We start from the raw sequence: 144,179 nt of genomic DNA on the forward strand, positions 1-144,179 counted from the left end.
AAGTGAAAGTAACTGAACTGCCAGGTAGATCATCTAAGTGACAGAAGGTGGCTGGTTGCCAGATTGCATCAGCCTGAGCAATGTCAGCATGACTCAGCAGGAAGCTGATTGGTTACCTGGCTGGACCTGATGTATAAATGTACAAAGACACTTTACTGTGTGTGGGATATGTGTGGTGGAGACCAGCGGAGCATTCTGTCAGATTGGAGAGTGGAGGTGTAAATAAATTGTATATAGTGGTTTTAACACTGCTGTGTGCAAGCCTTCATTCTTTGCGTCACTAAAGACCACCCTCACTAAGCACAGGCGCATCAACATTCTGTGCCCCCCACACCATGCCCTAGTCAGCCACCTAGGTCTGCCTAGTGGATAGGCTGCCTCTGGTGGTGACTGTACTTTCAGCTTTGCTGGCATCATGTATGGACCCAGAAATGTGTGGATATGACCTCTCTTACACTGCTGTAGTTTTCTCCTACTATCTCTGGCGTTTTCTCCAGATCTGATATTGTGCTAAGGAAATAATGGCATGGCCATTGAGACTACCTTTCTTCTCAAGAAAATTTCAGATATATTTCATTGAGAAATAAAAGTACACTCTATTGTAATGAAGTTAGAGCCCAGTGGCACCTTTAAGACCAACAAAGTTTTATTCAAGGTATGAGCTTTTGTGTGCATGCGCACTTCTTCAGATAAAATGAAATGGAAGAAAACCATTCAAACTTATAGACAGAGGCCCTAAAATGAAATTGAAGTAAAACCACTGGACTCTAACTTTATTCTGTTTCTTCAGAGCAACATGGCTACCCGCCTGGATCTGTACTCCATTGTGTGTGTTAAAGAAGTGTCTGTGTTGCCATAATTACACAGATTTAGAAATTTTACCACACACCACATAGAAAATAGTTCTATATGAGACAGTCCTCAAAATAACAGCGGTGTATGTGTGCATTTGTTTGCTTTTGTGGAGCCATCTGTAAATAATATGCAACAAATAAGAACATAATTTACTCCGATTAACTTTTAAATATCCTGCTGTCAAATATTTCCTCCAAGGAAATGTGTTGAGAAACTGGCAGCTAAGTAGGATCACCCTGAGCATTTGCAGGTGTTGCACATTGGTATTTTATACTGGTGTTTTGCTGATATTACAGTGCGTGGTGCAGCTTGACTAAGATACCACAGCATGTCCTGGCTTGTTTTTTAATAGAGTCTTTTAAGCATTTCATCATAAAATGCTCTATGAGGAATTGAAGCATTTATCGTGTTGGGCTGAAACATTTCTTAAACAAACATCCCTAGTTCCTGTCCCTTTTCCCTCATGTCATTATTTCCTCCCCCTCTCCTCCTCATGTAGGAACTTCAGAGCGAGGAACAGCAGTGCAAACCAATACCTCAACTCGATAGACCCTGCATTTAGGTTCAATCTAACCTGCCACCGCAACTGCCAGTTAAATTTTAGAGCTTTGAAAAGAGCAACCTGATCAAATAGTTATACTTCTTTACCGCCTGTTCCAATTCTAACGGTCTATTTACAAGCAAATGAGGGCTTGGAAAAAGTGTATCTCCTGAGTAAATGGATGGCAAATATAAAAGATTCTAAATGAGGTTTTCAGCCCAGCTGGTTGACCTTATAAATTCTGTCAGCCAAATGGTCGCCAGTGTAAATAACATTCATTTTTCTTGGTGTCAGAACGTTGTATGTTTAGACTGAACTAAGCATTGCTGCATATGCTCAGTTCCCTCAGAGCCCAGGACCTCACGGATTGCTTCAACTCATGGTCTGAGGGAACATACCTCATCTGTTTTACATTTCCTTTGTAGCCTGCTCTGGAGGCTAATGGAGAGCTTTCGGGCAGCCTTGCTAACAGTACAGACTAAGTGATGAAAATCCCAGTGGAATTCAGACTTCCTCAATACTTATATATGTCTGTAGGGCCACTGTGAGTTAATAATCTTTTCCTGAAACCACTTTATAGTTAAAGTTCCTTTTCTTCCCCCCTCCCACCCCACCATTGTTCCCTCTTTCCCAAAGGAAATTTCCTAAACCTTATTGCAAGCACATACCGTTACAAATGGTCAAGTAATGAAAAACATTATCATGTTGTAGGGGTCTCTCTCTCCAGTTTATTAAAATGAGGCAGACAAAGGCGTTCATATTAATATTTTAACAGGTGCATTTTAATAAAACTTAAATGTGGAGCAGACACTAATTAGAAAGGAAATATTTTAATGATGGCCCGTAATTTAGTAATATAAAAGCACGAATGGATTTAATTCACTGAGAAAGATGACTTTCAGGACCGCAACGGCAATTCCATCTGCAGGGAGAGAACCCTGCTGGGTGCAAAAAGGGACAGCCTCCATCTCATATGTCACCAAGGCCAGCCTCTGGTATCACCAAACACCTGTCCTACGAAACCATTTGCTCAACCGCTAGAGAAACCTTTTCTGTCTGCTTTCTACACCAGGCTTTGTTCCCTCTAACTTGTCTCCTGAAGTAAAACTACATAGATGATTTTCTAGATGTCCAAAATCTGAGGTAAAATTATTGTTTTTTATTAGATGCAGCATCGCACAAGCCCCAGAATAAACATGAACCAACCTTACACAAAAGGTTACTGAGTAAATATTGGTCTAATGTAACACATTAGACAGATTGTTGGCAGAGATCTACAGTAAGGCACTTGTCCTTCCCTCCCCCACCATATTTCCCTCCACTCGGATGGCCTTTGACCATCTTTGTCTCATATTGCTATTTGTTGCTCCTCACAATTTCAGTTGTAGTGGGATGAGGAACAGAAGAAAAGGAGCAGCAGCTCCATTGCCAGCATGGTCCCAAGAATCATGGATTTATCACAGGGTTACCGGGGTCGCCAGTTCCCCCTCCCCCAGCCAGTGATGAGGGATGGTGGGTGGGTTGCCAGATCCTGGTTAGGAAACTCCTGGACATTTGAGGATGGAGCCTGGGGAAGACAGGAATCTTGGTGCGGTACAATGCCATAGAGTCCAACCTCCAAAACATCCATTTTCTCTAAGGAAACTGATCACTGTAGTCTGAGATGAGCTGTAATTCCAGGGGATCCTCAGTTCCCACCTGGAGGTTGGCATCCCTACATGTGGCATATGTGTGGTCTTCAAAGCCAATAGCATGTAGGGAACAGGAGAAACAGATGAAGAAGGTTTAGATCCAGAAGAAAGAAAAAGGTGTGGGAGCCATCATCAACAGTTCCTGAATCTGGGCCTGACTAGGTATTATTGGAACAATATCATCCAAACACAGCCAACAATCACATATCAAGTTTAACTCTCCCCTTCTATAACATACAGATTCTGACATCATGAGAGTTTTCTTAACACTCTGTGATATGGAAGAGTGCCCTAGAAATATTCTCAGGTCACGCTGCCCACTCAGCTCCTGGAGACGTGGGGGTGGAGCCTGGAGAGGGCAGAGTTTTGGGACCTCAACAGGGATGTGATTCTGAAGCTGTCATTTTTCCAGAGGAACTGATCTCTGTGGGGTTTTGTTTTGGTTTGTTGCCATAAAATCACAGCTGATTTAAGATGACCCAGTGGAGTTTTCGAGACAAGAGACAATCAGAGGTGGTTTGCCATTCTCTGGCTTCCTGTAGTGACCCTGGCCCCCCATCCAAATATTAACCAGGGTCAACCGTGCTTAGCTTCTGAGATCTGACAAGAGCAGGCTAGAAGGTGAAGAAGAAGATGATATTGGATTTATATCCCGCCCTCCACTCCGAAGAGTCTCAGAGCAGCTCACAATCTCCTTTACCTTCCTCTCCCATAACAGACACCCTGCGAGGTGGGTGGGGCTGGAGAGGGCTCTCCCAGCAGCTGCCCTTTCAAGGACAACCTCTGCCAGAGCTATGGCTGACCCAAGGTCATTCCAGCAGGTGCAGGTGGAGGACTGGGGAATCAAACCCAGTTCTCCCAGATAAGAGTCCGCACACTTAACCACTACACCAAGCTGGCTCTCCCAGCCTGGGCTATCCAGCTCTGGGCTCACACCGGCTTTGTAGTCTAATCAGTTGCAATTGCAGAAGTACTCCAAGCTCTTCCTAGAGGATGGCAGCCCTGCAATCAGGACGCAAGTTAAGTTGAACTGCATGTTACGAAAGGGGAAATAGAAACCTGAAACAGAGCTGTTGTTTTCAACAGCAGCTACCCGTGTTTCTGATAACTCGTAGTTCTGCCCTCAGACCTACATCTCACATGGCACTTTGCATTTCATCACAAATTCCTAAGTGCGCAATACATCTCGAGTCTGCTAAGAAAGGCAATATGCATTCACATTGCCATTTTTCTAAGCAAACTGTACAGAACTATGAATTCAGAAAGAACCAGCCTACACGCCAGTGTTTTACTGAGAAAGAGCAATTTAAATGTAACATGAGAAGTTGCTCTTAGTTGAAAGTTCTTTGGGGACTTTGTTTATTTCAAGATATTTAACTCCCAAGGATGATGATGATACAGTCCAATTAACTTAAGTGCAATTATATAAAGTCCAGTTAATTTCATCAAGGTAGATAAGCACACAGAGATCTTTAAAAAAAATTTGCATTAAAATTTCTTATACGGCTCAGTGGTGTACCTTGCCTATTTGGCACCTGAGGTGGATAATTTTTTAAGACTTTCTCATCTGTTTTTGTCTTTGCTGTCAAGTCACAGCTGACTTATGGCACTCCCCATAGGATTTTCGAGGCAAGACATTTGGAGGTGGTTTCCCATCGCCTGCCTCCACGTCAGCCCTGCTTAGCTTTTGCAGTCTGTCAAGATCAGGCTATTTGGGGGCTCTGCAGGTCAGGGCCCCTCCTCAATATGACAAAATTATTTTCAGTAATAATCATGAAGCAAAATGAACATATATGAACATATGAAGCTGCCTTCTACTGAATCCGCCCCTCGGTCCATCAAAGTCAGTCTTGTCTACTCCAACTGGCAGCAGCTCTCCAGGGTCTCAAGCTGAGGTTTTTCATGCCTATTTGCCTGGACCCTTTTTTGGAGATGCCGGGGATTGAACCTGGGATCTTCTGATTCCCAAGCAGATGCTCTGCCACTTAGCCACAGCCCCATTCATGGCTCTCCAGGGTCTCAAACTGAGGTTTTTCACACCTATTTTCCTGGACCCTTTTTTGGAGATGCTGGGGATTGAACCTGGGACCTTCTGCTTCCCAAGCAGATGCTCTACCACTGAGCCGCAGCCCCATTCATGGCTCTCCAGGGTCTCAAGCTGAGGTTTTTCACACCTATGTGCCTGGACCCTTTTTTGGAGATGCCAGGGATTGAACCTGGGACCTTCTGCTTACCAAGCAGATGCTCTACCACTGAGCCACCGTCCCTCCCCTAAATGAATAATAACAACAGCCAGAAAAGAAACACAGATAGTAAAACTTTTATTTTATTTGACTTCAGGTAAACCATCATGTCAGTAAAAATAAATAAATAAATCAAATTCCATCATGTTATTTAGTCACCAGAGCCTGTGGAGTGTAGTGGTTAAACTGTTGGATGAGGATCTAGGAAATCCAGGTTTGAATCCCCACTCATGCCATGGAAACTTGCTGGGTGAGCTTGAGCCAATCACATTATTCTCAGCCTAGCCTTGACCTGAATAGCCCCTGGTGTGTTTTCAGCAGGCATTTGGAAGGGCTTCTGAAGCCTAAGTGTGGACCATCCCAAACATCTACAAGGCATTTTTGAGAGCTAGGAGTCTGCCTTTGTCCTAACTTTTACTAAGTAACACTAGCTAAAGCATCACAAAATAATGATTGCAAGCTTCAGCAGACTGGATGCTGAAAAACAGATTACTCCCCAAAGAAGGTGCTCCCATCCTCCACTGTTTCCAAAGGAATAAAATCAAACCAGAGAAGCTCTGCAGTAGAAACTGAAGGTGGGGATGACACTTTGGCAAGCCCAGCAGAACCCGTGCAATGTAAACAGGACCCGGCAGTACCAGTGCAATCACAGGGTACCCAGTAGAGTCCAGGGTCATTGTGACAATGTCGGTTTAACAGAACTGATGTCAAGCACAGAATCACAGCCCAAGCTACAATACTGCTCTTAAATACATTCTGTCACCAAACAGGATAGAAATGAGAAGATCTTGAGATCAAGAAGTGAAAATAAGGTGTGGGGGGGGGACCCCAGAAAACTCTAGTTGAAGGAAAACAGAAATAAATGAGAAACGTGTGCAAAAGAGGAAGAGAAATTAAGAGAGGGAAGGTTGTTTTATCTTGCTGCAGTACCCTGACTACTTTGAAAGATCTGGCTGAGCTGAGTACAAGGAAAGGAAGAGAGGAAGGTTAAGAATGTTGGAGAAAATGACCTGCAGCTGGCAATTACTGTATCAGCGTCCTGGCTTAGTTGTTCAGTCTGTTAAGCAAGCTTGGTTCAGCCTTGGAGGAAGGGAAGTCTAGCCGATCCTAAAGTACTTTTTGCTATGCTCAGACTCCCCTGTGCTCCTAGTGGTTGCAGACAGAACTGCATGTTTAAAAAAAAGATGTTCAGCTGGATGCAGCTGGCTTCCAGGCCCCTCCAGCTGAGGCCTTCTCAAGCTGCCCCACCCTTGGCACACCATTGCAGTAGCTTCAGAAACAGTATAGATATTATTAGGGTTTTCTATTTTTTTAAAAAAAAATCCCCAAAGGTCAAATATTTTAAATTCATTCCCCTAAGTAAGATTAGCTAGTTACTTGGTTATTGGAGGATACAAAGGATATTGTTAAGATGAATTATCATTCAGTTAAACCTCAAAAGCAAATGGCATTTGGTTTCCTTTTATCTTCAAGTTATTTGTTATCATTTTGGGTAATTAAGGGATATCATAAGCTGGATCCATACTACATTATATATTTAGCATGTTTGTGTAATAATTTAATTTAATTTATGTATAAGCCTTGAATCAAAGCTTATGATAATCATAGTGAAAATCTATGATCAACATTGTCTAGTATTTTTTTAAAAAAATCAGTATTTTTGTTGGATCATGCCCCAGATGTGGTTAATGTGCAATTATTGCAGTATGAAAGAATCATAACAAAATCAAAAGCAGACTACAATAATATCTTCATATCTCATGACTTTTTAAATTGAGCATATATGGATGTTCTCTGTTATCTGACCATCATTTCCTATGAACATTCTAAATAAATATTTTATATACAACTTGCATAAAGCAATTTCTGTTCTTTGGAACAGAAGTTTTCTAAGATAAGCACTGTATTATTTCTCTGATCTATGTTTAACATGAAGAAAGCAAAGTACATTTATAGCTTTCTTATGTTTGCTTAAACTCAGTGGGCTATCTTTAGCATATATCTCTCTACTGTACCATGGGACCGCTCTTTAATGATGCTTGGTTTTTTTTTCCTTTTTGGATCTTTTCCATTGGGTGCTATTGACTGCATCAGCTGTTTCTACTGCAAAAGCATTTCCTTCAAGGAGATTTGGTAATCATTTTCTTCTGATTGATTCAGTACTTTGATAATGATATTGGAGCCATTTGGGAAAGGAAAGGTTCCCTGTGCAAGCACCAGTCGTTTCCGACTCTGGGTTGACATTGCTTTCACAACGTTTTCACAGCAGACTTTTTACAGGGTGGTTTGCCATTGCCTTCCCCAGTCATCTACACTTTCCCCCCCAGCAAGCTGGGTATTTCTCTGCCGTTTAGAGGCACATTAATTATCTGATCACCGACTCTGGGGTGACATTGCTTTCACAACGTTTTCACAGCAGACTTTTTACAGGGTGGTTTGCCATTGCCTTCCCCAGTCATCTACACTTTCTCCCCCAGCAAGCTGGGTATTTCTCTGCCGTTTAGAGGCACATTAATTATCTGATCAACCACAACCTGAAGGAGGTTTTACCCATACAGTCAACACGGTAGAAGAAGAAGAAGATATTGGATTTATATCCTGCCCTCCACTCCGAAGAGTCTCAGAGCGGCTCACAATCTCCTTTACCTTCCTCCCCCACAACAGACACCCTGTGAGGTGGGTGGGGCTGGAGAGGGCTCTCACAGCAGCTGCCCTTTCAAGGACAACCTCTGCCAGAGCTATGGCTGACCCAAGGCCAATTCCAGCAGGTGCAAGTGGAGGAGTGGGGAATCAAACCCGGTTCTCCCAGATAAGAGTCCACACACTTAACCACTACACCAAACTGGCTCTCCACTACACCAAACTGGTACATGTATAAAGACAAACATGGTTGCCAATATATTAAATACAATTTGTTGGATCCTGATTCCATCACATTGACAATAATCTTCAAGATATAGTAGACATTGATATTAGTATATTTTGGCTGTCTAACATGGATGATGTGAATTCATTTAATTAAAATATTTTCTAAACTTTTGTTTCTATTTCAAACACTCCCTACATATATTTCTAGTTGTTTCCCCATAGATTTATTTGGAATAATAAGAAAGCTAGAATCTCTTCTCATACTCTTATGCTACTAGTAAACAAAGGAAGGTTAAATGCACCTGATCTTAATCTTTATTATGTAGCCAAATACATGATATATCACACGATTTAGGACCCAGCAATAGTTCACCATGGCTTCAGTCAGAATAAAGCTATAACCCTGAAGTGGTCCTAGCAGACTTGGTATGGCAAACATCGTCAGTAAGACCACAAAGAATAAAGAAGAACTCCTTACTTACAACTACACTGCAAATTTGGGATAGCAGAAGGAAGGATAAATGGCTAATTAAAAGCCTGGATAAAAATAAATATTTTGGCTTGGCACCTAAAAGACAGTAAGGTAGACACAAGGTACACCTCAACAGGGTTTCCAGACCCCCCCCTCCCCATGTGGAGGCATTGGTGGTGGTGGGGACTTACCCTGAAAAAGAGGGAGATCCATCTGACATGCAGTAATGCTAAATGTTCTATGGTAGAAGCCAAATTTACCATAAAGTTTTTGCTCAAATACCAGAGCATTACCCCAATGACCCAGACATGATGACATCACTTCCGGGTAGTGGGCAGTGATGTAGACATTTTGCTGCACATTAGATGGGCCTCCCTGTTGCTCCCAGCAAGCACCCACCCCACCCCCCTCCCCACCAGTTGCCAGAAGGGACCTGCCAACCCTGTGCGTAGTTTAGAACAGAGCTAGGAGGAAAAAAGCAGGGAGAACAATCAAAGGGATGCAGATGTATTTTAAGAAGTTTTTCTAAAAGATTAAAATGAAGAAACATACTTGATATTAACAGGAAGAGCATTCCAATCACGAAGCAGAGGGAATGGATTCTGCAATAGTAGAATGTGAAAAATCTGCAGGATCTAGCAAAAGAGTCCGTTTGATAAGACATAAACCCTATTGAGCACAGCTGATTAGGAACCGTTCAAGAATGTGAAGAGCCTATGCATGTATAGAAAAAGTACAAGCTACTGTATGAATGACTGAAGACCCTCCATTTTCCAGGGAACATATGCAAGTTCAGCTATCTGCACATAAAATCTATGCAAGACCCTGATCAGCCTCTTCTATGTGTGTATTGATTTGGTACCCAAATACACACCTAAATAGGGGTCTATGAAGAGCAATATGATCACCAAATAGAGAACTACATTATCAATATTGAGGGAAAGATGAGGAAAGAGAGGGTTTGGGAAGGAAAACCTATCCTATTTGGTGTTTCCCATTGTTCAGGACTCCTCTCTGGATCCTTAAATCAATTTCAGGGTTAATTTAAAGCTGAGTTACTGTCAAAAACTTTACTGCATATATTCAGTAACATGACCACTATCTGCCTCCCATATCCTAATCCTCTCATCTGGATATCCATGAAAATACATCCTTGAAATGTCAGGCACAGTTTGTTAAGCTACAAGGGTCATTTCAGCTTTCTCGGCATTGGACAATTGTTATATGACATGAATCCTTGTTATATGACATGAATTTTTAACTCATAAAGTCTGCCTCATAAGATCATATCAAAGATCCATCAGGTCCAATATCCTGCCTCTGGAAGCGGCCTTTCCCTAATATTTAAAGGGGGGGGGGGAGTGAAAACAACACACTATAAAATTGATTATTATTTTTTTGTGGTTACAGGCTGGTTGCTAAGTCTTGGGCTCAGGTGGTGATCATTATATGCCCTGAAGCTCGGGAACTGATAGCCCTTGATTCTTCTTCACCTATCTATTGGAGGTACAGAACACTACTCTCTTAGTATCCAATCTTTCCTTTGAATGTTGCTGCAATAATATCTTGCATTGGCCACAAGAGCCTGGCTATTTCCATCCACCTAGAAGGATGGTTTTTCTATAAGAAAGCTGCTTTGTTTCAGTTTCCCATCTTTGCAAATTTAAAAAATGGGGCACTGATTTGCAGAAATAAGCACAAGAAATTTTTACCGTTGGGCTGCTCTAAAACTGAAAGCTTTTCTGCAAATGGATGCTGAAGACATGCCGGGGGGGAAAGGGGTTTTCAAATGAAACTTGATTCAGCCTATTCCTTCATGGCACAGCAAGTGCTGGACAAAAAGAAATGAGGGTTCAAATGCAGCTATGAAGCTCACTGGGCCAACGACTATCTCTCAGCCCAATTCACAGGGCTGTAGTAAAAACAAAATGGAGGTTTGTTTCCTAGACTTCCTTGGAGGATGTGGGGGACAAAGTTAAGTGAACAGAGCACATTCCCATCCTATCTTCCTGGAGGAACCACCTGACTGAGGTGAATGAAACAGTTCTGTCCCATATCTTTCCTTTTTGTTATTGTTGACATCAAGTCACAGCTGACTTCTGGTGACTTCTGGTGGGGTTTTGAAAGTAAGAGATGTTCAGAGGTGGTTCACCATTGCCTGTCTGCAACACTGGTATTCCTTGGTGGTCTCCCAGGGCCAGCGCTGGCTTTTCTGCAGCTTAAGGCAGACCCCAGCTCAGCACACCCCCCCCCCCATCTTCTTTTAGAAAAAAAAATTAGCGTGTGCGCTCTGCGCACGTGGCACTATGACATCAAAAAAGTTAATGTCCTCAAGCAGGCCCCTCCCCGTCCCTCTCAGGCTCCCAGATCGGGGGGTGAGAGGTGGTGGGAGCTGACAGTTGTGTCTCGTGCGCCTTGCAAGGCATGCAGGACGCAAGCGCCATCCCCCACTCAGCCTTCCTGCAATGCACGAAGGCTGATCGGGGGGATGGGGGAGCTGACGGTCGCCTCCCGTGTGCCTTGCGAGGTGTGTGGGACACAAGCCCCTTCCCCCGTCCAGCCTTCCTGCAACGCAGGAAAGCTGATTGGGGGGGGGGCGGAGGAGCCGATGGTAGCCTCCCCCATGCCATTCAAGGCACCCAGCACCACCCCCATGCCATTCAAGGCACCCAGCGCCACCCCCAGGTGGAGTGGCTCCCTAAGCAGCCACCTACCCTGCCTACTCCCACGCTCCTGCTCTGCAAACATTAGCCATGGATGACCTTGCTTAGCTTCCAAGATCTTAGGAGATCAGGCCAGCCTGGGCTATCCAAGTAAGGGCATATGTCACTGGATAAAGAATATATATAATTTATCACTGGGCTTACAGTAGAATTAGAAAGTGTCCCTGCCACACACTTTGCATTTTCTACTTTGATTCCACACACATATAGAGTTCCATTCTATGTTAGATTAGACAAAGCAGTTCTATCAGTTCTCTCAAAAGCAATCTATCAATGGCTACCAGGCGAGGAAACATTTAGATGTACTAAACCTCTGAATCCCAGAACCAGAGGCAATGTCAGGTGAAGGCCTCAACCTCTATGCCGCATTGCTGGCTGGCCAGAGGAACTGGTTGGCCACTGTGTGAGACAGGATGTTGGACTAGATGGACCACTGGTCAAATCCTTTTGTACACATTCAGCTACTTTTCCCACTGAAATGAGTACAGAGACCCATGCAGATGGAATAGCATTATCAGCCTCACATCTGTAGGAGACTACAGGATTACTGTAAAAATGGACAGAACATCATGGACTGTAGATTAATCTGGATTCTGGAATGCAGAACCTTTTGTAGGCTAGCAACCAATTTTAAGAAGTTATTTTTATTTATTCAGAATATTTCTACTCTTACTTTCCAGTAGCATATGGTTCACAGCTAACATTTTGAACATATAATTCAAGAATAAAATATAAAAACATATTTAGCAAAACTAAATGCACAGTTTGACTGATAACGCTCCAGCAGAATAAAATGTGGAGATAAAAGGGGAGTGGGATGGAAATTCTGTGTGATCTTCCTTCAAAATCCATTTCTTGGCTTGGGTCCTATGCAGAGTAAACATTGCTGCTTAAATTATAATTTGTGTGTCTTCCCTTTCCTGCCACCATCTATAATACCCAGATTGCTTTCTCATAGGACAGTGGACCCCCAGAACACGGCAGGAGAGAAAGTGGAAATGCAATGAAAGGGAAGTTGCAGTGAAAACAGCGAATTGACAAACCTTTCCCTTCTCTTCTCCAAGCTGAGGTGGCTAAAATGAGTGGATAGGCGAATCAGGAGTCAAGCCACTGTTTCAAGGGTTAAACATTTTGTGGAGTTTTATTGCAACTTTATTGCAGAGTTGCTGAGAGTCGCCAAAGATTTCCTCTGGGTCACTCCTTTATACCGTCTGGACCAATATAATATGAAAAATAAATCATATGACCTATTGTTAACCAGTTATTGGTGCAACCATGCTTCTTGTCTGTATACCATTCTCCCCCACCACCTCACACCACGCCATGTGTCTTATTTCTATCCCACCTTTCATCCAAGGAGCTCAGAAAAGTATATTGAGTTTCCATTTTACTTTCATAGCAATTCTGTGAGACTAACAGCGCAATCCTAAAGAGAGTTACACCAGTCGAAGCCTATTCATTTCAATGGGCTTAGACTGCAGTAAGTCTCTTTATAGGGTTGCCAAGTCCAATTAAAGAAAAATCTGGGGACTTTGGGGGCGGAGCCAGGAGACTTTGGGGGTGGAGCCAGGAGACACTGGGGGTGGAGCCAGGAACAAGGGTGTGACAAGCATAATTGAACTCCAAGGGAGTTCTGGTCATCACATTTAAAGGGGCAGCACACCTTTTCAAATGCCTTTCTTCCATAGGAAATAATTAAGGATAGGGGCACCATCTTTTGGGGCTCATAGAATTGGACCCTCTGGTCCAATCGTTTTGAAACTTGGGGGGTATTTTGGGGAGAGGCACTAGATGCTATACTAAAAATCTGGTGCCTCTACCTCAAAAAATACCCCCCCAGGGCCCCCAATACCCACGGATCAATTCCCTATTATTCCCTATGGGAATCATTCTCCATAGGGAATAATAGAGTGCCCAGTAGACATTTCCCTCCCCCACACACACTTTCTAAAGGGAGGGAGGGCCTCCATACCAGGGAATCCCCCTCCCTCTCTCACACACACACAAATACTTACTTGGTCTTCTTCCGGAGAACTGTGCCTGCTGAGAAAACGAAAGCAAAGAAGGGAGGGGCCGTTCTCCGAAGCCCTTCCTGTTTCCTCCTTCCTGCCCAGCCTTAAAGGGACAGGGATTTTACAAACTGCTCAGGAGCTCTACAACAGGAGCTCTATAGGTATGTTCTCCCCCCCTCCACCCCCCCCCCCCGCTTCTCAATTTTTGAAGACCGGGAGATTAAGCTGGGAACCCAGAAGTCTCCCGCTAAAGCGGGGGGATTGGGAACCCTATCTCTTTAGGATTGTAGTGTAAAATAAGCTGTGTCAAGGAGACCAAGACTGATTCCCATGTGTCCCCAGTGTGGTTGTACATGAGGAAACAAACTCTTCTTTATCAAAGATTTCAGGTTTTCATGGCTGGCAACATCATTAGGGTTTGTAGAATCTTTCGGGCTCAAGTGCCATGTTCTACTGGAGAAAGTTTTCCTTCCAGACGTTTCGTTCTCGGCTGCGGAGAACATCCTCAGTGGCGTTGCAGCCGGAGCAGGCGCTCTGACCTTCTTGGCTGCTGTGCATTGAATGAGGCTGGAGAGCTGCTATTTCTAGGCTGGAGGGGGTGTAGTGAAAGGGCAATAGGTTTGTGGATGTGCCCATTGTTTGGTGGGGCTTCCTGGAAGGGTAGTGATAAGGAAACTGGCTGTTGAATGTGACCATTGTTATGTGTTAATTGCTGGGAGGGTTGGAAGGGGTGTGAAGAAAACTCTTCTTTATTTTTTAAAACTTATATAAAGACTTATTTAATTTCTGTCAGAATAAAAGGTTTAATCTACAGGCAACACAACCCTCTAAAGCAGAGGTATCAAACTCATTGGTTATGAGGGCCAGATCTGACATAAATTAGGCCTTGCTGGGTCGGGCCCTGTCAGGATGGGCCATATGTGTTCCTATTTAAGATTAAGTAGCAGATCTATAAACTTTATAAAAAACCCAGAGAAATACAATTAATTTAAAAAAAAAACAACATAAAACACGTTTAAAACATTAGTACTTGTTGGTCTTAAAGGTGCTTTCTTTGAATTTTCCCCATGGGCTCCACGGAACTGGGCAAAGGAAGCTCTGGCTTGTTCCTCCTTCCCCAGGGGCACCAGGAGGGAGACAGCCTCAAGCAACAGAAAGAAGAGAGGCTTGGCTCAGTAGCTCCACTGTGCAACTGACAGGCCTGGCAAAGCAAGCTCTCTCTCCTCCCTTTCCTCCCCAAGGGAGGAGCCTCAGCCAATGGAGTACATAGAGGCTTTGCTCTGAGGCTCCTGTGCGATTGAGCAAGCCTTGCAAAGCAAGCTATGATCCAGAAAGAAGCAAGCGAGAGGGAGAAGGAAGCAGATGACAGCAAGTTGCTCAGGGGCCTGATGGGAGCCCTCCGGGAGTCTGATTTGACCCCCGGGCTGCATGTTTGACACCCCTGCTCTAAAGTCACACATCAGAAATACAAGAAAACTAGCTTAACTATCTAACACATTTTCAAGTCCTGCATTGAATTGGGCACCCCCCATGTGACTCGGTGACATTATCAGTGCCGGGGGTGCCAGAAGGTAGCCTTGCCTAGGGTGCCAGACAGTTTAGGGCTAGCTAGCTTCTTTTCTCCTGGCTTCTACTGGTTTTCAGGCTCCATGTATCAGATGCCAGGGGTCAGGCAAGGGAGGGTCATTCAGTCCAAGGTCAGGGTTTCAGAAATCAGGCAATGTTAAGTTATTCAGCCCAAGTTCAAATTCCAAGAATCAGGCAAGGCAGAGTCAGTGGCTTAGCATCTAACATACATGTTGCATCTACTCCTAACAGCCTCTCTTGGCTGGTTTTATAGCCACCCACCTAAGGGTCAGGCTTGCAACTAGTTGCTCGGAAGTGATCCCGCAACTACTCATCTTTGTTGTTAGCAAGCAGCTGGCGTTGGGCCAAGAGATGTGCACTTTGTCATCTGTAATTTTTCTCTCAATCTTTGCCTGTGGTACTCTAAGGGTGTAGATGATACTAGTGAACTGGCAAAGGCCAACTGAGGTTCACCTGCTGAACCAGGGATGGATGGTGTTGGTGGTTCTGCACCAGCTGTTGACTGTGAATCTTGACACTGTGAATCCTGGCAAGTCTGAAGCTCAGTTTCCTTCTGTTCAGTTTTTGTTGATTTAAGGTTTTCCTGAGGAGTCCTCTTCTCCTGAGGAGAAGAGTCCTCACTATCAGTGAGTCCGGGCTGACTCATAACAATGCTCTTAGCTCAATTATAGTTTCATGGCCGAGCATCATCAGATGATGGTGACACCCAATAAGGACATGTTGTTAGACTCTCTAGAAAATTACCTCATAACAATGTTCCCTCTAAGATGCAGAGTCTTGTGAGCAAAAATTCTACTTTGTGAGCTACTGGTATTAAAGTTGTGAGCTACTGGCATTAAAGTTGTGAGCTACTGCATAAATTACTGTGTTCTGGGACCATTTTCCCTGAGCTAAGACAAAAAAACTGTGAGCTAGCTCATGCTAACTCAGTTTAGAGGGAACACTACTCATCACCCCTAATTCCTTCCCTCCCATCCTATGGACTGCAGGTTCTCATTAGAAGTTAATTACCACATTTCCGGCTCTGACCTTGAAGATGATAAGAGCTGTGTAGGCCAAGAGACCAATTAGTAACACCTGCAGGATGGAACAAGCCTGTTACCATGGGGAGGGGGGTTTCGAAGTGGTTTGCCTCATAGGCCGGAATAGTGATTGGTTCATAGTGATGTTTTCTCCCTCCCTTCTCCTCAGCAAAGGGGCCACTTGGATTTATTGAATGTGCCTTGCACCTGCCCTACTGACCAGTTTTCTCTAAAATGTTATCCCCCCTTCCAGCCCCCTAAAGTTGCAAAGAAAAAGAGGCCAGTACAGCAAGACCTGATTTCCCCTCAAGTTCTTCTGATTCCCCGAACAGCTGGCCATGTCTGAGAAAAACCAGCTACTAGCATAAAATTCAAGGCACAAGTCTTAAATGTGCTGTTCATTTTAAAGCAAATTACTATTAAAATTATTCTTTTTCAGTATTTGTTAGTGGTCAGGTAAAAGATGATACTCATTTCCATTTTTTCTCTTCCAGAAAATTCCTACCTGTTTTCACCATATGGACTTCGTTTTCACTCACACCTGGCTACATTTATTTGTTATGAAAGGTTCATGACTGCATCTTATGTGACCTGTTCCCAAGATGAATAGAGCTAAATGTGTTTCCTGCTCCTCCAAATTCCAAATAAATAGAATAAAACAATCCATAGGTCCCCTGTGTAATATCCTAAGCTACAAATACAAGCTCAATAAGTCAAAAAGAAGGCAAGAATCATATCTGCTGCTTTCCATTAACTTACAGCTACAAAAGGAACACAATAAAAAAGCCCTTGACAACCAGTAAGGTGCACAGAAAGGCAACTAAGGTTTATGTTAAATTGTTACTCCAAGTGAACCTGTGGTTAAGAACATAAGAGAAGCCATGTTCAACACTGTGTCACACAGTGGCCAAAAAAATTTTATATATATATATATATATATATATATATGGAGCAGAGGTCCATCAGTGGCTATTAGCCACAGTGCGTGTGTGTGTATGTGTATACACACACACGCACTGTGGCTAATAGCCACTGATGGACCTCTGCTCCATATTTTTATCTAACCCCCTCTTGAAGCTGGCTGTGCTTGTAGCCTCCACCACCTCCTGTGGCAGTGAATTCCACATGTTAATCACCCTTTGGGTGAAGAAGTACATCCTTTTATCAGTTCTAACCCGACTGCTCAGCAATTTCATCGAATGCCCACGAGTTCTTGTATTGTGAGAAAGGGAGAAAAGGACTTCTTTCTTTGCCTTCTCCATCCCATGCATAATCTTGCAAACCTCTATCATGTCACCCCGCAGTCGACGTTTCTCCAAGCTAAAGAGCCCCAAGCATTTTAACCTTTATTCATAGGGAAAGTGTTCCAAATCTTTAATCATTCTAGTTGCCCTTTTCTGCACTTTTTCCAGTGCTATAATATCCTTTTTGAGGTGCGGTGACCAAAATTGCACACAGTATTCCAGATGAGACTGCACCATCGATTTATACAGGGGCATTATGATACTGGCTGATTTGTTTTCAATTCCCTTCCTAATAATTCCCAGCATTGTGTTGGCCTTTTTTATTGCAATCGCACACTGTCTGTGCTGGTCTCTTGGAGCAACTCTCTATTTATACAAATGGTGAAATCAATAACGTTATGGTTACTGCTCCCAAGCAGTGCTATCACATTTACATCTCTCACCAAGTCTTGGGCATTACTTAGGACCAAATCCAGGATCGCCCCACCCCTGGTAGGTTCAGAGACCATCTGGTCCATAGCACAGTCATTGAGAGCATCTAGAAATTCAATCTCTTTCTCTCGACCAGAACACATATTGACCCAATCAATCTGCGGGTAGTTAAAATCACCTATGACGACACAGTTTTTACATCTAGCCACTATCTTTAAGCCTTCCATCATATTATAGTTGTCCTCTCTCTTTTGATTTGGGGTGATAACAAACTCGCATAGTTAAATTTCCTTTTGGGCCCTCTATTTCGACCCAAAGCATTTCTAGAAGGGAATCTAATTCTTTTACCTCAGTCTTACTGGACTGTATACCCTCTCTGACATATAGAGCCACCCTACCTCCGACCCTCCCTATCCTTCCGAAATAACTTAGATCCAGGAATCACCTCATTCCACCAAGTTTCTGAAATTCCCACCATGTCTATGTTTCCCCCCAACACTAAACATTCCAACTCACCAATTTTACTTCGAACACTTCTAGCATTTGTGTACAAACATCTATAATTTCCCAGGCAAGTTAGGCCGCAACCTTCCTCCTGCTGCCTCGAGACTTTGGCAGACACTCCATACTGTCTGTCACCATCTCAGTGGACAACTCTGATCCATTACCCAGTAGAAAAGTAGCAGCTAACCCTTCATCTCTTTGAGATGAGTCCTCCCGAACCAGAGACATTTCATCTCCTCCCGAACCAGAGACATTTCCCCCAAGATTTAGTTTAAAAACTGTTCTGCCACCTTTTTGATTTTAAATGCCAGCAGCTTGGTTCCATCTGGAGACAAGTGGAGACCGTCTCTTTTGTACAGCTCCCGCTTGTTCCAGAAAGCATCCCAGTGCCTAACAAACTTAAACCCTTCATCCCTACACCATCGTCTCATCCACACATTGAGACTTCTAATTTGTGCCTGTCTCTCCAGCCCTGCATGTGGAACAGGTAGCACTTCTAAGAAGGCTACCTTGGGGGTCCTGGCCTTAAGTCTCCTGCCTAGCAGCCTAAATTTTTCCTCCAGGACCTCACAATTACATTTCCCCACATCGTTGGTGCCAACATGCACCACGACCACTGGCTCCTCCCCAGCACTGCCTATCAGCCTATCTACTACACGCGTCATGTTCGCTACCTTCGCACCAGGCAGGCAAGTCACCATACGGTCAGTATGCAGCTTTGCCACCCAGCTGTCTACTTGCCTAAGGATCGAATCACCAACTACCAAGACCCCCCCTCTCTCCCTGCCCAGGGATGGTTCCTTGGCGCGAAAGGATTCCCGCTCACCAACTGAAGAAGAGGTCCCTTCTGAGGGCGCATTCCCCTTATCCTCAGCCTGGTGCCCTGTTTCCTCTCGACCCTCATGCTCCCTGGCGGCAACAAAGAGAAATGTATATATTATTCTTGCAGAGAAATGTATATATTCTTGTGTCAGTTGAGCTGAAATGTTAGGATTTTTAAAGCATGGTCATTAACATTTCAAAATTAGGTTTTAAATATGTTTATTGGGTAACCTGGATTTTAGGATTTGACCAGTTATGTATTGCTGTTTGACATGTGATGCTCATTGGGTTTTTCTACTATGTGCCCCCTTTGCAAGAGGGCCACTCAGCCCCACATCATGGAGTATGCAGTAAGCCTCATCTGAAATGATCAGTTTAGTTTATTACAACCAAAGTATGTAAAAAATCTTAGCTAAAAACATCAGAATTAAGATTGGTGCTAAACAGAATACATATAATAAATATAAGTAAAATGCATTAGTTAGAATAAGTACATTAAAACAAGATCCCTTTTCTGGTGCCTGCCAAGTGTTAGGAAGTGGATGGAGCCAGGAGGGGGTTTTTGCCCAGCAAGGTTTCTGATCAACTACTGGTGATTTTATTGCAGATTTTTTTAAAATGTTGCTTTAGCAGCAGCTGCCCCCCCACAGCACAAGGATCTATACTGTGCTATTGAAGTTATGCTGGGACACAATCCTTTTGTGCTTGGCTCAGCCTCCCATTTTGTGGCAACCATTTCGTTGCTCTACCCACCATGCCTTGTAAGAATTCTAAATATACCTGCAAGCTCAAAAAAAGGTTGGGGACAACTGATTTAGATGAAGGAGATCTGGGTTCAAATCCCTTTATTTTGTGTGCTTGGGTTAAGGCAATGTCTGCCAGCCTTCAATTGGGTTACGGCAATGTCTGCCAGAATTCTCCATATGTTCCTCAGAGAGCACTGAGATCTAGTTCCCAAAATCTTTTAAAAATCCCTGGACCAAGGGAGGCTAGACTGAAAACAAGGAGGGAGCAAGCCTTCTCAACAATGGCCCCCCGATGGTGGAATCAACTCCCAGTGGAGGTGCGAGCCCTGCGAGACCTAAATCAGTTTCGCGGGGCTTGCAAAACCGCCCTCTTTCAGCTTGCTTTTGAGATGGAACCCGGCTAACTGACATCTAGCCATCCTATACATGTTTCTGAATTGTAGCACCTTAATTAATAATTTATAATGGTTAATTTATAATGGTTTTAACTTAATTTATAAATGTAATTCAACTGTATTTTAATTCTGTTTTATAGTAATGATTGTATTTATTGAAATCATGGTTACACCATGTCCTGTGAGCCGCCCTGAGCCTGCCTTCGGCAGGGGAGGGCGGGATATAAAAATAAATTTATTAATATTATTATTATTCAAAAGGTTGTTATGAGGGCAAATGATGGAATATGACTCTTGCCTTGCATTTGTTGCAGATGAGATGTAATACAAATGTAATAAATAAACGGTTTGTGTCTCATCATGTTCTGTTGGGTGATTTTTGCAATAGTGCCTATGTAATTTTATGTGATTTTATTGCTCTGGCAACAAATGGAAAAGATTCTTCATATTAGATGTGTAGCAGATGATGATAAGGAGCATATGATTGATAACTGTTAAATAAGCACTCCCAAAATATATAAACATGTTTAAAAAGTGCTAATTTATTCTGTCAAGGTTGGCCAACGATACCATAGTATGGGCTTTGTTTCCAATCAAAACACTCTCCCCATGCTGGTGTGTGTGTATATATATATAAAAATGTGCCCAGATTTGATCACTGAATTCAGCCTTCAGAAAACAAATGTATCTGATAAATTGATGCCCCGTTACAGAGAAACTTGCTTAAAAGGTGCTTTTTGACCCAAGGTGATTTCTAAAATATTTGTTCATGGAGACAGATCTTTCCCGCCATTATCTTCTCCCAGCTGTGCCCAGTGATCTCAACCGGAGCTGATGCTAGAGGTTTGGAGACCCTCTTGGAAACAAACCCTATGGGGCTTTTCACTTGTTTCCTCTTTCTCACTGCAGCCCACTATGCCACATACAATTTTAAGTTTAAGTTTAATTTGATTTATATCCCACCCTCCTCGCCAAGGCGGGCTCAGGGCGGCTTACAACAGATCATAGAATAATGATCACAATCATAAAATCAATAAAATCAGTACAATCATTAAACAATATGAATTAAAAACAGTGTACAGTTGGTGCTAGATTAGATGTTACTCATTCTCAAGACGACAGTTGTTCCAGGATTCTTCAAGGATTCTCCTACAGTCAACTGAAAGGCTTGCCAAAAGACAACCGTCTTGCAGGCCTTGCGGAACTGATCGATGTTCCACAAGGCCCTAACCTCTTCCAACAATTGGTTCCACCAGGAAGGGGCTGCCACTGAAAAGGCCCGATCCCTGGTGGGCGACAGTCTCGCCTCCCTCACTCCGGGGATCACTAGGAGATGTTGGGATCCAGATCTCAACACTCTCTGGGGAACATGTGGGGACAGACGGTCTCTCAGGTAAATGGGGCTTTAAAAGTAATAACCAGCACTTTGTAATGAATTCGGTACACTATTGGTAACCAGTGCAGTTCCTGCAGCACTGGCTGTATGTGCTCCCACTTGGGCTGCCCCAATAGCAGCCTAGCAGCCGCATTCTGCACTACTGACGTTTCCGGGTTCATGACAAAGGCAGCCCCAAGGAGAAGGCATTACAGTAGTCCAGTCTCGAGGTGACCGTTGCATGAATCACAGTTGCCAGGTCGCCAGGTCAAGGAAAGAAACCAACTGTTTTGCCCACCTAAGGTGAAAAAAGGCAGATTTCGCAGTTGCTACTATATGAGCCTCCATCGTCAGGGAGACCTCCAATAGCACCCCCAAACTTTTGGCCTTGGACGCCATTGTCAATGGTGCCCCATCAAAAGTTGGCAGGGGGATTTCCCCGCCCAGGCCACCGCAACTCAGGCAAAGGACCTCTGTCTTCATCGGATTCAGCTTCAGTCGGCTCAGCTTAAGGCAACCAGCCACAGCTTTCAGCACCTGATCTAGGCTTTCTGGGACATCGTCAGGTCAGCCATCCATCAGTAGATAGAGCTGGATGTTATCAGCGTACTGATGGCAACCCAGCCCAAACCTCCGGACAATCTGTGCAAGGGGTCGCATGTAGATGTTAAACAACACTGGGGATAGAATCGCCCCCCGGAGGCACACCACAATTAAGCGGGCATCTCTGGGACAACTCTTCCCCAATTTACACCCTTTGTCCCCGACCGCAAATGAAAGAGGAAAGCCACTGTAAGGCTAGCCCCTGAATTCCCACGTCGGCGAGGCAGTGGGCTAGTAACTGATGGTCGACCGTGTCGAACGCAGCCGACAGGTCTAAAAGCATCAGTACTGCCGAGCCGCCTTAATCCAGATGTCACTGAAGGTCATCCACCAGGGCGACCAAAACTGTCTCCATCCCATGGCCTGGGCGGAAGCTGGACTGGTGGGAATCTAGGACAGAAGCGTCCTCCAGAAAACTCTGTAACTGTAACGCTACTGTCCTCTCAATAATTTCCCCCCAAAAGGGTAAATTCGAGACCGGTCGATAGTGTGCCAATTCGGCCGGGTCTGAGGTGGACTTTTTCAGGAGAGGGCGGACCTCTGCCTCTTTAAGAGACGTTGGAAAAAGCCCTTCCAGGAGAGATCTATTTATGATATCCTGTATAGGATATCGGAGCTCTCCCTGGCACGCTTTAATCAGCCAGGATGGGCACAGGTACACATCACATGTTGTTGGGCATACAGTAGAGAGTATTCTATCAACTTCCTCCAGACTGAGCTTTTTAAAGTGATCTAAAGCTGGTCCGGAGGACAGGTATGGAACCTTGAGTTCACATACTGTTTTAACTGTAGCGGGAAAGTCATGACAGAGCGACAAAATCTTGTCTGTGAGAAAATTTGCAAAAGCCTCACAGTCAATGTCCAATTCTCTACAATTTGGCCTGCCTTGTGGCAGTGTTGTAAGCAACTGAATTACCCTAAATAATTGTGCCGGGTGCGATGTCACAGATGCAATCTTGGCTGCCATCTCATAGGACCTCAAAAACTCTTTATAAGATGTTCTGGTTGTTTCGTCTCGAGTCCACCGCCACTGCCTCTCTAGTCATCTGAGCCCCCATTTTGTCTGCAAGAACCCATCCGATGTTGCAGGTTGTTCACAAGCCCCCCATCTTTAGTTTAGGAAAAGCAAGATAGTGAAGAAAAACATTCAGACGACTGATTCCCCACTCACCTTGTTCTGGTCTTGTTGCTCCTTTTCCCACGGCGCTTCTGATGGATTTCACACAAGCTACCTCGGGGTGGCGAGTTGCGCACCTCTTTTCAAGTTCCCTCCACAGCAGGCAAGATCCTCTGAAAACTGGTTTCTGCCTGCCACTGAGGGAACTTAAAAAGATATGGGGCAACTCACCGCCCCAGGGCGGCTTGTGCAAAATCTAGCAGAAGCGCCACAGGAAAAGGAGCAACAAGACTGGAACAAGACAAGTGGGGAATTGGCCTTAGACTGCTTCATACTAGTGTGGCTAATAAACTCAGCTTAAATTCACCATGGTCTGAACAGTGCACATCTTCAAGATCTAGTTTTGGTGTCAAGGTTCAGCTTGGAGTAATAATAAATAGTAAAATGTCTTCTTCTTAGAAATGAGGACAACCTGTTACTTCATATCTGAGATAAGGGACAGGGGGAGGGCTTCTTGATCAGAGAGCACAATTTCCACATCTTTATGGTTCAACAAGAAACACAGCTACTACTACTTTCTGTAGGGATTTTTTTAAATTGAAATTGTAGGCAATGTACTGGGAGGTAAGGACAAAAAGATACCTATGGCTTTTTGATACCTATGGGATGAAAAAATGCCTATGGGATGAAAAAATGGAGAGCCAGTTTGGTGTAGTGGTTAAGTGTGCGGACTCTTATCTGGGAGAGCCAGGTTTGATTCCCCACTCCTCCACTTGCACCTGCTGGGATGGCCTTGGGTCAGCCGTAGCTCTGGCAGAGGTTGTCCTTGAAAGGGCAGCTGCTGGGAGAGCCCTCTCCAGCCCCACCCACCTCACAGGGTGTCTGTTGTGGGGGAGGAAGGTAAAGGAGATTGTGAGCCGCTCTGAGACTCTTCGGAGTGGAGGGCGGGATATAAATCCAATATCTTCTTCTTCTTCTGTGGTTTTGTGTTGCTTTCCTGGAATGATCTGGTTCTGATGTCTCTATTCAGCTTCAATACCGGTGAAGGTGGAATCAAGAAGAAAACCTATTGACGCTAATGTTTCAATAAAGACCACACATTATCTCAGTAGTGCAACCCTCCCTTCCAATGGCATTATGAAAAGGCTCTATCTTTTTCACTATTAAGGTACATTACAAGCTCTTGTGCTGCGTCACTTAGAGATAACTTCAAGAAGAAGACAGCTCATGCTTCAGAATTGCTGCGCAACCTGCGTTCTGACTGTTCTGTCTTTCTTTTTTTCAAAATACAGGGGGAGGGAAACTGGAGTCTCTCTTCCAAAAGCTGGGTGGTATTGATGGCTTCAGTCTTTGCACCTCGTACCTCCTGATGTTACATCTTTTATTTAGGCCATTATCCCTCCCCTGGCAAATTCCTTATCGATTTCTTTAGAACACGCTGTACATTTTTATTGCTATCAGATCTCACAGGCTCTGGGTTATCTACTCATAAAATTCTACACTAATAAAATGCTGGTTTATAAGAAAAAATATGAATGTCTTGTAATTTTTTCCCCCCTTTGTGTTGTATTTTCTTCTTTTCTGTCTCCATCGGTGATGTTGTTCATTCCACTCAATCTTGTTACAGTAGCAAAAATGCCAGATACAGGGACTGAATCCTCTGTTTATATGTGTCATAGCCCTGAATAATGGCAATATGACATTGGAGAGGGGGTGTGACTCAGGGTTTGACATCTGTTTAGCCTGCAGAAGGCCCCAGGTTCAATGCCCAGCAATTCCAATTTTAAGAAAGGATCAGAGGTGATGGGAAAGACCTCAACCGAAGGCCACAGAGAGATGCTGCTAGTCAGAGGAGGCAACGCTGACCTCAAAACAGACCAATGGTCTGGTTCAGTACAAGGTAGCTTTATGTGTATTTGTTCACGAGTATCCCATTTTTACACAGAACTTTTAAATTTGCAAAGATTCCCATGTACATTTTTAAGCCATCCTTAGTCTTCTTCCTTTTACTGAACGTGTACACTGTAGCGGCACCATGACCAAAGAGTAACATCTCCATTGGGGCTTAGTTGAGCTCCAGAATATGGGTCCATATCCCCATGGTATGTGTTCTTGCTGTATCTGTGTAAAAGAACATGCTGCTGAACACTACTTAACTAAGCTTCTGTAGGGAATGTTATAACTACTTCACAGCCAACTCACAAATAGGTCCTTTGAAAATTTAATTTATTTAGAAGACATCTGCTAAATGCCCCCAAATTAACCATTGAAAAAAAGAAAGAAAAGAAATGCTGTTCCCATTCATGACACATCTAGGCTTGCTAACTCTTTCTGATGAGCATTGGAAAAAGCATTGGAAAAAGTGCGGAAAAGGGCAACTAGAATGATTACAGGCTTGGAACACTTTCCCTATGAAGAAAGGTTAAAACGCTTGGGGCTCTTTAGCTTGGAGAAACGTCGACTGCGGGGTGACATGATAGAGGTTTACAAGATTATGCATGGGATGGAGAAAGTAGAGAAAGAAGTACTTTTCTCCCTTTCTCACAATACAAGAACTCGTAGGCATTCGATGAAATTGCTGAGCAGTCGGGTTAGAATGGCTAAAAGGAGGGACTTCTTCACCCAAAGGGTGATTAACATGTGGAACTCACTGCCACAGGAGGTGGTGGCAGCTACAGGCATAGCCAGCTTCAAGAGGGGGTTAGATAAAAATATGGAGCAGAGGTCCATCAGTGGCTATTAGTCACAGTGTGTATATATATGTGTGTGTATATATATATATATATATATATATATATATATATATATATAAATTATTGGCCGCTGTGTGATACAGAGTGTTGGACTGGATGGGCCGTTGGCCTGGTCCAGCATGGCTTCTCTTACGTTCTTATGATGGAGGTCCCCATACAACCACTGCTACTCCTGCTATAAAATGTTGGATTTCATGGGACGTTTCATTCCTATGATGTCCACCCATTAGGACCAGCATCTTATCATTGATGGGAGCATTCTCTGCCATCCCAAGCAGGCAGTCGGAAGAAGGAAAAGCTCCAGCCATTCCAAGTTGCTGGCTTTAAAAAAAAAAAACTTTTCCAGCACATTTCAGTGACTGCAGCCTTTTCAAAAGAAGGCCAATATTTTTTTAAAAAATGCCCCATTAGAGGTATATTTTAGATTTGTTTTAATGATTTAACCAACTGAGTTAATTCAACTGAGGTGGCAATGTGAAACACATTTACTTGGTAGTAAATCATGTCAACACCCAGGTAGCCGCCCTGAGCCCGCTTCGGTGGGGTAGGGCGGGATATAAATCGAATGGAATAAAATAAAAATAAAGTAAATAAATAAAGTAAGTCCCACTGGAAATGTGGGATTTACTTCTGAGATAATATGCATAGGACTGAGCTGTCAGTCGGTGCGTTCACACACACGAAACGATTTGCTTTGCAACTAGATTTTTACGGCGTAAGATAGCAAAATTCATTTGCAACCAGTCAGTGTGTGAACACACTCAGAGCTACATGCTTCATTACTATTATGGATGAAGAACGGATTAATGATGGCACTTTGCCCAAAGCTAGTTACAACTATTCCACAAGAGAAGAAGCAGGCTGAGTAAATGACTTGACATCTTTCTTCCATACTTCTGAGTATTGCAGGGAAGGGAAACTCAAATATCTGCCAATGAACCAATATGCAAGCTGACCCCATTTCAGGATGCCATGGGTCTGTGGCATCCAAGTCATCCACAAGTCCCTTACCCCTAGTGTGCACAAATCCCTTTCCCCTAGCATCTGATGAAGTAGACAATAACCTACAGAAGCTCATGCCTTGTCAATAGAAAATGAAGGGGCTTTATAAAGGGTTCATCATGTCAACACCCAGAAAGAACCTGAGAAAGCTTTCCTCCTTAAGAAAGACGTTTGCATCCTCGAAAAGGTTTCGCAGATGGCTGATAAATTAGCTTATTATTATTAATTTTCCAGAGCTCTAGCAGCTCAAGAGCAGCCTTTGTAAAGTGGAGAAGTACATAATTAGCTAATGAATGGCACAACCACCTACAGTGCCCATGAAAATGTTCCCCATCTACTTTTGCATGCCTTTGCCATTCATCTTAAGAGCAAACCAGGGCTATTTTTAGTTGTTATCCTGCTGTGATAATATTGCTTCTGTAGCACAATGTGTTTCACTAGAAAGCTTCTTCATTTTCTCCTTTGAAGAACGGCCATTAGTGCACTAATGTTTTGACTGTAGAAGTTTAATCATATAAAATTATCTTTATTAAAGATTTAATAATTGCTTGATTAAGATATTAGTAGCTTGCAAACAGTTGATCATTGCTGTTAGCCGTACGTAGTGGACACATGTGCTGAAATTCTTTATATTGCTTTTCTGAAATGCTTTTTTCTTTAAACTGTGTCTATTAGAAAAGCAACCTTCAGAACTTTGCATTTTCCCACTGCTACCCACCGTCGGTTTCCATTAAAGGTGCGGCTGTTAATCTGGATGCTAACACATGCTCACGGAGTGTTTTAACCTATTCATGGCCCTTTCCATACAGAGGTTTTCCCTGCTCCCACTGCTACTCCCCGTCCTAGTATATTTGTCATTCTGCATTGCCTCCTTCGTTTGCCCTGCTGTATATTTTTGATTCTGCATTGCTTCTGAATTCTGCTCCACATTTCTGCCAGTTTACATTTTGATTCTACATTGTTCAGCTGTCAGTTGGTTTCCCTCCATCATTTTCCCAGGTTTCTGAGACTTTATCTGCCCCTCCATAACCATGCCCGAGTATTTGAATGCAGAAACATTTCCTTGGATTTTCTCCTCTGCTGCTTTTCTGATGGCCTAGGACAGGGGTCCTCAACCTACGGCCCGCGGGCCAGATGCGGCCCGCTGAGGACGTTTTTGTGGCCCGCCAGGTTATGGCAAAATCAGACCGGAAGTGACGTTCGACCTAAACTTGCGTTAGCAACGCACACTTCCGGCACTGGGCTGAGGCGACGGAGACAGAATGTGAGGTGATACTGAGGTGAGGTGAGTTCCCAGGCCAGGGTGTGTGGTGTGGGGAAGGGAGAGAGATGCAGAAGACGGAGAACTGACGGCCCGCGGCCTTGTACAGTAACGGCAGTCCGGCCCTCCAACAGTCTGAGGGACAGTGAACTGGCCCCCTATTTAAAAAGGTTGAGGACCCCTGGCCTAGGAGGTCACTCCTCCACCCACCCCCTCTATGTCCTGTCAGGGTCCATTATTGTGCTCACAACTGAAGGGAAAGCATTACATGCATACGTTGAATGGGGCTTCTTCTCAAGAGGCTCCCCAAAGATTTTTATGTTTGCAAACCTGGGGACAAAAGCCAGAATGCTCTCTGCATTCTGTAAAAAGGCCAGGGCTCTGAGGTCTCCTCTTCCCGCTGCACCCAGTGCAGGGAGGCAATCAGCGGTGTGGTCAAGTTTAAATCTTTCTTTGATTCACTTTTTTGGGGAAAGAAGGGGTGGACGGGGTGGGGGTGGAGGCTTTGCAAAAATGAGTTATCTGTGCCAGAAATGCTGGTTCCCATTGCTGGGAGCTGTTGTCTGCACGGCCACACACTTAGGGTTGGCTGCAGAGCTGGAAGCAGAAGGAGGAAGGGAGCAAAACATTGACGACTTTCCCACTAGCATTGCTCCACCCCCAGGCCTGTGTTCCCTCTAAGCTGAGTTAGTGTGAGCTAGCTCACAGTTTTTTAGCCTCCAGCTCGCACTAGGGTTTCCAAGTCCAATTCAAGAAATATCTGGGGACTTTGGGGGTGGAGCCAGGGGACTTTGGGGGTGGAGCCAGGAGACATTAGGGGTGGAGCCAAGATCAAGGCTGTGACAAGCATAATTGAACTCCAAAGGGAGTTCTGGCCATCACATTGAAAGGGACTTTCAATTCCTTCCTTTCATAGGAAATAATGAAAGATAGGGGCACCTTCTTTTGGGGCACATAGAATTGGACCCCCCGGTCCAATAGTTTTGAAACTTGGGGGGTGTTTTGGGGAGAGGTACTAGATGCTATACTGAAAATTTGGTGCATCTACCACAAAAAACAGCCTCCCCCCAGAGCCCCAGATACCCGCAGATCAATTCTCCATGATTTTCTATGGAAATAAGTCTCCATAGGGAATAATAGAGTTCCCAGAAGACATTTCCCTCCCCCCCCCCCCGCTTTCTGACAACCCTGAAGTGGGGGGAGGGCCTCCAAACCAGAGGATCCCCTACCCCCACCTGGGGATTGGCAACCCTAGCTCACACATCTTTGTCTTAGCTCAGGGACGATGGCCTCAAAGCAAACTAATTTACACAGTAGCCAAATTGTGCGCTTACAACTTTAATGCCAGTAGCTCACAAAGTAGAATTTTTGCTCTCAAGACTCCACAGCTTAGAGGGAGTATTGCCTCAGGCTTCTGTTTTCCTCAGAGCAAGCGATCAATTTCTGGCCAGTTGCTCCGTGGGCACATTCTGAGCTGCAGCAACCTCCAATTTCCTGTGTGGCAATATAATCCTGAAAAGATAGCATCTCAAAATGGTGCAGGGAATTGGAGGTTGCTGTGGCTCACAGAGCAACTGGAGGAAAATTTATCACTTGAGCCGGGGTGGGGGAGTGGGGACAGAAGCCTGGGGATGGAGCAACACTATTGGGAAATAGGTCATCTACTTTTTTATTGGACACCTTCCAGCAAGTTGAAAAAAATCTGCTCTCTGGAAATGTTTCTCCTGGAAAAATTTCTTCCCCCCACCCCTCAGAGCAACCACGTCCCCACCAGCTCCAGCCGTAACTCTACAAACACTGGCCCAACGCTGAAGCACAAACTGAATGACAGACCAGCCAGCCTCCAAGCTTGCATCCTTCTATGGGTCGTCCGTGTCCAGAGTAGCCCAGTAGCAGTGAGCAGAAGGGGATGAGGGAGAGAGGAGGGGAGAGAGGGGTTGCCGCGGTGTGCCCCATTGCTTGTGCTTTGGCTCAGCCAAGTCGTTGGCTGTTCCCCCATGTCAGTTTCATTCGCAGAACTGAACAAAGAGGATTTAAATGGAAGGCATGAGAAGTGAGGGGTGCAATGGGGATGGACAAAGAAAATAAAGGGGCTGGGTGATTGTCGGTAGCAGGATCGGCACCAAGATGAGAAAGGTTTAAAAATGTTTCCTCCATGTAATGCTTCAGTGGATGATTTTTTTTGGGGGGGGGGGAGGGGGGTTGCCAATTTCCAGAAGCCTAGCATTAAAACGGAGCCTCCTTGTTTTAAATTTTTTTAAAAACTCTTGGGATACCATCCCTCCTGATAGCTAGCCTCCAAGCTTGCATCTCTCTGGCTGTATCATCAATCTTTCCTTGATGCTATATACTATTGTGTTAACAGACAGCACATGTAGATTTTACACCTTTAGAGAGCCTTTCGTGGGCTCCAGAGTGGGATGCACCTTTTTAAAAATCAATAGTTCTTACAGACAGGGTGTGGCAAATTATAACAACAAAACTGTCAAAACCTGAAGCAAGTAATATTGATTATATATTAACCACGTGCATGGAAGACAGGCAGCCATTCTAGCATTCTTGTTGGAACTCAGTCCTAAAATGGCTGACTGACTCCATCTTAGTAATAGTAAATGTTGTTTCTGCAATGTCATGCTGAGTCATGCTGCATCATGGTCCAGCTGTTACCTGTTACTGAGGTAAGGTGGAATGACCTCACCTGTAATTAGGCTTTGTGCTGACTCACAGAGCTGATGCAACCTCTGGTGAGCTTGCATGATTGATATGTGTATTTAGGGAAGCTCAGTGAGCTTGCTGTGTCTGCCTGTAAGGATTGTGGGTACTGTGAGACTCACTGTCTGGGTGGCAGCGAACACTGCTGGTGTTGGATCCTATGCTACTGTGCTTGGATCGTGCTGTGTATACTTTAGGCTTCCAAATCCCCAGGTCCCAGCTGGGGAACCCCTGGTTTTACAGGCTTCCCCCCTCCCCCTGCCAGCTGGCTGGCGGGGGAAGCTCCACCCCCACAGCCATTATGCACCTCCAGGAACAATTCCCATAGGGAATGATGGGGAATTGATCCGCGGGTGTCAGGGGCTCGGGGGGGCTGTTTTTTGAGGTAGAGGTGCCAAATTTTCTGTATAGCATCTAGTGCCTCTCCCCAAAATACCTCCCAAGTTTCAAAAGGATTGGACCAGAGGGTCCAATTCTATGAGCCCCAAAAGAAGGTGCCCCATCCTTCATTATTTTCTACGGAAGGAAGGCATTCTAAAAGGTGTGCTGTCCCTTTAAATGTGATGGCCAGAACTCCCTTTGGAGTTCAATTATGCTTGTCACACCCTTGCTCCTGGCTCCGCCCCCAAAGTCTCCTGGCTCCACCCCCAAAGTCCCCAGATATTTCTTGAATTGGACTTGGCAACCCTAGTATACTTACTGGTGTATACTGTTATCTACTGGAGTGTGTACTGTTTACTGTGTATGACCTTGGCCTGGCAACGACTCTGAATATTGGATACTGTTCTGCTCTTCTGCTGCGTGCAAAATCTCTGACATTTCTGACAGAAGGAAACAATTATTTGTAATCACTATGAGAGACATTTCTGTACGCCACTTAAGGACTTGCAAGTGACACATTCACTTCCGTTTTCATATGAAATCCACAGCCTCCTAGTAGGGTTGCCAAGTCCAATTCAAGAAATATCTGGGGACTTTGGGGGTGGAGCCAGGAGACTTTGGGGGTGGAGCCAAGATCAAGGCTGTGACAACCATCATTGAACTCCAAAGGGAGTTCTGGCCATCACATTTAATGGGACGGCACACCTTTTCAATGCCTTCCTTCCATAGGAAATAATGAAGGACAGGGATACCTTCTTTTGGGGCTCACAGAATTGGACCCCCATGGTCCAATCTTTTTGAAACTTGGGGGGTATTTTGGGGAGAGGCACTAGATGCTATACTGAAAATTTGGTGCCTCTACACCAAAAAACAGGGGGGGGGGCCAGAGCCCCAGATACCCGCGGATCAATTCTCCATTATTTTCTATGGGAATAAATCTCCATAGGGAATAACAGAGTTCCCAGCAGCCATTTCCCTCCCTTCCCCCTGCTTTCTGATGACCCTGAAGCAGGGGGAGGGCCTCCAAACCGGGGGATCCCCTGCCCCCACCTGGGGATTGGCAACCCTACCTCCTAGATAGGGACAAGTTTAATTGCTTGCGTACATCAGTATGCATCAAAAATCCTAATTGATTTTCTATTCGCTAGAGCTATGCCATCTCTCCAGGGTAATACTTTCCCATGAGCACCAGGCACTGAATAAGGGAGAGCATCACAAATACTATATTATTTTGCTGTTTGCTGCAGTGGATGTAAATAAGGGATAAATGAGTCACTGGGTTTTAAAAAAAAAAAATGTAATTCTCCCAAACCATAACGACCAGGTTGCTGGATGTGTCTGGGTGCAGAGAAGGAGTGGCGTGGCACTACTGCAATGCCAGCACTCAGCGGTGTTTCAGCAGCACAGTTAGGGTGTCTACCTCTCCCTGTTGCATCAGCACCTGCATATGGGTCAAAACAGATGCACACGCAGGTCACAACATTCTGTTCTGACAGAACAAAGGGCCATTGGTATTTGTGCAGGGGACTCCATATGACAAACGGGACTTTTCATCTGGCACTCCAGTGCCACAAAGGGTGGCAGTTTCTGCGCCCTCCTCACCTAATGTCTTGTTGGCACCTCCCTGTAATGGAAGAGGAATGGCACTAGGACCTTCAGGGCATACTTCTGGACAGGGAAGAGTGTTGCCATCATGCAGAATTGTCCAAACCAAGCAATGAACAATGAAGCACATATAAAGTGTTTCAGTGCTTATGTTATCCTCAGTAAACCGCAAAAAGTTACAAGATAAAGTCTTACAAACCATTCCTTTCTTTCCACTCTGTTTCCAAAATAATATGAAACGATATCCTTTTTCTACTCCTCTGTCCCGGGAGACCTAGATCATGTATGTACATAAATAAATTTCTTTGCCATTGGGCAGTCCTGTATTCTTGGACAATCAATTTCAATAGAAACTATATCTTCATAGTAGTGCAGGTTCTCCACTGACTTCCGGACCGATCCCATCTCCACAAAACAACTGGATTCCAATCCAACTCTATTGGCTGGCCTATTCTATCATTTCACCAAAGCATTTTCAAGGCAATTTTTTAGATAATCTAAAATTTGTTATGAAGTGAAAAGTATTAAAACCTTATTTTTAAACATAATTCAGAAATCCAAATTTATTCAATTATGCTCACCTAAGGATCATTAGCTTTTCCATTAATCATTCAGGAAACCTAAAATGTAAATTTGATAAAGATGGTGTCATCAATATATTAATATGTAACTTCCTTTGTAACTTTGTTTGAATGTTGGTTTATGGATACATATGTTGATCTCACACACTAATTGTTTGTAATGCTTGGAATGAAACCCCTTATGTTTATTTTTGTTGGGTCAGTTAAGTTTTAAAAATTCATTAAAATTTAAATTGGAAAAAAAAACCTTATTTTTAAACATAATTTAAAAATCCAAACTTATTCAATTATGCTCACCTTCAGACTGTAGTAAAAAAAAAAACCCATTCAATTCTTACAAGGCAGTGAAAAATCATTTCATTAATCATTGAAATGCCTTCATTAAGAAATTGTTTGAGCAAGAAGATTCTGGATGTGTGACCTCCTCTAGAGAAAACAATTTGACCTACCTGAAATCTGCATTTAATCCTGACATTTATGATGTACCAGTTGCTTACCTCAGAGTTATCTATATTAAGTTATCTCAGAAATTTCAACCCCTGATTTCAAAATGTCTCCAGCGTTGTTTAAGTTGTTTAATTTAAAGAGGGCTCGTGATCTTTCCCTCAGGTTCCTGGGCTGAGCCAACAGCCTAAATATTGTCCTGTGACAGGGTGGGACACCCAGGGTGTTTTCGCACTCACGTTTTACTGGCGCCACGACCATCCTGACGCCGGCGAATCTGCATGGATTTCGCACCAGAAGCGCCGGCGCTCCCAGAAGCGCCGGCTACTTCCGTCGCTAAGCCAGCGCAAACGTTTTCCTGCATCTTTGCGATTTCCGTTTGCGCTGGCTTAGCGACGGAAGTAGCTGGCGCTTCTGGGAGCGCCGGCGCTTCTGGTGCGAAATCCATGCAGATTCGCCGGCGTCAGGAGGGTCGTGGCGCCAGTAAAACGTGAGTGCGAAAACGGCCCCAGAGTTCTTCAGCAAAGAAGAAAAAGGGGGGGGGGTTGAGAACGAAAGGAATATCTAGCCTCGGAAGGAGGGAAATGGACAGGGCCATCATAGGGACAAATGTGACCCAAATGCTGTATTTTTCAAAGTCCTTTTCTACTTCATGTTCAGGGACAAATTCTACCCCCAGAATGCATCTGCATGACAGAGTAGTACCATTTCTTGGAGACTAACCGTACATTTTTGGAAGCACTGTTTTAATCTGTGTTCAAATATAATTTCTTTATTGAGTGTGTCATGTTCACCAGCAATGAGGTGCTTTAAAATATAGTTCCTTGAAGCAGCAGCTTACAGGAAACTCTGAAGAGTGTTCTAGGTTTTTATGGCCACAATCCTGAAATGATTCACTGTAGATTGCTTCCATCAATGTAATGATACTGCTTCTGAATAAGATGTTTTAGTGAACACATTTCTTTTTCGGAAGGAAGGAAGGAAGGTTACAGCCCCTGGTTGAAGCCTGGCTGTGACTTTGAGGGCATGTATGTGTTAGCTGCCCTTGTTGAAGACGATATAGCCTTGAAGACGATATATTGGGGAGGGACGGTGGCTCAGTGGTAGAGCATCTGCTTGGGAAGCAGAAGGTCCCAGGTTCAATCCCCGGCATCTCCAAAAAAGGGTCCAGACAAATCGGTGTGAAAAGCCTCAGCTTGAGACCCTGGAGAGCCACTGCTGGTCAGGGGAGGGACGGTGGCTCAGTGGTAGAGCATCTGCTTGGGAAGCAGAAGGTCCCAGGTTCAATCCCTGGCATCTCCAAAAAAAAGGGTCCAGGCAAATCGGTGTGAAAAGCCTCAGCTTGAGACCCTGGAGAGCCGCTGCCAGTCTGAGAAGACAATACTGACTTTGATGGACCCAGGGTCTGATTCAGTATAAGGCAGCTTCATATGTTCATAGCCATGATCAACCCTAAGGCGGCAGTCTTATGCATGCTTTAGTTATCAGTTAAGCATTTTAAGGTACAAATTAGCTCAAGAAATCTATGTGTTGATATGATGGAATTGGCCAGCTCTGACCTGCAGACCCTATTCCACAAAGCCTTCTCTCAAAGCCCACAGCTATATAGCCCTCTGCTGTCTGTTGCCCATTTGGGCTAATTGCTGACTCAGAGGGCAGCCAGGATCCTGCTGGGACTCAAGCACCCTCACTCCTAGAAGGGCCAGAATCCTTTCAAAACTCAGGGCTCAGGGAGCGTCTTGCTTGTGAGTGTGCCACCCTCCTCCGATCCCTGAGGTCCTGACGAAGGCGGTCACGCACACGAGCCACCCGAGAGGGCGAGGCAGGGGGGCTTGGATCTTCTCCAGCAGGGGGCAGGGGCACTGGTGCAGGTGGCAGGGGCACAGTTTCTTCTGCAGGCTCGGCTTCTTCTGCAGGGCCCCCAGCACCCATGACAATATGTATATGCCCCAAACACCCCTATGTTAATTCTCCAGTCTTTACCTTTTACATTAGTTTACCTGAGCCATAGTGTACAGAATAGTGACAGTTGTTTCTTCACATCCCGAATTTAGGGATATTTTTAATGGCTATCAAAATGGAGGGGGGGTATTTATTTTATTTGTATTAATTTAAAACATTTGTATCCCACCTTACCATCCAGTTAGGGTCTTCAAGTTGGTTAATATCTTAAGACAGTAAAACCAACTTTAAAACAGCAATTGAAACAACGTAAAGTTTATATTCCTGCATTATGACATAGTCCATGAATTTGGGAATGAATATCAATGCAAAAATCTCTGTGATAAGCGTGATTAGGTTTTGGAAGCAGAATCTTCTGCTGACTCACAATCATTTGTAAATTACACATTAATGAGAGGCATTTAAAAAATAAAATTTAAATGTAAAATAAGCATCTGTAATTAACATCAGGGAACAATTCAACAGAGCCCGAGGGATACATTTGTTAATTGAGAGAGTCTTTAATCATTATAACACATTGTTTTTATTGTATTCGAACCACTGCCATCAGTGAAATGATGAAAGGTGGAAGGAGGAAATAAATCAAATAAGAACTTCCTTCCTGTCTAGGAGCTTACAGCCGCAATAGAATGAAAGGTTGGTCAATGGGGAAAAAAAGCAATTGCCCTGAGCCATATTGATGCAATGTTTGAAAGAAAAACTAGAAATGGGGAGCCCTGGGTTCACTTCCATAAAGAGTGTAAGATGACTGCGAGCCAGTTGCTCAGTCTAGTCTATCACAAAGAATTACTGTGAGAATAAAATGGGGTGGAGGCCATGTCTACTGCCCTCAGCTCCTGGGAAAATGACAGGCTAAACAGAAAGTGTGTGGATGCTGTTCTTTTGGGTTTTCCCAAGTATATATTTCTATTTAAGGAAATACTTAATTTTATTTACTTATGTACATGAGAAAGACATCCAAGGGAGTAAAGTTTTAGACATGATATGTCAAACAATGCAGAAAATGTAATAACGAAAGTGGAAACCAATGCAGTTAAGAGAATACATACAATAAATAGATAATATATGCCATAGACAGTAGTCTTGTTCCTTTTGTAAAAGTGCCTTGCTGAACCATTTCATTATAAAGTAGCCCTAATACATTTCTTAAAATGCTGACCTGAACAATTATGTCTTATGTAGTTTGCAGATTGACACAAGGGTGGAAGCCTTCCGGATCTCAGTCAGCCCATTTCACCAACTGGGGGAAGGGGCAGTTTGGGTAGATGCCGATTATGGTGAAGTTTATGTTGAAGTGTCAGGAGCATGCAAACTATGGCTGTTTTCCCACTGACCCTACTCTGGAGCGACGTCCCTCTTCATCGAGCAGCGTCTGCGCGGATTTCCCACCAACTGATGCACACAACCAGGAAGTGCCGCGGCTTTTGCGTCGCAGATGTAAACCGCTAAAAACCAGTTTACATCTGCGACGCAAAAGCCGCGGCCCTTCCTGGTTGTGCGCAGCAGCTGGTGGGAAATCCGCGCAGACGCTGCGCGGTGAAGAGGGACATCGCTCCGGAGTAAGGTCTGTGGGAAAACGGCCTATGTGTCCCCTACAGTTTTCTTCTTCAGAAACTCTTATAGTGATATATTTATGAGGTAAATTTAATGCCCCCTTTTTCTGTATATTCAACTAGACAGGGTTGGTTCAGAGCCCTGGAGGAGAGGTGAGACTTTTGCTGCAGTTGATAACCTCAGCAGGGAATATAGATGCATGGGCAGTTGTTGGTGTTACCATTTGCAGTGTGATACCTTCAGAAGGCTTTGTGTGGAATGAATGAATGAAGCTGCTGAGGGAAACTATAGGAAGACAGGTAGGTTGGCAGATATGAGTACCCGAAGCCATGAAGGGCTTTGCAGGTGGTAGCCAGTACCTTGAGATGAACTTGGTAAAGGGCAGAGAACCAATGGAATGGCTGCAAAAAAACGAGCTACTGATAATAATTGCTGGTACAATTTCAAGTAAAGCCAATAACATACCGAGTCCGGTACAAGGTGCTGGTTATCACCTTTAAAGCCCTATATGGCCTAGGACCTGCCTACCTGAAGGACCGTCTCTCCCCACATGTTCCCCAGAGAGTGCTGAGATCGGGAACCCAAAATCTTCTCATTATCCCCGGGCCAAAGGAAGCCCGCCTGCAATCTACCAGGGATAGGGCTTTGCCCCCCAGTCGGAATGAAGAGGCAGACACAAAGTGTTGGGTATAAAACCGGGCCGCTTTATTAATTAATTAATTAATTAATCAACCTATAACTGGCAGGGATGGATCCTGAACAGGACAAGCCCCTGGGGTCACACCTGGACCCCGCCTTGTCCAAAGGGCGAGCCACCCTGCCCCCAGCACAAGCCCGCCGTATTCGGGTTGTAGCTGAGCGGCCAGGCCCCAGCCATTCTCCACCTGGGCTAGCATCAATCCCCCATGGAAAGATCCGCCCAGGTGAGGCTCTCGATGATCTGCATTCCCCGCACTGAGCCGTGTAGCCCATCTGCGGTTCCTACAGACCACCCGCACCACTGGTGCTAGGCCATAGGTGCTCCCCTGAAAACCCTATGGCCAAAACCTCCTCCAGCCTGCGACCGAATTAAAAATCCTACAGCTAACACCCAACGCTACAAGGCAGTACAAGGTAGGCGAAAAACAACTCCACATGGGCCAATTATGTGAAGATGAAAAAATTCCTACCTGGCCCCTAACAAGGCGACCGGTTGAAACCTGTACTGCCAAGGGAGGGTGGGTGGGCAGAGAGCCCGAAGGAACTGAGGAGATCTGGGCGGGGCCGGGGCTTATATAGCCCCGACGCCTCACCCAGAAACATACCCGGATGTACCGGGCGAAGCATTCTGCCGCTCCCTCCTTCCGAGGGGGCAAATACGGCCCCCAGCCTGAACGCCGGCGATGCCGGCTTGGCTGGGAAGGGCCGGGCCTTGCCCCCCAGTCGGAATGAAGAGGCAGACACAAAGTGTTGGGTATAAAACCGGGCCGCTTTATTAATTAATTAATTAATTAATCAACCTATAACTGGCAGGGATGGATCCTGAACAGGACAAGCCCCTGGGGTCACACCTGGACCCCGCCTTGTCCAAAGGGCGAGCCACCCTGCCCCCAGCACAAGCCCGCCGTATTCGGGTTGTAGCTGAGCGGCCAGGCCCCAGCCATTCTCCACCTGGGCTAGCATCAATCCCCCATGGAAAGATCCGCCCAGGTGAGGCTCTCGATGATCTGCATTCCCTGCACTGAGCCGTGTAGCCCATCTGCGGTTCCTACAGACCACCCGCACCACTGGTGCTAGGCCATAGGTGCTCCCCTGAAAACCCTATGGCCAAAACCTCCTCCAGCCACCGCCAATGCCAAGCCTCTGCTTAGGCATTAGCGCCCCAACGCACGGCCCCGAGCCGACCGCAAACCCTGCCGCATCTCTTCTAAAAAAGGCCCGGTTACCCAACTCTGAAAGATGAACCCTATCCGGCCGCTATAGGTCGGCGTTCCCGACGAGGGAGAAAATCCCCAAGCCATACTCCATGGCTTTCTACCAGGGCCCACTTGGCCTTGCGTCTAGAGCGCTCCGCCTCCCAGGTGAAAGGGAGAACCTCAAAGTCTTGCGTGGCGATCTAGCTGCCCATATTAGGACCAGCCAAGAAGGACAAGCCCCTGGGGTCACACCTGGACCCCGCCTTGTCCAAAGGGTGAACCACCCTGCCCCCAGCACAAGCCCGCCAGATTCGGGTTGTTGCTGAGCGGCCAGGCCCCAAGCCATTCACCATCTGTGCAAGCGTCAATCCTCCATGGAAAGATACGCTCAGGTGAGGCTGTTCAGTGATCCGTAGTCCCCACACCGAGCCGTGTAGCCCGTCTGCGGTTCGTACAGACCACCTGCACACTTGGTGCTAGGCCATAGGTGTTCCCCTGAGACCGCCCACGCAAAAGACCCAGCTGTGCGAGGAAGTTGCCCTGCCTCACTCGGCAGTACGGCCAACACTGGCCCCCGGCCCACACTGGCCCCCGGCGACTCCCAGCTGGGTGCCCGTTGAAGACCGCCTGGCTCGAGGGGCCACCAGGAACGCCCTGCCGTGCTCGCAGATAAGAACACGCTGCCTCTCACTACGAGCCACAGCACCTGAAAAACAGAAAAATTGTCAGAACAAGTCACAACCAAGAGGCGATGAACCCTCGCCCTCCAAGAATGCCCCCTAGGCAACCAACCCCATGTTGAATCCCGGCCTGGGGCATTCTGTCCCGCAGTGTCAGTCATTAGGCTGCACAGTTAACTAGCTAAGACCTTGTGCCCAAAAAAGGTCCTCAACGTGGCCGCATGAAGCAGTGCGGTCCCAAAAAGGGGAACAACATAACCCGTGCCACGGAACCAGCCAACCAACATGCTGCCCTGCGGTGCTCCCCAATGCCAAAGGCTTTACCAATAAAGACCAACGCCAGCTGGCCCTTGATAATCCTCAACCCCAAACCTCTCTCACTGCCACTTGCAGGGTTGAATGATGTGAGCCGTCGAACACCCCAAAACCAACCGGCCACTGGAGTGGGGAAAATTCCCAGAATGACAGGTCCCTACTGAACCCCCCAGTCAAACAGAGGTGACCCCTAGCGCCCACATACGTGTCAAAGGGGCCCCGCCAGGTGCCACCGCTTTGCCTGCAAAGCGAAGATGACCAACCACCTGCTGTAATCAGAGCAGCGACCCCAGACGGTGCCCCACCAGGGCAGCCAACCGGCCCCTAAGGTCCGCAACCATATTCTCCAGCAACCAAAATGCCTGCTGGGAGGTATCAAGCTCAATGCCCAATGAATGTAGAACCGTACTGGGCCCCTCGGTATTCTAGTACGCCCAAGGAACCCCCAGCATGATGACCGGCTCCTGCAAAGTATGCAAAAGCCAGGCGCATCACCTTATATCCGCTGGACCGACAAGGTAGGCACCTCATTGGTGCGCTGTATCATCACTCCGGGTCCTCTCCTAAAACAACCCCGCAACCACGAAGCCAAAACGCTCAATGCAGTGCAGGGGACTGGGCCCCCCATCAGGGGCGCGATCCAGGTAACATTTGCTCTCAAACAAAAGCGGAAACTCAAAATCCTTGTGATAAACTGGCAAGAGGCAAAATGCCGACTTAATGTCGCATACTGCCCTCACAGTCCAGACACCACAACCCCGCAGTACCTTGACCGACTGGTCAAAGGCAGTGTACCGTACCGAAAATAATTCCAAAATTAACCGCCGTCCCTATGGAGTAGGACCGGTGAGGATGAAAACGATATTCCCCTGGCGCTTTGTTAGGCACCACCCCCAGGGGAGATACGAACAATGTGGGTACACTCCCTTGGCACTTTAACAGGCACCACCCCCAGGGGGGATACGCACTACGTGGGCACAGGCAGCATATCAAAGGGTCCTAAGCCCTACTTTCCTGATATTCTTTGGCAATCTTAGCCCTAACACCTGCTCAATACCCGCCACTGACTGGAGATTATCAGCCAAAAAGGGGGGGGGGGGCTGGCCCCTGATAAGGGATCCAAAAAAACCCCAAAGAGAAATGCATCAGGCCGATACTGGCCATCCGCATTAACGTGGTAGCTTATTCAATAATGAATTGACTCCCCTGGTCGAATGAGGCTGAGCCCCTATGCCAGGGGGCAGCTACTGCCACTACCGCCCCAACCGGGGCGCCGACCCCCATGGCCCCGTCTTCGACCCAATAATGGCGGAGAAGGCATGAGCCACACTGCAAGGCGGACACTCGTGCATGACATTGCCGGGCTTTCCGCCCTGCGCACTAGGCTCCTCCTAGTGCCACTGCCTTGCATGTTAAGCCACACACCCCGTATATGCATATACTGCCGCCCCCCCGGGGCAAAATGCCAGGGGAGGGGCAACAACACGCTAACAGCAGGCGTCATTGCCGGGGCAGTCCGTTGACCCAAGGCCGCTAAGCCTGAAGCCCAAAGCGGCCCAGAACCCCACCACTCGGTGGGAGTTGCGGCCGCCCCCACGCCCCCACGCCCCCACGCCCCAAGCCCCACCCCCCGACGCTGGGGGGAGGGATGGCGTCAAACAAGGACCGAAGGGCCCCCCCCTGCGTCCGCTGCAACAGTAGCCTACCCCCAATACCCAGGGGGCTCCAGCCCCGCCCGGGGTCTGCTGCACTATACCTCCAGACACGCTGCAGCTCGCCAGTTCACCCGACGGACCCACGTCCAGGCCATCCTCCTGGTCCGGTTCCAATTGAGGTTCGGGCCCAGGTGCGTCGCCCCGCGAAGCAGACAAGTAGGCCAGTACCTCCGTCTCAAAATTATCCGCGCCGAGCCCAAGAGGCGCGCCGCCGACCTTCCCGGGTAGTAGCACCCATGGCAACCTTTCCTGTTCGAGGGCATCTAACTGGCCCATAATGGCCCTCCGGACCCGCTTCCCCTGCCCTGGGCTGCAGGCCTCGCCCCTGGGCCGGGCGGGTGGGCAAATTGCCTCTAAACTTGCCCCGCCCTTTATGGGTGCCGTCAGGACACCACTAATCCACAGCCAGGCCAACGGCAGTAACTGTGGGACCCTTTCCCACCAGGTTCCCTTGTCAAGCCTAAATGACACCATAAATGAATGGCTGCCCAGAGGTTCATACACCCTGTAGCCAACCGACCCCACTAGGGGAGAAAGATCAAGCCAGACCCCAGGGGCACCGAGATAGAAGGCCGAGTCAACCTCGAGCCGTCTACCTGAACGCCCGGCTTCCGCTAGGGATCGAACGCAGATCATAAGCAGAGCCCGGGGCTGCAGCACTGCAGCGTTAACGCTCTGCATGGAGGGGATCCTCCAAATCTTCCGACCGCCAACGGGCACAGTGCCAAAAGAAGAAAGGGTGCTTAACCGCGCCTACCGCCCAAAGTGCGGAGACGTCCCTACCATATGGGAGCCCCCATGGCCACCATTTATTGTTCCAGTTGTCTCATGATGTCAACCGGCCCCGCTCCCTTCGTCCTGGGTCCTTTGCAGGGCATGATTGTTGCCCCCGCCCACTGAACGGGCGGGCAGGCTGCTTGCCCTTGGATCCTCTCCCACCCAGCCTAGGCTGTATTGTCTACTCAGCCCGGCAGTGGCTCTCTATTTTCTGGACCCTTTTAGTTGGAGATGCAGGGATCTGAACCCAGGACCCGCTGCTTAGAAGAAGAAGAAGAAGATATAGGATTCACATCCCGCCCTCCACTCCGAAGCATCTCAGAGCGGCTCACAATCTCCTTTACCTTCCTCCCCCACAACAGACCCCCTGTGAGGTGGGTGGGGCTGGAGAGGGCTCTCACAGCAGCTGCCCTTTCAAGGACAGCTTCTGCCAGAGCTATGGCTGACCAAGGCCATGCCAGCAGGTGCAAGTGGAGGAGTGTGGAATCAAACCCGGTTCTCCCAGATAAGAGTCCGCACACTTAACCATACACCAAACAGTCTCTCCACCAAACAAGTGCTCTACAACTGAGCCACCATACCTCCCCCCCTTAATCCCAGCCGTACCGCAGAGACACCGCAAAGGATGGGTGGGGTGGGTGTCCGAGCCAAGGCCGGGTCCTATCAAGCCCAATAAAATGAAGGGGGGGGGGGAACCTCCCAAGAAGAGTTGATGCTGAAAACCCCAACCCCACTTACACTCCAACATCACAGCTCAGAGATAGATCTATAAAGGCCAGCAGTCTGCAAGCCCCTTAAAAGCCCGCAATGTTCCTGCAAGCCCCTTATGCCCACGATGTTCACCCCCTTCATAACATTGTTAGTGACCCTTTACCGCCTGGGCCGGTGAGGTCCATCCAAGATGGCCGCCGCATGAGTCGCAGGTCGGGCACGACAGGCCTACCCCAAGCGGCAGCCCTTTCTCTTATAAAATGGCCGCCCATGCTCCACAGGCCCAAACTCAACGGCCTGCACGAGGGTCCTCTCTTTATTAGAACAAAATGGCCACCGCGTGCGCACGCCCAGCCTCCTCATCCACCTGAGTAAGGCCCTTTTACAGCTGGCCGCCGAGCACCCAACGGGCCGTGCACAGCGGCCGCTGCGCACTTCCAGCCTCCCTTTGCCGCCTTAACGGGAGCGGGTGGGGATTTTACAGCATAAGAAGCGATTGGGGAGAGCCCCGCAGACCTCTGCGCTACGCTCAGCATACCCCACCCAGCTCGCTGTGAAGAGGAGCCTGGGCAGAACTGGCCTGGTGGGGGGGGGAGGGGGAAGATGCCGCCCACCCCGGGGACCGCTAAAAGCCTTACTAAACCCAGTCCCCAGGGACGAAGGACTGCTGCTCCTCGCACGCGCTGTCACCGGCCGCTCGCGCCTCAGCCGCCGCCAGCGCCACTGTCCGCTCCTCAAGCCCCACAGACTGGACTAGCCCGACGTCCCAGGCATCGCAAGGCCGAGATTTGCCACACGTGGCTCTCACTCAGAGAGCCCGAAGGAACTGAGGAGATCTGGGCGGGGCCGGGGCTTATATAGCCCCGACGCCTCACCCAGAAACATACCCGGATGTACCGGGCGAAGCATTCTGCCGCTCCCTCCTTCCGAGGGGGCAAATACGGCCCCCAACCTGAACGCCGGCGATGCCGGCTTGGCTGGGAAGGGCCGGGCCTTCTCTGTAATGGCCCCTTCCTGGTGGAACCAGCTGCCGGAAGAGGTGAGGGCCCTATGGGACCTTGCTCCGTTCCACAAGGCCTTTAAGACAACCCTCTTCCAGCTGGCCTACAACTAATCTGGCATAGGAAACTAAGTGTAGCTCTATTAGATTTCTGCTTTGTTTTAATGCTTTGCTTTGCCTTTTAATGTTTTTATATTTTAAATGTCTTAATTGTGTAAATGCCTAAACTTAATTTTGTTATGTTGGATTCCATGTGTTGTGAGCTGCCCTGAGCCACCTTGGTGGGAAGGGCGAGATATAAATAATAAATAAATAAATAAATAAATAAATAAATAAATAAATAAATAAATAAATAAATAAATAAATAAAGAAATAAATAAAATGAATTCCATATCAGATGAAGTTTCTGAGTTAACTATGGAATTCCATATCAGATGAAGTTTCTGAGTTAACTAAGGGCAGACCCTTATAGAGTACATGACAATGTCACCATGACATGGATCTAGGTAGCCAGATTGGCTAAGTCAAGGTAAGAGACCATCTTCTGGACAAAATAAAGATGGAAGAAATCACTGTTGCAGCTGAATTACCTTACTTCTCCAGAAGTAGTACTGGGTCTAGTACAACTCCTAGTCTCTTAAACAAATCAACAAGTTTCAGCTCCATAACCTCAGTGAATTTAGAAAACACAACGTTCTTCAAGACCTCCTCCTTCCCAACCAGCATTACCTCCATCTTAGCAGGATTCAGTTCCAACTTGTTCAGTTCAACTTTTCACCACAGCAATGAACCAGTGGGTCAAAGCCTCTTGTATATCATCAGGAGAATTGGATAAGGAGATATAGGCCCCTTTCATATTGCCATTCTAACCCAGATGTTATCCATTGCTGGTACAATTTCAAGTAAAGCAATACAGGGATAAATTCATAGAGCAAATTTCATCACATTAAGCGCCTTTTCTGAAGCCCTTTGACCATTTCAAACAGCGCAGGGGTTTTTCTGCCCTCTTTTGCAATGTGGTCTTTCTTGAAGTTTTTTAAATGGTCTAAGTTAAGTGCTATAGTGCTAGACCAAAATAGCACTTTGGTGCTGTTGTTATCCATGTAACAACAGCTGCAAGCATCTCAATTTTCCCGCTGCAGCACTGAAGAGCTATTTGGGTCTAGCACTATAGTGCTTAACTTAGAATGAATTTTTAAAAGTTCAAGAAAGATCACATGACAAAAGAAGGGTGGAGGGGGAAGTGGTATTGTTGGAAAAGCTGCAGACATTTTAAACAGCAGACTACAGTGATTCAGAAGCACAAAGAAGATGTGAAAATGAAAGAAATCAGTTTACCTAAAAAAAAAATGCCTCCCCCCCCCACCCCCGCTAACAGTGCAAGTGGCTTTGTATGAGAAGGTAAATACAATCCAAACAGTAGTGTGTGAAATGACACAAAAAATCTTTAGCAACCAGCTACTAAAACAGATTACAACATATTGATGACACTCAACTCCAAAACCATAAATGATTTCTCCTAAGGGTTTTACATAGAAATTAAATAACATGGCTCTTTGAAGCATCATGCTAAATGCTTCAAAGAGCCGCAGTAGATCTAGATGATGACGATGGTGTCTACATCCGCTATCGCACCGATGGCAGCCTGTTCAACCTGAAGCGACTAAAGGCTCACTCCAAGACAATGGAAAAACTTATCCGAGAGCTACTGTTTGCTGATAATACTGCACTCATCTCCCACTCGGTATCAGCTCTGCAGCATATGATGTCCTGCTTTGCAGAGGCTGCCAAGCTATTCGGCCTAGAAGTTAGTCTGAAGAAGACAGAAGTTCTCCACCAGCCTGCACCCCAGGAAGATTATCACCCTCCCTGCATCACTGTGGGTGAATCAGTTCTGGAGACAGTCCAGCAGTTCAGCTACCTAGGGTGCATCATCTCCTCAGATGCCAAGATCGACAAGGAGATTGACAACAGGCTGGCAAAGGCAAACCGTGCATTTGGCCAACTGCACAAAAGAGTGTGGAGCAACAAGCATCTGAAGAAAGGCACAAAGATCAATGTTTACAAAGCGGTTGGGATGACAACCCTCATCTACGGCTCTGAATCGTGGGTTTTATACCATCATCACCTGCGACTCCTTGAGCGCTTTCATCAGCGCTGCCTTCGCACCATCCTTAACATCCACTGGAGTGACTTTGTGACCAACACTGAAGTCCTCAAGAGGGCGGAGGTTACAAGCATCGAGGCACTGCTGTTGAAGACGCAGCTGCGCTGGGCAGGGCATATTTCTAGGATGGAAAACCACCGCCTTCCCAAGATTGCTCTGTATGGTGAACTTTCCACCGGCCATCGAAATAGAGGGGCACCAAAGAAGAGGTACAAGGACTCCTTGAAGAAATCCCTTGGCATCTGTCGCATCAACCATCACCAGTGGTCTGACCTAGCCTCAGATCGCAAAGCATGGGGGCACACCATTCACCAGGCTGCCTCTTCCTTTGAGAACGCACGCATAGCTGGTCTTGAGGACAAAAGGAGATTGAGGAAGAATCGCACTGCTACAGCACCAACCCCAAATCAGACTTTTCCCTGCAGCCACTGTGGCCGGATCTGCCTGTCCCACATTGGTCTTGTCAGCCACCAGCGAGCCTGCAGCAGACGTGGACTACTGCACCCTTCTTAAATCTTCGTTCGCGAAGTCAAGCCGAGAGAGAGAAATAACATGGAGGATTGAACTGTGCCTTGTGGTACTCCACAGTACAAATGACACTAATGGCAATTGCTCTGTGATGGCAACTATGTGTCAGACTCCTATACATCAACAAAGGGGATCCACGTAACCTGTTACCATTTGGGGGAACTGGGTGCTCGGAAAGTCAAAATTTGCCATCAGTTAATAAGGTATGGTTTGGGTAGCAGGCATATAGGCCTTGGATTTGTTGCCATGAGGTAAAATTTTGTGGTAAGCAAGAAGATTATTGAGGCAGGAGTTGTATAGAAATAACAAAGATTTATTTATGTTCACATTTTTAAAGAAACGTTTAGCAGCCCAGGTCTCCTGACAGTTATGGAAGAAGCCTGGCTGATGCATTTAAATTTAAGCTAGTTATGGCTCAAGGTTAAGATTTGAATTCCCTTTAATGCTTGTGGTTACATGCAGGCTTTCACCGCCTAGCTACCAGGTTGAATCTTTTTACACCTAGAGAGAGGATTCCATCCACACCAGCCTGCCCTTTCCCAAGAGTCAGACTAAATGATATCAGGTCTGCTCATCACGAGAGACAACCAGGTACTCTTTCTTGAATAAACACACACTTACATGCTGAGCATAGGTGACAGCAGCAAGCATAGGATCAAAATTCTACTCTAAGAACATGAAAACTTAGAAGAGGTTGACAAATGAAAACAAGACAGTTGCAATTGGAGAAAAACTTAAATTTAAACCACAAAAGAGTCCTAGTGACCATTACAAGAAAGAAACTCTGATGAACAAAAAAAATCTAGGGAAGTTGGAAGGGAAGAAATTCTACTTTAAGAACATGGAAACTTAGAAGAGGTTGACAAATGACATCTTTTTCCAGTCAGATAAGTTCTGCACAGGGTGTCCTTGTAGAAGAAAAGGGGACGTGGAAGGTTAAAATTGTTCCTGACAGTTAATGTGGAATGATATTGCTTAAGAAAAAGAAATGAGAAGCATCATTCAAAACAAACAGAATTCATCTAGAAAAAAATTGTAGGCCCAAGGTTAAAAGAGTTTTAGCTTTCGGGTGCCACTCATTAAGGCCCTTTCTACACTATTTATTTTATTTTTTTTTATTTTTTTTTATTGGATTTATATCCTGCCCTCCCCGCCAAAGCAGGCTCATTTGATCCTGCCTTTGTCCAAATCCCACAAGGTGTGTCTGCTCAAATTTGGCTGAGTCAATGCCAATTAATCAGACAGGATTCTTTTGCCTTTGGTAGCAAAATTAAGTTCTTCAATATTATGGTTGCATATGGAATGAGCACTCGCTCCCATTAAAATGCAGATCAGGTTTATTTACAAAAAAGGTAAAAAGTAGAAACACATAACCTTGATAGAGGAATGCACAGGGTACAAAGGAACACACACACTCACCTCTCTAACTACTCTCATCAACACTTGTTCTTGGCATCCCCTAATAAGTAGAAATAGCAGCGTCTCAGCAGCACTCTTAGGCAGCCCAGTGGAAGTCCTGGAGGAATAAAAATAAACCTCCCTTTAAGCATTCAGATTGACAGTCTTCCAGCATCCTCCTCTGGCAGAGCATCAAGCTTCTCCCTGAGCCTCTGGATTCTGTGTTTGCAGACTGTCTCCACTCTGAAGTCCTTCAGTGGTTCTGGATTCCTCTTTTTGGTCTTGACTGGGCTTCCAGGGACAGCCAGTCTGGTGTAGTGGTTAAGTGTACGGACTCTTATCTGAGAGAACTGGGTTTGATTCCCCACTCCTCCACTTGCACCTGCTGGAATAGCTTCGGGTCAGTCATAGCTCTGGCAGAGGTTGTCCTTGAAAAGGCAGCTGCTGTGAGAGCCCTCTCCAGCCCCACCCACCTCACAGGGTGTCTGTTGTGGGGGAGGAAGGGAAAGGAGATTGTGAGCCGCTCTGAGACTCTTCGGAGTGGAGGGTGGGATATAAATCCAATATCTTCATCTACCTCACAGGGTGTCTGTTGTGGGGGGGGGGGGAGGTAAAGGAGATTGTGAGCCGCTCTGAGACTTTTCAGAGTGGAGGGTGGGATATAAATCCAAAATCTTCGTCTACCTCACAGGGTGTCTGTTGTGGGGGGAAAGGGAAAGGAGATTGTGAGCAGCTCTGAGACTCTTCAGAGTGGAGGGCGGGATATAAATCCAATATCTTCATCTACCTCACAGGGTGTCTGTTGTGGGGGAGGAAGGGAAAGGAGATTGTGAACCACTCTGAGATTCGGAGTGGAGAGCAGGATATACATCCAATATCTTCTTCTTCTTCCTTTATACAAAGCTGGCTGTCATCTCCTTAACTATGCAGCCTATCACTATGCCTAGCTAATTAAACGATTCATCTAACATTATCTAGATCTAAACTGTCATGTTCAATGTCAGTGACAGATGGGCAACTGTCAGATAGTTAATTTGACAGTTTCCAGCTGAACACAATTAGCAGCTGAATGCTATACGGAGATGTTACTACCTAACACTTTAGGACAAAGAACTCTCTCATCTCTTAACAGGGTGGAGGACTGCAATAGAAGTCCATGGTTCACCTATGGTTATTAGCAGCCCTGGTTTTGAGTTGAAAGTGCTGTTTCTCCAGTTCCCATCAGTACATGTTTTAAGCCTGTGTGCCTTGAGTCCAGAAAGGTGTAGTCTCATGCCATGGCATCCTGGCCAGAAGTGGCTGTTTCCGGGAGCATTTCAGGCAAGAAATGGGGATTTTAGTTGCCATCCTAAGCCTCTCCAGCACAGCCTTAGATGCCTGCAAGTTCTTTAGTTGGTTTAATTGGAATTCCCCTTCATTTCCTAGAATATTTATATGTCTATAGTCATTCATTTATTTCTTTAGCAGTGGAATTTAAAAGGAAATGAAGCAATAAAAGCTAGATTCAGAATGTGAATTGCTTCATCACATGTAAGTCATCCAACCCTTGTTTTCATTCTAGAATTCTAGAATAATTTACTGCATTCTATTATGCATTTTCAGTATTAATATTTTATTAAGTGTGCATATAGCAACTTATTTATACATCACAAATAAATACATTTCGGACTTCCAGCTTGGTGTCATGGAGGATTGACGTGCTTCTCAATAGAGAAGCAGACCAGAGATTTTGTTCTGGGCAGAGAAGGTGATTTAAATGCCTGCTGCCTACATCTTCTAGGCAAGGAGATGGCCAAGACATGCTTATCAAATTCTGAGGGGATTTACTTTGGCTGATGAGGTATCCCAGTGGGTTTCCTTTTTGGCTTTGAAGAGTCCTCAGAGAAGAATTGCATTCCAACGTCTACAGAGGATTTCTGGGGTCGTTAAATTGACTTAAATTCATCATGATCCAAAGCTTCTTTGGGACAAATTAATATCTACTTTGGAAGAGAACGGTGCTTGAAAGGATCACGATCTTTAAAGGTAAAGATCTTTAGCTATCACTCCAGGACTAAAATAAGATTTATTTGGATTCATCTATATTATTTTAAAGTAAAGAAGACGAAGAAGGGGGTAAATTTAGGACTAAGAAAGTTAGAGAACAAGGTTAAAAGAGGAAGAATCAATATTATTTTGCCTCCTGTGGCCAGGCAGCCCCCTCCGAAACAGAACTGCAGATCAACAGGACGTCACAGGAAGTGGCGTCATAGAAGTATCGCGAGACTTCTCAACTATAGAAAACGAGACTTTGTGGCAAGAAAGGAAGGAAGCGGCCATTATGAGAAGGGAAAATTGCTAGCCTCCTAGCCCTCTCTAGGACTATAATCATAGAGAAATATCGGTGGCCATTGAAAGAAGGTCAAAAGTTTTAAAAAAAATTATAAAGACAATAGGACTTTAAAAATTAGCAGAGCCTGTAAATATCATCATTATAAGCTTAAATTTACTGGATTATATGAACTAATTTTGGAGCCTTTTAGAAGAAAAGGGAAATTCTTTTTAAAAGGGGCAGAAAAGCCACAGATGCCATTTTGGAGAAAATAAAATTTTAAAAAATTAATATCTCAACCTAGGAGCTTCAAGGAACGGTGATTTTGGGCTCATTGGAAAAAGCATGCTCCAAGCTATAAGACTATATAATTAAAATTGATTTGGCGAGGTCAACTTTAAAGCCTATTTTTACAATGGAAAGGCAGTGATGTCTATTCACAAACCAGGAGCAAAGCAGATCCATACGAGGGCTAGGACACTGGAGGATGTGAAAAGGTCTAAAATGCAAGATCAAATGGATGCTATGGAGGCAAGAGTGGTTAAAGTGATAAAAGAGTCAATAACTGAATGTAAGAAGGAATTAAAAAAAGATATAGAAGTGCTCAGAAAAGATTCACAAGCAGTGTTAAAGAAAATGCAGGAGGTTGAAGAAAAGGTGAAAGACCATGATGTAAGAATCAATACAGTGGATTCCACTATTTAAAAAATGCAGGAGAAAGCAGTACTACAAGATTGCAAGCTAATGGAAAATCAGATACGTCTGAGAGGGGTGCCTGAATTAAGGACATATATAATTTGACTTAAGGACATATTTAATAAAAATCATTGCTGAATTTTTGGGAGATGTAAAAAACATGAAGGATCTTTCTACCACATGTGGTGGACTTGCGAAATGGCAAAGCAATTTTGGCAAATGATTCAGCAAGAGATTTCAAAGATTCTGGGTTATAAAGAAGGCACCAGAAATCTTTTTGTTGGGATTACAAATGGAAAATTTTCCAAAACAAAATAAAACGATACTTTGGTACATGCTTTCAACTGCATGGACATTGTATGCGCTGATGTGGAAGCAAGACAAGATACCAGAAAAGTGGGACTGGATTATGAAAATTATGCATTGGAGTGAAATGGACAAGTTTACAAGAATCTTAAAAGAATATGATATAGAAACGTTTAAAAATGCATGGGGAAAATTTCAGAAATATGTTGAAAAACAATGGAAGGTGAAAGGACATTTGGTGATTTTTGACAATAGTTGAATGCTAGGGGAATAGCAAATGGACTATGGTTAAAAATGTGACTATGGGATTATACACTTCTTTTTTTCAACCTATTTTGATTATATTTAAAATGAGGCTATGGGAATATATATTTCTTCAATTTTATTTTTATGATAAGGACTGAGGATTAAAGGATTATAATGAAGATGGATGATAGTCATAGTAAATGTTTTTTTACTTATTTTTATTTTACTATAGTTATAAGATTTTTTATGAAGATTCTTAAAATGTTAAAACTACCTTTTATTTCTTTTTAGTATTTTAAGTAAAATGCACCAATGGAGGTCACGAAAAGGTATTAAAGCCGAAGGAATAAGGAAAGAACAAACAGAAATGGAAAGAGTTCTGCTTGGAGACAATGAGAAATTAATCTCAAAAGTATACAAATTACTTTTACAATGGTCTACAGAAGATGAAGTAGTGAAATCTCAAATGATAAAATGGGCAATTAATGTAAATAAAGAAATAAAGATGGAATCTTGGGAGTATTTGTGGAAGAACTCTATGAAACTCGCAACATGTCATAGTATTAAAGAAAACTGTTTTAAGATGATGTATAGATGGTATATGACTCCAAAAAAATTAGCAAAGATGAACAATAAGATGCCAGATAGGTGTTGGAAATGTAAAAAACATGAAGGTTCTTTCTACCATATGTGGTGGACTTGTGAAAGGGCCAAAATGTTTTGGCAGATGATTCAGCAAGAGATCTCTAAGATTCTGGGATATGAATTCAACAAAGAGGCAGAGACTTTTCTGCTGGGATTACAAATGGAAAAATTTCCAAAAGAAGATAGAACTTTAATATGGTACTTGCTCTCAGCTGCTAGGACATTGTATGCGCAGTTATGGAAGCAAGAAAAAATACCAGAAAAATGGGACTGGATTACAAAAGTTATGTCATGGAGTGAAATGGACAAATTAACAAGAAAACTAAGAGACTATGATTTAGAACTTTTTAATGCGGAGTGGAAGAAATTCAGAAGATACGTAGAGAAAGAGTGGAAAATAAAAGGACATTGGACAATTTTTGATGATTAAGATTTTTATAGTTAAGGGTACCTTAATATTTGTTTTTTAAAAAAGTAACACTGGCGGGGGTCAAGTAACGGAGGGAGGGGTGGGAGGAAAGTAAGATATGGGGTAGAACGATTTTTTTTTATTTTATTTTAAGCTCTTTATAAGTTGTAGATATAATTCTGCTACCATATGTTACTAATAAATTTGTTTATACACAGAACGAAAAGGGGGGGAGGGAGGTGGAAAATGTGATGTGATGTATTGGTACTAAATTTTTAATAATAGTTGAATATTAATGTAATATGTCACAGAATAATAAAAATTGTTTTCAAAAAAACCAAACAAATAAATACATTTCATTTTTTGCTTATTACCTTCTACAAATCAAACTGAATACTAATAAATAAATAAAACCCTTCCTCTTTATCTTATTTCCTTTCTTTACCCAATTTCACCCGATCTCTGTACCACTTTTCCTAATTCTTATTCTAATCATAATTATATTCTTTCTTTTGTTTCCAAAACTTTTTTACTTCTTCATGGACTTCCATCTTTTCATACGTAATTTTTGAAACTTTAACTATCTTCTCTCATGCCTGCAAAAGAAAGCTGAACAGGGTTACCTACAGAACTGGGTATTGTAGAAAAATCTCTACAGTTGGAGGTCGGGGGGGGGGGCACACCCACCACCTCCTTGCTACTCCATTAGCTTTAACAATTCATTTCCCATTTATCATATCCTTATTCTATCTTCTAACTATATACATATTCTCCTATTAATACTCCTCAAGAAAACATAATTTCCCGATTCAAAACATACTTTCCCAATTCCAACTCTTCCAGACTTTAGTTTAATTACACTGTCTATTAGTTCCTTGCCAGATGCCTCATTATATGCAGTAAAAGTTTGATTTTCCATATTGACCACTAGATGACCTAGTGGTAACCATCTATATAGAATTCCTTTGTCACGAAGAATCGTTGTTGTTCATCTCAATCTCCTCCTTGCATTAATTACTTCAGCTGGGATGTCAGGAAATAAAAAATCTGTTGTGTCTTCAAGGCACAGTCCTTGTTTTTCTCTGGCGATTTTAAAAAGTTTGTTCTTCATCTGTAGTTGTTTAAATTCCACAACAATGTCCGGGGAAACGTTATCAGGAGCCTTTTTGGAAATATTTAATCGGAAGGCAGAGGTGACAATCTCTTGGGAAGGCTATTCTTCTCCTTCTGTGAGAAGAATCTGACTCAGCCATCTATTTAAAGCTGTAGTAAGGTTTTCCGTCTCTCCAAAATTTACAGATATTCCATGGAGTTTGGCCTTTCTTTCTCTTAATTTTAACTCCTGGAGTATAATCTTATTTTTGGCCCAAGACTCAAAGTCCTTAAAGTTTTTCAAATCCTCTGCTGTCTTTTTTGCCATCTGATATGCAGCTTCAGCTTTCTTATCTGTTGTTTTCAGCGCTGCAGTGAGTTCATCCAATTTCTTATGAATTGGTTCGACTGACTGTTTGAGAAGTCCTAGTTCCTTTTTTAATTGTCCAACCTCTCCACTAAGAGACCTTAAATCACTCTTAATTTCATTTTTTATCTCTGTAAGGGCATGCAATATCTCTGTTCACTTTGGGGAGGATGTTGTTGTGCTGTGATTTAGCTGCAGAATTAAAAGGGATACACTTTGAAACTATGGCCCTGAAACACTTCAGCCTTTTCTGGGAGGCACCATACTTCCTCAGACATCGAGGAATGATGAATTGTTTCCATATTCATACAGATCTACATTTAAAGGCCAGATCTCCGCAGAATGCAAGCTGTAGAATTTCACCAAGTTATTCCTGTAGCTATTTTTCTGAGCAATGACATATTGTTTAGAAATACCATCCAGATCTTAGGATGGATGTTTTAAATTCTAGAATATCTATCACTTTCTCAGAAGGGGTTTTCCATTATTTAAATACTTTCACTCTTAAGAATTTGTTTATCCTATTTCCCAGACTGAAATGTTGCAGGTCCAGTTTCTGCCTCACACTTTTGTGATGCTTCCTCTTTTCTTGTGCTCCAATTAAAATTTGGTCAAACATAGCCAGCTATTTCCAGCTAACTCAGAAGATCACAAACATTTGTTTCGCTTAAAATGAGAACTTCCAGGACTTTTTTGGTAGAAAAATCCCAGTTTGTGATCTTCTGAGTTAGCTGGAAATAGCTGGCTATGTTTGACTCATTATGGGTTCTGTAAGGGAAGATCTTGCCTCGTAACCTGTTACAGTTCTTTGAAGGGGTGAACAAGCATGTGGACAAAGGGGACCCAATATATGTTGTTTACCTTGACTTCTAAAAAGCTTTTGATAAAGTTCCTCATCAAAGGCTCCTTAGTAAGCCCGAGAGTCATGGAGTAAAAGGACAGGTCCTCTTGTGGATCAAAATCTGGCTAATTAATAGGAAGCAAAGAGTGAGTATAAATGGGCAGCCTTCGCAGTGGAAGACAGTAAGCAGTGGGGTGCCACAGGGCTCAGTACTGGGCTCCATGCTCTTTAACTTGTTCATTAATGATCTGGAGTTGGGAGTAAGCAGTGAAGTGGCCAAGTTTGCAGATGACACTAAATTGTTCAGGGTGATGAGAACCAGAGAGGATTGTGAGGCACTCCAAAGGGATCTGTTGAGGCTGGGTGAGTGGGCATCAATGTGGCAGATGAGGTTCAATGTGACCAAGTGCAAACTAATGCACTTTGGGGCCAAGAATTCCAGCTACAAATACAAGTTGATGGGTTGTGAACTGGCAGAGACTGACCAAGAGAGAAATCTTGGGGTCATGGTAGATAACTCACTGAAAATGTCAAGACAGTGTGCGATTGCAATAAAAAAGGCCAATGCCATGCTGGGAATTATTAGGAAGGGAATTGAAAACAAATCAGCCAGTATCATAATGCCCCTGTATAAATCAATGGTGCGGTCTCATTTGGAGTACTGTGTGTAATTCTGGTCACTGCACCTCAAAAAGGATATTATAGCATTGGAAAAAGTGCAGAAAAGGGCAACGAGAATGATTAAAGGTTTGGAACACTTTCCCTATGAAGAAAGGTTAAAACGCTTGGGGCTCTTTAGCTTGGAGAAACGTCGACTGCAGGGTGACATGATAGAGGTTTACAAGATTATGCATGGGATGGAGAAAGTAGAGAAAGAAGTCCTTTTCTCCCTTTCTCACAATTCAAGAACTCTTGGTCATTCAATGAAATTGCTGAGCAGTCAGGTTAGAATGGATAAAAGGAAGTACTTCTTCACCCAAAGGGTGATTAACATGTGGAATTCACTGCCACAGGAGGTGGTGGTGGCTACAAGCATAGCAAGCTTCAAGAGGGGATTGGATGAAAATATGGAGCAGAGGTTCATCAGTGGCTATTAGCCACAGTGTGTGTGTGTGTGTGTGTGCGCGTGTGTGCGTGTGTGTGTATTGGCCACTGTGTGATACAGAGTGTTGGACTAGATGGGCCATTGGCCTAATCCAACATGGCTTCTCTTATGTTCTTATGACCAAATTTTCATTGGAGTACAGAAAAGTGTGAGGCAGAAACTGGATCTGCAGCATTTCAGTCTGGGAAATAGGATAAACAAATTCTTGCATATTAGACCACACCCCCTGATGTCACCATTGTTTTACACAGGGCTTTTTTGTAGAAAAAGCCCAGCAGGAACTTATTTGCATATTAGGCCACACCCCCTAATGCCAAGCCAGCTGGAACTGCATTCCTGGGCATTCCTGCTCAAAAAAAGCCCTGAGAACTTCCATTGAACTGCAACAGCCATCCAGATGACGTTTTAACAAATTGCTACCTGTTCAGAGCACTAGGAATTAGGCAGAACAAAACTTTCTGAGAAGTAGCCATTTTCATCTGCAGTGCCAAAGCAAGTAAGAAAATCTAAATTTTATAGAACCAAGAGAAAATAACAGACTGATGTAGCAGACAAGTCATGGATGTCACTGTCCCCTTGTAGAGTTTTCAGGATGCACACCTGATCAGACTGAATCACAGTCCAAGCCTAAAGAAAGTTACACCATTCTAAGTCAATTGGGGTCAATGGGCTTCAAAAGGTGCTAAGACTGTTTAAGATGGCATGGTACTATTTGTCTACTGGGAGAACTACATCAAGCAACTTTCTAACAGCCAGTTTGGTTTAATGGTTAAATGCACAGGCTGTTATCTTGGAGATCTGGGTTTGATTCCCCACTCCTCCACATGTACCTGCTGAATGATCTTGGGTCAGTCCACCGTTCTTGCAGAGCTGTTCCTCTCAAGAGAAGTTTCTGTCAGAGCTCTTTCAGCCCCTCACAGGGTGTCTGTCGTGGGGAAGAGAAGAAAAGGGGGATTGTAAGCTGCTCTGAGATACATTAGAGCAGGAGCTTTTGCAGAATGACCGAGGAGGCATACCTACAGTGTTTGCAGGAATCATCCACTCAGAAACAGCAACCTCTATCATTGGCCTTTAGTCTTCCAACACATTGGCCCCAACACTCCATGGCAGCCATTTTGTGATGTCACCCACTTCATGTTCTCAAATTTTCAATATTATGATTATTGTTTAAAACACACACATAAATGTTTACAAGCCTTTTATCTGGGATTTACAAATGAATTATAATAGCTATGATTTTTTTTTTCGTTACGGTGTGTGGCTGTAACAATCCATGGTGGTAGTCACACACACTAAATAATGCATTTTCAATCCATTTTCAATGCACTTTCCAACTGGATTTTGCCAGTTCACACAGGAAAATCCAGTAGGAAAGTGCACTGAAAGTGGATTGAAAGTGCACTATTTAGTGTTTGTGAACACAGCCTGTATCTACCAATATTCAGTCATTCTACAAAAAAAGTTGATGCTCAGAAAGGAGATATGCTCTGTCATAGTATGGTGTAGAATCACTAGCTGTCACATGACACTTCCTCCTGTATTGTCTTCTTTCTGAAGATATGCATAGCTTCGGATGAAGTGAAATTTGCATTTCATTTGAACTCATTGGCCGATCCCATTAAACAGGAAGAAGGAAAACTAATTTTCTGTGTCACTGGGGGATGTGGATTTGCAGCCTTCACAAATCAGTTTTCAGAGGCAGCTCAAATATTTTGATTAGAAATTCTCATTTACATTCAAACGCATTTTCTTTGTGTGTGTGCATATGTGCAAAAAACCAGAGAGACAATTGACCTTCTAATTGTCATGCAACAAATGTTCTTTCTCAGACTTTGGGAATCAAATTCTGCCAGTCCTTTTTTTTCTCCCACCCTACTCATTACCATTTGATTTTGCTTGTTTCCTGTCTTAGAATATAAAATTGTAGCAACAGGAAAACAAAACTCATTTGGTTAAACCTCCTGCTTTGAGGCAGCGTTCTCCATGCTCAGATAAGACAATGTCAATTAGATTATAATGCACCACAAATGGGAGTTAGCAAGATACCCCATGTAAGGTTGTGGGGTTATAGGGCAATTTGTTCGGGCTCAAACTACCGAGATCCATTTGGATGCAACACACTTAAAGCCATTGAGCCACTTGCTTACGACAAATCATGACCATTCCCTACTGAGGAAGGATGTTTTTGTGTGTATGTACAAGAGCAGAGTATGAAACCCCAAAAACTTACAAAATGAAACTTTTGCTTCAAAAAAAATACGTCTTTAAATACCATATTTACTTGAAATGAAGACAGCTCCCAAATGTAAGATGACTCTATTTGCCGAGGGTGGGACAGGGTGTATGGTCCACCTCAGATGCAGCTAGTGGAAGGCCCTTAAAGTTTGGCGCCTCTACCTCAAAAAACAGCCCCACCAGAGCCCCCGATACCTGCAGATCAATTCCTCATCATTCCCTATGGGAATCGTTCCTGGAGGTGCATAATGGCTGTGGGGGTGGGGCTTCCCCCACCGGTCAGCTGGCCTGGGGAGGAGGGAAGCCTGTAAAACCGGGGGATCCCCTGCTGGGACCTGGGGATTGGGAAGCCTAGAGCCGGAGTTGGAAGGAATATTTTTTTAGCCATCCTTTTCTATTACCAGGCCCCTAATAAACATGGGGGTGGGGGTGGGGGACAATACTTTTAAACAGTAGTGGCGAGGGGACACTTAAACTGTGCAAACAAACATGCACATTGTTTTAAATTTGTTTGTTTTCTCCCCAAACTTACTTTGCCCTGACCTGGATGGCCCAAGCTATCTGGATCTCATCAGCTCTTGAAAGCTAAGCACAGTCCATCCTGGTTAGCATTTAGATAGGTGTTAAATGCTGGGTTCGATGGGTAGATGTTCAAACGGGAACATGCTTTATTCATCTCCTGAACAAGACAAAATGGCGGGGCCATGACTCTGCTTATATGCATGTCCCAGAACCACCCCCAAGATCCCCGTACCAAATCTCAGCAGTCAAGCTTCACACCAGAACTGCTCATTGGTTCCCTTTGAGAGTCCAGATCTCAGAGTATATTCCAGTGTCTCTAGGATTCCTGTGGTTGCCTGGGCATGAGAAAGTTAGCCTCCAAATATAAAGTCCAGTATATAACAATGGCCGTTTTCCCACTGAGCTTACCTCGGAGCGACGTCCCTCTTCACCGCGCAGCGTCTGCGCGGATTTCCCACCAACTGCTCCGAGGCTGCTCCGAGGAACCAGGAAGTTCCCGACCTTTTGCGTCGCAAATGGAAACCGCTAAAAACCAGTTTACGTTAGCGATGCAAAAGCCGCAACTCTACTTGGTTACTCGGAGCAGTTGGTGGGAAATCCGCGCAGACGCTGCGCGGTGAAGAGGGACGTCGCTCCGAGGTAAGCTCAGTGGGAAAACGGCCAATAGGAGACCATCAAAGAAACCCAGGGTTGTGGCATAGAGGCAGACAAACCACTTCTGAATGTCTCTTATCTTGAAAGTCTTACTTTACTTCCCAGGAGCCAGTGGGCTTCCTTGGAGAAAATGAGAAGCATTTGGTGAGGTGTGTACGGATATTGAATGTATGCATTAGAGGTTGTGCACAACGAATGTGTGTTGGTATGCTGAAGGTGTGAGGTGGAGTATTTGCAGTTTGAATGAGGAAAAAGTGCATAATAATAGCAATAATTCTGTTTATGTTTAAGTTTAATTCAATGTATACCCCGCCCTCCCCACCAAAGTGGGCTCAGGGCGGCTTACATCAAAATGACTCTGGAATATACTCTGAGATCTGGACTCTCAAAGGGAAATGATTATCAAAATGATTTTGATAAGCTGTTCTTATTTGACTTGTTAGGGAATTTAGGAGTATAGGAACTTTTTGTAGAACTCCCATCCCACCCAGCTCAACCTGGCCCCATTCACTATCTAAAAACACTTAGTGGGCACCAGGAAAGCTATTAGTGGGCACCATGGTGCCCACAGATGCCACATTGGGGACCCCTGTGTTAGGCACACAGTCTGCTCAGTCCCCTCTGTTACGTCACTGCCGCTTCTCAGTCTTTCAGTCGCCATCAGGAGAAACAGAAATGGCCAAGTGATAGAATGGGGAAACCTAAAGTGGACATCATATTGCCATGAGAAAAGTGGACAGAACTGTCTTTCTCAGTTCACATACAAAAGTCAGGGGAAATGTTACTGGAACTGGTTATCCAAGGTTAACAAACAGGATGTGTTTGGCTTGGATTTTGCATAGTTAACATTCACATTCCTAAGTTTGACACCAATTATTTACATTGCTTCTCCAGTGCCAATGTCCTGACAAAGAACTTCAACATCTAATCCACAAAACCTTATGCCATGATAAATCGCTTGGTCTTTAAGACGCCACAATTCTCCTTTTCGCTTTTGTTGCAACAGGCTGACATTGCTTCAACTCTGGAATTTGCAATACGTTCGAAACTTGCTGTTGCAAACGTCTTAACCTTCATGATTCTTTTTACTTGTTCCTTCAGCAGAAGTTCAGAATCTTCATTGTGAGTCATGTTTTTCACACAGCAAGCATTCCAGAAGAGCTGAACAACAAGAAGAAGAAGAAGATATTGGATTTATATCCCGCCCTCCACTCCGAAGAGTCTCAGAGCGGCTCACAAGCTCCTTTACCTTCCTCCCCCACATCAGACACCCTGTGAGGTGGGTGGGGCTAAGAGAGCTCTTACAGCAGCTGCCCTTTCAAGGACAACCTCTGCCAGGGCTATGGCTGACCCAAGGCCATTCCAGCAGGTGCAAGTGGAGGAGTGGGGAATCAAACCCGGTTCTCCCAGATAAGAGTCCACACACTTAACCACTACACCAAACTGGCACCAAACTGGCTACACCAAACACTACGGTTCAGTGTTTTTCTTTTCTTTCTTTAGAATCTCATCTTGCAGATGTTCAGGGAAGAGCTTCCTGTAGATTTTTATGATTCATACAGCCACAAACACACACACACAACAACAATCCACTGAGAGAGAAGAGTATGTCTTATTTTCAAAGGAACTCATTTGGAGGCTCAGTTCTGCAGTACTAAAGATTTATTGTATGGCCACAAGGACTTCTAAGTAGTGCATTTTCCCCATACCTAGAAACCTGTGTGGAAGAGCCAGATGCTGAGATAAAGATCTGTGAGCAACAGCAAAGATCGGCAAGAAAAATGCTCCTGAGAATGACTTCAATTTTACGGTGAAAAGACTCAAACAACTTAACAAAATCAACTCTCCCAGAAGGAAAAAAATACATTAAAAATAAAGTAAATAAATATACTTCTCTAACACTGAATATAATTTGTTCTCCATGCTTACTGGTACTTCACTTTTTTACTTTATTTTATTTATGATTTATATCCCGCCCTTCCCACCAAGTGCCTCAGGGCGGCTCACAACACATAATCCAACATAAAAATATTAAATTTAAGCATTTAACACAGTTAAAACATTTAAAACATTAGGGATAGCCTAAATCTAGAAGAGCTACACTTAGTTTCCTGCACCGGTTAGTTATAAGCCAGCCGGAAGAGGGTTGTCTTACAGGCCCCGCGGAACTGCACAAGGTCCCGCAGGGCCCTCACCTCTTCCGGCAGCTGGTTCCACCAAGAAGGAGCCATAACAGAGAAGGCCCTGTCCCTAGTAGATAGATTGGTAGTTGCCCAATCTATGACCTATCATACATGCACTGTATTATACTGATTTTCCAAGCAGTAAGCCTTGAAGCTTGACTTCAGATTCTGTGCCCCCCCCCCCACCTTATGCACCATTCTTTTTCCTCCAGTCTATTTATTCTGTAGCTACAATTTAAAAAAAAAAAACACTTTTCTAAATTGGGGTGGGAACGTCACTTGTAACATATGAGGGTGGCACACAAGGTTTTGTGCTTTTTTCCCACAATTGCCCTATCATGGCTGCGCAGTAGCATCCAGCAAGTGCCTTCCTTTTAAATCCTCATGGTTCAGTTTTTGCACGTGCAATTTAGGGTTAGTTCTCATTGGATGAAAGGGAACCCAGGCAAAGGGGAGGGAGGACCTGAGGTTGAAACGGACAAAGTGGACTTTCCATTTTTTTTAATTTATTTTTTTTGAAACTGACAAGCATCAGTGAAGTCCTGTTTTCACATTGCTAAGCACTAGGGAATTCTCTACCCTGTTATCAGCCACTGTTAAAAATGGGAAAGAGCCACACACTTTCATAATACGGGGAAACGTGCTGAGTGTACCGAATGCACAGCAAAACCCAGTGACACTGCCATTGCAATCTTTGATCATTGACAATATGTATGTGTTCGTGGGTGTATTCGTGCGCACACTCCCACCTGTTCAAAATCAGCTGCAACTCCACAACACTTTGCATGGGGCTGCAATTTGGATGGGGGAGGAGTTCTCTGGCAGAAGCTTTTTTAGTCTTGTGCTAATAAATTGAAAAAATGGTATTTTCACTGATGCCCTAGCACAGCTGCACAGTAATGCTAATTTCCTGCCCTCCCTGGCAAATTTTCATGGTTTTCTCTTTGTGATTCTCTAATTTGATCCTGCATACTACTTTTGATCTTGACAGGTTTTTGTTTTTTTTTTAAAAAAAAAACTTTTCCTGTGCCAATTACACTCTTTCCTCCAAATAATAATAATAATAATAGTAATTGATTTTAATGATAGGCTTCCAGAGACTGCCAAAATGACAGAGACACACATTTGGGCTGCAGTCACACATACTAAATAATGCACTTTCAATCCACTTTCAATGCACTTCCAAATTAGATTTTTCCAGTTCACACAGTAAAAAAGCGTGGATTTGAAAATGGATTGAAAGCGCATTATTTACTATATGTGATTGCAGCCTTGGTTCACTAAAGCATTAAAGGGGAAAATGTTTTAAAAGCTTTAGGCCTCCCATCCCATCTCTCTCTCTCTCTCTCTCACACTTTACATCTCATGTCAATTTCATTCCAGGCTGACAATTCACCCCCACTCCCTTTATTTTGCTTGTGTGCAGCACTGAAATCCTTTTTTCTTTTTCTTTCTTTTTTTTTTTTTTGCATTGGGGACACTGCCATTTGTGTCCTCTCTGATCCTCCTTTCAAGTCAATACCAGCAGAGAACTAAACCCCACATTACTCCTTTAAAACTTTCCCCCATCATTTAAATTTTTGTTATTCAGTGATCTGAAGCTAGCAATAGTTTCATGTCACTAGATTGCATGCCATTTGTAAAATAAAAATAAAAATTTTAAATTGGGGGGGGGGGGTAATCAGTGGCACTTGTACACCAATGAAGGGGGGAGGAGGATGGCAGAAGTTGCAGAGGGGGCAGAATGACCTCATTGTGGGCTGGAAAGTGATCTTTTAGGGGCAGCAAAAGGGTAGGGGGGATCTGAGGGAATCTTACGCTTTTGAATTACCTTCAGTTTAATGAAACACGGGAATAATTGAATCACAAGTGCTCTCAGAAAACCTGGGGTAACAGAGACCAGAAAGCAAACTGAGGGCTGAAGGGAGGAAATTCAATGCAGAATGAAAAAGAAAACCTGACAGACGTGCATGATGAAAGTGAGGGGAAACACCGGTGTGTAATAGGCCTATGCCTGCTGTTTAATCAGGAGTTTCCATGTTATCTATTGAGTATGCCTAACCACTCAGCTGGCTGGGTTCAATACACAATAAGCATGATTTCAGAGCTGAGTTAACTCATCACTGTAACGAAGGAGAGGGCATATATTTTTAAAAGCCTGTCACTGAAAGAAGAATGAACGGGTGCTGTAACCCTGAAACAATTAACTCCCAAAACTAACGAAATACTCAGAAAAAATATATAAAATAAGGTATTGATTTGAAAAATAGATTCCAAAGTGGGGCCTTTTAAGACTGAATGTTAAGTAATTTTATTTTTCAATACTATTAAACTATAGTTCACCTATTCAAAATAAAAATGTTTACAGATTTCTCATCTCTGCTCTTTTTCCAACCTTAAAATCCCCATTTTGAATGTTTGCCTCTCCTGTTTGCAAATTGAACCTGCAATTTAATTTATCCTACAGAATGTATGAATTTTTTTAAATATTTCTTTTATGTCAGTAGATTAGCATTCTACACTGTACATAGATCATACATACAGCTTTTGCATTTTGTATATATTAATACCATGTTGATTGTGACTAAAGGTAGTGCTGTATGCATATGCAATTCAAACAGATCTACAAAACTGAAAGTTGAAAGCAGAGAAGTGAAACCATAGTCCAAAAAGAATGGCATGAAAAAGGAAATGGAATAAGGAACATTTGCTCACCCCTAGTTCAAGGCCATCTTCAGCGGTAGGAGCAAAGACTGATTAATGGCTGGTGGCAGCCCCTCCAATCCCATCTTTGAAGCCTGGGAACTAAGCAAGAGATTAGTAAGGGTCGTAAGTCAGATAAATGCCTTTCTGACAAAAACCTTGACCTTTGGTGGCATGCTCAGGACCTCTTTGCTCCACCTGCCCTCTGCTGCCCACATAGACTTTCTGTGAGCTTAATTCATGACTTTGTACGCTTGGAGGGTTGCAAAGGTGAAAAGTAAAGAAACAGAAAGGAGAATCAAGGGATCTGAAATTATGATCCTGCCTTTCAAGAAATAGTCACCAAGGAAGAAATTTCTCAGAGAAGAGTGAGCCACTAGAACTGTGACTGAAGTCACTGTTTCAAGGTCTTTGTTACAGGCTTTCCTGAAAGTCATTAGACTAAATGCACACTGCTGTTCTTGTTATACATATAGAGGACATGTATTACATATAAATACTGTATAACTTTTGAATAATTTCAGTCCAGCAGGTAGTGGTTGTTTTTTATGGATTCCATGTGGACTTAGTCTTAATAAAGCTTTTGGACCTCTGGCTATAATAATCAATGGAAATTCATGGGGGGGGGGGGTGTCCTTCCAGACTTGCTTTCTCTATAGCACTCAGAGAAACACACATTTTTGCAAGGCTGAGATCCATTTATTTATGATACATGTCTCCCTTCCTTGGGGAAGGTGCTGCCTGTTCCATGTGCAAGTGTTCCAACTAGACAGGCAAAAATTAGGATTCTCGATACATGGATGAGACGATAGTATAGGGAAGAAGGGTTTAAGTTGGTTAGGCCCTGGGATGCTTTTAGGAACGAGCAGGAAAAGAAATGGTCTTCCCTTGTCCCAAGAAGGAACCAGGGTGCTGGCGCTTAAAATCAAAAAGGTAGCAGAGCATTTTTGAAACTAAACCTTTGGGGAAAGTTGACAGGAGATGAAATGTCTCTGGTTGGGATGGCTCATCTCAAAGGGAAGAAGGAGCAGCTGTTACTGTTTTACAGGAAATGGATTAGGGCCAGCCACTGAGAGGGTGACAAACAATATTGACTGCCTGGCAAGGTCTAGAGGCCACAGGAGGCCTAGCATGTCTGCTCTAATGTGTCTGAGAAATGATAGATGTTTGTATACAAATGCTAGAAGTGTTCAAGGTAAAATGGAGAAGCTGGGATGCTAAATGTCAGAGGAGAATATTGACACTGTGGGCATCTCAGAAACTTGGTGGGGTAAAAAAAATCAGTGGGATACAGTGATTCCTTGATATATATTACATCAGAAGGATGGAGAGAAAAAGGTTGTAAGTGGAGTGAATCTATACGCCAGAAAGGGTATACAGTCCAGTAAGATTGAGAATATAAAATAAATAGGTGGAAATAGTGTGCCCAAAAGGCAGCTTAAATCTGGGAATTTGTTATCACCTATCATATCAAAGGTTAGAGGATGACTGAAAAATAGCAAAATAATTAAGGAAAAGCAGCTTGATGAAATAACTGTGCCATAATAGGTGATTTTAACTATCCACACATTGATTGGGTCAATATGTGTTCCAGTCGGGAGAAAGATATTGGATTTCTAGATACTCCCAATGACTGTGCCATGAAGCAGATGGTCACACAACCTACCAGGGGAGAGGTGATCCTGGTCTTGGCTCTAAGTAATGCCCAAGACCTGGTGAGAGGTTCAGAACTGGTTCAGAACAGTGACCATAATGTTATCAAGTTCAACATTTATGTAAATAGGGAGTTGCCCAAAAAGACCAACACAACCACTTTAACTTTAAAAGAGGTAACTTCTCTCAAATGAGGGGGCTTGTGAAGAAGAAACTGAAAGGAAAGGAAAGAAGGGTCACACCCCATTGGGAAGCTTGGAGACTATTTAAAACTACAGTCCTAGAAACTAAGGTAACATGTATACTACAGGTTTGGAAAGGTACAAATAGGTATTTTTTTAAACGCCTGCATGACTAACAAAGTAATGGAAGCAGTAAAAGGTAAAAAGGATTTCTTTCATCAGTGGAAATCTAGCCCAAGTGAGGTAAATAAAAAGGAGCACTAGCTGTGACAAATAAAATGCAAGTTAGCGATCAGACAGGGAAAAAGTGTCCATGAGGAACGTATTGCAAAAAAAAAACAAAAAAACCCAAAGACCAACAATAACATTTCTTCAAAAATGAGTCAAGGAGGCAGTGGGACCCTTATATGACCAAGGTGTTAAAGGATTACTAAAGGATGATGGGGAAATGGCAGAGAAGTTGAATGCATTTTTTGCCTCTGTCTTCACTGTGGAAGGTGGGAGGTGCTTGCCCTCTCCAGAACCACTGATTTCAGGGGGGTGTTGAAAGTCAGATTGAGGTGATGAGAGAGGATGTCCTACAACCAATGGACAAATTTAAAAAAAAAAAACCTGACACATCACCAGGCCCAGATGGCATATATCCAAGAGTTCTGAAAGACCTCTAATGTGAACTTGTGGGTCTCCTGACAAAAATATGAACTCTATCATTAAAATCTGCCTTCATTCCTAAGTACTGGAAGATAGCTAATGAAACTCCCATCTTTAAATAAGGTTCCAGAGGACATCCATAAAATTACAGGCCAGTCAGTCTAATGTTGATACCAGGTAAGTTGGTGGAATTCATTATTAAAGATAGAACTAGTAGACACATTGATGAACAAAAGCTATTGAGGAAGAATCAGCAAAGATTCTGTAAGGGACAATCGTGTCTCACTAGCTTGTTGGAGTTCTTTAAGGGGATGAACACACATATGGACAAAGGTGACCCAATAAATGTTGTTTAGACTTCCAGAAAGGTTTTGATAAAGTTCCTTATCAAAGGCATCTAAGCAGATGGAGTAGTCATGGAATAAGAGGACAAGTCTCTTGTGGATTAAGAACTGGTTAATTAACAGGAAACAGAGAGTGAGTATAAATGGGCAGTGGGATATCACAGGGTTCAATACTGAGTCCAGTGCTTCTTAACTTGTTAATTTATGGTTTAAAATTGGGAGTAAGCAATGAAGTGGCTAAGTTTGTGGATGACACTAAATTGCTCAGGTTGGTAAGAACCAGGGAGGATTGTGAGGCTGGGATCTGTCGAGACTAGGCATGTGATTATCAATGTGGCAAATGACATTCAACATAGGAAAGTGCAAAGTAATGCACATTGGAGCCAAAAGTCCTGACTATAAATACACATTGATGGGGTCCAAATTGGCAGAGACTGACCCAGAGTCGTGGTAGATAGCTCACTGAAAATGTTTACTCAGTGTACGACAGCAATTTTTAAAGGGCGAATGCTATGCGGGGGATTATTAGGAAGGGAACTGAAAACAAATTAACCAATATCATAATGCCTCTATATAAAACAATGGTGTGGCCTCTTTTGGAATACTGTGTACAGTTCTGGTACCACACCTCAAAAAATATTATAGCATTGGAAAAAGTGCAGGAAAGGGCAACTAAAATGATTAAGGGGATGGAACACCTTCCCTGTAGTTTAAAAAGTTAGGGCTCTTTAGCTTGGAGAAATGACAACTGAGAAGAAACAGTGATACAGGGGTGACATAATAGAGGCTTACAAAATTTTGTATGGGATAGAGAAGGTAGAGAATTTAGTACTTTTCTCCCTTTCTCACAATACAAGGACTTGTAGGCTCTCAATGAAATGAATGAGCAGTAGGTTTAAAACAGATAAAAGGAAGTACTTCTTCACCCAAAGCATAATTAACACATGGAATTCACCGTCGTGGGAAGTGGTGGTGGCTACAAGCATAGATGGCTTCAAGAGGGGATTAGATAAATATATGTAATAGAGGTCCATCAGTGGCTATTGGCCACAGGATGTAGGTGTTGCACTGTGTCTGAGGCAATGATACTCTGTTCTTGGTGCTTGGGGGGGGCAACAGTGGGAGGACTTCTGGAGTTCTGGCCCCACTGGTGGACCTCCTGATAGCACTTGGGTTTTGGCCACTGTGTGACACTGAGAGTTGGACTGAATGGGCCATTGGACTGATCCACAGAAGCTCCACTGGGTGACCTTTGGTTTGCCACATACTGAGCCTAACCTACCTCACAGGATCATTATGAGGATAAAAAGGAGGAAGTGTCAAGCTCGACTGATTCTGACCAAAGACTGATGGGTTCTTGGCCTGTCACAAGCAGGCCTGGGTAAAATCATGAAGAACCAAATGCTGCTAGATTATTGGCCCCTTTCTCCTTTATGACTGGTAATTGTTGAGAACAACGTAATCAGCACCTTCCCAGAGAGCCGTATGAGGGAGGAAGAGTCGTCTAGAGAATACAAGGCCAAAATGCTTGATAAACACCCTGGGAATGTATCTTTGTAGTTATGTATGAATGCTCCCCTGCTTCCCCTCCCCATAGGAATCCTTTTGAAGTGTATCTTAAAACTCCTGTATCAATGTATTGGTTTCATTCTTCTCAAGCTAAGGGCTTGAGCCAAAGTAACGGTCTATCAATAAACGTAGTCTTTGTAGCAACTCTGACTCGTCATTGAATCCGTCTACTTGACAGGAAGGAAGAACAAAGATGTAAGCTGCTTTGGGTCCTGATTGGAGAAGAAAATGTGGACATCCATCAAGTAAATATATAAATAAGTTCTAACTTCTGTTCCTTTTTTATTACCACTGAGGCAGATTAATATTTATTATCATGCATATAGAGGGTGGGAGGGGGGCATCCTTTCACAACGTTGATAGATTATGGGAAAAGATTAGCTTCCCCCTTTTGTTCATAAGATTAACAAAATATACTACTACTAAATACATTATACATTGTCAACTAGGTTGGATAAGAAGCAATTAAAGCTGAAAAGTAAGGAGGGGGGAGGAAGAAAAAACAGAAGTGGGGATAGACAAATGGGAGATCCTGAGAGGAAGAGAGCAAAATAAAGGAGAGAATTGTAAAAAAGAGAGAAATGTAGGAAAAGACAACAAAAGTTGTTTGCTTGTTTTTTAAATGCTACCACACACTGACAGGACTGCTGCTGTGCAAAATCTAGCTGTGTAGGAGCAATGTGGAACTAAAGGAAAAATGGAAATCATAGACTGCAAGAGATCATTGGGAGACTGCAACCTGGTATTGACTGTAGCTTGCCTGGCTCTTCTTGCCTTGACCAATGCTGGCTTAAGTAGTGGGTTTAGCTGGATCTAAGAAGCAAGGATTTACCTCAATTTCATAGTAAACATTGCAGAAAAGCCCAGCTATTTATGTACTCTGCCTTCCTTGAACCCCTAGTGGCTGCAATTACAAATGCATGATATTTTTCTTTTTTAAAAACCATTCAGGGACCCTATAGCTGACTTGGGCCCTCAAATTATGTCTCCACAGTCCCCCACTCCATTGGCAGTCCTGGGCATAGGTTTGAAATAAATCAAATTCCTTGTTGTCACACCTCAGTTTGTTCATGATGTCTGAATAAAGTCAAAGTGTCACTGGCTGAATAGTGCTTTAAAATATAAATAAGATCTTACTTTATCAGAGACAATTATTCTTCCATGATTAATTAGGGTTTAGAATTAAATTCTAATGGATATTTTATAATTTAACACTGGACGTGGCTTGTGAGTTGCTCTTTAGCCCTTTGCAGAAGCATTGAGGATTTTACATGCTTACTCCTTTGTGATGGACTGCACTTTTAGAAGCTCAAAAAGTGCTGTGTAAACAGGTAATGGACTCCTCACAGATCCATTAGTGGCAGGCTGCTTCAAGAAATTTGATTAGTTAGCATCAGTTGTGGAGAGAAAGACATGAACTCAACACTGAGAGGGGAGTCTGAGTCTAGCCCTGACAGAGAAGAGTTGGGTACTGACAAAGTCTCAATTCAGCCCTGACTGCCAAGAGTATAGCACTGATGAGCCTGAGTCTAGCCCTGACAGAGGAGGGTTTAATATTGACAAGGTTTGTGTTTAACCTTGACTGTGAGCAATTTAACACAGAATACTGGGAAGGTTTACAGGAGGATTGGGTAGTTAGGTGAAGACTCCCATTCAGGCCAAAAATGGGGATAGATCTTCTAGTGAGAGAAGAAATTTCCTAGTGAGTTGGAAAAGGGAGATAGCTCTGAGGAGTGGAGTGGTCCCTGGTCAGACGTGTTTAGAAACTGCCTTTTAAATCTTGAAGCATCAGTTAAAACTCAAGAAGAGTAAAAAGGTAAAGGTAGTCTCCTGTGCAAGCACCAGTCATTTTCGACTCTGGGGTGACATTGCTTTCACAACGTTTTCACAGCCGATTTTTTATGGGGTGGTTTGCCATTGCCTTTCCCAGTCATCTACACTTTCCCCCAGCAAACTGGGTACTCATTTTACCGACCTTGGAAGGATGGAAGGCTGAGTCAACCTGGAGCCAGCTACCTGAACCAGCTTCTGCTGGAATAGAAGTACTGGTATGTTTAGTGAAGGAGTCTGGGTACAGGGTAGAGTAGCCCTGCCTTCTGGAAACCAAAAGAGCCAAATAAGCTCAATAAAGTAAACTGAAGTGTTTAGAAAACACTGAAATAAAAGCCTCTCATCTTAATTATTCTAAGTTACTGTGAAATGCTTAAACTCTGTTACCTGAAACATATGACTTCTAGTATTTTCCCTCATGTTGAATTAAATCTTTTGTCATTTTTGAACTTTTAAAAAGCCTTGAGTGCCATTTCAGTGGTTTAAGTTTAAGAGGGATCTTGACTCTTTCCTCAGGTCCCTGGACTGAGCCAGCAGCAAAATTTTATATTGTGACAGGGTGGGAGAGCCATTGTTCTTCAGAAAGGAAGAAAATAGACACAAAGAGCTGCTCAATCAGAAAGAGAGAGAAAATCTTGCCTCTGAGGGAGGAAAGTGGGCAAGGTTGTCATAGGCTCCCTCTCCTCTTTAAAGAACTAAGATATGTCTCAGCTCTGAGTGATGATCTGAAATGATGTTGTGCCTGCAAAGGAAACAAAAAACCAGACCTGTTTTAAAACTAAAAATAACTCAGAGGCTTGTTTAACAGCCAAGAACACTGTAGCTTCAGAAAAGAATCCCCTGAAGTTGTAGATGGGTGAAGTTGGAGGTTACCTTTGCTTTAGATTTTGAGAATTAATCAGCTCCCAGTAGGCAGCGAAATAACTTCACTCTCCAAAACAGCAAAAAGATGCTTCAAATTCTGAAAATCACGCAAATTGCATTCCTCATTGCCCTTTGCCCTGAAGTCATTGTTCCATTTGCAATTAGAAACAATATTTATGTAATGTTTATTCACCATTTGGCACTTGTACATCAGCTTTCATCAGCCTAAGCAGCTGAGGCTGATAGCTTTGTTCAGAATCTGATCACTATGAGCCAGTGCCCATCAGTGTGTTCCCTGGTGTGAAATTGCTTCTCCCAGAACACCTCTTTCCCAAGGTAAATTCACAATGCTAGCTTTCTGCCACCTCTCTGGAAGAACTAGATTATATTGATAGATGTCCTCCGGAGAGGCCCAGGTCCCAGCAGGCCATCCCCCAGTTTTGCAGGCTCCTTCCACCCCCAGCCAGCTGGACTTTCCAAATCTATGTGTTTAGGAGTGGAATACTACTTAAGATTCATAAAAGATAGCCCTTCCTGACATTTCCTGATAAGTCTGAGAAAGAAAAAGAGGACCACAAGAAATGTGCTTGGGGAGAGGCATCTGGGGAAGCCTGATACACACCAGACCCAATTTAGAAGATGTTGCCAAATGTCTGGAGAACTTTGAGCAACATAATCCAGTTCCTCCGAATGACTTCCAGAGTCCATTCATCACTGCCAATGTTAAAATCTCCCCAGCGGTAATCATTGTAAATGCGTTGGTGGGAGAAACAGGAAAGGTAAGAGAATGGTCTTGGTGCAGTGTGAGCAGCACTCTTGGTGTCCCGTAGAGTATGACTGTTCGGATGGAAACCAATTCTAGTAAAACAAAAATTGCCACGCAGAGACATAGGGGCAAAGGGACTCCAGTTATCTGTCAGTTATCTGTCAAATGGGATATAGAGATCTGTGGATTGTAAACTTTACTTATTGGATATATTCAATTTACGAATCACCTTTTCCCCATGACATGAGACTCTAGGTGATTTACAACCAATAAAAACAAGTTAAAAACAAACAAACAAACAACCCTGATGGCATAACTTCAGATGGCATCAAATATTTCTTTGTTACCCTGGCTCTGGACTGCAGCACACGCAGGCAAGGTAAGGAGTGGGCCAAAGCAGAGATGGAGGAAAGAAGAAAAGAAAGGGGTCCTGGCTATGATGGAACCGTTGCTGTCCTCAACCAAAAGCTTTTTTAAATTATTATTTCTTTGGGGAAATGGGCATCTATTCATGTGCTCCACACAAACTCACAGCAAAGTGAGGCTGTGGCTCAGTGACAGAGCATCTGCTTTTCATGCAGAATCTCAGTCCTGGGCTGGGCTTTTTTTTGTAGAAAAAGCCCAGCAGGAACTCATTTGCATATTAGGCCACAACCCCTGATATCACCATTGTTTCGCACAGGGCTTTTTTGTGGGGAAACCCCAGCAGGAACTCATTTGCATATTAGGCCACAACCCCTGATATTATCATTGTTTCTCGCAGGGCTTTTTTGTGGGAAAAATTCAGCAGGAACTCATTTGCATATTAGGCCACAACCCCTGATATCACCATTGTTTCGCGCAGGGCTTTTTTGTGGGGAAACCCCAGCAGGGACTCATTTGCATATTAGGCCACACCCCCTGACATCAGCATTGTTTCACGCAGGGCTTTTTGTGGGGAGACCCCGGCAGGAACTCATTTGCATATTAGGCCACACCCCTGATGCCAAGCCAGCTGGAACTACGTTCCTGCTCCAAAAAAGCCCTGGTCCTGGACATCTCCATGTAAAATGCTCAGGCAGTAGGTGATATGAAAACCCTCTACCTGATACCCTGGGGAGCCACTGTCAATTATACTGACCTTAACAGACCATTGATCTGACTCACTATGTGGCAACTTCATGTCTGTGTTCTACAGATGCCCTTTTCAACATTGCTTAGAGGTGAGACTGCTGCCCTAATGCAGTGGTGTAGGATAACTAGGGAGGTTGTCAATGGGAAGATATCCCCCCCTCACTAAAGCAGAGCTCTTTGGGGAGTCATGGGCTCAATTTGCATGTGGCACTAGGCATATTAGAACTTACCTGTGCAGCTTCCTCTGCAACTGGCCTCTCTCAAAACCAGGTCCTCAGCATGTAACATTAACATGCCAGAGAAGCACTTCTTTGAACTGTGAAGGGTATCATGCTAATGCCCTACATGCTGGTGAGGTGACTGGATCTGAATGAGACACTGTCTGCCCAGAACACCACGTGAATTCATATTTCTTCCCTCCATGGTTAAATGTAGCCATAGCTCCACATGCAAGGATTGCTTTTAGTGGACTGTGCTAATTATGCAAAAGTTTCACCAAAAACCAATGAGCCTTTAAGAGCTAGGATTGAGTGACTTTCCTCATGATGCTTCTGTTGCCCAAATCAGCTTCCAAGTCAACCCATGTCAGGCGTGTCTCATGCAGAGCACTCTAACCCTTTAAAACCGTACTAATTTTCTGGGGTAATTATTTGGGATAGTTTCTGTGTCTTGTATACATGGCTCCCTTTCTAGAAATACCTTTAGAAAGACAATAAGGAGAATCCCAAATAAGAAAACCTTTGTGGAAAAGAAAACCTAGTCAAGTACAGTGCTAGAAAAATTAAATGCAAGGGAGAGAAAAGTGATCTGGCTGCAACATCTGTCACCCCATTGGTTGCCAGGGTTGATTCAGCTGATCTGGCTGGCTAGGCAGGTGTCCCCTACCTCCCTCACTGTTCCGTGTGCATCCCTCCTGAAGCCATGTGCTCAATGGAAGAGGACGACTATCCCAGAAAGAAGGAGTGTACCATTCTTCAAGGGTATATGATGGCTGCGCTCTCCTGCTAGAACCTTCAAACAAGCTCAAGGTCCATTTGTAGGAGAACGAAAGCTAGTCAAGCTTCCAAAGCATAAAAATAATGTTGCAAGACAGTATTGCAATCCTACCAATTGGTGCAAGTGGGGAGTTCAAGGGGAAATAAAGGTAAAAATTAAAATGATATGTTGATTCTCCTGGGGAGTGATCAGGGGCAGCAGAGGGAGAAACCGGCCTGAGATGGAAATTCTGGGACAGAAGAAAAACCTGAACCAAAACCAACTGTGAAGTTGCATATCTAGGTGAGGAATGAAAGTCCAGGAACGTAAAAAGGGAGTACAGTGATATAACAAGACAAGTTTGCAGTCTTGGGGAAGGAGGTTCAGATGCAGAACCAACTACAAAATTGGATGGGGCTGAGGGGTCCAGTATATAGGTTTTTCAATGCCTAAGTGTCCATGGGAAATTTTAGTATTGGCCTGATCCCATGCTGCAGTAGAATTCGATCAAGAAAGCAGATTCTTGGTCCACAACGAAGGCTGATGTGTGGCTTGATGGCATCCCCTGAGTCTGGGATTGACTTGCCAGGCTGGGCTATATTAGGAGAAGGGCTCTGGGACGTCGGGTTATTGTTCAGCAAACCTCAGTCAATTACTCTTGGTAGTAGGTGTGTTGCAGCTTCTGAAGGCTTTACACAAATGATCTTTAATCAGTGTGCTCTCTGGGGCACTTTAGCAGGCAGGCTACATCCACGTGAAGAGAAGAAGAGAAGCTTGGAGTTATTCCCCACCCTTCATCATCTGAAGGAGTCTCAGAACAGTTTACAATCTCCTTTCTCTTCCCCTCCCCATAACAGGCACCCTGTGAGGTAGGTGGAGCTGAGAGAGCTCTCCCATAACAGCTCTTGAGAGTTCAACTCTGCCAGAGTTATGACTGACCCAAGGTCTACCCAGCAGTTGCATGTGAAGGACTGGGGGATCAAACCTGGTTATCCCAGATAAGAGTCCATGCACTTAACCACTTAACCAAATTGGCTCATCCCTGGAAATTCCTGCTACTTCAGAAACCCCTTTAAAGATATCAATTTGGATATTTTATTCATGTCTCTGGCAGTCAAAATAAAGGCTCTTTTGGGGGAGAGCAAATATAGGGGTCATGAGGTAAGGAGTTGGACTCATTTGCAACACTTCCCTACTCCATGTTGTGATTTGGTATGGTAGAAGCAAGATTTCACTTCACTTTCTTTGCTTTGACTTAATGCTTTTGCTGCTAAGCTAAGATGGAATTCAATTTTACATGATATCTGTCAGGAGTACCCACAGCAGTCAGTGAAATGTGTCATGATTTCCTCTGAATTTCTTATTGCTTCTTCTTACTAATAAGATGACTGCAGCAAACCACAGCAGTTGGATAGCCTTAATGCTCATAGAAGGTGACATAAGAAAGTCTCATTAAAACCACTGCCAACCACTCATACAACCAAGTGGAGAGCAGAGGAATATGAAATTCTCCTTCATGTTGAAGCAGCTGTTATTTCTGGCACATGACGCCCATACGCTCAGTTCCCCTAGGGAACAAATACCACACAGCATTACAACTAAAAAAAAAATACAGTGGATTTCAAAGTTTGTATCTCTCAGCATCCACAGAAAAATAATTTTGTTGGCACTTATGCCATTCGGGGTGGGGTGAAATTGTGAGCGAGTGAGTGACAGAGTACAAGAGAAGAGGGGATGAATGCGCAGAATGAAAAATGAGCTACATACCCAGATTTTATAATGTGATGGCTCCCTATAAATAAAGGTTCCATTTCCACTGGTATTTACATTGAGAGTATATCTGCACCACACACTTACACTTGCTTTCTATCAACTTAAGTCATCATGTTCTCCAAACAACCATAGGAGTTATGTTTGGGTGGGGAAATCTGTTAGCCTTCCTCAGCGAATTACAGTTCCTCTGGTTTTGTGTGGTGAGATAATTACTGTTAACTTTGTTTAGGCCTATAATACACATACACCCAAAATCTAAAAATATGTGTAGGGAAGTGATAGGTAAGTATTTGCCTATATAATGTGAATAGCCAGAAATTCACATATCAGATTTATCCATGGCCAAACAATCACTGAGTTTACCCAAACCTAACATGCAATGTGCTTCATAGATTAGCTTTTTTTTCTTACACAGAGCATAGCTATGGGAGTTTATTTCTTTGCAAGGACACAAAGCAAGCAGCTGAGGTACAGAAGAGCAGATCCCTGCTCCATCATGAGCAAATTCATTCATTTAAAACCAATGGTTATGATGGAATATATATCTATTTTTTTCTTGGACATTTGCACCTAAAAAGGCACCCCAACTACACAGCTCCTGATTGCTTTCTTAAATGTCTTTTGAGAAACATATTTAGGGAAAAATCACATTTGAAGTGGGTGTAAGTTGAGTGAACTGCTTTTGATGTAGGTGTGCTTGTGATGTTTCAGTGCCCATATGCTTACAAAGGAGCCCTGGCCCCACTGATAGACCTTCTGATGGCACCTGGGTTTTTTGGCCACTGTGTGACACAGAGTGTTGGACTGGATGGGCCATTGGCCTGATCCAACATGGCTTCTCTTATGTTCTTCTGTGACACAGAGTGTTGGACTGGATGGGCCACTGGCCTGATCCAACAGGGCTTCTCTTATGTTCTTCTGTGACACAGAGTGTTGGACTGGATGGGCCATTGGCCTGATCCAACATGGCTTCTCTTATGTTCTTATGTGACACAGAGTGTTGGACTGGATGGGCCGTTGGCCTGATCCAACATGGCTTCTCTTATGTTCTTCTGTGACACAGAGTGTTGGACTGAATGGGCCATTGGCCTGATCCAACATGGCTTCTCTTATGTTCTTATTTGACACAGAGTGTTGGACTGGATGGGCCATTGGCCTGATCCAACATGGCTTCTCTTATGTTCTTATTTGACACAGAGTGTTGGACTGGATGGGCCATTGGTCTGATACAACATGGCTTCTCTTATGTTCTTAGGAGGTATATAACAATCAGGTAGGGAGTTGATGGCTTTTCTTACTGAAACATCCTACAAGGGGCTAAAAATAAAAAAAAACATCATTTAAAAGGCTGCAGTGTTGTCTCTTGACTTAGCAGAACATTTAAATATGAATACAGACTAGCAGGTATTGTCCCTTGGTTTTGCGCTTGGTTTTTATATTGTTTATATTGTTATGCTTTAATTATAAGTTTCCTTAAACAGGACTCTGAAGAGGTGGGGTAGAAATACCCTAAATAAAGAGAGTGAATAGGCAAAAAAAAAAGCAAAACAAAAAACCCTACAAGCATTAAGATTTGTTCTAATTCCTTTTTGATCTTAAAGTTTTTGGAATGCATCGGATGGTTTTCCTCAGGTTTCCAGTTAAGGTGACTATCGACAGTAATGCGATTCTTTACAATTTCAGGAATGCAGGAAACAGGGTGGTTATTGCATGTGAGCTCAGAGGTCACCTCAGCTATTTCTTTAACAGACCACATCATCCGGTGAGAGTTCCAAATCCAACAGCGCAGTGTGGTTAATCTCTCATCCCCCAGCCAAAAGTATGCTAATGAAATAGATGTCTGAATAGTATTTAAGCATCACATCACTGAGAATTAATGGAAGAAACTGCCAAGTCAAACATAGTATTATTTTATTTCTGTGGAAGATGTAAAGCTGTTTTCCACTGGCAGCTGATGCCTCCCAAAAGGGGGGTGATACAAGGCTCTGCTAAGTCATTTCTACAATACCCCAGCTGCAGACACACAAAGCTCTTCTTATCCGCTTATCTGCTCTATCCCAACATCAACCATGTCCAGTCCTCCTACCAGTTGTGAATCCTCATGGCACTGCTTCGTTCAGACGCAGCACACTATGAAGCTTGCAGGAGGGCTGTAAAACAAGACCTTATTTCCCTGTACGCACGCAGCTCAGGAAACTGAGGCACAAGGCAAGACTTAACAATACATTAGTTTGCAATTTAAAAACACACAATTGGGAGACCCAAAGCCAGCTCAAGGAAAACTGAGTCTTGAAGCAACCATTAAGGACAGTTGAGAATCACTAGCAAAGTCGGAGGGAATTGCCTTGATGAAGCACATACTCAGGCCTCAGATTCAGGAGTGCGGCTTCTGAATCTTTCTGAGAGTTCCACTTCCTTCTTCCCACCTTGTCCATCGAATAGTAGGTGCAGCTGCGTAACCATCCTGAATGAGCTCCACCATCTATTTTTCTACAAAACGACCTCTGCATATACTAATTTACGTATATATGTGCATTCAAGTTATAACTGCCATATGATGACTGCAGCAAGGGAAGTGAGAAGCAGAGGTGGTTTGCCATTGTCTTCCTGGAGTCCTACTTGGTGCTCTCTCATCTAAGTACCAACCCCGGTTAGCTTCTTAAGATCTGATGAGATCAGGCTATAACATTCCGCTTCCCCTTCTGGATCCTTATTTACCATACCTGAAATGTGTGTGTGTGGGATTAGGGATGAGAGATGACCCGATTCTCCATTCAGTTTTTCACCCACACTCACCATACAGCTCTGGGAGGAAACCATAAAAAAGAGACCCTATTATGTTAAGTTCCAGGGCCAAATGCTCCTCTAACCCCCAACTTCAGCAATCAAGGCAATTATGTTAATGCTAGACTGCCTCTCCGCTACCTTGAGGCATCTTATGAATCAGTTACATAATGTGATATATTAAAAATAAAACCAACAGGTCTACTTTCTACCCAGATCTCTGCCACTTCGCCAATATGAGCAACCTGGGCCTCCATTGAAAGAGAGGTATCTAGAGTCAATCCCAGACTCTTGATGGTTGGTGCTGGTGTTAATAGCACCCCATCAAAGGCCAGTAGTCTGCTCTCTAACTTCAGCCTCAATCCCCACCACCACAGAACCTTCATCTTTGATGGGTTCAGTTTCAGTCTTCTCTTCTGTAGCCAGCCCGCCATGGCCTCCAAACCCTTGGCCAAGGATGATGGGATTGAGTCCGACCAGCCACTCAACAGCAAATATATCTGGGTGTCATCTGCATACTGATGACACCCTAGCCCAAAACTCCATACCAGTTGGGCAAGGAGGAACATTGAGATGTTAAACAACATCAGGGAGAGGAGTGCCCCTTAAGGGACCTACAAACCAGGAAGTGGTGCATCCTCCCCATGCACCACTCTCTGTCTCCAACCATGGAGGAATGAGGAAAGTCATTGTAAAGTTACCCCACATATTCCCACATCAGCAAGGCAGTGAGTCAACAGATCATAGTCGACTATGTCAAATGCTGCCATGAGGTCTAACAATAGTAGCAGCTCCAACCTGTTTCAATCCAGCTGTATTCAGAGCTCATCCATTAGAGTAACCCAAACAGTCTCAGTCCTGTGGCCAAGGCAGAAACCAGACTGGAATGGATCTAGTGCTAATGTGTCCACCAGGAAGCCCTGAAGTTGCTTGGCTACCACTCTCTCAATTACCTTACCCAGAAACGACAAACTAGAAACTGGCGGTAATTGGCCAGATCCAGGGAATCCATTAATGGCTTTTTAATTAGCAGTATGATCACTGCCTCCTTGAGGCCTTCTGAAAACACCCCTGTCTCCAAGACAGGTTAATGATTTCCTTCATGGGGCCCCAGATCCTCTTGTTGCCAGCCTTAATCAGCCACAAGGGACACAGGTTAAATAGGCAAGTGGTTGGTCTGACAGCATTCAGGACCCTGTCAACATCAGCAGAAGAGACCAGGTTGAAAGAACAACAAACTGAACCCAAAGACGGACAAGGGGCCTTCAGTTCGCTCACTGTATCAAAGATGGCAGGTAAATCGTGATGAAGCGAGAGACCTTTATCTGCAAAAAAAAACCCCTCATAAACTCCTCTGAACCGATAGCCGGATTGTTACTTCTCTTTGAGCATCAACAATATACTTTAGAAAAAGTTGAGTATGAAATGGTGATGCTAAAATTGTGATTTACGTTAACAGATGTTTTGATTACAGTTTTATTATCATCGTTACCATTACCTTTTTTTTAAAAAAAAATGTACTCAAGGAAGGCTGAAAATCAATATGCTAAAACCAGTATGAATTAGACAACAGGCACAATAAAACTAACACAAAAGTGTGACATGAGGAGCATCTAAAAAGCGCCTTCTTCTAACCAGCCATTTTATCTGATTAACAAGAGCAGCTGTTCCTCCTAAGAAGTTGCAATTGCATGGTATTATTCCTTTAGTTCTCTTCTGGCTATACTGGAGCAGTGTTTTATCTTTTTTCTTCTCTCAACCCCCCAACAAATTAAGTTTTCCAAACATGGATGCTTTGAAACGGGACAAAAAGACCACAGGCAGTCTTGCAAAGCTGTTGTTGATTACATTTACTAGACTGGCTACAGCAGTTTCCTGTCCATTCTTACCATGATGATTGATGATAATGGAAAAGAAAATTATATTTGACCTATTCAGCACTAAAACTGCTCCCTCGGGACAAGCAGAATCCTGAAAAGTTACACAGATGTGTGATATTAGAAGAGATTTAATTATAACATTTAGATGTTATTACAGAGGAAAGGCACACCACGCTGGGAAGTTCTCTAGTGTGTACTGAATCAACATGAATTCAGAGCTGCACAAGATGCATTCGTTTCAGTGGGGGTTGTGCATCTAACCTTCTTGGTAGACTGCATTTTAAGTAAATTAGACTTTCTTACAATTTGTTGTAAGGTGAGATATTTCACTGGTTCCATGATCCCTCAAGAAGGTAAAGTCTACGAATACAACACTTCATCGCAAGCACCAGGAAAGCTTTGAGGCAAACCTGATAAAGGGAACTGAGCTGAACTATTAGAGGATTGATATTTGAGATCCTGAGATCACAAGCCTAAGTATTCCTTACATACTCAGCAGGCATTAAATACCATTGCACGATTTAAAAGTCTGTGCAGACAAGTGTGCCTAGAGTTGTCTCACTCGTGTGGAAATACATGATCATGTGTTGAAGAGAACATCTGTTTCATGCTGTAAAATTCACAGTTGTATGTCTGTATGTAAATGTTTGCTTTTTTGATGTGACAAGAGCATATAACCAAAAGCATATAGCCTGCTAGGCGGGTTACAGAAAGGGCTTCCTGGAGACAACAGGAAAAGAAGCCTTGACCTGGGCTGACTGGGGTCAAGGGGGAGGGAGAGCAGAGAGGATAAAACACCCAGGCAACAGGAAACTGCTCTCTTGTCTTTGGGATGCTGAGCTGAACAGATCTCTTGTCTGAGGTTGGGAGCAGGCAGCCATTTTGGACCATGCAGCTGGCCTAAAGAGCTAGGAGCAAGCCTTAAGATAAATGAGGATCTTTAGAGAACTAGAACACCTAAGATAAGGAGCCTGTCCTAGTTTAACATCTGTTGGGACACACACAGCTGAGAGGGACAGAGGATTTGTGTTTTATCGGTTTCTTTTGTTCTTCCTTGCTTTGATCTGGCACGGGGCTAAAAGTATGCTTATGAACATTTTATTTTTAATAATTTTTAAAAACTGTTGATGTGAGGAGTGGTACTCCATACCACATAGACCCTCACTGTTTCGGACATACTATTTTGAAAGGGAGCCCCAAGAGGGAATGAGGCAAGCATGAGCAATGGGTAGGCTTGCCAATCCCCAGGTCTCAGCAGGGGTTCTCCTGCTTTCCCAGGCTCCTTCCCGCTCCCAGTCAGCTGGCTGGCAGGGGAAGCCCCGCCCCCACAGCCACCATGTGCCTTTCCACCTCCAGAGGCTTCAGACTCCGCTTGAAAAGGCTTCCTCTTAGGATGGTGTGTCTATGTTTTTAAGGCTGAATGGGGGTGGGGGGAGCAGGCAGAACAACCTGGCTGCTCCCAGTGGCTGTGAAAGCAGCCCAGGCCCTCTGTTGGTTGCACAATCTTTTCAGAGTTCGTTTGCATAGGAAAGATAAACTTGAACCTTTGGTTGCTCTGTTACTTTGAAGAAGTTGGAAGTTCAGCAACTCATGAGTAGAGATGCCAATTCCCCGCTTCAGATTCATCAGAACCGGGGGGGGGGGGGGAATGTCTGCTGAGCACTTCATTATTCCCTATGGAGATCGATTCTCATAGGGTATAATGGAGAACTGATCTGGGCATATCTGGGACTCTGGAGGGGCTGTTTGTTAAGGTAGAGGCACCAAATTGTCGGCATAGCATCTGATGACTCTCCTCAAAATGCTCTCCAAGTTTCAAAAAGATTGGATCAGGGGGTCCAGTTCTATGAGCCCTGAAAGAAGGTGCCCCTATCCTTCATTATTTCTAATGTAGGGAAGGCATTTAAAAGGTGTGCGGTTCCTTTAAATGTGATGGCAAGAACTCCCTTTGGAGTTCAGTTGTGCTTGTCACAACTTTGCTTATGGCTCCACCCCCAATGTCTCCTGGCTCCATCCCCAAAGCCCCCAGATGTTTATTAAATTGGACTTGGCAACCCTAGCAATGGGCTATTCCCCCAAGGTTGCACAAGGTATTAAATTGTCCCCATGGTAGCCAGGCATTGAGCAGCAGGAGACACAGATGCAAGGTCTCAGAACTTGTACGGGTAGCTGCATGGTCCAGTCATCTCAGTGGGAAATATCTACCATATTTTTCGCACCATAAGACGCACTTCCCCCCCCCCAAAAAAAAGTGGTGGGGGGGAAGTGTGTGCGTATTATGGAGTGAAGGTACCTACCTTCCTGGGGGGGGGGCGTGATCCGCTGCCTCTGCCTCTGATCCCGGCACTTCCCCCACACCTGCCTGCCTGGCTCCAGCTCTGACGCTTACAGCAAGCGCCAGGATCGCTCCCTCTGCCCTCCGATCCCAGTGCTTGCTGTAAGCATCAGAGCTGAAGCCAGGCAGGCACGGAGGAAGCACGCTGCCCTCTCCACAGCCGGCGCTCGCAAAGCGCTGGGTTTGTGAAGGGGGCGGGTGCTTCCTCCATGCCTGTCTGCCTGGCTCCAGCTCTGATGCTTAAAGCAAGTGCTGGGATCGGAGGGTAGAGGGAGCGATCCTGGCGCTTGCTGTAAGCGTCAGAGCTGGAGCCAGGCAGACAGGCACGGAGGAAGCATGCTGCCCTCTCCACAGCCGGCGCTCGCAAAGCACTGGGTTTGCGGAGGGGGCAGCGTGGAGCGATCCCAGCGCTTGCTGGAAGAAGCTGGAGCCAGGCAGGCAGGCACAGGGGAAGCGCCGGGATCGGAGGCGAAGGCAGCGTATCGCCCCCCAGGAGGAAGGTGCGTCCTATGGTCCGGAGTGCTTTATGGTGCAAAAAAATACGGTATATTGATCAGGAGGTGGTAAAGGGAAAGCCCCTCCGGGGAGTTGGGAACCCCCTAAGAGAGTGAGGCAGAACAGGGCTTGCAGGTCAGACTGGGCACATTCTGCCACAATCACCAACATCAACTCTCTGCTTTTATTCATGTATTTATTTATTTAATAGGCTTATATTCCGCCTCTTCCCGTAAATGGGCTTAAGGCGGATCACAACATATAAAAATAACAATAAAAACCTACATATCAAAGTTAAAACACCAATTTAAAATTAACAGTAAAAACAATAAAATAAAACACACCACCAGCGGACAGGGCACATAACCGGTTGTAGGCCCACCTTAAACGATGGTAATAACAATAGGATATCATTGTAATAAGCATGATGTCATCACAAGAGAGGCCAAATGATGGAATAATAGGACACCCGCTGCCTCAACCATAGGCCCGGCGGAACAGCTCCATCTTGCAGGCCCTACGAAATGGCAGTAATTCAGGTAGGACCCGGTTCACCACAGGGAGCTGATTCCACCAGGCAGGGGCCAGGGCTGAAAAGGCCCTGGCCCTGGTTGATGCAAGTCGGACGTCCTTAGGCTCAGGGGTATTCAGGAGGTGTTGCATAGCCGATCGCAATGACCTCTGCGCATATATGGGGAAAGGCGGTCCCTCAGGTATGTTGGTCCCAGACCGTGTAAGGCTTTAAATGTCAGTACCAAAACCTTGAAGCGGATCCGGTACTCAATAGGTAGCCAGTGCAGTTGGCGCAGCACTGGCTGAATGCTTGTCCGTAAAGTCAATGCAGTTAACAGCCATGCTGCCGCATTCTGCACTAGAAGAAGATATTGGATTATATCCCACCCTCCACTCCGAAGAGTCTCAGAGCGGCTCACAATCTCCTTTACCTTCCTCCCCCACAACAAACACCCTGTGAGGTGGGTGGGGCTGGAGAGGGCTCTCACAGCAGCTGCCCTTTCAAGGACAACCTCTGCCAGAGCTATGGCTGACCCAAGGCCATGCCAGCAGGTGCAAGTGGAGGAGTGGGGAATCAAACCTGGTTCTACCAGATAAGAGTCCGCACACTTCACCACTACACCAAACTGGTTTCCAGATCAGCTGCAAGGGTAAGCCTGCATAGAGCGAGTTACAGCAATCCAACCTGGAAGTGACTATTGCATGGATCACAGTAGCTAAATCCTGGGGGGATAGGTAGGGCACCAGCTACCTGGCCTGCCAAAGGTGTTGAAAGGCAGATCAAGCAACTGCGTGACCTGGGCCTCCATGGTAAGTAAGGCATCCAGTATAATTCCCAGACTCCTCACCTTCTGAACCGGCACAAGAGATGCACTGTCCAGGGTTAGGAGTCGGAGGCCCAACTCTAGTCCCCCACAGTTCAGGTACAGGACCTCCGTCTTGGTTGGATTGAGTTTCAGCCAGCTTTGTTGCAACCATTCAGCCAAGGCTTCCAAGGCCCCAGTCAAATGCTCCAGAGTGATGTCTGAATGGCCGTCCATCAACAGATAGAGCTGGGTGTCATCCGCATATTGGTGACAGCCCAGCCCAGCTCGAGCAATCTGGGCAAGGGGGCGCATTTAGATGTTAAACATCATTTGTGAGAGAATAGCTCCTTGCACTACACCACACTCTAGTGGGTGTCGCAAAGAGGTCTGCTCACCAAGGGCCAACCTTTGTCCCCGACCACGGAGAAAGGAGGACAACCAAGGCTCCTATGTGGGTCATTAGATCATAGTCGTCCATGTCAAACGCTGCTGAAAGATCTAGCAATAGTAGCAGCGCTGACCCGCCTTGATGCAGATGCCTTCTGAGGTCATCTGTGAGGGCAACCAAGACAATCTCTGTGCCATGCCCAGGGTGGAAGCCAGACTGGAAAGGGTCGAGGATAGAGGTGTCCTCCAGGAAAGCTTGAAACTGCTCCACCCTGCTGGTTTTTACTGCTGGTTTCATAGATTCTTTTTTGCTGTGAATGCATGTTTCACATTTATTTACCGTATTTTTCGCACCATAAGATGCACTTTTCCCCAAAAAAAAAGTGTGGGGGGGAAGTGTGTGCGTCTTATGGAGCGAAGGTACCTACCTTCCTGGGGGGGGCGATCTGCTGCCTCCGCCTCTGATCCCGGCGCTTCCCCCGTGCCTGCCTGGCTCCAGCTCTGATGCTTACAGCAAGCGCCAGGATCGCTCCCTCTGCCCTCTGATCCCAGCGCTTGCTGTAAGCATCAGAGCTGGAGCCAGGCAGACAGGCACGGAGGAAGCACGCTGCCCTCTCCACAGCCGGCACTCGCAAAGCGCTGGGTGTGCGGAGGGGGCGGGTGCTTCCTCCGTTCTTGTCTGCCTGGCTTCAGCTCTGATGCTTACAGCAAGCGCCGGGATCGGAGGGCAGAGGGAGCGATCCTGGCGCTTGCTGTAAGTGTCAGAGCTGGAGCCAGGCAGACAGGCACGGAGGAAGCACGCTGCCCTCTCCATAGCCGGCGCTCGCAAAGCACTGGGTTTGCGGCGGGGCAGCGTGAAGCGATCCCAGCGCTTGCTGGAAGAAGCTGGAGCCAGGCAGGCAGGCGCGGGGGAAGCGCCGGGATCGGAGGCAGCGGATCGCCCCCCAGGAGGAAGGTGCGTCCTATGGTCCGGAGCGCCTTATGGTGCAAAAAATGGTACTCATTTTCCTTGCTATAGTATGTACATATTGTATAATATACAATAAATTGATGTGCAAATAATATTTAACTGTGTATACATGTGTAAATTATATTTAACTGTGCATACATAGCAGGGTGGGGGGAAGAATCACTGGTTTCATTTGAAATAATCCCTAGGTTCTGTGTCACCACTCTATGTAGGGTGAGAATGAAGACTGTTTCTCAGGCTTTGCCCTTCAAAGATTGTACATTGTATTGTATTGTACGTTGTTTCTGTTCCACAACTGCAAACATCAGGTGTGAAAGGAAAACATAAGACTGAACACTGCAGCACCCCATATAATAAATGCCATGAAGCTGAGCAGAAGTCCCCCAGCATCACCTTCTGGTATCAGCTGGTCAAGTAAGAGTTGAACCAGTGAAGCATAGTGCCCCCTACTCTTTTCCCAGTCAGCCTCACCGGAAGGATATCATGATTAATGGTATCATAAGGTACTGAGAAGCCCAGGAAAAGTATTAGGAATGCATTCCCCCATCACTCTCCCAATGAAGGTCAGCTGTCAGTGTGACAAAGGCCATTTTTGTCCAAAGCCAGGCCTGAATCCAGAATGAATGACATTTGAATAATCCATCTCCTCTAAGACTTCCTGAAGCTGTGTAGCCACCAACCGCTTAAGCACCTTGCCCTAGAGCGGAATATTAGCCACTGGTAGCAGGAATGTAGCCAGGATTTTTTTTTAGGTGGGGGGGGCACATGTGATCACCTCTCATCTTCCTTTCCTGTTGGCCAAGCAGAAGGGGAGAGAGAAGCAGGGCCTCTCCTGGTCAGGTCTTATGTTTCCACAGCTGGCTTTGAAAACAGCTGCAAGAGCATCAAGATCCACCACAGCCACTGCCTCTCACCCTCCCCTCCTGCTCAGCTGAGCAGGAATAAAGGACAAGAGATGGCCTTCCTGGGCTTGGATCTTCCTGCTTTCGCAGCCCAACTTCTCACAAAGCTGCTGCAAAAAGCACGGAGATCTGCTGCTTTTCACCCTTCCACGTTTTCTTGCTCTCACGGCAAGCTTTAAAGCCAGCTGCAAGAGAATGAAGATCTGCTGCCTCTCACCTGCCCATCCTGCTCAGCTGAGTAGGAGGGGAGGACAAGAGGTGTTCACCTTGGACCGGGTCTTCCGCTTTCACAGCCATCTTTGAAGCCAGCTGCAAAGACCCGTTGCAGCTGCCTCTCACCCTCCCTTCCTGCTCTGCTGGGTTGGGGGCCCTGAGTTTGGGGGCCTCATTAGAAAGACGGGAGTGGGGCCCCACAGCTCCCCCGTAGCTCCAGGCCTAACTGGTAGTAGTGGTTTAGGTCATGGACATATGGACATATGAAGCTGCCTTATACTGAATCAGACTCTCGGTCCATCAAAGTCAGTATTTTCTACTCAGACTGGCAGCGGCTCTCCAGGGTCTCACCTATTTGCCTGAACCCTTTTTTGAAGATGCCAGGGATTGAACCTGGGACCTTTTGCTTACCAAGCAGATGCTCTACCACTGAGCCACCGTCCCTCCCCTAGTGAGGTCATCTAGGTTCAAGGATGGCTTTTCAGGAAGGGTCTCACCATTGCTTCTTTCAAAGTGGTAGGGAATACTCTCCCCCAGAGAGGCATTTTTAACCTCCTGAATCCAGTCAACCAAACCATCCTTGGCATTATAAAATTAGCCATAGGGGGAAAGGGGCAAGACTAGACAAGGTAGGCCAACCACTTGGAAGCTGTCCACTTCATCAGGCCTCACCAACTGAAAGTCATCCATATAGCTTAGAGCAGACTGCATTTCTCCATGAGAAAAAGTCATTCTTTTGGAGAGGAAGACTTTCTCTCTTGAAAGAAAACTTAGCAGAAAAGTCATAGGGTCAATTTTAATACACAGAAGTCATTGGCTCTATCGCTATACTTTCACAATAAACTTGAATAGATCTCCTGATACCAAACGTTATATAAATTAACGTTATATCAGACTTGCATAAACGACGCATGACCTTCATTAAAATTATTTGAAAACTGTAAAAGTTTCTCTAATGATGCAAGTCCACTTTTTCCAAGCGATGCAACCTTTACAATGCTTATTTCTTCCTCACCTGACGATAGCTTAGGACAGAGTGTTTCTGTGTAACTAACCGAAAGACTGGTTACGTGATGGCTGGAAAGCAAAGGTACATTTGAACAGGACTAAAAAGTACCTCTGGGTATAAATTGCTTTTGTAGCCATTTAAAAGAATGCATAAAGACTACAGAACCTTGGCTTGGCATCTTGCCTAAGATTGGCATAACTTCCATTACCACTATCTGTGTTGGTTCTATGCACCCCCTCCACCTAATTTACCTCCCAGGACTTCAAAATAATGAACATTCTCCCCCCCACTCCCACCCATGCATCCTCTTGGTGGAAATCCTCAAGTGACCTTCACTTCCAACGGTAGCAAAACCTAAAGGGACTAATCTATCAAAATTGAGTGTTTTTTTCTCTTTGCAAGGCACAGCAGTAAAGATTTGAGTCCCTCTTTCTGGATTGATGGTAGAGTGAAAATACTGTATGGTTACAAAGGCATGGATTACGAAAGCATGGTTTGAGGAGCGGAGGAACCCGGCAGAGGGCCTTTCCCGTGACAGCCCCACAATTATGGAACAACCTCTGTACTGAGGTGTGCCTGGCCCTCTCATTGCCAATCTTCAGGAGGCAATTGAAGGCAGTTTTATTTAGGACCACACTGTAATTGATTTAGCTATTATTATTGGTTCTGATTTGATAAATGTAGATGGGATGCTTTCAGCATGCTTTTGCGAGTGGGAGCAGACTGCTCGTGAAGTGCACTTTTAGAAGAATCAGTCAGAGGAAAACCAATAAGTAAATAACCCTGAAGAAGTGGGGCTTATTTATGCCGTTTGAAGCCGACGTTGGTATTCCTGCTGTGAAAAGTTGAACAGACTGAAGCCTATTCCTAATAGTAAAGGATTCTTTCATTTTGCTTTCCTTTGAACTGATATATTGTAGCATTGTATGCAATGAAAAGGACATTTAGAAACTATTATTGCTGCACAATTAAATAAATAAAATAAACGCTGACTGTTTTGGCGCTAATGAACCCTCAGGAGAGTAGGAGGGCTAAATAATTCAGCTAGCAGTCTTGGAAGGGCAATAGAAATGCAAAATTCAAAGAGAAGCCCGAAGCTTGTCGTGAACAATGCGCAAGTACAGCCAATATGGGGTACTTTTACATGGAGATGAGGTCCTCTTAAGCAGTTGCAATGACATTTTTTATCTGCGAGGGTTTCTTCCTGACCCCCTCACCATCTTGTTAGCTTCCCATAGCCTCCATTTTGGGCCATTATTGCCGTTTTCTACATAGCCTCAGTTTTGGGCCATTATTGGAGTTCTCTACACTGAACTGTTTCTTGTGTCCCTGGCGCATTTATAGCCTATCATTCAATTTTAAGGCTCCTTATTAAATGATGTGACTTCTTCCCCAAGTCAGCAAATTGGTTTCACAATTTCTTCATATCTGGGAAGTGAGAATGACCTGACTTTAAATTCCATAGAAGCTCAGATGATAATGATGGTGTTACTACCCATCCCCTCACGAGATTGGTTATGGGAAGTACAAAAAACGTGGCATCTCATGACTGAATGTCTTGAATCTAGCAGGGAAGAAGGTTGAAAACACATCACGTTATTGGATTGGAGGGTTGTTGAGATGAGAAGAGGAAGACTGCAGATTTATACCCCGCCCTTCTCTCTGAATCAGAGACTCAGAGTGGCTCACAATCTCCTATATCTTCTCCCCCCACAACAGACACCCTGTGAGGTGGGTAGGGCTGAGAGGGCTCTCCCAGCAGCTGCCCTATCGAGGACAACGCCTGCAAGAGCTATGGCTGACCCAAGGCCATTCCAGCAGCTGTAAGTTGAGGAGTGGGGAATCAAACCCGATTCTCCCAGATAAGAGTCCGCACTACACCAAACTGGACTATTGTACTAGATTCTCCCCTCGGATTTGAAGATCCAGCAGGGAACCTTTACATTGCCTTTGCTGTATTATGGGACTTCCATCATGGGATACAGGTTGAATTCCAAATCCCATAATACAGTATAGTGGGTAAAACAGTGCCCTTCATAGGCCAGCCTATGAAATACTGGGAGACCCCTATTTTGTTTATCTGAATGCCTATGAAGCAGAAAGGAGAGAAAAAACAGTTCTTCTCTGCACTTGAGGCCTCTCTTTATTTCTGGAGCTAGCATGAAATCTGCTCTGGAAAGATTACTCCCACAAGCATGATGGTTCTGGCCTGGATTTCACTGGGGATAGAACTCCACCTCAGCCCTACCTTGGGCTGAAATTGTCCATGTGAAAGATCTGTTTTTCTTTTGTTTGTTTTTTAAAAAAGAGGTCTAATATATTACATACAGTTCTGTGCATACATTAGTTACAGCATGATCTCATTAGAAGCATGCCATTTCTTGAATTGCCAGGCTTTCATTTGATAGCCCATTACATTCTCTTACAAACCCCTAAGCATGAAGCAGCATTATTTTCCAAAAGGATTAGACATTCATACCAATAAGGCTAGCCTCAGCGGTTACCCTAGCTGGGACAAATTGGATAAGGCTAGACAGCTTTGTGCTTCAAGGCAGAAACAGATCATGGGGACAGAAGAAATCTTACCCTGTGGTGTACTATTTCACAGTGGTGTTCATTCGGTTTCCCCCTTGCCTTTCCTCCTAAGCACCTGGAAACAACTATTCCATGAGCAGAATGAAAGAACAGAGGGAGTACCTGGTTGTTCATATGCTGTGGCAATTCCTGTATTCCAGAAATCATACATGGCTGCTGTTTACCCCCCTCAGTCGAAATAATGATGCAAACACAAAATTTTGGGATAAAACAAGGCCGTTTTATTTAACATATTTTAAACGGCACTAGGGGCAAGCTAAGACCTGGCAAGCCAAGGGTAAACACACCCTACCTTGCCAGGCATGGGCGAGCCACCCGGCAGCCATACACGCTGGCTAATGCCAGGCCAGCTGGGTCTGGGTATGCCCTCCCCCACCTAGGCCTCACTTACCCAGAAGGAGCCTTCCTAGGGGTGGGCAGCCCGTGGCGTGGAACCGTAGAGCCCAGCTGCCAGTTAAGCCTGCTGTGGCGTAGAACTGTAGAGCCCAGCTGCCAGTTAAGCCTGCCGTGGTGTAGAACCGTAGAGCCCAACTGCCAGTTAAGCCTGCCGTGGCATAGAGCCATAGAGCCCAGCTGCCAGTTAAGCTGTTACCTACCCCGAAAACTGGGATGAACCCAGGGTGTTCACTGGAACTAATATACATGCCCTCAAACTCCTGCCACCGCCAGTGCCAAGCCTCAGCTTAGGCGCTTGCACCCACCGGGTGGCCCAGAGCCACCCGGATCCCCCGCCATAGATCTCCCAAAAAAGGTCCCGTTTCCCTCCCCGGACAGGTGGACACCATCATCTCTATACAGCTCCACATGCGCAACCCTAATACTGGGATGCGGCAGGTAGGTGCCCAAACCCTTGTCCAAAGCCTTTTGCAAAGCCTTATTGGCCTTGTATCTGGCCCTCTCAATCCCCGCCGGGCCCCAAGTGGCCCACCAAACCCGGTGGGGTCGAATAGTTGACCATATAATATGCACTTGTAGCCACCTGTCTCGAATGACCTTCAGGTCCTCTATTGCTTGTAGCGAAAGGGCCTTCCCTTTAATGAAGCCTAGGTCATTCCCACCCAGGTAGATAATAAGAACATGAGGCGGAGGGCCATCCCTCCCCTGAAACAGCAGCAGCAACAGCCCAGTCCAACGAAGACCACGGCGCCCCTGCCACTCCACCACGGCAAAACCCCAGCAATGCAAAGTCGTGGGGATGTACCCGAAGAAGGCGAAATGCCAACTTAATGTTGCATTTCGCCTATTGGCGAAAATAGAGAACTGTGCAAGAGTATACTCCGGGAAGAAGGTGAGCCACACACCAGCACCTAGTATAAAAGTAGTGTATTTACAAACTATATACAATACAACTAGTGCGGTGAATAACATTAAACTGAGTGACAAAGTGCTACGCCAGGAACCAACTCTCGACTGAGAGGAATACAGACTGGCACCATAGTCCTTATATATACAAGTCAGCCAATCACGGCAGTCCATACAGTTGCTGACTTCAGCAGGTACTTTCCCCTGGTTACAGTCCAGCCAGAACCGGCTTGCTGACAAGGTTGATCTGACCTGACCTGTCAGATAGATCCACCTGCTTCTTCTTGCTCCTGTCATGCTGTGGAAGGAGGACTCAATACACTGACATCACCATCTCCATCCGTTTCCCACAACGCCTTACTACTTTGACTGCCTGGAAGTGTACTGCACAGAACACAGGTAATCAGGAATGGCATCATTCACTGATCCCCCACAAGGATATGACAAATGGTGGATCAGACAAAACTCACCCACTGCCTTCTTGGGCACTACACAAAATGGGGAAACCCGTAAATTTGGGACTTGGCAAGATGCAAAGGAGCCAAGAACCCAGCCCTCTATGCACTCCTTTTCGATCTTGTCCCACACTACATGTTCCATACGCACAACCGAACGTAAATTGGATGCCATAACAGGGCCCCTTGGCTCCTGGAAAGGAATCTGGAAGCTGAAGGTAAATCCTTCCAACAGGTAAGCCCTGTCGGCTGGCTTGGAATACCCTTGAAGAAGCTCCCTAAGTACCCTCAGCCTGATGGAACTGGGTCCCTTTACCAGTATGCTGCGCGGTACCCCCAGGCTGCTTACCTCCGCCCCAGGGCTTCGACTTGTTGTATGCAGAGAAGGCATGGGCTCCCCCACACAGCGGGCATTCATGTTTTTATTTACATGACTTTCATGCGCACACACCCTGCAAGGTGTATTCCCAGCACAGCAATCAGGGTTGAACTGATTGCCCCGCCGTGGTGTGAGGTCCCTGTGCGTTAACCTGTTTATTAACCAAGTGGTCACTATCAGACCTGTCCCCCGCATTCGGCTTTGCCAGGGACATCAGCTGCAACTACAGCTGTTGATTAATTTGATCCCAGGGGATGCTGGGGTTAAGAGCTGCCCTCATATGAAATTCCTCATCGTACTGCAACCATGCAGCACCTGAAAAATCCGTATAAACCTTATAGATTATGTCACATTATTGAAACACGGTCCCGCCCGTAAAGGCTGTGCACGCACTATTACCCCTGTGTATATAAGGAAATCCCGCAGCCAATTAGCCCAGGTCCTATCCACCTTCCTGCACTTCAGCTTTTCTTTGTCCTTGTCATCCAGCTCCTCCTTCTCCTTCTTTTCTAATTCCCTATAAAGAAGGCTGAACACATCGACATATTCCCCCCGCAATATCTTCTCCCTGGTGTTCACTGTGAAGTGATTCCCCCAATGGCATGGCCATATCGCCAAAAGGGCGATATTGAAAAGGAATGGTTCCATAAGACCCTGGGGGCAAACCCCAGGGCCCCCAGTGGGGATAGGGCCAGCCCTGAGGCCACTGCACCTGTGGATACTGACCCCATGGCAATGATCCGCCCATAGACTGCTGCACTGAAGAACCCTGTGGAGATCCCTGCACCCCAGTCTGTCAAGGCAGCTGGGTGGGACCCCAAGGGTAGTGTTGGCCAGGCCCCTATGAAGAGGCAGCCCCATGGATGTCCTGGCTGCCTTACGCCCCTGACCAGGGAGGCCGAGCGCACCTCTAAGACTCTGTCCCTCTCCAAGATCACCTATTTATCAATAATGGCCCGCCTCATGCGGGCTTCCTCCTCCTCCCCAGGGGCGGGGCCACCTGACTGCCACTTGAGACGCTTACGGAGGGGCTGCTTGCCCTTGGACAGGCCCTGCCCTTTCTTAGGAGCCATGCTGCATTTCAAAACCAAGCAGTATTTCTACTCAGAGTCCTTCTTCTGATGTGAAATGTGAGTCTGCTCAACTACAAGACAGTAGTGAGAATAGCAGGTACCCAACGCCAGTTGTGTTGTTGGCTTATGTGCAAAACTGCTTTAATGTGGAATAATGGTGGGCTGTCTATCTTAACATCACAAGATATCTTTATGCTTCAAAAATAATACCATTTACCTCTGGTTCAGAAAAGAGGTACAGACAAAGTCAGTTATCAGAAATGTATCTATAGCAGCAAGGTTTGGAAACAGAGTAAACCACTGGATATAGAGATGTAGAGATTTGGATCAATAAAATAGGCTATATTATTTTTGCAGGGGGGGAAATCAGCATATGAGGGAAGGGAGTGTGTTGTCTCAAGAAAAAATTAACAATAACTGGAATGGAAGTAAACACAATGGGAATGTTACAGGGGGGGATTTTAAATTGTATGTGACTGTTCAGAAGTTATTTATTTATTGTGTTTTAACAATTTATTGATAACATATGGTTACAAAGCTTAATTATACATTTTCTGTACTAACCCATATGGTATTTCAGTCCCCCCTCCCTCCAATGTTGACTTCCCCAAAGTTATAGATTTAAATTCGATACTAAAGGTACTACTAACCAATCAAAGTTCAATATATTTTTTTTCTCATTAATACTAAAAAATTGTCCAATGTCTTTTTACATTCCACTCTTTCTCCATATATTCTTTAAATTTCTTTCACTCCTTTTTGAATATATCTAAATCATAGTCTCTTAGAGTTCTAGTTAGTTTGTCCATCTCACTCCACGATAAAACTTTCTTAATCCAGTCCCATTTCTCTGGTATTTTTTCTTGTTTCCACAGCTGCGCATACAATGTCCTAGCAAATTAAAGTCCTGTCTTCCTTTGGAAATTTTTCTAGTTGCAATCCAAGCAAAAAAGTCTCTGCGGTTCTCTTAAAGTCGTAACCCAAAATTTTGGAGATTTCTTGTTGTATCATCTTCCAGTACTCTTTCGCTTTTTCACAAGTCCACCACATATGAAAGAAAGAACCTTCATGTTTTTTACATTTCCAACATCTATCCGACATCTTTTTACTCATCTTAGCCAGCTTTTTCGGAGTCATATACCACCTATACATCATCTGAAGTTATTTATTTATTGATTAGTATATGCAGGGCCTTTTTTGAGCAGGAACACAGTTCCAGCTGACTTGGTATCAGGGGTGTGGCCTAATATGCAAATGAGTTCCTGCTGGGCTTTTTCTACAAAAAAAAGCCCTGAGTATATGTAAAAAATTCTATTTGGTTACTATAATTTTATATCTATTGTTGCTATTTTTTTTTTCTTGTAGTGTCCTGTTGTCTCTTCATTTCTTCTTTCGTACATTTGCCGATAACTATAATACAAATTTTAAAACAAAATTAAAAGCTGCCTTTTTACCGGCTGAATGTCATCTGCAGTATAGCTGGTTCTTGTAAATGCTGTAAGTTTTTTGTGTCCCATCCAGATCTTGTGTTTCAAGTGCATGTGTTTTGGGTGAGTGCAATAGTTGAACTGTCATTCCCAGGGCACACACAAGGTACTTTCAGCATACAAGCACAAATTCTATGCACCAGAAGACAATTCTTGGAAAACATAGATTCTTTTTAATGCTATCTGGAAAAGTTTGTAATTAGCAAGCAGACTGTGCGTCAAATGGGAGAACTTTGCCTATCACTTCCACTGACAAATGCCTTCCTTTCTTTTTTTACTAACTGTATGCAGTCCATGCAATACTGTTGTGTGAGTACAAAGTGCTGTCAAGATGCAGCCAGTTTATGGTGCTCCAAGCAAGGATCTTTAGGCAACTGATTAAGCAGAGGTGGTTTGCCATTGCCTTCCTCTGTGGAGTCCTCCTTGGTGGTCCCTTTTTCATTTACTGACCCTACTTAGATCCTGAGATCTGATGAGATCAGGCTACACCATGTTTTCTTCTCTTCCACAATACTGTTCCTCTTTTGTTTAAACTAATCACAATCTCATTTGCCCTCACTTTAGGGTTACCATATTTTGAAAAGCAAAAAGAGGACATATTTCTTGACTGACTACTTCAAACAAGTGATCACTATGACAAATCTCATTTTAAATACCCCTACTATTTAAGTTACTAACTAGGAATATTCCTAACCTTCCAACTCAAACAGGGGACATTTTCATTGGCTTTTTTTTTAAAAGAGCCCCCCAAAAAGAGAAGGACCGTTTTCGCACACAGCTTACCTCACAGTCACAATCCTCTTCCCGCCTCAGCATCCGGTCGGATTTCCCACCATCTGCGCCGAAGTTACAGGAAGTGCCGCAGCTTTTGCGTAGCAAACGTAAACCGCTGAAACCCAGTTTACGCTTGCTACGCAAAAGCTGCGGCACTTCCTGTAACTCCGGCGCAGATGGTGGGAAATCCGACAGACGCTGCGGAGGGAACAGGATTGTGACTGCATCTGTGTGCGAAAACGGTTGATATCTGGCAACCCTACCTCACTCATATTGCACGGCCAAAACATGGCACTGGGTGACATGATCCTGGTCACTATGTGACCCCTGGTTGGGTTAACATGTATGCTAACAAAGGAAGAAGGCAAATGAAGCACGCAAGAGGAAAAGGTGTCCAAGAAGCAAAAGATGGAAAAACAGCATTGGAAACGGTGAATGTTCCAGTAGTCCTAAAGTGAACACAAAGAATATTTGGCACAGCTCTAGTATTTATACTGCACACAGACCTGGACAATGAAGTTTTGAATTTATTTACCCTGGATTGCCTTTGGCATTCAAGGCAATAAAATCGCCTGCTCTCTGAAAGTATGTCATCTGTCTTGAGGCACTAGAGGGGTTAATATAATGTGTAAGCAACATATGATATATTTAATGAGCTCTGAAATTGCTTCTGTGAAATAGCCACAAAACTGCCACAACTCGATTTACAGCAGATCCTGCAAATAACAAATGTAATTACTTCGGAATCAACATAATATTGGGTCAGACTGACTTACATCCCCACTGGTTTGGTAAAGACTGTAATATAATAAGCCTGAACCAGCTCTATGACTCCAATCATGTTTACTCAGTAAACTGTTGTAGGTGAGAGATAACCTGAAACCCTGAACAATTCTGAGTCACAAGAATACAGGTTTTTCCACTGGTCATGACATCTGATGAAGTACATAGCAAGAGTTTTTAGATTTTTAATATAGTTGGTACAGGCTCATTATTTTGGTTCCATGGGCTTTGCATAGGAATGTTCATTGCAAATTGAGCTGGAATTGACCGGACTATTTGACTACCAAAAAGGGTGTTTGATAGGTAGAGGAAGCCAAAGCATAGGACATTCCAGATCTTTCTAAGGTTGCCATATTCCTGCTGGACAGGGCTTTTTTTGAGCAGGAACGCACAGGAACACAGCTCTGGCTGGCTTGGCATCAGGGTTGTGTGGCTTGATATGCAAATGAATTCCTGTTGGGCTTTTTCTACAAAAAAGCCCTGATGCTGGGGACAGGACATCTTCCACCCTGAGCAGATTTAACTTACTAGTACTCCAGCAGCCGGGGGGGGGGGGGGGCGGGGAGAGAGGATGCTGTTGCTGAGGGTGTGGCATCACTTAAAGGGGAAAACCAGGAAATGATATCATGGCTCTCTAGAAAACACCAAAAACTCTATGCTTTTATCATAAAGAGGTATGACATCTAGAGGGAGCTTAGATGTCCTTTACGGGATATAATAAATAGATCCCTCTCGGAGGGGCGTTTCCCATCACCTCTGAAAGAGGCTTTGGTCCGCCCCCTCTTGAAAAAATGCACAGCAGATCCGGCCGAATTGGCAAATTACCGACCGGTTTCTAATTTACCGTTTTTAGGTAAAATTATTGAGAGGGCAGTGGCGCTGCAACTACAGGGTTTTCTGGATGACACTTCCGTCCTAGACCCTTGCCAGTCCGGCTTTCGCCCAGGCCACGGGACGGAGACAGTGCTGGTCGCCTTGGCAGATGACCTCCAGCGGCAACTGGATCGAGGAGGTGTGGCGGTGCTGATGTTGTTAGACCTGTCGGCAGCGTTCGACACGGTCGACCACCGGCTACTGACCCGCCGCCTCGCCGACATAGGGGTCAGGGGGCTGGCCTTACAATGGCTTTCCTCCTTCCTCAAAGGTCGGGGACAAAGGGTGGCAATCGGGGGTGAGCTTTCCCGGAGGCGCACACTAGATTGTGGGGTGCCTCAGGGAGCAGTTCTCTCCCCGATGTTATTTAACATCTACATGCGCCCCCTTGCCCAGATTGCCCGGAGTTTTGGACTGGGCTGTCATCAATATGCGGATGACACCCAGCTCTATCTGCTAATGGATGGCCGGCCTGACTGCGTTCCAGTGAACTTAGACCGGGCACTGCAGGCCGTGGCAACTTGGCTTAGGCTGAGTGGGTTGAAGCTGAACCCGACGAAGACAGAGGTCCTTTGCGTGGGGCGCGGCGCTCTGGGAAGGGAAATACCTCTCCCGGTTTTTGACGGTGCGCCGCTGAAGGCGGCGGGCTGGGTCAAGAGCCTGGGAGTCCTACTGGAGCCTTCACTATCAATGGAGGCCCAGGTAGCGGCCACTGCCAAGTCGGCATTCTTCCACCTGAAGTGGGCAAGGCAGCTGGCTCCTTTCCTGGAGCGCCGGGACCTGGCAACAGTGATCCATGCGACGGTCACCTCAAGACTAGACTACTGCAATGCCCTCTACATGGGGCTGCCTTTGTGTCGAACCCGGAAGCTGCAGCTAGTGCAGAGCGCAGCGGCCAGGCTGTTATTGGGACTCCCGAAATGGGAGCATATACAGCCGGGGCTGCGTGAACTGCACGGGCTGCCAGTTACATACCGGGTCCGATACAAAGTGCTGGTTATTACCTTTAAAGCCCTATATGGCCGAGGACCTGCCTACCTAAGGGACCGTCTCTCCCCATATGAGCCCCAAAGAGCACTGAGGTCGGCAGGGAAGAACACGCTGACTATCCCTGGGCCAAAGGAGGCGAAATTACAGAGTACACGGGCACGGGCCTTCTCTGTTATAGCCCCGTGCCTTTGGAATCAACTTCCGGAGGAGGTACGGGCCCTGCGGAATTTGGACCAATTCCGCAGGGCCTGTAAGACCATCCTTTTCAAGCAGGCGTTTGTAGAACTTGATAGGATGGCTGTTTAATTACCAACGATTTATCTAGTGACCCCTGCCATAATACAAGTGTACAGATAACATCAGGAAGATCACCGCCGTTTAAACTATGGAATGATCCAGACATTTGGAACTGGTTTTAGATTGTTGTTTTAAATCAATGTATAACTTAAATGTTGTTTTAAATTACCTTATATTGTATATTTTATATTGTATAATTTTATCGAACTTTTGTCAGCCGCCCTGAGCCTGCCTAGGCGGGGAGGGCGGGATATAAATAAAATTTATTATTATTATTATTATTATCTATGATGATGTAGCCTCATTTCCTCCAGATGCTGAATTTCCCCTCCATTTTTCCTACCTTTCTGATTGAACAGCCCCTTTATCTATTTTCTTTTTTGCAGATATATGGCTGTCCCACTCTTTCCCTTTATTGTATTTTGATGCTAGCTCAGACCAGGTATGTGAGGGAAGAGACAAGATCACCCTCTTAACTTAAACGTCTGAAAATGGCACATGAGATGCCAGTTTGGTGTAGTAGTTAAGTGTGCAGACTCTTTTTTGGGAGAACTGGGTTTGATTCCCCACTCCTCTTGCAGCTGCTGGAATGGCCTTGGGTCAGCCATAGCTCTAGCAGGAGTTGTCCTTGAAAGGGTAGCTTCTCAGAGAGTTCTCTCAGCCCCAACCACCTCACAGGGTATCTGTTGTGGGAGAAGAAGATAAAGGAAATTGTAAACCACTCTGAGACTTTGATTCGTAGAGAAGGGCAGGGTATAAATCTACAGTCTTCTTCAAGTTCAAAAATAAACAAGGTTCAATGTAGAGGAGGAAAGGTCAGGTGAAATCAGGGGTAAAATGTCTGAGGAAATTCAATAAGAACTCTGAGATAGTTTAGTATAGGGACAAACTCCAGTTAATGGATTTCGAGCAACTGAGAGTTTTAAAGCTTTTCACACTGTCTTAGAATCATTGAGATGAAAGGTTTTGGTTTCAGTATTTCCTAAACACACCAGTATACTTTCTTGAGTTTAACTGACTCTTTTGGTTTCCTGAAGGCAGGGATATACTACCAAGTGCCCACATTCCTTCTCCAAATACACCAGATCAGAGATCACTCCAGCATTTCTATCTCCCTTTCAACTGGGCAGGGAATCACTGTTCTAACTAGAAGATCTTATCCTTCTTCCTAGTCCAAATGGGGGTCTTCACTGATCCTCCCACTCCTCCTTGCCAACCTTCCCAGTCCTCAGTCACTGTGAAACTATTTTCAGTTAGAGCTAAATTCTCCTCAATCAGAGTTAAACTTTCCATAGTCAGGGCTAAACGCAAACTGAGTTCTCTTCAGCAGTCAGTTCCCAAGTCTTTTGTTTAACTGATGCTAACCAATCAAATTCCATTGACCAGCCTGTCACTCAAAGCTTTGTGGAGCATTAATTCTTCACAGTCTGTTACATGTTTATACTTATAAGTGTTTAAAGTGCAGTCCATCAAATCACTTCTGCATTTTCCTGGAAGATTATGCTGTCATCAATGGTTCCCCACATGTCTCTGAAACCCCTTCCCCATCTCCTGCTGGTTGCCAGGCCTGGCAACCCTAGCTCTTTCCTGTATTTCTCTTCTACCACTCCTCATTATCTCACCACTGTTGAATCCCATTACCTCAGCCAGAGCAAGAGATGAGGTCAGGCCTCCTTTTTGAAAACTTGCCCTGGCTTCCTGTTCATACCAGACTTCAAACCCCAAAGCTGTATTCAGAGAAAGTAAAGACCGACCGCTGAAGAGAACTCAATTTGAGTTTAGCCCTGACTATGGAAAGTTTAACTCTGACTGAGGAGAGTTTAGCTCTAACTGAAAGCAATGATTTGCATTGCCACCAACATATCCCTTCTTCCAATTCTGTTCTCTGGTGTAGAAAATGTTGCTACGATGGTTGCTGAAATATTGCTACGATGGTTCGGTCCACTTTCCTCCCTCAGAGGCAAAATTTTCCCTCCATTTTTCTTTCTCTTTACAGACTGAGCTGCCCTAGTAGTAATGTGTTTTCTTCTTTGCTGAAGAACTCACTCCATTGCAGTATGATATTTTGGTGGTTGGCTCAGCCTAGGAACCTGAGGGAAGGATCAGGAGCCCAATTTAACAACTTTAATGGCACTCAAGACATTTTGAAATTCAAAAGTAACAAAATATTTTATTTAGCACAGAGGGGAAAGCTCAAGTGAAACCAGGGGTAAAATTTCTGAAGTAAAATCAGTACACACACAGACTTTAGTTCTTATGTTTCAGGCTAATTAGAGTTTCTTAAGCTTTCACAGTGACTTAAAACTTTAAGTTGAGAGGGTTTTTTTCAAGTATTTTCCCAAACACTCCAGTACACTTATTTGAGTATTCTCTGAATCTTTTGTTTTCTAGAAGGTGGTACACTCTTTCCAGTATCCAACCCCCTTCTCTTGAAACACAACTACTCATCTTGAGTTTTTAACTGCCTCTGAAGGTCTCCAAAGGCAATTTCTAACCACACCAGACCAGGGATCTCTGCACTCCACAGAGCTAATTCCCTGTTTGACTGGGTAGGGAATTTTCTTTTCCCTCTATAAGATCTATCCCCTTTCCTTGGCCTGAATGGGAGTCTTCGCCTACTTCCTAAACTTCCTTGCCAATTTTCCCTCAGGTCTCCTTCCTGTGTTAAACTGCTCTCAGCTAAGTACTCAACTCAGTCAAGACAGAAATCTGCCTGAATCTCTCCTCAGCATGATGCTCTCTCCAGACTTTCTCTGCTCAGCTGATGCCAGGTTGATGATCAGGTTGCTTGGAACAGCCTATCACTCAAGGTTCTCTGTTTCTGTGAAGACTTAACCCTTCACAGTCCTTCACTCTGTTTGAACAGCCCATCACAGTTGCACTTAGGGGAAAAGTTTCACAGGACCAACACCATCCAGTTTTTTTCTCTCCACTTCTAGTAAAATGTGAGCATGGTTAGCATCTGATCAATGTTCACATTCTCTTATGTGGGAAAAGTAAGGCTGTCAGCAACACCATTGAAATCAGGGTTAAACCTTTCCCCCTCCTCTCCTTGTGACCTCAACATATGTCACGGGAAGCTCTCATTAAACTCTATCCATGTTTACATTGTCTAATAGATCATGTTCGAGCCATTTATTCTCACTCCTATTTCCACAGCTGTGCCAAAAGGTCTCTCTTTTGGTTAAAGTGCAGTCTGAAACAAAGCTGAAAAGGTTGCACAAAGGATCCTTTTGATAAATTATCAATAAAACAATAATAACCAAAAATATGATTATGACAGATAAGCTACCATGAAATCTGGGGCAGCCTCATCATAGATAAGAATTTAAGAATTGCCTTGTTGTTTTTCTAACAACAAACAGTTAAATGCTCCAAGAAACTTGCAAGGAAGGGAAAATGGTGATCTGCTCCTGGTGTTTGACCCAACCATTCAGTATTCTGTTCACAATTCTTGTTATGAGAGTATGATGACCTAGCCCACTTCCCTCCCTCAGAGGCAAGATTTTTCCCTATGTTTTTCTCTTCTCTTTTGACTGAGCAACCCTACTTATCTATTTTCTTCTTTTCTGAAGAACTATGGCTGTCTCACCCTTTCACAGTATGAAATTTTGCTGCTGGCTCAGCACAGGAATCTGAGAGAAGGGTCAATATCCCCCTTTAATTTAAACTACTGAAATGGCACTCAAGGTTTTTTAAAGTTCAAAAATATCAAAATATTTTATTCAACATAGAGGGGACAGATCAGGTGAAATCAGGGGTAAAATTTCTGAGGTAAATCGATATAGGCACAGATTATATATATAATCTTTTATTTTCCAGAAGCCAGTACCCACATTCCTTCACTAAACACACCAGTATTCCTCTTGAGTTGTAATTGATGCTTCAGGATTTAAAATGCAGTTGCTAACCACACTATACCAGAGATCTCTCCATTTTTCAGAGCTATCTCCCTGTTTTAACTGGATAAGGAAATTCTTCTCTCACTAGAAGATCTATTCCCTTTCCTAGCCTCAATATGAGTCTTCATCTAACTACCCTCTCCTTCTGCCAACCTTCCTAGTATTCTGTGTTAAACTGCTCTCAGTCAGAGTTAAACACAAACCCTTCTCTGTCAGGGCTAAACTCAGACTCATCAGTACTAGACTCTTCTCAGTCGGGGCTGAATTCAGACTCCATGAGTACCCAACTCTTCTCCATCAGGGATAGACTCAGACTGAATTCTCCTCAGTATTCAGCTCTCAAGTCTTTCTCTGCTCAGCTGATGCTAACCAATCAGATCTCTTAGAGCAGCCTGTCACTCAAGGCTCTCTGGTTCTGTGAGGAATTAATCCTTCACAGTCCATTACTTGTTTATACAGCACTTACAAAATTTTAAAGTGCAGTCTGTCTTATAGAGACAATTTGGTAGAGACTAGCAATGCTCATATGTTTCTGATTGTAGCATCCTCTACACATGAGACCATAGATTCCATAAATGATATACCGGACTACACCATTTCAAGATCACTGCATGGGGGACTAAAACTTCTAACCGTTCATGTAAATTGTCCTTCAAGAAGAAAACTAACACAGCAGGAAGTGAACTGAGCTAGTACCTTTCTCCTTGATGTGCTAATTCTGTACTTGGGTTATCATAATGGTGGTTAACCCCCCCCCCCCCCCAGCATCAGCGACCTGCAGGTTGAAATGGTGCTGTCCATTCTACAGCCTACAGCTTCTACCACCTCATTCACTACTTCTATAGACCAAGTTCATGACTCTTTCTGACTTCTGATATTGTCATGAACACTGTCTAAAATGAACACCTACTTCTTACATTACTATAACTTCATTTCTTTAAGCTAAGATTGAATATATGCATACATTATTCAAGTTGAGCAAAGTCTCCTGAAGTCAAAGCCTGCTTAGTCAACAGAGACTTAACTCCAAAATCCTTCCCCCTTTCTCTATTTAAAGAAACGGCAGTTATTCATAGGAATAACGACAACATGTTCTGAATTTCTTGACAGAGGAGTTCATTTTCTCAAAGACTGCAATGAAAAACAGATATGCATAACCTTGTTTGTAAGAAAGGCAACACAGTAGAGAGCAAGAGAAAAGAATTCTCAAGAGCTGAAGAAACTAAACAACAGCTAAATGTATTTCTGCCTCTGGAAACTCTCCTGTAATTGTGAGTCAATAATAAAGTTGTAGATAAAGCAGGGAGCACTTGTCCAATGCACATTTGCGTGTGTGTTTAGTTTCCTTGTAGACAGTTTAAGAAAGCTTTTATTTTTAACTATAGATTCTGCTATTACCACAGTAACTTGCAAGGAGGAGACTTGTACTAGAGAGGTCCAGGTTCAAATGAACATATCAACATACGAAGCTGCCTTATACTGAATCAGACCCTTGGTCCATCAAAGTCAGTATTGTCTTCTCAGACCAGCAGTGGCTCTCCAGGGTCTCAAGCTGAGGTTTTTCACACCTATTTTTCACACCCTTTTTTGGAGATGCCAGGAATTGAACCTGGGACCTTCTGCTTCCCAAGCAGAGGCTCTACCACTGAGCCACCGTCCCTCCCCCAAATACTCTCTTTGTTGCGAATGCTCACAGTCCTTGTGAATTTTGTCAAACCCATTCACAGGACTGCTCAAGATACAATGGAATAATCCCACACATACCACCTTCTTTCAAGTGGGTGAGACAGAATTGTGATTAGGGGGGAAACATATTCCACAAAACTATATTTATTTTTATGTCCTAGGAATTGTGAAAGCAAGGTACAATGGTTAGAAACTAGGATCTGAACGTGTCGCGTTCATATCCCCATTCTATCATGGAAGCTGTCTGGGTGACCTTGGGCCAGTAATGCTCTAGAATCTAGTCTAACCTACCTTTGAAAGTTGTTGTTTTGATGTTAAAATTGAGTAGGAGAGAATTATGCTGTTAGCCACTTTGGAGTCTGGACCCTCATTGAGGAGAAAAGGGAGATATAGGCTGGGTCTAGACTGGCAGTTTGGGGCACACAGAAGGCATCCCAAATCAGGCCAGCTCAAAATGGAGTGTCAGCAGCCTGTCCACGCGACCCCCTGCAAAGTGCCCGTATCCCGCATGGGATGTGCTTCGACGTGGTCAGATGGCTGCCACACAACATCCCTGTAGATTGGTTTGGGTTTCTTCCCCCCCCCCCCCCATTCATTTGTTGGTTGTGCAAATGTGTGCCCATGCACCTCTGTGCTCGGAAGCAATGTGTTTCTTTTAAGCTGAAAGCTTGGGGTGGATTACTGGGTTCACACTGTCAACGCGCCTCTCTTGTGTGCTCCGGCGTTCAGATGCCAGAAAAGTGGCTGGTGTGTGCTGCAAAAATTTGCTGCCACTTTTTGAGCCATCTCAGAGATGCCTAAGGACAGAGTGAGTACGGGAGTGGGATGGGAGGCAGATGTACTTGTTTAGACTTGATTTTTTGATCCAACTGGGAGCTGTCCCTGTGTCGACTTAAAGTGCCAGTCTGGACCCAGTCATAAATACCTTTTTTACTACTGATCAACATCCCTGCTGATTGCTAATAACATGGCAATCTTGGCCATGTGAGACCGTTCTCCAGTTAGCATTGGGACAAGATCATGTGAGAATCTGTTGCTGTCTCCGTGACAGACAAGCATGAGCAATAGGATGCTTCCAAGCACAGACGCTTCTGGAAAGCACTCAACTCACACTGAGTTCTAGCTCAGCCAATGTGTTGGATAGGGTTTGTGGCTGTGGTTGGTTTATCTGGATGTTTGTATCAGAGCGTTTTCGCACTGACCTTAATCGGGAGCGACGTCCCTCTTCACCGCGCAGCGTCTGCTCGGATTTCGCACTAATTGCTCCGCAGAACCCGGAAGAGCCGCAAAGTCCCGCGGCTTTTGCGTCGCAAATGTAAACTGGCCAAAAACCAGTTGCGACGCAAAAGCCGCGGGACTTTGCGGCTCTTCCGGGTTCTGCGGAGCAATTAGTGCGAAATCTGCACAGACGCTGTGCGGTGAAGAGGGACGTCGCTCCCGATTAAGGTCAGTGCAAAAACGCTCTCAGTTTTCATAAGTGACTACCTCTGATCGTGTCTGGTTGTGTTGACCTGCTGACAACCAATCCTTGTAGACCTTACTTCATGTCGGCAGTTGTCTTATGATCCCCTCCGTATATGCTAAACTATGTTATGCTAAACTGTATGCTAAACTGTATGTCCTAGCATTCCAACACATCTCTAATATTATATGTGAGCAAACTGTTATATTGGTGTGTTCACACTACACTAAATAATGCATTTTTATATCCAAATTTTTGCTATTCTTATACAGTAAAAATCTGGATGTAAAACACATTATTTATGTGTGGTGCTTCTAGTCAGCTGCTCTATGGAAAAGGTAATGAAGTAATTGAGATGCGATACTGATAAATAAGTATTTGCATTTCTCTAGCGGCAAATTTTTCTTTGGAACAATTCATCTCTCGAAAGATATGGCTAAAATACTAAATGAATCAATTCCTCCAGTACTGGATATCTGAATGTTCTCTAAGGATGCATTTCTTGTATGGCTTTTTACTTTATTGACACATATTGTTGATTATACAATGCTGTTGAGTTAACAATCCATGTAGTATTAAAATAGCATTACAAAACCAAATTGCATATGAAGTAATTTCATGAGTATATCAGATTTTCTACTCATGCATTTTTTGCATATGTACACAAAGATTATTTCGAAGGCTAATTCACATGCCCCCTTTTTACATTCTGAGAGTCACATGAGTTGACTTTACAGTAATTTGCGGAGAAGCCCGTAACAGGGGATCTAGACTCTTCCAAGCTGCAAAAACAGCAGGTATAGATGCATTACTAGGGTCTTATCTTTTTCAACAAAAAAAAAAATGGAAATTATCACTAGGCCCAGAAGAAGAGACCAAATAGATAGAGCAGTAGCTAGACAAGCAATTTCTATTGTATGCTATGCCTGAGATAATACCAGCAAGTTAAGTTGGAAACATTGGCCTTTGTTCCTTGGATCATACAGGGGCAAAGGTTACCTTTTGAGTGAGCACAGCCAGCCTTTTGAGTGGGTAGGGCCAGCATTATTGCAATACAAGCAGAGATCTAGCCCTGAGTAATGTGTAGCAAATAGGGTCGCTGGGTCTTATCATAGAGTTTTTTCCCCCAAAATGCTAGAGCACCCCCCATGACATTCCCGGTGCAATAACATTACTTCTGAGTGACGTCAAAATGCCAGGCATGTCGCAGCACACTGGTGCTCTTCAGGGGTGGGACTCTCCCCACCAGCCAGTTCTATGGCAGTGAGTTGGAAGACCCAAAATTGAAGGAATTGCCACCCCCAGTTCGAGGCTGGGAACCCTAGCAGCAAACCTTAGGGTCTCTAACTAGGATTACTCTTCTCACTTTGCATATCTCCAGCGAACATATTTCTGGGGATTCATCTAAATGGTTATCTAAAATTAGAATATGAAGAGACTATAATATATCCGTTAAAAACTAACGTGGTTTGGGGAAAATAAGAGAAATGTGGTTTCGTTACACTTAAAGGACCTTAGTTAAAATCCCTGTTTCCCTGTTACAATGATCTTATCCTCTTCCCTCCTTCACACACAGGATTTTCCCTCCTGTCATCTTTCCTGCTTCTTTCCTGAGCAAGCTCTTTATCTATTTTCTTCTTATTGTTTGTCTACGGTTGTCCCACCTAGTCACTTTATTTGTGTGTGTGTGTGTGTGTAGAAATGAGTTCCTGCTGGGCTTTTTCTACCCCAAAAAGCTGTAGGAAAATCACTTCCGCTTTGAACAACCACAGGTGAGGGTTTGGATTCCATGAACAGAATGAATGCAGTGGTGTGTTGGAGCCAGTTTATATTGGCTTTCAAGAGTCAACTCTTAAATTTTCAGGAATTTTGCAAGCTGGTTGAAAAATTGTCAGGAGCTCTAGTGAAGGCTTATTTCTGATAAAGCAGAATAGGCATAAGGCAACATGTAGGTTTCCTGGCCTCAGATTCAGCAGGAGCTCACAGGAGCGCAGCCCCTGAACTTTTCTGAGAGTTCCCCCTCCTCCTCCCCACCTACCTTCTCCATTGAATAGTAGGTGCAAGCTGCATAACAATCCCTGGATAAGGAGAGCGGGCAGCCAGCCAGCCACCAAGGGCTTTGCCACACCCCCAGCAGCCTTCATTAACCCCTGGAGAAGCCCACACCACCCTTTCTCCGCTTCTTATGTGATTTTGAGTGGCAGGTGGCTTGCTGGCCTTTTGGCTGGGGGTGGGGGTGGCCCAGGAGAGCCCCAGGCAAGTGAGGCCTGCTTGGGCTGGCTGGATCTCTAGCCAGCCCAAGCAGGACTCACTCACCCAGGGCTTTCCTTTCTTGTATCAGGTTGTTTTTGGCTGCAGGTGGTGGTGGTATATGCTAATTACTTATGCTAATGAGCTCTGCCACCTATTTTTCTACAAAATGATCCCTGTAGGTTTCCAAGCAACAAGTAGGTTTCCAAAGAAAGAGAGAAAGGATACAGTACCTGCCTCACAAATGCCTGAAAATCCCTAATATCTGGGAGCAGCCACGCATGAATGAAGAATCCCCTACTCATGCTATCCAGGCCCAGGAAGTTTTCACAACATATGCACCCTTGGGTTTTGGCTATTTGGATGCAACATCTGTATTAGAGTGCTCAGCACAGCCTCTGGTGGCCTAACCAAGCAATTGTCAAAGCTTGGATGCAACACCATGAGACACCTTTTTAAATGCCTTCCTTCCATAGGAACTAATGAAGGATAGGGGCACCTTCTTTTGGGCTCATAGAATTGGACCCCCTGGTCCAATCGTTTTGAAATTTGGGGGATATTTCAGGGAGAGGCACTGGATGCTATACTGAAAATTTAGTGCCTCTACCTCAAAAAACAGACCCCCCAGAGCCCCCGATACCTGTGAATCAATTCCCCATTATACCCTATGGGAATTGTTCTCCATAGAGAATAATTGCCCAGTAGACATTTCCCTCCCCTCCCCCGCTGCTTTCTGATGACCCTAAGGCAGGGGGGAGGGCCTCCAAACCTGGGGATTGGCAACCCTCTCTCTCTCTCTCACACACACACACACACACTTACCAGTTGGTTCCTCCACAATGACATATGAAAAGAACAGGGGCTACGCTGCTCTCTCTCTCACACCCACACACACACACACACTTAGTTCCTCTGAACTAAAGCAAAACAAACCAAGGGACTGTGTTGCTGTCCCTTCCCATGAAGTACTTCCTGTTCAACTTTAAAGGCACACACACACACACATTTTGAAACGGACCTGTTTGCAGGTTTCTAAACCTGCCGGAGATCTAGAGCTGCATGGTGGCTGTGGGGGCGGGGCTTCCCCTGCAGGCCAGCTAGCTGCGGGTGGGGGGAAGCCTGTAAAACTGGGGGATCCCCCGCTGGGCCTTCTCGATTGCAGCCCCCTACTTGTGGAATTAACTGCCAGAGGAAGTGAATGTCTTGCGAAACCTTGTCCAGTTCCGCAAGGCCTATAAGACCGCTCTCTTCCAGTTGGCTTTCAACTGACGCGGAGCCTGTATCATAGGGAAACTAAAGAAATACCGTCGTCACTGAAAACATATAACATCAAAGAGATTAGCACCAAATTATTTCTGATTGTTTTAACTATTGAATGTGTAATTTTTATAATATGTATCGATTTTAAATTGTTTGTTGTGGTTTTATATACTGTGAGTCGCCCTGAGTCTACTTCAGTGGGGAGGGCGGGATGTAAATCTAAATAAATAAACACTTTTTTCCCCCACAATGCTTTTAATCATATTATGTTTATAGCTTGTCATTCAGGGATTTTAAAAGCTGTGTCTGCTGAAATCCCCCTTTATACACAACTAACAGAACAATTCTAAGCAGACATTAGGGTTTGTAGAATCTTTCGGGCTCAAGTGCAGTGTTCTACTGGAGAAAGTTTTTCTTCCAGACGTTTCGTTCTCAGCTGCGGAGAACATCCTCAGTGGTGTTGCAATCGGAGCAGGCGCTCTGACCTTCTTGGCTGCTGTGCATTGAGATGCACTTGAGCCCGAAAGATTCTACAAACCCTAATGATGTTACCAGCCGTGAAAACCTGAAATCTTTGATAATTCTAAGCAGAGTTTCCCCCTTCCAAGCATCTTGATTGATGGGCTTAGGAAGGTACTAGGCTGCTTAGGGTTACCCTGTTAATCTTAGGAACACCTGCAATTCACAGAAACATCTGCTCCCAACCTAGACACATACATGTAATAATTCGATAACCATATTATCTGAAAGGTCTTTTGTATCTCCATCTATATTAAAAGATGCCTCCGGTTAGTATAAGTTCTGCTGAGCACGCTAGATGTTGCGTCTAAACATCAAATGTAGTTGCCGTATACGCAAAACATACCATTTATAATTGCATCCATTTATAAATCTCTCCTGTTGGGTGGAGTGTATTTGATTGATTTTATTCAAATATTTCTATTCTGCTTTTCTCTCAAAAACAAGAATGAAAGCAGGCGAACGTTATCATTCAGGCATTTCAAAATATGACATGACCATATCAGGATGTTTACAGACAAAAAGTTTTGTGTTCATAATATCCTTTCTTTCCACTAGGGTTGCCAAGTCCAATTCAAGAAACATCTGGGGACTTTGGGGGTGGAGCCAAGATCAAGGCTGTGACAAGCATCATTGAACTCCAAAGGGAGTTCTGGCCATCACATTGAAAGGGACGGCACACCTTTTCAATGCCTTCCTTCCATAGGAAATAATGAAGGATAGGGGCACCTTCTTTTGGGGCTCATAGAATTGGACCCCCTGGTCCAATCTTTTTGAAACTTGGGGGGTATTTTGGGGAGAGGCACTAGATGCTATACTGAAAATTTGGTGCTTCTACCCCAAAAAACAGCCCCCCCCCAGAGCCCCAGATACCTGTGGATCAATTCTCCATGATTTTCTATGGGAATAAATCTCCATAAGGAATAATAGAGTTCCCAGCAGACATTTCTCTCCCCTCCCCACGCTTTCTGATTACCCTAAAGCGGGGGGAGGGCCTCAAAACCAGGGGATCCCCTGCCCCCACCTGGGGATTGGCAACCCTACTTTCCACTCTTTTATGAATGCACAGATTGTGCGTTTTTAAGGTATGTTTGCTGATACCTCTTCTAACAGAAGAGGGAGTTAGATCGCATTAAAGCACCTTCTTTAAAATTCTTTCCCTATAACTGTACGTGTAAATTATACTAAAAGAGTGCTTTGTCGTAGTCCCTTTATGACACATCCAACATCACAAGAAATCTTATGCTACTGCTGTGCAAATTGTGTGGCGCTGAAGGACAAGCTATTAGGTATGCAACCTTGGGTCTTAACAGACCTTCCTAATGACATCAAAATCTTCTCTCTACAGCACGGTCTCATTACAGACCTTAAAACATTATTAGTTTTCCTTTTTTCTTCTCACAAGCTAACTTGCCAAATATTTTCAAATGCCCATGGTCACTGCTGCACAGATTTGCCTTTCATAACGTAATTAAGGTTCCCAAATGTCCTTGCTATTATTTATTCAACAGCCTAAAATACTTCATCCAGAATATTAAACAGGCTCTGTATGAAAGACTTCACTCTTTCTCAAAAGTATGGGCACAGGTGTAATCCGTTCCGCAATCGCCACTTTTTCAGAGTAACCCTGTAACCATGTCCTAAACTACAGTTACCATTAAAAGCTAAATGTTCATTTTCTCAGCTGTTTGTCGTCAGATTAGATTTGCCAAAATTGTAAAATCCAAAATAGCTTCTGGCCAAAAAGAATGGTGGAAGGTAGATAGGGGAAATTGGTTCCAGTGGAATTGTTGAATTTAAAGGCTGAAAGGTCTAATGTAGGATTCCAGCCTAGAAAAAGAAGTATGAATGGGCATCATAATGTAAAAGTCATTAAGTTGTCAAAACGAAGATCCTGTCTTCAAGCATACAGTGCTCCTGAAGGTACTGGTGTCAAATATTGCATTCAGACATTTCCTGCCCACACAAAAGCAAAGAATATTTAACCCTGAGAAAAAGAACATTTTCCTCCTTCACGTAAGTGTGTTTGTCTGGCCTGACTTCTGTTGGTGGTATTTTCGTTGTTTCTTTGACTGCTAAAACCCCCATCCTGCCGCAAAGCATCTGACCTAGTATCCGCTGGGACTTGATCAAACAAGAGGAACCAACTCAATATCATTGTTACATTGATTTGTTCATAGGCCACTTTTTCTCCAGCCACATGAGAAGTCAACCACCAAAAGCAGCTTGTGGTACCTGTTCATGTTCAGCTGAAACATTCTACCTTTCTGCCAAAGTTATCTTTCCCTTTGCACCTGCCAAATTCCCTGCATGAAGAAAGCTAGGCTAAATCCTCTCTCTTTGATATGCTGTTCAAGTGCATTACAAATGTGACTTCCCACCTATAGGCAGAAGTGGTACAGCCCATCTTTGTGCTGCATGTATAGACCAGGGCCACAGGTCTGTTTATAAGTGGTGTGAATGAGGAAAAGAACTCACCTGTGTGACTTGCATTGATCTACCATCTCATTTAACCTGTGTTTAGGGTTGCCAAGTCCAATTCAATAAATATCTGGGGACTTTGGGGGTGAAGCCAGGAGACATTAGGGGTGGAACCAAGAGCAAGGCTGTGACAAGCATAATTGAACTCCAAAGGGAGTTCTGGCCATCACATTTAAGGGGACGGCACACCTTTTCAATGCCTTCCTTCCATAGGAAATAATGAAGGATAGGGGCACCTTCTTTTGGGGCTCATATAATTGGACCCCCTGGTCCAATCTTTTTGAAACTTGGTGGGTATTTTGGGGAGAGGCACTAGGTGCTATACTGAAAATTTGGTGCCTCTACCCCAAAAAACAGCCCCCCCAGAGCCCCATATACCCACGGATCAATTCTCCATGATTTTCTATGGGAATAAATCTCCACAGGGAATAACAGAGTTCCCAGCGGACATTTCCCTCCCCTCCCCTTGCTTTCTGACGACCCTGAAGTGGGGGGAGGGCCTCCAAACCAGGGGATCCCCTGCCCCCACCTGGGGATTGGCAACCCTACCTGTGTTGCTACCTGTGCAAAGCTTAGCACTCCAGACATCTGTATCCTGAGGCCACCTCCTCATGGGTTATCTTCCCTGAGTTCAGTGATGCTGGGAAGAGGGGTTCCCCCTCTCCTGCTTCCCCACAGCATCAGGGTGCATTCGTGTACCGCCAATGTTTCCTCAGCTTTTCTCCTATCTTTCTCAATCCTGCTTTGCTGTGAAGTCTGGGGAAAATCCCAGCCATTTTTCCCAGCCCTATCTGCACAGTAGCCATTTTCTTTCTCCACCACTGAAAACTATTTATTTATTTATTTAAAAATAGCAGTGGAGAATTGCTATATCAATATACCACAATAGCAATAGATATAACAAGTCCTGTGTGTCCATTTATCCTCTGGCGTTGGGTTTGTCCTGTTTGTCCTATGTAGGTCCCTCTGCATAGGGCAATCAGGACAAATCCTATGCCAAAAGATAAACAAACACAAATCTGACATCAGGGATGTGGTCACACGTACCATTAGTGACGACACAGCTCCGTCTGGCTGACAGATTAAATGTGTTCGTTCAGACAGCCACATCTGGCAATCGATCGTCATCCGGGCTCATCCAGGCTTGTTACGCATGAATGGCGCATTAATTTGACAGTACATAAAGTCCGGCCCTTTTTCAAAACAGCGGCACAAGATCGGCTTTTTGTTGTTTGGACAGCTCACGCATGATACTGCCTCTCACCTTTTTTTTTTAAAGAAAGCCGCAGCAGACATGCACATTGCCAGATCATCCGGGAATCTGAGGTGACACTTCTGCTTCTCCAATCAACACAGGATCGGAGAGGGGGGAAACGTTATCCCACTATTCAGAACAGGAAAAAATTCTTTTTTTTTTTTTCAATGTGGAGGATTTTAAGATATTATTGTCACTGCCAATTTCTAGGAAAATAATTCCTGGCAGTTCCGTGGTTTGGATCGGCAATGTTAATTCTGGAAACTTTCGCCCTTCCCCCCTGCCTCTGAAGAAAGTTTTGATTTCCCAGCTCCAAACAGTTGGGCGCATGTTCAACGGACCCCCTCCCCTCCCAGAAATCACCATCTGATTACGCATGCTCCAAGAAAGGAGCGTGATAGTATTGGATGTCTGATCGCGCACAACAGAATGAATCGCATTCTTGGATGCTCGTCTGAACTGCCCTGCATCGATTCAATATTCAGCAGTTCAGATTTGAGCGCTACACACCCGCTTTTAATGGTAGGTGTGACTGCACCCCATGAATTACAAAACTGAGAAACCTCCAGGAGAAAACTTCAGCCTTCCAAGACATACAATGGGTGACCTCAAAGTAGCTGTTTTGCTGCAACAGAACTTCAAGAACACAATGGAAACAGAAACTGCTGAATTACAAGTTATTATGAAACTTGGAACAAACACCTCCCTGGGACTGAACAGGGATATTGGTTTCCTATCTCATTACATACACTAAACCCATTCTCACTAAGTAGAACTATACGTCCACTTTATTCCAGTGTATTTCTCTTTTGGAATAGTAGAATAATGTATTTTTCGGACTAACTGGAATAACGGATATTGGTTGTTTATCTCATTACATATGCTAAACCCATCTTCCACTGCATTCTTTCTAATGTATTCTCTTTTATATTGGCAAACTGGAATGATATTTATAATGCTATGCTACATGTTAAAAAGTAAATTAGGTAGACAGAAACACCTCTGTGAAAAAGATGTCCTCAATTTGACCCATGCTTGAGAAGAAATAGACCAATTAACAGAGTCCACATTTACTGCCTTCTGATGGTGGATTCTCACCATCATTCTCCAATTCTGACAGTCCTGGTCGCCCTCATAGATGACCTCCGACGGCAACTGGATCGAGGCGGCTCGGCAGTATTGCTGTTGTTAGACCTATCGGCGGCGTTCGACATGGTCGACCACCGGCTGCTGACCCGCCGCCTCGCCGACGCAGGAATTCGGGGGCTAGCCTTACAGTGGCTCTCCTCCTTTCTTGAGGGTCGGGGACAAAGGGTGGCAATTGGGGGGGAACTGTCTCAGAGGTACCCACTCCATTGCGGAGTGCCTCAGGGAGCAGTCCTCTCCCCGATGCTGTTTAACATCTTTATGCGCCCCCTTGCCCAGATTGCACGGAGGTATGGGCTGGGTTGCCATCAATATGCAGATGACACTCAGCTCTATCTATTGATGGACGACCGGGCTGGTGATGTCCCAGCAAATTTGGACCGGGCACTACAAGCCGTGGCTGACTGGCTCAGGCTGAGCGGGCTGAAGTTGAATCCGGCGAAGACTGAGGTCCTTTGCGTGGGCCGTGGCGGCCCAGGAGGGGAGACCACTTTACCGGCCTTTGACGGTGCGCCACTGGTACCGGTGCGCAAAGTCAAGAGCCTGGGGGTGCTACTGGAGTCCTCCCTATCAATGGAGGCCCAAGTAGCTGCCACTGCTAGATCCGCCTTCTTCCATCTTAAGAGGGCGAGGCAGTTGGCTCCCTTCCTGGAGCGCGTCGACCTAGCAACTGTGATCCACGCAACGGTCACTTCGAGGTTAGACTACTGCAATGCCCTCTACATGGGGCTGCCCTTGTACCGAACACGGAGACTCCAGGTAGTCCAGAACGCGGCGGCCAGGCTGTTGGAGGGACTACCACGGTGGGAACCTGCACGGCCTGGGCTGCGCAATCTGCACTGGCTGCCGGTTCTCTACCGTGTCCGCTATAAGGTGCTGGTTATTACCTTTAAAGCCCTATATGGCCGAGGACCTGCCTACCTAAAGGACCGCCTCTCCCCATATGTACCCCGGAGAGCACTGAGGTCTGGTTCTCAGAACTTATTAACAATCCCTGGGCCAAGAGAAGTTAGGTTGAAGGCCACTAGGGAGCAGGCCTTCTCGCTGATAGCCCCTCGTTGGTGGAATGACCTTCCAGAGATGGTGCGAGCCCTGCGGGACCTGAACCAATTCCGCAGGGCTTGCAAAACATTTCTTTTTCAGCTGGCATTTGAGACATCATGTGGTAATTGAGACGGAACCTGATTAACGAACAGCCATCTTAAATACATCAGGACTATATCAATTTAGCACCTATTTTATATTTTATATGTTTTTATGTATTTTAAATAACTTATCTGTAATTAATGTTTAAATTGTTATGTTTTATGAATCATGAGTTTCCCATGTCGGTTATATTGTTCAATGTGAATCATGGGACTCCCGTGTCTGTTAGCCGCCCTGAGCCCGCTTTGCGGGGAGGGCGGGATATAAAAATAAAATATTATTATTATTATTATTATTATTATTATTATTATTATTATTATTATTATTATTATTATTATTATTATTATTATGTTTATTGCCTTTGCTGTTTCCTCATGCAACTAATACTATTCAGACCAAATGTTATTCTTTCAGTATGTTAATTTCACTATTTCACCACTGGATTCTAAGTTTGTACTATTTTGCATGTTTAACCACTACTCACAAGCTATACGTAGCACTGCGAACTGTACCCCACTTCATCATCTGATGAAATGTGCATGCACATGAAAACTTACATCCTCAATAAAACTCCTCAATGGTCTTAAAAATGCTACTGGACTCCAACTTTGTTCTATTGTTTCAAACCAACACAGCTGCACACCTGGATCCACCTCAGTAGGTGTTTCATTGCCAAACGAACTGAGCAAAGCTGTTTTGCATGGATGGCCGCCCAGTCTAAAGGTGCTGCTTGGCAAATGTAAGGTTACTTGGGGGAGTACATTTGCTTCCCCAGCACTATGTCTGAATGTGACAATTCTTTCTTGATGAAGTGTGAGTAGGGTTGCCAGGAGTAGTAGATAGGGGGCCCTTATCATCATCAAGCCGCATTCCAAAGTGACAGCTGCCCCGCCCACACAGGAGCGGGCACACACAAAAAATGAATGCCGTATGTTTCCTTATGGGGGAGTGATGCAACAGTCCCCGATGGGAGGCTAGGGATCCGCCCACCCCAAGGAATGCCGGATGTTTCCTAAGGGGGAAAGGAGGATCAGCCACAGGTGTAGCAGGCTTCATATTGTTTGGGGAAAGCGTGTTTTGCAACACAGACGTTATTTAGAGAATTGTGGAGATGCAACGGTTCTAAGCGGACATAGTTTGGAGAGGAGACATACCCAATGGATAAAATGATGGCTTTGAAACTGAAAACGGCTAACCTTATACGTGTAACACTTCCTTTAACATCAGGTTGCATCAGGTTGCGTGTCGATATAACTCATGCTCTTTAACTTGTTCATTAATGATCCGGAGTCGGGAGTAAGCAGCAAAGTGGCCAAGTTTGCAGATGACACTAAATTGTTCAGGGTGGTGAGGACCAGAGAGGATTGTGAGGAACTCCAAAGGGGTCTGTTGAGGCTGGGTGAGTGGGCGACAACGTGGCAGATGAGGTTCAATGCGGCCAAGTGCAAAGTAATGCACATTGGGGCCAAGAATCCCAGCTACAAATACAAGTTGATGGGGTGTGAACCGGTAGAGACTGACCAAGAGAGAGATCTTGGGGTCGTGGTAGATAACTCACTGAAAAAATGTCAAGACAGTGTGCGATTGCAAAAGAAAAGGTCAACGCCATGCTGGGAATTATTAGGAAGGGGATTGAAAACAAAGCAGCCGGTATCATAATGCCCCCCTGTATAAATCGATGGTGCGGCCTCATTTGGAATACTGTGTACAGTTCTGGGTGACATCATCACATTGGGCACATTGGGTATACTGGCACTCTTCAGGGGCGGGGCTCCCCTTCCAGCTAGCTCCATGGTGGTGGGTTGGAGGCCCTGAAATCAAGAGAATGGGAACAAAAATCACTGCACTCAGTAGGCCTTGCATACAAAAGCACATATTAGATCCTGATATTGTACAGTAAGTACCTCATTTAATTTTCAGCCCACTCCTATGATGCAAATCTGAGAGTTGGGAGACAAAAAGTATGTGTCTGAAAACAAGTGATATAAATAACTGAACCATCATTTGTCTTTTATTCTACTGTTTCAGGGTAGGGAGGAACAATACCAGTTATACAAGATCATACATTCCAGACTCCCATTATACTCTGATTTTTTATACTTTTTATTTTATGTTTGCTCTTTCATTTACAAAAGCCTTCTATGCAGCCTTCCAAATGATTTCATCTTTGAAGTACATTATTTCCCTTTAAGGTAATACATCAACATTCATTTTTATCCATTTGTTTTGACAAACTACATTGTAACACTTTTCAACACAATGTGATGTAATTACTTAATTAGGTCTGTAGAAATTTACATTCAGTAATAAACTAAATAGACAGAGAAGAATAAATTTTCCATGTGTTAATAGAGCTGATCCTTTTTTGGGGAGCTAGTAGCTATTGTAAGACAGAAAAATGCTTTCTTCTTCTCCGGTTTATGGTAATGGGCATACATTTGTAAGGTAGAACAAGCATGGCGTCATTGCTGTATTTAGAGTGGGATCCTAAAGATGTTAACTCAGAAGTTCCACTGATTCATCAGGACCTATGGAACCAGCAAAGTTACACTCTTTTAAGCCCATCAACATCATCACGTCATCCACTTTGAAAGAACTGAAGTCCTTTCTACGGTCTCACATTATCATACCCGCCTGAACAGAGAAGCTATTGAGATTGACAAACACCAACACAATTTTAACAGAAAGGAAAAAGGCATTTTCATCCACCAATCTTGGTACCCAGCTCTGCAAAACACCCTACAGGCTATAAATTGCAGTAAGTCTCAGAACAACCAGCACATTCCACAGAACAATCAGCACAGTCAACAACCATCTTCCTTATCTTCACACCCCTTTCAACCCTCCCAGCAATTAACACAGAACAACGGTCACATTCACAGATGACACCCAGCTCTATCTATTGATGGACGGCCGGGCTGGTGATGTCCCTATGAATTTGGACCGGGCATTACAAGCCGTGGCTGACTGGCTCAGGCTGAGCGGGCTGAAGTTGAATCCGGCGAAGACTGAGGTCCTTTGCGTGGGCCACGGCGGACCGGGAGGGGAGATTACCCTACCGGCCTTTGACGGTGCGCCACTGGTACCAGTGCGCAAAGTCAAGAGCCTGGGAGTGCTACTGGAATCCTCTCTATCGATGGAGGCCCAGATAGCCGCCACTGCTAGATCCGCCTTCTTCCATCTCAAGAGGGCGAGGCAGCTGGCTCCCTTCTTGGAGCGCACCGACCTAGCAACTGTGATCCACGCAACGGTCACTTCGAGATTAGACTACTGCAATGCCCTCTACATGGGGCTGCCCTTATACCGAACACGGAGGCTTCAGGTAGTCCAGAACGCGGCGGCCAGGCTGCTGGAGGGACTACCACGGTGGGGACCTGCGCGGCCTGGGCTGCGGGATCTGCATTGGCTGCCGGTTGTGTACCGTGTTCGCTATAAAGTGCTGGTTATTACCTTTAAAGCCTTATATGGCCGAGGACCTGCCTACCTAAAGGACCGCCTCCCCCCATATGTGCCCCAGAGAGCACTGAGATCCAGCTCTCAGAACTTACTAACAATCCCTGGGCCAAGAGAAGCTAGGTTGAAGGCTACTAGGGAGCAGGCCTTCTCAGTGATAGCCCCTCGTTGGTGGAACGACCTTCCAGAGATGGTGCGAGCCCTGCGGGATCTGAACCAATTCCGCAGGGCTTGCAAAACATTTCTTTTCCAGCTGGCTTTCAAGATAGAACCTGATTAATCCGACGTGTGGACATCTAGCCATCTCGTGGATATTATGATTACAGTATTTTAGCACCTATTCTATGTATTTTATGTATTTTATCTATTTTAAATAATCACTATGTAATTGATATATTTAAAATTGCTTATATTGTTTTAGATGAATCATGGGTTCCCCATGTCTGTTAGCCGCCCTGAGCCCACCTTGGCGGGGGAGGGCGGGATATAAAAATAAAGTTTATTATTATTATTATTCAACAGCCAGTTTCCTTATCACTACCCTTCCAGGAAGCCCCACCAAACAATGGGCACATCCACAAACCAATTGCCCTTTCACCACACCCCCTCCAGCCTAGAAATAGCAGCTCTCCAGCAGCCCTGGCCCCACTCAATGCACAGCAGCCAAGAAGGTCAGAGCGCCTGCTCCGGCTGCAACGCCACTGAGGATGTTCTCCGCAGCTGAGAACAAAACGTCTGGAAGGAAAACTTTCTCCAGTAGAACACGGCACTTGAGCCCGAAAGATTCTACAAACCCTAATAACATCAACAGGCTTTGAAAGGTGTAACTGCTTTAGATTGGTACTCTTACCATCTTATAAAATTGATCTATGTGGGTTTAGTTGTTAAACATCTGATTGCCTTGAGACGTGAACTGGATCCCCTTCTATAGGCCTATATGCCGTTATTTTGCATGAAAAGATAACGTGATTGATGCAAACAGTAGGTTCACACATTGGGGTTTTTTTTATTAACTTGGTGATTTTCATCTCATTTTCACATGGGAATGCATTCCCCACTGCACTCCTGACCCACTCAGCCCTGGCAACAGCAGCAACACACATGTCATCCCTTTCTGACTCACCTCATGGGGAGAGGTCACTTTCAACCAAGCTGGCAGAGACCATATGGGTGGAGGAGGACTGGACAAGGGAGCAGGGCGAGGAAAACTGGCCCCAGGCTAGAGGGGTAAAAGAACCATAACACATGGCCAGGATGAGGGCAGAGGCCCAGGATGCAAGACCATTGCAGTGGAGTCTCTGGGATTTAGAAGAAGGAGAACTGGAGGGAGGAGCAGAGGCAGAGCAGGCCAAGGCGAAAACTCCATGCCTCAATATGGCTCAGCTGAGAGTCTCAGCCAGCTGGCTGAACAAGGAATTCTGTCTAAGAAGGGAGGGAATGTCAAACAAAAGGGTTGCCAATCCCCAGGTGGGGAACCTGGAGACCACCGTGCACAACTAGACTAATTAATACAATGACTACTCTGGAATTATTATACCAATTGTATACTTCTACTAATGGCTTTATAACACTCACTTTGCAATTATTATCACATAACACTTGTTACAATATTACAATTGTCATAAACAATGAATTCCTATACAATGAGTAGGATAGTCATACAGAGTCCATAAACATTCAGAATTGATTCCTCTTCATCAGTATCATGGATAAGTAAGGTGACAACGGTTCTTCCAAGAATAAGTGACTTGCTTCCGGTAACAATACAGGCGTGTTTCGGTGGAAGAGTCCTTCATCTATTATTTAATTTTCCTAGAACTAAAAAAACATAATATATCACTCCAGGTGTCTTATTCATCACAATGAACTGATTATGGAAGGCTTCTCACACTCATCCAATGCTCAATTCATGAAACATACAACAACTACAATTTCCAAAGCATAAGGGTTCTCTCTCACGGCTCTAAAGCCGTGCTGAACAATTTTCCTGGAACTAAACGAAAAGGTTTTACAAAGTCTGTGTCTTAAAAATAACCTTCAAACATAAATTTACAAAAGAAACAATGCACAAAATAATTTAGTTCTCCTAACTCACCCAGTGCTCAATTGCTAAGAACGCATGAGTCTACTCAATTACTCTCAAGTTACGGCAGTTCTCCTGTGCGGTAAACACCGCTTCCCGTTATTAACCAGTTTGGTGTAGTGGTTAAGTGTGCGGACTCTTATCTGGGAGAACCGGGTTTGATTCCCCACTCCTCCACTTGCACCTGCTGGCATGGTCTTGGGTCAGCCATAGCTCTGGCAGAGTTTGTCCTTAAAAGGGCAGCTGCTGTGAGAGCCCTCTCAGCTCCACCCACCTCACAGGGTGTCTGTTGTGGGGGAGGAAGGTAAAGGAGATTGTGAGCCGCTCTGAGACTCTTCAGAGTGGAGGGCAGGATATAAATCCAATATCATCATCATCATCATCAAATATCTGCACCTGGGTAAGGGCTGGATGTCTTAAAGGTGACTAATATTACTCTGCTACTATAATTTACAAAAATATATACCGAAATTAATTTATAGGAAGGAAGATAAGTCCATTGCTGCATTTAGACCATGAGGAATCACAGTACCAAATTTGTGAATGAAATATGATTCCTTTTGAAGAAGCAATTTATGAGCTTCCTTAATATCAAAAGTGTTATTAAAATGAAGCTTAAAGATGACACCACATTGCAATTCTTTAGGGTCATGATCCATTTCTACCATGTGACTTACAATTTGAGCTTCCATGACCTTGAGTTTAACTCGTGACAAATGTTCCAAAAATCTAACTTTAAATGGGCGCATGGAAGAGCCAATGTAAAATAGAGAACAACTGCATTTTAAATAATAAATTACTTGAGATGACTCACAGTTTGAAAAATGTTGAACATGCCAGGTGAATCCGTTGATGGTTACAGAATTAGACTGTATAGTATACTTACACACTGAACATTGTCTGCCGCATGTAAAATGACCCTTAGGTAATTGAGGCTCACAGGGAGACCTAAGCAGTAAGTCTGAATGCACCAAAAGATCTGACAAGTTACGGCCCCATTTCCAACCAATTATGGGGAAATCAATTTCACCTAATATTAGTTGCACAATATGCCAATGACTGCGAAGAATCTGCAAAATCTTTTTACAGAGAGGTGAGAAAGTCAGGGAACAAACCATACTGTTACTATTCTTTAAAAAATTTTACAAAAAGGCTTCCTCTAGGTTTGGAATCAGCTCAGAGTTTGGCTCCCTGCACCACAGAGGCAGAGTAGCCGCAATCTAAGAAAGCATTAGTCAACTTCCTACTACTGGTATCATACCCTGAAGGCAACGCTGAATTCCTTTTAATGTGCAAAAATTGACTATATGGGAGATTTCGCTTCATATGATAGGGATGGAAACACCTATAGTGCAAAAGAGAGTTACAATCAGTAGTTTTTTGGAAAACTTTAACACCTAGTTGCATAGAATTCTTCACATATACAATAGCATCCAAAAAATTAAGACTCGTTCTACTGCTTCGGTGTGTAAATTTGATTGTGGAATGCAGAGAATTACTCCAATCCCCAAATGGCTGTACAACAGAGGGATCATTAACAAGGCAAAAAATATCGTCCAGGAATCTAAAATATGCCACAATGTTTTTTAGCAAAGGGATTAACCTGAGCATTATAAAAAATAATTAATTTCAAATTGTTCCATAACGATATTTGCAATGGATGGCACTGCCAGGCATCCCTGGTCACCCCCTTAATTTGCAAGAAAAACTGAGATTGAAATCGGAAATAGTTATGTTCAAACAATACATCAGCAATATCTAATAGGAAACGGGTAGGTGGCCAGGGTCCTGTCTTGGATCCAAATACTTCTCAAGGATGTTCCTCGCCTCTTCACTCAAAAATAGTGTTCTCCCACTTGTAGTCTGGAGTGGAATAATTTCTCAGCATTCTATCCCTTCATTCCCACCTCATTCTGCAGCATGTGCCAACCAAGCCTCAGACAAGCTTCGTCCCTTTCAGTGCACTATCACCTTGGACAATTTGTGGATTGCTGCCATCTGCCACAATGCAGCAAAAAAGTAAACCATGCTTTGAGTCCATTTTAAATCTGGAGTCTTGAGCACATTTCACTCTGTGTTGGATTTTACCTAATGCATAAGGAATGCTTATACAAAAGAAAAGCATTGGTATGAATAATACAGTCGCCAGATTTCTGCAAATTTTCTCTTTGTTTCCAACATGCCTGGATTCCCTGGAATGGAGGGGGAGAATTTGTGACATTGATGGAAAATAGATAAAGAAATCTGAAAGTAGTCGATTTCATCTTCCGCCAAGGTCAGATTACTATTGATCAGAATATATTTCTGAAGCCGGGTCAGTTTTGAAAGGGGTCTTGCCACTTTTGCCAACAGCATTAAGTCCGTGAATATTTTTGGGAAATAAAGAAACCATTCCAAGTGGCATCTTATGAAACTTTTCTGTCAGGTGGCTAACAGCTCAGGCACTAGTTAACTACAGTCTGAATGGCACACTGACAGATTTGGCAACTGACTGCCATTTCGTAAGTCAGACTTGGCTGCTCCAGCTGAAAGAAACGTGATTAGTTTTGAGTTGACAGCTGTCTTCATCAAGGTGCCAGACACTGACAGGAAAAATAAGGACCCAGGAAAACAATGAAAAAAGACCCGAGTTGAATAAGCTTTCCAGGCAGCAGCGGAGATTTTAAATTCCTGTCGTCTCTTAAAAGGTCCAGAAAACCTGGAAAACAATGTGCCCCTTGGAAATCATGGCTATCATGAGTAAAATATTTGTATTAAATCTCATGATTATAGTATGCAGAAGCCGTGACACTGCCAGAGACACAGTATTTAAGTGACGCGGGTGAGACAGTAACCGGAAAAAAGCCCAAAGAAAAAAACCCATTGACATAAATGCTCACAGGAAAAAGCCCCCATGGAAACATGCCCCCATGGAAAAATGCCCACATGGAAATGAACCCCCGTGGAAAGAAGCCCATACTGAAAGAAGCCCACATGGAAAGAAGCCCACATGGTATAGGGTTGCCAAGTCCAATTCAAGAAATATCTGGGAACTTTGGGGGTGGAGCCAGAAGACTTTGGGAGTGGAGCCAGGAGCAAGGTTGTGACAAGCACAATTGAACTCCAAAGGAAGTTCTGGCCATCACATCTAAAGGGGTCACACTCCTTTGAAATGTCTTCCCTCCATAGGAAATAATGAAGGATAGGGCACCTTCTTTTGGGGCTCATAGAATTGGACCCCCTGGTCCAATCCTTTTGAAATTTGGAGGGCATTTTGGGGAGAGGCACTGGATGCTATGCCGCAAACTTGGTGCATCTGTCTCAAAAACAGCCCCCCCTTTTTGAGCCCCAGATACCCGTGGATCAATTCTCCATTATACCATTCTTTCAATTAATTCCAACTATGTTTATTGATTTCTTCCTTCCAAATAATTGTCAGAGTCAGCCCTGCTTAGCTTCTTAGATCTATGAGGCCTTAACTACTTCTACTATTTACGAAAGATAATCTTTCACAGAGCAGGCAGTAATTTGCCTAACCCAAAAACCATACACTTTGACATTCCTGAAGAGTATAGGCAACTGATACTTCACGATTCCAGTGTGGAAAAATCCAGACAGAATTCTGGTTTTAGGTGATAGAGATCTTATGCCTGAATTAAACAAAGATACCATCTATGGAAATGGCACCTTTGATAAAGTGCCAAGTATGTTTTACCAACTGTCCACATGGCATGCCAAGGTGGGTAATTCAGATCCACCACGTATTTACATTTTACTTCGAAAAAGGAACATGGACCCCTATAATAGAATGTTTGAAATAATGAAGCTATTGATTCCGGATTTGTCACTCAAAAGGTTTTAGTGGATTTTGAGAAGGCTTGCATGAAAGCAGTGAGGATTGCCTTTCCGCACACTGAGGTCAAAGGGTGTTATTTTCACCTGTGTCAGAGTCTCATTAGGAAAATCAACAGTGTTGGCTTGAAGACTGAACATAAAACTAATAGGAATATAAAAATTACACTGAAATCTCTTGCTGCATTAGCTTTCGTCCCAGTCAATGATGTGAGAACTGTTTTTGATGAGCTTGCTGCCACATTTCCAGATGAAGACAGCTACAATGCAGTGCTCATGTAATTCTTTTTGACATATATTGAGGGTGCTGCAGGTAGAGCTCCTCAGTTTCCTATAAGAATATGGAATCATCATAATACAGCCCTGGAACAGTCACCAAATACTATAAACCAGGGGTCCTCAAACTTTTTAAATAGGGGGCCAGTTCACTGTCCCTCAGACTGTTGGAGGGCCGGACTGTTGTGGTGGCTGCCGTTAATGTACAAGGCCGCGGGCCGTCAGTTCTCCGTCTTCTGCATCTCTCTCCCTTCCCCACACCACACACCCCAGCCTGGGAACTCACCTCACCTCGGTATCGCCTCACACTCTGTCTCTGCCGCCTCAGCCCAGTGCCGGAAGTGTGCATTGCTAACGCGAGTTTAGGTCGAATGTCACTTCCAGTCTGATTTTGCCATAACCCGGCGGGCCGCATAAACGTCCTCAGCGGGCTTCATCTGGCCCGCCGGCCGTAGTTTGAGGACCCCTGCTATAAACTGTTGTGAGGGATTTCACAATGCTCTTAATTCCTTGGTTCATTGCAGTCATCCCAGTGTGTGGTCTCTATTCGATGGACTGCAGAGGGACCTGGCTTGTCACAAACAAGCATTGGCTACTGCACAGGCAGGTCGCCTAGAGGTGAAAAAGAGGAAATATGAGGCACTACATTACATGGCTGCCACATCTGTGCAACAATATGAGCGAGCGGAAGATAAACTTAGATTGGCTAATTTGCAATGAAGAATTATATCTGAATTATTATTGTTGTTGTTAAATAATTGTTGCTTTTACTATTGGGGTTAGATAGTCTTTTATTGTGGTCTCTGGGTGTACCACAATGAATTAACATTAGAAAGTTTGACAAATTGTAAATTAATCAAGTTAAAGTATTTAATTTTATTCAAATATATTTCTATGTAGTGTTTAATTTCTGTTATTATTGTTTTTCCTTCTTCATAAAGTTCATTGATAACAAAATGGTCACTTCTTGCTGCATGTGAATATGACATATTTTAATCCTAACATAACAAAATAGTGGTTATCCACAATTATAAAAATTTATGGCGCTTTACATATTTTTCCATGTGGGCTTTTTTCAGTATGGACTTTTCCCCATGTGGGCTTTCCCCATGTGGGCTTTTCCCATGTGGGTGTTTTTCCATGTGAGCTTATTTCAGTATGGACTTTTCCCTATGTGGGCTTTCCCCATGTGGGCTTTTCCCTATGTGGGCTTTTTTCCATGTGGGCTTTTCCCATGTGGGCTTTTTTCCATGTGGGCTTATTTCAGTATGGACTTTTCCCTATGTGGGCTTTTTTCCATGTGGGCTTTTCCCAAGTGGGCTTTTTTCCATGTGGGCTTATTTCAGTATGGACTTTTCCCCATGTGGGCTTTTCCCATGTGGGCTTTTTTCCATATGGGCTTAGAATGGACTTTTCCCCATGTGGGCTTTTCCCATGTGGGTGTTTTTCCATGTGAGCTTTTTTCCTGTGAGCATTTATGTCCGTGGGTTTTTTTTCTTTGGGCTTTTTCCCTAGAACCGGGTGACATATATGCAAAGCCACAGGCAAAGCAGAATTACAAACCACAGACACTAGCCTCAGCATTTTGGACCATGACCTGATTTTCACCAAATTGTCATGAATTCTGAATAAAATAGAAAGTATGGCAGTGGCTTGAAAACATTCAAGAGCTCCATTTAGATGGACCACACACAGCATCTTTATTCTGAGTGGATGTTTCGCCAGTTCTGGAATAACTTTATGTGTCACTGATGGTCTAAAGTATCCCCCTCAGAAATTAAACCCAATGTCCATTGTAATGAATTCCTAACTGCTTAGAAGAATCCAGTTCTGATATGGGTATCAGAACAGGCTTTAAGAACAGAACAGGCTTTAACTTCTTGTTTGCCAATGTCTAACCAAAAGTGGATACGAGCAATTCATGACAGATAGTGCATCATTCCCTCATAAGACTGAAAACATCAGTCAAGCAGTATTCTTTGTTCAGGAGAAGAGGAAGACTGTTAAAGGAAGAGCTGTAACTGTCAGAAAGATAGGTGGGAGAAGGAAGTAACCTCAGGCACGGTGCTGAGTAGAGCGTACAGAAGTTCACGTTTAGTTCCTAACATTAGCACATTACCCCCCAAAGGAAGGGAGAGGAAATTACATGATCTAATGAAGACTGACAGCCTTGAAGTCTGAGGCAAAGTAAATCTTCAAGAATATCCTCACAGCACGAATCGTGGCAACATTTTCACTGTAGCAAATCGTAAGAGGAGTTAGTAGAGCATGTCATTGAAGCAGAAGAAAGTGTGTTATTTTGACTATCAGACATAACTGCATGCATCATAGGACTTTTGGGTCTCAAGGGGAAACATAACAGAGAATCAATTGTTATAGGAACACACCAAATAATAAGAGGGCTGCAGATCTGCTGAAATCCCACAACTGCTGTTTTTAAGTTTATTTGTAACTACTGCCTGAAAATACTGATGGCGACACATGTTTTTCACTTAGCGTTGGCATTCTGTGAATTAGATATCAGTAATGTGTTTTTCAGAGACTGGCTGCATTTTTGTTATGGGTTAGGTAGGAGGCTAAACTCGAGGCATAAACACCGTTCCTGACAATCTGCATTGATTTCTAGTACATGGCGGGGAGGGTCAACCCCTACAATACTTCATGTGGAGAGTTTGGCCTTGGAATGCACAAGGCTTATGTGAGAACGAATTATGCTGAAGATCTGAAGCAGAGATGAACATGTACTCAGCATAGGTTGCACTCAAGGTGAGAGTTGTATAAAGCTTTTTAGTACAAGGACTTTGTATTTCACTTTCTCTTTGTTTACTCTCTCCCCATTCTCCGCTGTCTGTACTTGATGAGAAGAATACACAACAGGTTTAATGTTTTAAAAGGAAAGCAAATTGGAAGAGATGGGGAGAGAGTGACTTCAATGGCTTTAGAAAGCTCTAATTCTGTTTAGGATTGTGCTGCTAGCCTACTGATGAATTAAACATACAGTGGAGCCAATACAGCTCCCATTTTCTCTGCTGTGAATGTGGTGCAGTGCTGCTCAATACGTTAACAGGTTAGGAAAGGTGTACCATCATAGAGAATGTCTATCAGAGTTTTTTTTCTTTCAGACACAAGTATAGAAAATTCATGATGCAGTGGGCCCTTGCTCCCAGACTCCAGTAGATTTCCAAATGGTTTTGTTTTTCCAAAAAAAAAAAATAGTCAGAATAACCTTACAGTATTTGTCAGTCCACAGACTACTTCAAAGGGCTGGATCTAAAGTCCCTGTTCTGCCATTAATGCAACCTTCCTTAGTACAAGGAGCCAACCAACAGTGGAATGTTCCTCTTCCACCCACTAGATCCTTTACAAAAATATCTTCAAGTCCTTATATTTCAGTTAGCAGCCTGTAACAATGTGACCGTTTAATTAAGCATCTCCAAAACAATTATGCTTGTGTTGCATCAGTTCTCCAATATTCGCCTTCTGAAATGGCACTTCAGGCACACTTAAACAGCTAAACAGTGTTAAGATTTATTTGAACAAACTGGCATGGAAGGGAATCAATATTTACATAGTGTTTAGGATTTGGAGCTGGTAGACAGAAATTTAAATATATTTACAGAACTGCATCTTATGGTGCTGAATACACAAAAGATGTTTTGAGACTTAAGGCTGCTCTGCTTTCACTGAAGGTACTACAGATATTACAGTGCTTTTGCTTAGACAGTATTTGTTCTTGATTGCCTTATGTTTCCTTTTTGAATTTGTTGGTCACACAGACTTGAGAATATACTCAGCTTTATCCCTTTGGGTTTAAAACTAGGGTTTTCCTACTAGACCCTTTTCTCTGGCAAGATCATTATTATCTTCTCCTTAAGATCAATAATTCTATCTTTTGGCAACTTTAGGGCCTTTCATTGCCACTTCAAACTATTTACAAAAATTTTATCTTCCAGATTTACAGTCTCTTCAACTGGATATTAAGTTTATAAATGGAGAACTAATTCACTTCTCAAGTTGTGTTTCTTTGCTTTACACACAGAGACTAGGGTTGCCAAGTCCCCAGCCTGCCCTGACGGGTGACTTTCACACACATGCAAAGCATGCGCGCGACATGATTATGTCACCCGGAAGTGATGTCATTGCACTGTGACATCACTCGCGGCCATTCTAGGCATTTCCGGGAAACTCTATGGATTGTACCAGAGAGTTTCCCCTCCCAAATGGCTAGAGCATCTGGGAAAACCATAGAGTTTCCCCAAAAATGCCTAGAGTGGCCACCGCATGACATCACTGGCACAATGACGTCACTTCCGGGTGATGTCATTGCTCCAACAATGTTGGAGGAGGTTCCCCCTGCCCACTCAATATGGGCCGGCAGGTTGGGAACCGCCCGGACGGGGGAACTAATATTTATTGTCTAATGTTTTTCCCATGTTGTATCTGTATATCTCCTTTCTCCTTCAAGTCACTCTCTATCCAAAAGATTGCTGGTATTGATTGTGTTGGCCTAGTTTGGGATACTGAGCAGAGTTTGGCTGTCTGTCTGTTGTACAGACAGCCTAGCACCCCAGCAGACAGCTTGCTGGAGGTGATAGTGGGTTGGGCCTAGGAATTCCCAAGACTGGTGGTTCTAGGAGACTTCAGCATTCATACTGATGTTGCTACCTCCTTGCAGGCATCAGACCTAGTGTTTTCCATGGCAGGACTGGGACTCTCTCAGACTGTATCAGGTCCCACACATCAAGCAGGCCTCACACTGGATCTGATCTTTGGTATGAAGGATGGATATGGATCTGATTGCTACAGGGAAGTGCCATGGTCAGATCACTTTGCCCTGATGACCCAGTTGGGGGTCCCAGCCCCCTTTTGTCTAGGTGGTGAGCTGATTTACACTTATCTGCTGAGACAAATGGACCCAATTGTGTTCCAGAATGCTCTGTGGGATCCAGTGGCTTCAGGCTATTCATAACATGTGCTGATAGAGAACTGGAACGCCCGTCTCTCTGAAGCCATCAATAAAATCGCTCCCTGATGTCCTCTATGCTCTCAATCTAAACTACCCCCCTAGTATTCTTCAGAACTCAGGGGGATGAAGCAGGAACTTAGATGACTAGAGCGAGTTTGGCAGCATGTTCATGATCAAGTTGCAAGAACATCTTATAGAACATCCTATGAAATCCTATGAGGTGGCAATGAAGGCTGCTAAAAAGGGATTTTATTCAGCCTCCATCAGATCCACTAGCTCCCACACAGCGTAATTGTTTTGAGTAATCAGATCTTTAATATTTGTCACACAGAGAAGCCAAAATGTTAGGGATTTGGCTATTAGCTGTGAGGCTTTTGTAAGCTTTTTTTTTTTTTTTTTTTGCAAATAAAGTCTTGTCACTCCAACACTACCTCCTGGACAATATGGGTACAGTATGTAAACTGAAGGCCCCCTGGCCATCTTTGGATTCAGTATTTGACAGCTTCAGCTGACTCTTCCAGGCTGATGTCGGCAGGATTCTGGGTGCTGCTAGGTCAACCACTTACATCTTAGACCTATGTGCCTAATAGATGGTAAAAGCCAATAGTGTGGGAATATGGGGCCCCCTGGCAGACATTATCAATCTGTTCTGGAATTTAGAAGTCTTCCTGGAGGGATTAAAAGAGGGTCTAAAAGAAGCAATCTTTGGATCCTATGGATTCATCCCCATGCTGTACCATTGCTCCTTTTGCCTGTATTCAAATAAATAGGTTGTGGCCATATTATTACCTAAAGATGGTTGTTTGTGTGTTTATTCTTTCCAGTGCACCACCTTCTGCCTCTCTTTGAACCTGCAAACAATGGTTGACATTACAGAAAATGCTGTGCTAATTATCCTGTTTGGCAGAAAAATCAGTTAACTGTTGTGGCTGGACAATGTATTCAACAGACATTCATCTGCTTTATAACTATCTCCCCCCCCCCCCGTCACTTTTAACGCTTAAAAAAACTGGGGTGGGGGGACATATTATATGAACATATGAAGCTGCCTTATACTGAATCAGACCCTCGGTCCATTAAAGTCAGTATTGTCTTCTCAGACTGGCAGCGGCTCTCCAGGGTCTCAAGCTGAGGTTTTTCACACCTATTAGCCTGGACCCTTTTTTGGAAATGCCAGGGATTGAACCTGGGACCTTCTGCTTCCCAAGCAGATGCTCTACCACTGAGCCACTGTCCCTCCCCTTCTGTACCTATGCCTGACAATTCTATCTTTACTTGGAGTTTCTGACTATACATTGCTATATTGCTACATTCATCTCTCATGGACTGTCATGATGACTATAATCTGTTAATATATTTTTTTCCGTTACCGTAGGTTCTGATTTAACATTATTGGAATTGGAATTAACTGTTGACCAGATGATATAACTTTTTAAAATTCCTATGAAAAATAGGTACCATTGAATGTTCTTTAATAGCAATAGTTTCCTGAGACACAGAGTGATTTCCAAACCTAAGAGGAATTTTTCCCAGTCTGCCTATTTAAATTCATGCTGACATTTAGCCAATCCTGAAATAAGGTTGCCAGCAGTTAAATGAGCAGACTCATCTGGTTCAGTATAGATTAATCAGTCAATTAAATCTTGCTGGACAGAATGTCAAATAAGAAAAACAGCCGTTTTGTATCATTTCAAAATAATTCACAGGTAATAAGTATTCTAATATTAACACATGATAAACTGTGATTCAAAATCAATATAAAGCACAAATGGCGTCCCTGTTGTTAATTAATTTGAAGGGGGCTACTCTCCCCATCCCCTCGATCTTGCAGTGAAGGAAAATTTACACCATAGCCACAAGCATTCTTTAATGACTTAATTGTACATAAAACACTGTTGTAATTGAATCAAGTAGAGGCAGATCTTAAATTCTCTAAAGCCTTCCTGTTTTCCATATATCAAATGTCATGTTTGCAGAGCTCCAAACACAGAGGAAAAAGGAAAGGTCCCCTGTGCAAGCATCAGTTGTTTCCGACTCTGGGATGACGTTGCTTTTACGGGGTGGTTTGCCGTTGCCTTCCCCAGTCTTTTACACTTTCCCCCCAGCAAGCTGGGTACTCATTTTACCGACCTCGGAAGGATGGAAGCCTGAGTCAACCTTGGGCCGGTCTCCTGAATCCAGCTTCTGCTGGAATCGAATTCAGGTCGTGAACAGAGATTTCAGACCACAGTACTGCAGTACTGCTGCTTTACCACTCTGCGCCACGGGGCCGCCCAAACATAAAGCTACACTCAATATTAGAAATCAATGTTATTGTTAATAACCAAAAACAGTGGCTTAGATCATCCAAATTTTTCCACAGGCAGAATAACTCCCCTCACAAAATCCAACTGTCCTGCCTTTCTCAGCAACCTGAAACAACCCTACCCAAATCTTGTTCCTGAGGGACAGGGGACCTCCAAGGGTGGGGGGGGTGGCATTTAGGCTGCACGAGTGGGAAGGTGAACACGTTTCATTCCCTGAGTGAAAATATTTCCTGTGGAAAAACTCCATCAATCTGCCATCCCATGGTTTGAACAGCCAGACCAGTTGGCTGGGTGGGGATGGAATCATCGAGGTGATGCTGCTGATCTGGGGAACTATGCCTTGCCAATGTTTCTTACAGCTGTAACCAATAAAGTTGCGGCCATTTTATTCCACACATCTTGTATGTGACTGTGTTATTTGATTGCTGGGATTGGGGGTTATGGGCCTAGTTGACCTCTCCCCCCCCCCCCCCATTTTAAGAGTCTGCTTCTGCCACCATTTCCTGGCCATTGCTGCAAACCAGCTTCATGCCTGTTCAGGTTCCCCCCACTTCTGGAGAGCCCCACAGGCCCTGGCTTGGCCACCTCCCCAATTTGCACCTGAGGCCTTGTGATGCAAGATGCTATATTTTCTATAACACTAGGAGGATTTTAAATCACCTTGTTTCAAAGTTTCTAGATTTGTTTCTACGAATCTCTGGGGCTTCTCAAGGTTTGTAGAAACATTTCCAGATGTACACTGCCCCCGTGTGTGGATTTTTTTATCCCCCCCCCCCCGAAGGCCAGGTACTGCATGAGCTAGATGATAACTTATCAATACGCACTAGTTCTGACATAATGCCAAACTATGTTATATGAGCAGTCTTCCTCCCTTTATTTCCTCCACTCGTCGGCTCTGATTCACTCCCTGCTTTCCTTCATGGCAATAAACTGCAGTGGTTTGCAATGCTGATTTGCAACATAAGATTGCTTTGTAACAGTGCCAATCTAAGAACACGTTTGTGGACATCAATCCTATTTAATAGACTTGTATAGGATTCCGAGCAGAGCCGCTTAGGATTTCACAGAGCAGAGCAGATCGTATAAAAAAAGGAGGGGGGGGAAGGAACGACATAAGCGTCAAATCACTTATATAACACCAAACTATGATTAGGTGTTACATCTGAACTCAATTAATATCAATAGCAGACAAGCATGCTTTATAATTCTCATGCCTTGGGGTGGGGTGGGAGGCATATTTTAAATACACATGTGAAATTACCGCTTAATCTAATAGCTGACTTTGTAATTATTTTGGTTCGCATGCCACACTAATTAGAGCATTCACTAATGATTTTGGCCCAATCTTCATCTAGATTGGAGAGCCAGTTTGATGTAGTGGTTAAGTGTGTGGACTCTTATCTGGGAGAACCGGGTTTGATTCCCCACTCCTCCACTTGCACCTGCTGGAATGGCCTTGGGTCAGCCATAGCCCTCGTGGGAGTTGTCCTTGAAAGGGCAGCTGCTGTGAGAGCCCTCTCCAGCCCCACCCACCTCACAGGGTGTCAGTTGTGGGGGAGGAAGGGAAAGGAGATTGTGAGCCGCTCTGAGACTCTTCGGAGTGGAGGGCGGGATATAAATCCAATATCATCATCATCTATCCACACTGTTGTATTAATATTGTCGCTGTATCAGTTGGAACACATTGCTGTTCATTGATATTGGCACTAGATGTAGTTCTAAATCCTGTAGGATTGGACAATACAACCTGGCGTGATGCAGTTCAACACCTTGCCAGAGCTGCGGCATTCGTTACTGCTTCGGCTTTTACAGCAACTGCTGTGACTTCTGAATCACAAACTCAAAGTAAAATGACATTTATTTATTTAAAACATCTGAGCCCCATTTTTTTACCATTTTAGGGCTTTCCCCATAGCAGCTCACAATTAAATTTAAAGCTCAGTCGTAATAAACTCCCAAACTGACCCACTTAAATATGAAGGCAGAAGCAAACATCATTTACCAACCAAGCTATTACCACAAATTGCCATGTATCTGAGGTCTGCCTGGACTGTACAACGCAATATCTGCTTTTGGTGTTCATTAGGTGATCTGGAGTCACACCTTTTTTTAAAAAATCAAATTTCTAGTTCTTGTAGATCCAGAAATTCAAGCTATGAATTTGCAGCCAGTATTCTGCCTAAGCAGGGCTTTTTTGTAGAAAAAGCCCGGCAGGAACTCATTTGCATATTAGGCCACACCCCCTGACACCAAGCCAACCAGAACTGTGTTCCTGTGCATTCCTGCTCGAAAAAAGCCCTGTTAAGAACATTTGAGAGAGTAGGGTTGCCAAGTCCAATTAAAGAAAAATCTGGGGACTTTGGGGGCGGAGCCAGGAGACTTTGGGGGTGGAGCCAGGAGACATTGGGGGTGGAGCCAAGAACAAGGATGTGACAAGCATAATTGAACTCCAAGGGAGTTCTGGCCATCACATTTAAAGGGACAGCACACCTTTTAACATTCCTTTCTTCCATAGGAAATAATGAAGTATAGGGGCACCATCTTTTGGGGCTCATAGAATTGGACCCTCTGGTCCAATCGTTTTGAAACTTGGGAGGTATTTTGGGGAGAGGCACTAGATGTTATACTAAAAATTTGGTGCCTCTACCTCAAAAAATAGCCCCCCCAGAGCCCCCAATACCAACGGATGAATTCCCTATTATTCCCTATGGGAATCGTTCTCCATAGGGAATAATAGAATGCCCAGTAGACATTTCCCTCCCCCCCACGCTTTCTAAAAGGGGGGAGAGCCTCCAAACTAGGGAATCCCCTGCCCCTTCCCTCACACACACACACACACACACACACACTTACCAGATCTTCTTCCGGAGAACTCTTGTGAAAGCGAAAGCAAAAGAAAGGGCGGGGCTGTTCTCCCAAGCCCTTCCTGCTCGCTGCCCAGCCTTAAAGGGGCAGACATTTTACAAACGGCACAGGAGCTCTATAATGAAGCCTACAGGTATGTTCTCCCCCCCTCCACCCCCCACCCCCCGCTTCCCACTTCTTGAAGACCGGGAGATGAGGCTGCAAACCCAGGGGACTCCCGCCAGAGCGGGGGGGTTGGAAAGCCTATGAGAGAGTAACAAGCCTGCTGTCAATTTTCCATTATAACTAGACATGGGCACAAACCTAACATCAATCACGATTCATACTCTAGAATATTTGCTAAAGAAGCCTTTCCATAGACAATGATTTACTATGCTTAACCTAGCCAATAGCCATAGATGAATGTCCAAAAGTCAGCGTTATGGTTAGATTTGAGCCCAGTAGCACCATAGAGGCCAAGAAGATGTTTGGGGTATAAGCTCTGGGGAGTCAAAACTCCCTCTGTCAACATTTTCATTTTTCCAACTTAAATGAATAGTCCTTTGCTATATTGTTTTCTAGAAAGCCAAAAAGAATAATATGTGACAGTATGCTCATTTCAGAATATTAACTTGCTTAGAAAGCAACCCTGAGTGGGCTTGTTCAGAATCCTACTCAAGTCTATTCCCGTGGGGGTTACGCTCAAGAAAGTATCTTTGAGAGGGCCCTATAACGAATGCAAATTCTATACCTGCCCTCTAAGCTTTTTGAAATTCATGGGTTTAGGCTGGAGTAACTCTGCATAGGATTGAACAGTGGGAACGGGCGGGAATGATTCTAGTGTAAGAATTGTACATCTGCTCAAGAATAAGAAAAGTAAAGTAAAAAGCAGAGCTCTGTGGTTTACTGCTGAAGCCCACTGAAGCTAAATGGAGGGTTTCACCTAAATTGCTTTGATTCGAAATGAGGAGCCTCAGTTTCCTGCCATAAATTGAAAGATGGGACAGCTTCAACTATACCTGCATTGCTTTCTGTTAAAAGTAACAGCAGGTTTTGTATCACCTTAAAGAATGACACATTTATTAAAGTATAAAGTTTCATGTCAGATGCATGCTAAAGTGATATATCAAACTAGGATTGATTCATTTCTTTACCATTCACGTCACATAAATGTAAGAAAACAGAATTCTAAACCCAGCAGATAAAACGTTTGTGCTTCCAGGCCTTTCAGCTATAGAAAGGAAAGGTCCCCTGTTCAAGCACCAGTCGTTTCCGACTCTGGGGCGACGTTGCTTTCACGTTTTCACAGCAGACTTTTTACGGGATGGTTTGCCATTGCATTCCCCAGTCATCTACACTTTCCCCCCAGCAAGCTGGGTACTCATTTTACCAACCTCGGAAGGATGGAAGGCCATAAGATCTAGCTTTAATTGAATACCCAATCCCCCTATGTGCCCCACCTGGTGGGCAAGAATCAGCCATAGCAATAGCAGTAATATTAAGATTCCACTAACATGAAAAATATATCCCTCATAATTTTACACTCAGGCTTGGAAATCAGGGCTCATATTGAGCAGTTTGGGGGGAGGGGAGCATTATTTTAATTTTGAGAAACCATTTTTATATTCCCACTGGTTTAAATGTAAAACATTTACAGGGAACACATGGCCGTTGGAAGCGCATATACAGCAAGATTACGATTTCTTTGGGTTAATTTTTTTTGGTGGGGGGCTTGAACCCCATAATCAAGAGATCCTTCCTGCCTAATTTCAGGAAGATATGAGAAAATGTAGGCAATTAATGGAGCAGTCCCAAAGAGATCTACTCTGAACTCAGTCCCTTGTTATTTGATGCAATTTATTTGCAGAAAAGTGTTTCTAGGGCTGTGGCCTAAATCTCTCGCTAGTAGCGGCGGAAAGCTGAGCAGCATGACAAAAGAGGTGTTTCAAGCCCTAAGAATGAAGCATTGGGAAAAGCAGAGAGCATGACAGGACAGACACAAAGCTTGCTTTTGGCACTCCAAGGCAGTCAGGACTTATAAGAAAAGGCACCACTCCTGCCTTGGGATTAGGCCCAACATAACATCCCTTTCTCATTATTTGAATGTGGGTGCTTCTAGAAAACAAATGCTAAAGCCATAACGTTGGATATCTGGCACAAAATTTCCACTTGTACTAGAATTCTGCTAAATTGGTATGTTTCCACTTGCACATTGCTGGAATAAATCAGCTGAAGTGTACAAAGAAATAAGCAAACTGACTATTCACAAGGGATCACTCGGTCTCTATAATGCACAGTAACATGAAAAAAAATAGTGTTATCAGTACTCTTGCAGGCAGAAATTACCATATGTACAAACTAGAACTAACACCACCAAACATAATGGTGATGATATCGCCCATTTTCCGTGACTATGGTCTCGGGGATCCTGTGGGTGCAAAAGACCCTCCATAGGGCTCTGACCAGGAAGGCCTGGCATGACTTTGTCCATGGGGTCACAAAGAGTCGGACTCAACTGTGCGACTGAACAACAAAGGGTTCTGGCCACGGTGGAGGCTGAAGCTATGGGAATCACCTTCAGCCACTTCGTGTAGGCATCCACCAGGATGAAGAATATTTGGCCCTAGTATGGCCCCACGAAGTCAAGGTGTAGCCAGGACCACAACACATGATTGGACTCCCAGCGGTGGACAGGGGCACTGGGCGGATCTGGCCGGGACTCTTGGCAGGGCTGGCAGCTTCTAACCCACCCCTCTATCTCTTCGTCTATCCCCGGCCACCATACATAACTATGTGGCAGATATGTGTGTGTAATCATGCACATTAAATCTGGAGGGGAGGCGTGGCTAGGTCGGACCAAATCTCTTGTGTGATCTCACGCGTGTGATCTCACAATGAGTACATTTCCAGTTACAAAAGAATTTTTCACTTGCTACCGAATTAGTGCTGGGCATCTCAGATACAGAGTGGACATGGCTCAACCCATAAGTCAAACAGGGTTCCCCAATCCCATGACAGATCATGTGCAATTAATTCCAAATGGCAGTTCTACTCAGCTGAAAGACTGAAATGTTGGATTACTTTAAGGTCACTGTTTCTGGCAATAATTCCATGCCCATTAAAAAGTCAGACGCTGTCAGTCAAAGGGCAATCTCTAGCTGAGGCAAAATTACACCTGTCCATCTGTGTGCTGGCATTTGAAAAGGTGTGATCACCGCTGCATCTGCCTCATGAAAAGCACCTTCTCCAGCCATTTTGGGATCTATTGTGACTGAACCCATGCGAAGAGAACAGGAAAACACAAAATATTGAAAAGAAGCTCTGGGCAAATGCTAGCGAAACAATTATTGCAGAAGTTCGAAAGGCATTTAAAAAACATGGAGAGATTGATCGTATCGAATTCTGCATGAATTTTGCCACTGAATTAATTAATTAGAGTGTGAGGCTTTGTTGAATCAGGAATCTAATTGATAAAGGTTAGCCCCAGAGTTTTGTATTTTAGGTTGGTGAATGGTTTAAACTACCTTTGCTGTATTAGCCAAGACTCTGGGTTCAATAGATGCAAAAAAGCAAAAAGATATATAGTATGAGAGTACGTTCAGTATAGAAATCTGTTTTAGAGACCGGGGAAAGACAATCACTAGGCCAAGGGGTGGCTTGACCCCAGGTACAGCTCTAGTACACTCAAATTCAAGCGAGCACCTGTAGAGTTCTGAAAAGAGTTATCAAAACGCCCTTCTTACTGCATCATGGCTGTTGGATGTCCGTGCGCTAGCATGCCAAGTCTGCCCCTTCCCAAGTGTTTGGTGCAGTGTTGTATAGACATGAATGAAGACAGTGACACCGCTCTCCTTGCTATGCACTATCTGGGTGGGTCTTATGTACCTCTGGCAGAGAGCCATGGTGGCTGCATTCCCATTTTAGCAATGCAGGTAGAGAGGGTAGAGATGGAAGGTGAAGTCAGTTTTTCCACACTCACTCTTGTATCCCTCCACTGCTTTCCCTCATTTCCGCAGATGATTTTGCCCTCCCAGCCACAAAACTGCAGCTTGTCACCTCTTGCCACGCAGCATTGGAATTCAATTCCCAGGAAGTTTTTTCCAATTCCAGCAGTCAACCTGCACCAAGCTAGTGGGGAAATCTTTGCTCATCCAGTGTTTTCCAGCCGTAGGTCTGCCCTCTTCGCCCTTCCATATTTTCATGTTCCAACCACTAAACTCAGATTACCACAGAACAGTCAATTAATTTATTGTTTCCAATTCTAAGGGCTTTTCTGCTGTTTGCTATCACAGATAGCGCTGTGGCACGTTAAAATGCCCGTCTACTAACCAGAAGGTTGTATGATTGAATCTCAGCTGAAATTCTCATTATTTAAAAAAAAAAAAAAAACATGGCTGACATCAGTCCAAGCCCTTCCCCTCCTTGATTTTAGATCGCTCCTGTAACATTTTCAGTAGGATTTTTAAAAAACCTATTCCAGGTTGGATGAAGAGTCTGCCTGTCAAAGATTTGTTCAAACACTAATTCTGCCTCATTGTACTTTGTTGAAAAGAAACACTTATGCGCCATGGAATACTTCCAGGTGCAAATAAGGCATCTTCTACAGTGATCAGCTCCATGAGACTGAGAGACTCAGGGTGTTTTCGCACTCACGTTTTACTGGCGCCACGACCCTCCTGACGCCGGCGAATCTGCATGGATTTTGCACCAGAAGCGCCGGCGCTCCCAGAAGCGCCGGCTACTTCCGTCGCTAAGCCAGCGCAAACGTTTTCCTGCATCTTTGCGATTTCCGTTTGCGCTGGCTTAGCGACGGAAGTAGCCGGCGCTTCTGGGAGCGCCGGCGCTTCTGGTGCGAAATCCATGCAGATTCGCCGGCGTCAGGAGGGTCGTGGCGCCAGTAAAACGTGAGTGCGAAAACGGCCTCAGTGTCATCCATCGTCAGGACAAGAAGCAAGAGTCACACTGTGCAGGGTAAGCACTTCAGTTCATGGTGTGCTAAAATCCACCCTCTGGCATGTTACAGAATGGAGTTCACCTTTAGTTCTGTTGAGTTCTGTGGGGGGTGGCCATTAGGTTGCTCTCAAGAGAATAGTTCTCTCTGATTAAGGCTCCTTGACTAAAAGTCTTGAGCAGTCAAAACCCCATAAGTTAAGCAACATCATCTGGATACATCACTAAACCAATGGAAAAATCTCACAACAGCGATCAGCTTCCATTTTTACCCCCTCTACCCTCTGCTGTGCACTATCTCTTCCCAATAGGGTTGCCAGCTCCAGGTTGAGAAACACCTGGAGATTGTGGGGGTTGAACCTAAAAAGGGCAGGGTTTGAGGAGGGGAGGGACCTCAATGGGCTATTAAGCCAGAGTCCATCTTCCAAAGTTAGTCACTGTTTCCAGGTGAACCAATCTCTACTGCCTGGGGATCAGTTGTAATACCAGGAGATCTCAAGCCACCACCTGGAGATTGGAAATTCTATCAATAGCTGTATTTAGTTACATTGGCATGGTTCATGCGATGCTTCACTCAAAGGACATTCACTCAAAGCTACCACAAGTGATCACCACAGGAAGGGAAAGGGAATTGGGTACCTTTTCTAGAAGATGTCAGGATAAATTTGTGTTTATTTATGGATATCCTGCTTCCCTCCCCAATGGGAACCCAAAGCAGCTTACATTGTTATCCTCCCCTTTACTTTATCTTCACAACAACCCTATGAGGTAAGTTAGCTTGAAAGAATATGACTGGCCCAGGATCACCTAGTAAGTTTCCAAGGTAAAGTGTGGATTCGAATCTAGGTCTCCTAGAGGTGGCACCTGGGGTACTGGGGTTGCTACTTCAGCACCATTCAAGTACAATGCTACTAAATGGGTAATAGAACCCGGAGCTGGTAAGTGGCATCATGATCTGCCCCCACACAAGTTAGCACTGTCTACTCCACAGCCATGTGTTCCAGCATACCTTTTGCCATCCCCTGGTGCTCTTTGGCAAAGGCTCCCTTCCGTATTCAGTGGCAGTTCTTAAAGTCCTCCCAGTAAATCACACATAAATTGTGCCTCTGTGTGTGTTTGTGTGTGCATGTGCATGTATACAAACCTATCCTTACACCAAGGCTATCTCTACTGTTTTGTTTTATAGCAACAAAGATACTTCACCTGCTTGGTTTGCCTCAAGAAAACTTGTAGTTGGTGTACTATAGGAGCTTAGCAAGTAAGCAGTGAACTATTCTATATTTTACCTCAGCCACAAAACTGAACAGAAAAACTTATGTTCCATTTATCAAACTTATCTCCCCCCCCTTTTTTTTTTTTTAGGAGTGAGACTGGAGTAATATTTCTAGCCTGACTCTCTTGGTTTTTTATAAGAATTACTGAGGAGAGCTAATGTATGTGTAGCACTCTAAGCACTCTGAAGCATGCTATAAATGCTAAACGTTCTTATTAAAGCTCTAAGGACCGCATGTAACACCTTTCCAGGAAAGGATCTCCTTCCCAGAAAGCCCTTAAATGTGTCAGGATGAAGAATACACTCACATGGCTCTCTCTTTCAGCCTGACAATCCCAATCATTGCTTTCTTATGCTAAATATCAATTAGACTTTGTCGAATGTTATGTGACTTTCACACTTTATCCTTATTTTTTCTCTTCCTCGTGGCCCAAAATATCGATACTCAGCTACATACGATTCCCTTGGTGGCTGCTCGGAGTAAAATGTGTAATAAAATTGACAGGCAGCTTAGTTTAACGTGTCTCACTGGTGTCCTGCTGAGCCAGCTTGGTTTTTGACCCAGAAATTCCAGTCAGATGCCTCAGTGACATTTCATGATTGCTTACAACAGCACCCCGCCATCGCTCTGATCCAATGCCAGAAATGTAAGCAACTTCCCTCTTATCTAGCTCAGCAATAGAGTGGAAAGGTGCAAGAGCACTAACAGGAAATGTCTGATAATGTTATTTGCCGATAGATGGATGTAGATATGATTTTATGTTTGCCATGGCAACACTAGGAGATACACATCGAAGGCATGTCACTGGTGCGATGGCGCAGCGTGTTTCCGCAAAAGAAGGACACACACAGAGAGTCATTTTTTTTAAAATTTTTATTGTCACTAGAGAGAATAACAAAACAACATTACGTAACGTAAAGAAAAGCAAATAATAGACGAAGTGAAGTTTTCGTTGATTTCTGAGTTCAAGGGGAAGTTTATCCTGGCAAAACCTGAAGCAGAGAGTGATAAGGCCTGTGATGTTGGTCCTTCACATTGTCGCAACACAGGAAAGTTTTT

Source organism: Heteronotia binoei, chromosome 16 (assembly GCF_032191835.1).
Source record: "Heteronotia binoei isolate CCM8104 ecotype False Entrance Well chromosome 16, APGP_CSIRO_Hbin_v1, whole genome shotgun sequence".
Lineage (NCBI taxonomy): Eukaryota > Metazoa > Chordata > Lepidosauria > Squamata > Gekkonidae > Heteronotia > Heteronotia binoei.